Below are 144,179 nucleotides of genomic sequence, written 5' to 3' on the forward strand. Positions count from 1 at the left end.
ATTGTTCCAATTTAGATAATCCAACCTTCACCCACAGGCATTCAAGCAGGTATATCACATAAGCAGTTAGCCTCATGGCAAGCATGCTATCATGGCAGTCACTCACACACATGCAAGGATGCTAAAGCATAAACACTCACCGAGTACTCCAAGCCAAAACAAAAACTAGTTAGTAATCAATGCATGATCCTAGTTCATGTTAAGATGGCTAATGCAACACATGCAAAATGCAACTAAGATAGGCTCGGCTATTCTAAGATGGCATATAAGATGCTACAGATAACACGTATTTAACTCGGAATTGAAATACAAAACAGTTAGTATGATGCGCCGAGCCCGATGCATGCGAGACAGATGAATGAATACAAACATGCGAAGCATAAAGATGCTAACTAAAACATGTCCTAAAACTAACCATCGTAAGCTGGTAAATAAAAGGGAGAAATACGTGGGGTTGGAAGACATGCATCATACACACGCACACTTATTACAAAATTCGCCCTCTCGGCGGAGGGTCCGAATAAATAATACAGAACCAACTAGCTAATCTAAGCTAATCTAATTAAACTAATTATTACACGACGAACTGAATAACAAATCACAGCTAATTATTACACAACACTTAACTAATTACCAAATCAACTTAATTAGCAATTAAATAAGCATGCAAACTATGTGAAATGGGCTGCCTCAGCTCTGCCTCGGATGATGAAGAATGCATGCATGCTCGAATTACCTTGCTCGAAAATCCCTCGTGACGCCCTGACTTGCATTTGTTTGCGATTGATCTCAGAAACTTGCACAAAGCTCCAGAGAGATGAAACTCCACCCTGGGAATCTGTGGGAAGGCTGTCGACCAGCTTATAGGCATGGGAGACCAACTACCGACCACCTTTTGTGGTGGAAACCAAAAAAAGTGGTCGGCCAGCCAGTAAATCTGGTCGACCGACCAGTTTCCTCTCCTGGTTTCTGGTTTTCTGCAACAAAGGGAAAGAGAGAGACACGGCAAAGTATTTGCACCACATGTGTGCACGACCACTCTCCCCATCATTGCATAAGCTCAAGGGAGTGTAGTCCTTGACCCTCGGGCCACCAATCACGCATTTTGATACATGATGGCCGAGGAGCCGAATTACACGACTCGATGTGAAATGAATGCACATACAAGTACCTAAAGCCAATAACTCCGTCATGGGTAGTCAAGAGTGTCGGCGACCGGAAATCGAGACGCGTTTCATCACTTCGAGTATGAAACGCTCCTCGTTTCCCGTTTTTGGGCTAACTCCTATCCCAAACACAACGCAACAAACAAGACATGCACTAATTCAACTCTAGCATGCAATCTTAATGCAATGCAGCTAAGTCATGCAAACATGCAAAGGATAACATGCAAACTTGCAACTAGCATACACAATGCTATGAACTAACGATGGTATACTCAATGCACATGACACTTAGCATACACAATGAGATGAACAAGGCATGCACAATGCAACGATCAATTATGCGACAACATGGCATACTCAATGCTATGAACTACAATGGCATACTCAATGCAAAATGATCATGGCATGCTCGATGCAAACAATAACATAACATGCACAACGCATTATGACATGGCATACACAATGCAACAATGGACTTAAACCAAGATGGATAGGCCTCAGCCATGCCCAACTCACTGGCCATAACACCAAGACTAAGGCACCAAAAGGCAAGACACACATGCACACGTATTGGTCCACAAGCTAGGCAACAAGAACACAACCCTTAGGGGCACTCAAGGGGTGACAAAAGTGGGAGCGTGGCAAGTCTATATGCTCTGAAATTACATGCAAAGTGAAGCCAAATCAAGTACACAACACAAATAAAGCATGCAATGGTACTCAAAGCTTGAGGCAAGCAAAAGCATTTACACTACAGGTATACAAAGCATGAAGCATGTGATTAAGGGAACCAAAAATAGTCCTAGTACATGTTAATATGAGAAATGTGCTAGCATGGGGGGCATGAGGCATAATGCATACAAGGCAAATAAGGTGGATTACACTACACCTATTAGGACCAAGCATGGGATGACTCCACCAACAAAACTTAGAGTTATATAATGGCAAAATAACCCCAAATAAGCACTGAAATGATGGCTCGCAAGCAAAGGCATGAATGCATACACAATGGCTCATGTTAAGGCATAAAGGGGGAACCCTCCAACGCATTGATTGAGTGACAAATGCAAGTGCCCGGCCATGAAACATGGACTGAAATAGTATAAATAAAGATGCCAAATCATTGAAATGAGCCAAGTAATGCATGCTAGTGGACCCGATGCACAAAGCAAACAAGCTAGGTTGAACCAAATCTATACAAAGCAAGTCATGGATGACCAAGACAACCAAAATCAGACCTTAAAAATGGAAAAAAATGAACAAATTCTTCTTGAAGTCAAGCCAAAAGCATGCTAAAAAGACATATGCCCACATGGTGCATGTTAGGCTATTTCATGGGATTGCATGGAAAGTGTATGGAGCATGCAAAGGCCAACCAAACCAAACCAAAACAGAGTCATGACATGGTAAAACATCACCAAAAACATGCTGAAATGGGAAGAAAACAAGCTAGAATGACATGTCAAGGCATGAAGCATATAAAGCTAGTTTAAGGGATTTACACTACAAGTGTGCATGGAAAGCATCATTCGACCAAGGGACCTCAAAAAAGAGCTAGGGAAACTCAAAATATGAACAAAATAATGTTGGAGCATGGCCAAAATATGCTAGCATAGTGAGCCAAAACATCATGCATTCTAAGCTAGTGAACATGATTTGCACTACAAGCATATGAAGCATGTGAGAGGCTACCAAACCAGCTAAAACAGAGTCATGGCATGCCAAATGATGGCCAAAAACCCACTGAAACATAGTCAAAACATGCTAGAATGACATGTTCCTTTGATAGGCCAAAAAGGGAGTTACTCTACACATGCAAGAGGCAAACTCAAGGTGACCAAACCAACACTGGAAAAAGTCTAGGCAGGCCCTAAAAGTCACCAAAAAGGGGCTGAACCAAGCCTTAGAAGTATGAAAATATATGCTCCTTTGATAGGCCAAAAATGCAAGTAAATGAAGCAAGAAGAGAGGGGGTCACCCCTCTCTGATTTAGGGCCTCAAAACTACATTCCAACCACTGAAAATCCACTGGATTTCAGTGGCTAAAAGGGCAAGCAAAGATTAAATCAAAGGCCTTATGGCATGGCACAAAACAAGGCCAAATAAAGCATGCAAGAGGGTAGAAGACCCCCAACACCAAAAGAGCCTTAAACAAACATAAAAAACACTTAAATATGAAGCTTTTTTCAGTTGAAAGTTAATCCAAAATAAGAATGTAAATACGGCTAAGAGTGTAGTCAAAATAGAGCTTAAAAAGGGAAAAAAGAGGGTTACTCTTGAAGCACTGCAAAACCAGCCCAAAATTAGAGCCAAGACCAACTTTTGAAGCTCAAAATGATCCTCAAAGAACCTCAGCCCAATGGTGATTAACTTTGATGAAGGATGCCTAGACAAACTAGAAGCATTTTTTCACTTTCAAGCACTTCTATGCACAAAATGGGCAAGGGAGTGGAGTATATAGAGAGAGGGGCAGAGATTCAGCCCTAGAAGTTGTAGAGAGAGAGAGAGAGACTTTTTAGAGTGAGAAGCTGTTAAAATTGATAGAGTAAGAGAGAATAAATTGTGTATATATTGATTGATGTATTTTATTGTGTATTGTATGTACATTATATAGGAGATGTGAAGTGAAGGTGGAGTGGTGTAGTGGAGGTGGTAGGTGGAGTAGGTGAAGTGGAGGTGGTAGGTGGAGTAGGTGGTAGTAGGTGGTTTACAATTTACATTAACAGCCCCCCTCAAACTCAAGGAGGATAGGTACTAGCCAACTTGAGTTTGGAGAGAGTAACAAAACAGAAAAATAAGCTGACAAATAAAATTAAAAATGGGATATGAGACACTGTATGGTCGTGTCAGACCGTTGTAGAAAACACGGTATGGTCGTGTCGGACCGATGTAGAAGACAGTTTATGGGGTCATGTCGGACCGGTGTAGAAGACAGTTTACGGGGTCATGTCGGACCGTTGTAGAAGCTGACCGGAATCAATGTCGGGACAGTTTACAGAGTCTTGTCGGACCCATGAAGGAGCTAACCGGAATCAATGTCGGGACAGTTTACAGAGTCTTGTCGGACCCATGAAGGAGCTAACCGGAATCAATGTCGGGACAGTTTACAGAGTCTTGTCGGACCCCTAAAAAGTCGCACCCTCAAAAGGTGTGCCCAATCTTTCAAAAGGCGTGCCATCAAAAGGTGTGCCTAATCCATAAAAAGGCGTGCCATTAAAAGACGTGCCATCAAAAGGCGCGCCCATGTTGTCGTCGAGCGTCGAGCGGCGCATGATGTGCGTGTCTGCCTCTTCATCATGGTCTTTATAAACCGAAGCGGAGGCTGAGGCTTGGAAGCATAACAAACCAGTTGAAACCTCTTCGTTCTCTGAGAGCTTGTCGCTAAGAGCTGCAAATCTTGAAACACTCTGTAAACACTCTGTAACCAACCCTTCTCTGAAACACTAAGCAACCCATAACATGGCCTCTTCTTCCCGTCCAGCTACCCAGAACATGGCCTCCTCTTCCCGTGGTCTGCTCACGCTCTTTCCAGACCTGAACGAGTCCACAAGAGAAATAACTGGTGCGGTGGCCAGTGAACCGCAACCAAGCGCCTCTGGTTTTGCTCCGTTGAACTTTCCGATGCGGTCGGTGGAGCAAAAAATGGCGGTGCAAACTGATATTGAGGCCAATCAGTATACTTTGAAGTCATGTGTGGAGACCATGACGGCGGTCACAAACCTGTCGCACCGGCTGCAGAGTAGGACAAATGAGGTGCAGCAGTTAAACGCCCAGCTGGCTCTGCTCCAACGCATGTATAAGGATGCGTGAGCAGAGATAAGTGTGCTAAAGGCGGAAAATAAGGAGCTGAAGCGGAAGGCCACCGTTATGTTCCGATTTGGAGGTCCGCCATATGCTGTAGTGGAGGAGCAGGGTGGAGTGATCGTGCCCAGTGAAGTGGGAAACACGGAGGCAACACCGTCAAGGGCCGCGCAAGACGGTGGCAAGAAGAAGAGACCAGCGGCAGAGTAGAGAAGAAAAATCCCGCCTGTGGATGTGGTTTTTGTTTTTGTTTTTGTTTTTTTTGTTTGTTTGTTTTTTTTTTTTTTTTTTTTTTTGTTGAAGAAATTGTTGTGTTTTTTTTTTTTTTTTTTTGTTGTTGTTGTTGTTGTTGTTGTGGTTTTGTGTTTTATGGAATGAAATAAAAGAAAATTTTGAAAAAAAAAAAAATTAGAAGTGGTTGGAACGTACATATATATAGATATATATAGAAAATAAAAGATAGTTGATGAGAGGGATGTAACCCGGAGTAATAGAATAAAAAAAAATATATGTATGTATAGATAGAAAAGAAAAGAAAAGAGAAAAAAAAGAAAAGAAATTGAATTCAATTTATATATATGTATATGTTTACATATTAAAATATAGATAGAATATATTATGATGAGGTTTTGGGTGGGAAAAATGATAAATTATTTTAAGAGATAGTGGGTGGTGCATGTGAGTAGTCTCGTGGGTGATAAGAAAAAGAGGGAGTGGGTGATATAAAAAAAAGAAAAGAAAAGAAAGTGAAAGAGAGTGTGAACATACTGATGATGAAAAGTGGGAACCAACCCATGTGGGTGTGGAGGTGTGTAGTAGATACCAGCTTTGTCTGGTACTCATTACTTGAGCATTATACAACTCCAAATTGAGACCAACCCGGAACCCCTCAATTTCTTTCCGAAACTTGAGAAACAACTCCGATGGAATTAAATCGATCTTGTACAGTTCATCCCACGATGTGGGTTCTTCGCCATTCGAACCCGACTCCATTTTCAAGCAAACTGAACTCACACTACAAAGTTCCCAAGTGATTTACTTCTTTTGGGTCATTCAAAATCATACCCAATTACCCAAATCTTTTACACTAAGACTGTGTATGTAAAGCTGAGTTGCAAAGATTAGAAACGACCCGTGTGATGAGAGTGGCCAAGAACAGTACAAACCGAAATCGTGAGGAAACGGCGCCGAAGTGAGCAAATGTTGAAGTTGGCGAACTGGTCGGGCGACGGCATGAGCAAGGGACGGCTCGGGTCGCGGTGTTGGTGTGTCCGGAGCTGACGAAGCCAACGAACAAAGGCGCAGTGAAGGGTGTGTTTAACATGGAATGGGACTTGGAGTTGACTGGGTTGACCTAACTTTGAGATTGTTCATGCGGAAACCAGACCTTGCCGTTGAAGTCAATTTTCAGGGATCATCACATTTCGAGTTTGGGATCGCTCAATCTTCATTCAGGTTGTGGTGAGCTGATGAATTTTTCAAAGCTGAACAATCTTGTGGCTTCTTGACGTGGTTGGGAAAGACAGACTCTTTGATATGGATCGCTCCAATAACTCAGAAGCTGGAGGAGAAATGCTCGAGTTCTGAAGTGGAGTCAAAGTGTCCACTCAGCTGAACATAAGCTTCATAGTCGGGGGGCTGCTGCAGTACCTGGGCCGGAATGAAACACCGACGGCGAGTAAGGCTAGCGTCGATATGGAGCTCCTCGGTAACTATACAAACAAAGCATAGCACTGGACTGGTATACTGTCCCGGCAACGGAACCACGCTGCCATGGTGAGGAAGGTGGTGGCGCCGGTACGGAGCTCCGTTGTGAAGGTGGTGAAGAAGATTCTAGCGGACTAGGTTGAGGTCCGGTGGGCGGCCAAGGCGAGGTTGCCGCCCGCCGGTGAAGCGAAAAATACTAAGTGCTTTAACCTTGCTCTGATACCATGTTAAAATTGATAGAGTAAGAGAGAATAAATTGTGTATATATTGATTGATGTATTTTATTGTGTATTGTATGTTCATTATATAGGAGATGTGAAGTGAAGGTGGAGTGGTGTAGTGGAGGTGGTAGGTGGAGTAGGTGAAGTGGAGGTGGTAGGTGGAGTAGGTGGTAGTAGGTGGTTTACAATTTACATTTACAATTTACATTAACATTCCCAAGCTTCTCCAAGAAGATTGTCCCTTGAAAATGAGAGATATAGCCTCATATATAGCAAAAATGAGAGTTGGCTCGAAAATATCTGTCTATGGGACAGCTGAAGGTTAAATATCTGAGTTTGGGACCTGTAGACCACTTTTCTGGTCAGTCGACCACTTTTTCTAGTCAGCCGACCACTTTTTCAGGAGAAAGTGGTCGGCCAGCCACCTTTTCTGGTCGGCCAGCTAGTTTTGTGGTCGGTAAGAAAATTCTACTTTTCAGGTCCAACTTCAAATAGCCATAAATCCTTCATCTGAACTCCTTTTTAGATTATTCTTGTGTCCAAATTGAAGCCCCGGAAGTTAGCTTTCCAATGGAACCAGCCTTGCATCAAAATTCTAACTATGAAAAACGTTATGCCTATTTTGGTGAAGCCGTGCAGTTTTGGTCCTACCCGAATTCATGCCGAACTTCTCCCAAACTAGTTTTCTTCTCTCATTTCCTCTTTTCTTCAACTCCAAACCCCTAAACAAAGTATTTTGAAAGATTTTTCAAAGATTTCATCTCTCTTTCATTCATTTCTACTTTGTCCTTGCTCGGTTTACCAAAAAGCGCAACATTTAATGAAATGCGAGCGTCGGAACATCGTAAGAACTTTATTTTCAAAACATTTTGAAAGAGAGGGTTTTAAGGTCTAAAATCTTTTGATCAAGATTGTTTTGGTCCAAAAGGGGTATGAAGTTGAGATTTGACTCTCTCCTTGCCGAAGAAGCTGAACCTTTGCCCTGCGCACCTTCATCAACGAGTAAACCATTAGTAGTGCCCAAGTCTTAAGGGCGGTCAAAAATGGGGTGTCTACAGGTACGAAGGGGGAAGGTCATGAATTGAGCACCCCCGCTCGCCCGATCAAAGATCGGCCTCTACTAATCATGATATGACTTTTTATAAACATTATATGCTCTTATTCCAGTTATTAAACTAGCTTTACTACGTGATACGCACAAGCAAGTATAGACTAGTTTGCTCAATTTGGAACAAATCAACTCATGTTTGTTTGCAAAAATGGTTTGAATTTGCCACCTCAAGTGGGCTTAAAGTTTGTAGATTTGCCACCAAACAAAGTGGGCTTAAAATATGATTTGCCACTCAACAAAGTGGGCTTAAAACATACATTTGTTGAATCATTCCAATTCAAATAACAAATCTTCATCCACAGGCATTCATGCAGTTTAGCATTTAAGCACATAGCTTCATGGCAAGTATTCTAATCATGGCAACATTCACACTTATGCAAGTATGCTAAAGCGTAAAAACTCACTTAGAACTCCAAGCCAAAACAGAAACTAGTTAGAAAGATGCATGATCCTAACTATGCTAAGTGTCCAATGCAACACATGTAATATGCAATTAATAGGCTCGGCTACTAATATAGCATATGAATCGATTTGAACAACATGCGATTAAACACATATTTAAAGAAGATATTGAAATTGCAATGCAGTTTGAATAATGCGCCGAGTCTCGGTGCATGCAAGACAAATGAATAGATGCAAGCATGTGTAGACACCCCATTTTTGACCGACCTTAAGACTCAGACGTCACCAACTGAGCGCTCGGTGATGTTGCATATTGTGCTCGTTCTGAGGTTGCAAACTCTCGGCTGAGAACCTTACCTCCGGGCTTTGGAACCTTTTTGTGCCTTGCCTCGGTTTGCGAATCAGGTCCTGTTTTCTCTTCCTGAAGGGAGGGAGAGGTCTTGTAGACCATCTCTCAGTGGCCGTAGGCTACGTTTCATGGTCGTAGGCCATTTTTCCTGTTTGGAGACCAGTTTTCGATTTTCGGAGCCGTCGGCCGTGTGCCTCGGTTCAGGACCGCTTAACTACCTCCGTTTGCTCCGATTTTTGGCACACACCTTGTTTCCTCTCCTTAGAGGGACACTGTAGCCCTGGAGACCACCTTCGTGGTCGCACGCCACTTTCGATGCTTAATAGTCAGTTTTCGGGGCCCCCGGCTGCGCGTTTTGGCCCCCGAACCTTCGTTTCGCATCGGTGTGGGTTCATTTTTGGCATGGACCCGAGTTTTATTGTTAGGAAGGTGGTAGTAGGGTGGGAGACCACCTTTTATTCTTGGAGACCACCTTTCTCCGGTCGGCCGATTTTTCTTGACAGGTAAGTGGTCTCTCTCACTTTTAAGCCACAATTTCTGGTCTCCCATACCACCATTGAGTTGCATTCACCTGGGAGACCACCAATATGGGTAGGCTGGCCACCTTTTCAACTTGAACCTTTTGACCCCTGGTCGGCCAGCCTTTTGCTTTTTTGTCTTTTTGAGTGCTCTCTAGCTGTGCCAGCTGGGAGGCATTTGCCCCATCCTCCGAGGATTGACCCTCTTGTATTGGCTTCTTAAAGAAGCTTGGCACCTTTTGCTTAGCTTCTAAGAGAAGCTTGACCTTTTGTTGAGCTTCTTGAGAAAGCTTGACCCCTTTGGTCTAGCTTCCTCAAAAAGCTTGACCCTTTTGGTTTAGCTTCCTTTAGAAGCTTGGCCTCTTTGCTCCAAGCTTCTTAGAGAAGCTATGGACCTCCTCTTCTATAAGAGGAAGCCTCTCCCTCATGAGCCAAGGTTGAAAATTTTGGCTAAGGCATATACATACACCTCTCTCTATCTCTCTACATCCAAGCTCCAAAGCTCCATTGTTCTTGCACCATTGCACTACACCTCCTATCCTAACACCTCCACCATCACTCTAAGCACCTTGGAGCTGGTTTTCAGAGGTTGAAGGCTTACTATTTTGGTCCAGAAGTTGCTGGCTCTTTTGACTACAAGGGTAACTCTCATTTTTCCCCTTTTTAGCATTGTTTTGCTTCATATCTTAGCCTAGTTTGAAAGCATATTTGGGAATTGTCATAAACTGAAAAAAGTCTTGTTTTCAGCTTCTAAACATGTTTGTTTAAGACCTTTTTTCTGTTTGGGGTCATCTACCCCCTTGCATGATTCATTTTCCTTTGTTTTGAGCTATGCATTAGGGCCTTTGTGTTGAGATTTGTTGGCCATTTTGACCACTGAAATCCAGTGGATTTTCAGTGGTTATTATGTGTTTTTGAGCATCAAAATCAGAGAGGGGTGACCCCTTCACCCCTTGTCTTGTTTTCTAGCATTATTGACCTTATAAAGGAGCCCATATTTGCACACTTCTTTAGCATGTTTCAGGCCATTATTTGTGAGTTTTATAACCTGCATGAACTCTGTCCAGAGTTTTTTTTTTTTCATTTTAGGTGTCTATCTTGCATATGTAGAGTAATCATCTTCATGGCCTTTCAAAGGAGCCTTCATTTGCATGCTTCTTAGCCTCATTTCAGGCCCTTTTCAATGAGTTTTAGGACCCTCATAACCTCTGTCCAGAGGTAGTTTTGCCATTTTGTGTGTCCATCATACATGTGTAGAATAACCCTCTTATTGGCCTTTCAAAGGGACATATCATTCCTGTCTATCATACGTGTGTCCATCATACTTGTTAGTTGTAGCATTTCACATGCCATCTTTAGAATAGCCAAGCCTATTGTCGTTGCATTCCTGCATGTGTTGCATTAGGCATTTCAGCATAGTTAGGATCGTGCATGGATTTCTATCATAGCTTCTGTTTTGGCTTGGAGTACTCGGTAAGTGTTTATGCTTTAGCATCCTTGCATGTGTGTGAGTGACTGCCATGATAGCATGCTTACCATGAGGCTATGTGCTTATGTGATGTACCTACCTAAATGCCTGTGGGTGAAGTTTGGATTATCTGAATTGGAATAATGCATTGACTGTGAGTTTTAAGCCCACTTGAGAGTGGCAAACCATCACGTTTTCTAAGCTCACCCAAGGGTGGCAAATCCACGTCTTAGCCTACTTGCGGGTAGCACTATCAAACCATTTTCAAAATAAACAAACATGAGATGTGTTGTTCCAATTCAGGCGATCCAGTCTATACTTATATGCTATGCGCATCACGTAGTAAATCTAGGCTAATAACCGGAATAAGAATGCATAATGTTTTCAAAACTCGATATCATGGTTAGTAGAGGCCGATCTTTGATCGGGCGAGCGGGGGTGCTCACGAAGTGACCTTCCCCAATCGTACCCAAGTCCCCGAGCCGAGGCAACTTTGGTGATGACGGACACGTGGCCTTCGGCACGAGTCAGAGTTTCCTAAATTCTCCCAAAATAAAATATTTAGGTGGCGACTCTGTATCTAGCAAAGCAGTCCATGTTTGGCACTTCTTTCTAAAAATCTGTTTTTCAAAATGATTTGCCAGATTTAGACTCTTTGATGATTCATCGGTCTTGCATTGCACTCTGCGAGATTAGATACAGGACCGTGACTTTTGAGTCCGAACTGTAGTGAGCCCAACAAACAAAACGGGATTTCCCTCCCGGGACGTTCGAGGACGTCTACAGTTTCTGGCGACTCTGCTAGGGAGTTAGAGAACTTGACTCGAACTCATGATATCGTGTTTTGACTACACTTATGTGTTTCTTTGCATTGCATGTGCATCGGTGCGCCTAGGACACCGTGTTTGCCGTATGCTATTCCTGAACGGTTTGCCGGAGGCTCGTTTCGAGAAGCGTGCCATAAGGCTGACCGGTTGCGGGCTCTGCCACGACGGGAACACAAATCCCAGTTTTACCGGGGCACCGTTTTTGACCATTCGACCTAGTGCATATTCGGAATCCATAGTGACCATTCCAAAACTAGGACAGGTTGCTTACCCGATTATAGGTTGTTTGAAACCGCTGCGTGCATAGTGAAACCCTAGCTCCTGACAAAATAGGACAGGGAAACCCTACCCCAACATAGGTGTGTTTTGGCTGTCACTTGCTTGCTATGTGCTTTTAGGGTGTGTCCCTACAGGAACGCATGTAATAGTTTGCAAGTTTGGGTATCAGGCCTGCGGGCATCAGTATTTGGGAATCAGTTTTACCTGAGGGTATCAGTTTACAGGTGGACTTTTGGGCAGAATTTGGTAGAGAGCACGGTTATTCAGCTACGCTCATATTTGTTTTAGCAAAAATGGGCTGAGATGCTGCCTGTTTTCTCTTTTGATAGGTAGTCCTGGAATCATAGCTTCAGAAGGTTCCAATATCCCCCGGGTACATTGGACTAGTGCTGATAGACTTTGTCCAGTCAAAGACTCAGTTCAGAGCAGCTAGTGTTTTCCTTCACTGAGACAAGGCAGAGAAGGGCCAGTCAAGGCTCACCGGTTCATCTGACCCGTTAGTCACCAGTCACATCATCAGCAGACCGTGATGGCACAGGGTTTGGAAGAATTTGTGGCTGTGATAACAGCGTTAAATCAGGGAACTACCATGCAAGCTGAGACCAGTATTGAAACACAGCGCCCATCTGGGGCATCTGCCTCACATCCAGCTTTGGGACCCTAGCCGAACTTTGACCCACTTCCGCCAGCTGAAGATTTGCAGGGTCCAGATCCTCGAGAAGGGTTGGCTCAAGCTCGAGTTTTTAGACCCCTGGTGCAGCCTAATGAGAGGCTTTATCCCCTTGATGCTAGTGACCTCAATCCGACCGCGGTGAAAATCGCAAACCTTGAAAAGCAATTCAAAAAGGCACAGGGCCTTAACTCCATTCCCGACATTGAGGATGGGTACACCGAGGTTGCCGTTCGGCTCCCAGACAGATTCAAAATGCCACATATTGACCGTTTCGACAGGTTTGGAGATCCTATGGTACATATCCGGCTTTTCTTGGATATCTTGAAGCCAATGTGTCTGACTAAGCCACATAAACTCTCTCTGTATGGAAGAACCCTATCGGGTGTAGCAGCCGCTTGGTACGCCAAGTTGGAGAATATAGTGAAGCAAAACTGGGAAGAATTGGCTGAGGCCTTTGTCAATCAGTATTCTTACAATACCCAAGTTGAAATGACCATCCAAGAGCTTGAAGCAACCCGCCAGAACCCAACAGAGCCTTTTGTGCAATTTGTTACGAGGTGGAGAGCAAAGGCAGCACAGATAACAGATCGCCGCCCTTCTGAGAGGGATCAAGTGCAAATGATGGTGCGAAACCTCGAGCATGATATGTTGCAAAAGTTGATAGTCGCTCCGCTATTCACTTTCAAAAGTTTGCATGAACTGGGGGTTCAAATCGAGAATGCGTTCAACAGTGGGATCATTCCTAGAACAAGTGAACCGACAAGGAGGGTGATTTCAGGGAGTACCAATGCTGGTAGTAGCGCTATTCCCAAACCCACCGAAATCAATACAGTTGCCACGGCCAATCCTTTTTGCCAAACCAAGCCTACAAATCGCCGGCCCAGCCCGAGCTCAAGGCAGAACTTTCACCCCTCTATATATGAGCCTGACTAGCGAACTAAAAATCTTGATGGAAAGAGGGTATCTCAAACCCCTCGATCCTTAACCTCTGCCTGACCCACTCCCAGCCAGACATAACCCCTCCAAGTACTGTGTGTACTATCAGAAACGCGGTCATGGCACCAACCGTTACTACCGCTTGCGTCATGAGGTCCAAAATCTCATCGACAACCGGATGATAGCTCCACCTTCAGACCCCAATGACTAAACATCTCCTGCCCACCTCAATCTCATCCATATACTACCATCCACCTTCGACCCCAGCATATACATCACCCCGGCCCATCTACCCATGCCTGAGGTGTTCATTCCAAAAAGCATGGACTTATGCATGATGGATGCACCTGGACCCCAATCATCTCAAACCTGTGAGCCCACTACTTCTGAGCTGAAGAGAATGATCAAAGATCTTCAGAGAACTGTGACAAATCTGGCCTCCGAGACATTGACTCCCAAATCGACCACATCACATACCGGGAATTTCATGACAAAAGGCTCCCCAATCTTGGGACAGGCTGCATTTGAAGAAGGTCGATCCCTTGGCAAAGTGGGGGCGAGTGGTAAGAACAGGGTAGGGATAGGAATTGGTCCCCATGAACACCTTCAACGAGTCGTTGAGGCTTTGAAAGCCGAAGGACTAAACAAACAGCAAGTGCTTGCAGTGGTTGCAAAAACTGTGGATAATACTTTTGCCACTCAAGTTGGGGGTAGTCTGAATCAAGGGGCAAGCCGAGACAAGAGATGTTGTACCAGAAACACCCCTTTCAGCTCCAATCCTACACTCGGAAGAGATCATCAAAAGTCAGCACTTATCGCTGGTACATCTAACACAACCAGCTCACAACCTGCCAAATACCCACCTTGGGGCCAGAGGGTGTTCACCCCACTGGACATGTCTCTGTCAACGGCCCTGGGGGTCCTGATCGAAAAGGGGCATCTGAAGCCCCTAGAGCCGCGGCCATTACTGAATAAACTTCCTCTCTCCCACAACCCGGTGAAGTACTATGTCTTTCATCAACAAGCTAGCCATGACACTGACATGTGTCTTCGTCTTCACCATGAAATACAAGATCTGATTAATAAAAAGGTCATCTTCGCGTCAGGTCCTGTAAAGTCTATCGGTACTGGATCGGTGAACTTGGGGGATAATGTGACCATGTGATCGGGGGATGAACCACCTGCGGATGGTGCTCAGTTTACTCCAGATATGGTGGATGGCATGCACTGTTTTGAGCACATTTGCGAATGTTGTTAATTTGTACTTTCTGACTTGGGTATTGGGTTAGTCTTGTTGTTTTGTACAGAGTTAGTCTTTTCTTACTGAGTCAGTTGGGTCTGTCTTGTTGTACCGAGTCAGTCCTATTTTGTTGGAGTCGGGTGATTTCAGGGGTGTTACCTCGGACATCACTTGCTTGTTTTGTGTTTGTCTTTTCGTTTTCTTTTGAGTCTGTTTCTGCCTTAGAGCCAGTAATGCCAATAGATTTGAATGAACAGCAGTGATTTTCACATTCTTGTGTTCGCTTCTGCCTTGTGCTAGTTGTGCCAGAATTTCTGAATGAAATGGCAGTGCTTTTCGCCTATTTTTCTGTGCCTCAAACTCATTGCATTGACCTAAGTTTTTCAAAACCTTTTGAACACAGTGATGAAAATGAAGAGGAAAGAATTCCTCGGGATTTGTAAAAATTTGATCAATTGAGAGAAAAAGAGGCATGCTAAGCCCTTAATGAATGAAATCATGTTTGTTAATGAGAGTACTGAGAAGGATCCTAGCTTGATCCAGATTGGTTCTACATTGTCTTCCGCGCGAGCGATTAGTCGCTTTCTTAAAAGATTTCAAAAAATGTTTTGCGCAGTCCTACGAAGACCTGTGTGGAATCGCTCTTGAGATTGTGCAGCTTAAGATTGCTCTCAGCCTCGAGACTCGCCCCCCCTTTGCTTTCAAACCTTGAACCTTAACTCAGAATGTTCAACGGTCAATCGCAATGTGAGGCCTGTGTGGCCAGATTCAAAGCAGCTCTCAACCTAGGGCCAGAAAAATGTCAGATGTGCTCGAAGAGCCGAAGATAGATCATCTTGCAAATCAATGAAGACTGGCAAGAATGCCAAATCCCAGAAGGGAGAAAAGAAGAAAGTTTGTGCCAAAGGGCAACTGAGTTCCTATCCACAACACTAGGGGCAATTTCAGCCCCATTGGATGGACTCTTACATCATCAGCGAACAGTAGCCATTCTCCTGGATTCAGATGACTTCAGGATCTCAAAACCATTTGACATGGACAAAGCTTCACTTTTACCCTTGAGAGGCTCGCTGGGCCGAAAACCCGGAAGGGCGACCCAAGCAAAAGTTAGAGCAAAGAAAAGAATGCAAAAAAAAAAAGAGAAGAAAAAAAAAATGCAAAGAATGAAAAAAAAGAAGAAAATAAATGAAAAGAATTGAAAAGAAAAGAAGAACAAAGCTCACAAGGTTGAAAACACAGAAAGGGCGGCCTTGGCAAAAGTTAGAGCGCAAAAGGAGAGATTAATACCCGGGTGTACCTTACCCCGAACTACGCAAGGCTTAATTCCCATCTTTGGGATACGTAGGCAACTTCATTCTGAAGTCCAGCCGTAAAACACTTCAAATTCGATTGTGTCCATGTGATGGTTTTGGTCATCTTTGTCTTATCTGTATCCGAGAGTTCGGTTGTGATCGTCACTCTGAAGACTGATTACGATGCGCTGCGGTGCCATTCAAACAAGGGGCAACTTTCCGTTGCCATACAATGTGCTGCGGTGCTATTCAGACTAGGGACAACTTTCAGTTGCCATGCAGTGCTGTTCAAACAAGTGGCAATTTTCCATTGTTTATGGGTTCGAGGTCGTGCATCTCAAGAGTAGGTTCCGTGCTCGTTGAGCAGTGGCCGTTTGCAAAAATAATTTTTTAGAATTTTTACTGAGGTTGACTAATTCTCTTGAAAATTATTCCTTTTTTCTAAAAGCTAGACCATTTCTTGGACCCGAAAAAGGAAAATTTTCAGTGCTCATAACCTGACTTGCATGATTTCAAATTAGAAAATCGAACAAGCATGTTAATCTAACTCTTATGTTGGTCAAAATTGTTTTAGTAGAAAACCAAAACAAAAAATGGTCAAAATGATGAATTAGGGGCACAGTTGAGTTAGGCTTCCTGTCTTTCCCCCGTTGTCAACATACTTGCCAGAAAATGGCACTCTACTTGCCAGAAAGGGCACTCTACCTGCTAGAAAATGGCACAACTGAAGCTAACAACAAAGGGCTGAAAGCTCTCTCATCCTCCAAGCAACGAGGTATCAGGCCATGTACAAAGCATGAATTGGAATGGATTAAGATTTTCCACTCCCTCATCTGGACAGATCTAACCACGTCCAAACTCCCCGACAGAGCATCGACAGTCGATGTCAGCTGCAGATTCGCTACACGCTCGGTTGCAGCACAACCCCTCTGTGGGAGGAACTCACTAGCTGCGCGCAGAAAAAGAAGAATCTAGTTGAGTGCTAGGGGCAAGAGCCCGCAACTTTTTGTTTATCCATCAACCACTTAGGGGAGGGATAAAAAATGAGAGATTAAAGAATAGAGAGATGTGCGCTGAGAGAAAAAGTGAGGAAAAGGGTTTTGTGAGAAAAGCCGAGCCTGAGGGCCGAGTGATGTGTGAATCACAAATAAGAAATGGTGGGAAACAATACCCGGAGAAACTGGCTCCTCGTGCACCGAGAGGTCTTTTGCCTTTGTAACACAGCTGAGTGTTGTGTTTGTGCATTTTTGTTTGTCTCGATTCTTGTTTTGAGTCGTTTGAGTGTTAACAGATGTTTAGGTCATTTTACCTTTTTTTCCTTTGTTGAGTTGTGTTTAGGTTGTTATACCTTTGTTTTCCATTGTTGAGTCGTTTTGGCTGTGGTCAGTTGTAGGCTCAATACCCGGTTGAGAACCCTTTTCTCATTTCAATTTCAAAAATTGTTTTGTGCTCAGAATGTCGTGTCGTTCTCTACATTTGTGCAAAACAGGATTGGTTCTTTCATAAAGTCGCAGGGTTCAACCCAAGTCATGTCAGAATAGTAAAACAAGGACCTATCTGAAGCTATTTAGGGTCCGGACTGCAAAGCAAAAGAAAAATGGAAGATTTGGAGCATCTTAGCATGTTTCACCTTCAGAAAATTCCAAGATTGCATTCCATATGCACCTCCTCAGACCTTGTTAATGCTACCGAAGTATGAGTGCAGCTCTACCTCAAGTGTAAGCCTACTTCAAGTCAAAATGGCGGTCTAAGCAGCACATGTGGTTTTCACATACAGATGTTATCTCTTGCCAACATAAACGGGGTGTACCCTTTTCGAGCTGAGTGTGTTGCAAAGCCCTCTGAGAGATAAATCGAAGGCACCAGAGTACATGTTTGATGCCCCTCTATTGCATAGAATGTGCACTTTCATATACACTGTTGTTGCATGCGTACCGCGCATCGTTATGATTCATGCATAGAATATGCTTACTTTCGATTCCGCATAGAATATGCTTTGCTTGTCTCATACATAGAATATACTTTCAATATTGCATAAAATGTGCTTCCATACTTGCATAGAAAATGCTCGTATCTGTTGCGTAGAAAATGCCCCCGCACTTGCATAGAAGATGCATTTTATCGCACTGTCTTGTGCACTTACACTTTGTATCTCACTAGCACTGTCTTGTGCATCTTGTGGTTATATCTCACTCACACTATCTTGTGCATTGCATATCACTCGCGCTGTTTAGCGTATCGCACTGTTTAGTGCATTTCAAATCACTCGCGCTGTTTAGCGTATCGCACTGTTAGTGCATTTCAAATCACTCGCGTTGTTTAGCGTATCGCACTGTTAGTGCATTTCAAATCACTCGCGCTGTTTAGTGTATCGCACTGTTAGTGCATTTCAAATCACTCGCGCTGTTTAGCGTCTCGCACTGTTTTGTGCAGTTTACATTCGCGCTATTTTGCACATTGCACTGTTTTGTGCAGTTTACATTCGCGCTATTTTGCGCATCGCACTGTTTTGTACAGTTTACATTCTCGCTATTTTGCGCATTGCACTGTTTTGTGCAGTTTACATTCGCACTATTTTGCACATCGCACTGTTTTGTGCAATTTATCATTCGCGCTATTTTACTCACCTCAATCGCACTGTTTTGTGCAGTTTACATTCGCGCTATTTTGCGCATCACACTGTCCTGTGCATTACATTCATTCGTGCTATTTTGTGCACCTCAGTCACGCTGTCTTGTGCTTTGCATATCACATCGCGCTATTTTGGGCACCTCTCCACACTTGTTAGTACATTGCATCGCGCTATCTTGCGCACCTTACCTGCACTTGTTAGTGCATTGCATCGCGCTATCTTGCGCACCTTATCTGTATCGCACTGCTTCGTGCATTCACCCTGCTCGTACTGTTTTGTACACCTTTAGCATCGCACTATTTTGTGCATCTATTTAGCACTGTTTTGTGCATTCACTCTATATCGCACTGTCTTGTGCACCTTTATCTGGTCTAGGAGACCTTAAATCCTCTAAAGGTGCAATTCCTTTGGTGTTTATCGTGCCCGAACGACTTCCAGTGGCCTGGTTTAGCCACCTGTCTGTGTTTGCAGTGAGTTCCTAGGAGACCAACTGAGACGGTGGAAACTAGAGTTCGAATGGCTCATACCTAGAATGCAAAGGTTCGGGATTTCCGAGACCAAAGTCTAGTTTAAATACCTAGGGGTCTATCCTTGGCTTGAAATTTGTATGGCAGCCTGATAGATTGAGATAGCATGTGTATGCGCCTCAATTCTGGATACCCAATCAACCTAGTCTGTCACCCTATTGGAGAATAGGGAAGGCTGCGATCATAGTCAGGGAGAAAAGTAGTACCTACGGTTCAATTGAGAAGGAGGGGATGGTCCCCAGCAGCATGAGGTAGGTCATTGCCAAATGCCCCTGTAAGGTACCTTCGCTTCCTAACTACTCCATCGTCTAGTATGTCCATTGCATTGCATATAGAATACATTGCATTATAGTTTCTATGCATTTACTGCATTATCCATCTATGGCTTGCGCCTTTCCATGTTGAGCTTGGTCTGGTATGTGCCCATACTTTTCACGTCGAAGCATGGTTATGAGATTTTGTGTACACACCTATTTCACTAATGGGATTGTGGTTTGAGGGTGACGGCACCATTTCCGTGTTAGATGTGGTTTGTTTGTGTCCATGCCTTTCCTAAGCAAGATACGGTTTGGCCGCGCGCCTTATCCATTGCATTCATTGCATTGTAGTGTAGTGTGTTGCATCCAGCATTTAGGATCATGATCTTTCCTCAGCAGATCATTCCTCACTTATATCATGCCACCCATATCTTGTGTTCCGTCTATACACACATAGTTCTGCATATGTACGAGCCTATTCCACTGATGGGATTGTGGTTTGAGGGTGTCGGCACCTTTTCTATGGTAAACGGATTTTGCATCTCTATCATCTTTATGATATTTGTGTGGTTTTATACTGCTTGTGGTTTGATCATCTCAAATGCATTGCATATCATTTGCATTGTTTCATTACATTACATTGCATAAATTCTGAATTTTCAAACCGGCTTCGTGTAGCGTATAAGTCAATTTTCAAACTGACTTCGCGTAGCGTATAAGTCCAATTTTTAAACCGACTTCGCGTAGCGTATAAGTCCAATTTCCAAACCGGCTTCGCGAAAGCGTATAAGTCCGATTATCAAACTGGTTTCGCGTAGCGTATAAGTCCAATTTTCAGATCGGCTTCGCGTAGCGTATAAGTCCAATTATCAAAATCTTCTTGCATATCATTTTGTATTTTGCCCCTTGCCTGCGGGCATGCCTTATCTTACCTGTTTGTCTAAGTCTTCGGCCTTGTAAAAAATGGGTCGTCTTTGGGCTTTGACATTCACTCCCGTCACTTATGATTTTCGAGTTCTGTCAAAGAGGGGCAACTGTAGACACCCCATTTTTGACCGACCTTAAGACTCAGACATCACCAACTGAGTGCTCGGTGATGTTGCATATTGTGCTCGTTCTGAGGTTGCAAAGTCTCGGCTGAGAGCCTTGCCTCCAAGCTTCGGAACCTTTTCGTGCCTTGTCTCGGTTTGCGAACCACGTCCTGTTTTCTCTATTTTCTCTTCCTAAAGGGAGGGAGAGGTCTCGTAGACCATCTCTCAGTGGCCGTAGGCTACGTTTCGTGGTCGTAGGCCATTTTTCCCGTTTGGAGACCAGTTTCCGGTTTTCGGAGCCGTCGGCCATGTACCTCGGTTCAGGACCGCTTAACTACCTCCGTTTGCTCCGATTTTTGGCACACACCTTGTTTCCTCTCCTTAGAGGGACAATGTGGCTCGGGAGACCACCTTCGTGGTCGCACACCACTTTTGATGCTTAATAGTCAGTTTTCGGGGCCCCCGGCTGCGCGTTTTGGGCCCCCAACCTTCGTTTCGTATCGGTATGGGTTCATTTTTGGCATGGACCCTAGTTTCATTGTTAGGAAGGTGGTATTAGGGTGGGAGACCACCTTTTCTTCTTGGAGACCACCTTTCCCCGGTCGGCTGATTTTTCTTGACAAGTAAGTGGTCTCCCTCACTTTTGAGCCACAATTTCTGGTCTCCCATACCACCATTGAGTTGCATTCACCTGGGAGACCACCAATATGGGTAGGCCGACCACCTTTTCAACTTGAACCTTTTGACCCCTGGTCGGCCGACCAGGGTAAGTGGTCGGCCGACCACTTGAACTGGTCGGCCAGCCTTCTGCTTTTTTGTCTCTTTGAGTGCTATCCAGCTGTGCCAGCTGGGAGGCATTTGCCCCATCCTCCGAGGATTGACCCTCATGTTTTGGATTCTTAAAGAAGCTTGGTCCCTTTTGCTTAGCTTCTAAGAAAAGCTTGACCTTTTGTTGAGCTTCTTGAGGAAGCTTGACCCCTTTGGTCTAGCTTCCTCAAAAAGCTTGACCCTTTTGGTTTAGCTTCCTTTAGAAGCTTGGTCTCTTTGCTCCAAGCTTCTTAGAGAAGCTATGGACCTCCTCTTCTATAAGAGGGAGCCTCTCCCTCACGAGCCAAGGTTGAAAATTTTGGCTAAGGCATATACATACACCTCTCTCTATCTCTCTACATCCAAGCCCCAAAGCTCCATTGTTCTTGCACCATTGCACTACACCTCCTATCCTAACACCTCCACCATCACTCTAAGCACCTTGGAGCTGGTTTTCAGAGGTTGAAGGCTTACTATTTTGGTCCAGAAGCTGCTGGCTTTTTTGACTACAAGGGTAACTCTCATTTTCTCCCTTTTTAGCATTGTTTTGCTTCATATCTTAGCCTAGTTTGAAAGCATATTTGGGAATTGTCATAAACTGAAAAAAGTCTTGTTTTCAGCTTCTAAACATGTTTGTTTAAGACCTTTTTTCTGTTTGGGGTCATCTACCCCCTTGCATGATTCATTTTCCTTTGTTTTGAGCTATGCATTAGGGCCTTTGTGTTGAGATTTGTTGGCCATTTTGACCACTGAAATCCAGTGGATTTTCAGTGGTTATTATGTGTTTTTGAGCATCAAAATCAGAGAGGGGTGACCCCTTCACCCCTTGTCTTGTTTTCTAGCATTATTGACCTTATAAAGGAGCCCATATTTGCACACTTCTTTAGCATGTTTCAGGCCATTATTTGTGAGTTTTATAACCTGCATGAACTCTGTCCAGAGTTTTTTTTTTTTCATTTTAGGTGTCTATCTTGCATATGTAGAGTAATCATCTTCATGGCCTTTCAAAGGAGCCTTCATTTGCATGCTTCTTAGCCTCATTTCAGGCCCTTTTCAGTGAGTTTTAGAGCCCTCATAACCTCTGTCCAGAGGTAGTTTTTCTATTTTGTGTGTCCATCATACATGTGTAGAACAACCCTCTTATTGGCCTTTCAAAGGGACATATCATTCTTGCATGCGTTGACCATGTTTCCATGGGTTTTTGGTCATATTTTGGCATGCCATATTTCGTTTTTTGGTTGGTTTGGTGGCCCCTCATGTGCTTCATATACATGTAGTGTAAACCATGCTTACTAGCCTATGTTGCATGCTGTTTTGGCCTTTCATGTTAGCACTTTTTGGCCATGCCTTAAACTGATTTTGTGCATGTTTTGGACTGCCTTAACTCTGTTTTTGGGTCTCATGGTCGAATGATGCTTGTTTTGCATGCTTGTAGTTCAATATCCATGCCTAGCTTTGAGATTTGAGGTCTATTGCATGCATATACTGAGGTGTTTTCATGCTTTAGGGTCATTATACATCATATTTTAGAGCTTATATGAATGCCATATTCCCATGATTTCTACTCTTTAAACGTGTTTGAGAGTTGTGCATAAATGCCTCGTTTTCGGACCATTGCATGAGCTTCATTTCTTTGCATGTTGAGTCATCATTTTGGGCCATTTTTCCATTGTTTCAGACCTGCCTAGGGTCTGTTTGGGGCTGGTTTTGCCATTTATACATTGCTTTGTGTACCTCTAGTATAACTCGCTTCACTAGTTTCGGTATTCGAGCCATCTTGCATGCATTGTGTGACATATTTGCATGATTCGGGACCATTGTACATTATGTTTCAGAGCTGGAAAATGTGTGTTTGCATGTCATACTTCATCATTTGCCATGCTTAGTTAGAGTTGCATGTTGTGCCTTAGGATCGGTCCTTTGCATCCGTGCATGTTTGCATGTATCTCGGTTGTCTCATTTCCATCATATGGCCACTGATGTGAGTATGGTTGAGGTCCACTCATATTGGTGTAAGTCCATCTTGCATTTGTATATGCCATTTAGTTCATGTGCGCATGATAGTCTTCGTAAGTGCATTGTGTATGTCATGTTATGTCACGTGCATAGTGTATGCCATTTTAGCCCATAGCATTGCGTATGCTAGGTTGCATGTTATTCGCATTGTGTATGCCATCTCATTGCTTTGTGTTTGGAGTAGGGTTTAGTCCGAACACGGGAAACGAGGGACGTTTCGTACTCCAAGTGACAAAACATGCCTTGATTCTCGGTCGCCGATATTCTTGACTGTCCATGATAGAGTTGTTGGCTTTACTTGCTTATATGTGCATTCATTTCACATCGAGTCGTGCAATTTGACTTCTCGGCCATCATGCATCGAGATGCGTGATTGGTGGCACAAGAATCGAGGACTACACTCCCTTGAGCTTGTGCAAGGACGGGGAGAGTGGTCATGCACACATTTGTTGAAAATACATTGCCTTTTCTCTCTCTTGCCTTTGTTGCAGAAAAACCAGAAACCAGAGGTGGAAACTGGTCGGCCGACCAAATTTTCTGGCAGGCCGACCACCCTCTTTGGTCTCCACCACAAAGGGTGGTCGGTAGGTGGTCTCCCATGCTAATAACTGGTCGGTGGCCCTCCTAAGGTGGAGTTTCAGCCTTCTGGAGCTTTGTGCAAGTTTCTGAGATCAATTGCAAACAAAGGCGAGGCGAGGCGTCGCGATGGAATTTCCCAACAAGGCGACCTGAGTATGCTGCATCCTTCATCATTCGGAACAGAGCTGAGGCAGTCCATTGCACGTTGCATAGCATGCTAGTTTACTTTGCTTACCTAATTCATTTGTTAAGTAATTAGTATTGTGTAATAATTCGTTATTTATTTTGGTTGTGTAATATTCTTTTAGACCCTTCGAGAGAGGGCCAATTGTTGTAATAAGTGTGAGTATGTGTGATGTATGCCTTCCAACCCCACGTCTTTCTCCTTTTTATTTACCAGCTTATGCTGGTTAGTTTAGGGCATGTTTCAATTATCATACTTATGATAGCATGTTTGCATTCATTCATCTGTCTTGCATGCACCGGGCTCGGCGCATCATACTAACTGCATTTTATTTCAATTCCGAGTTGAATACTTGTTAGTTGTAGCATTTCACATGCCATCTTTAGAATAGCCGAGCCTATTGTAGTTGCATTCCTGCATGTGTTGCATTAGGCATTTCAGCATAGTTAGGATCGTACATGGATTTCTAACATAGCTTCTGTTTTGGCTTGGAGTACTCGGTAAATGTTTATGCTTTAGCATCCTTGCATGTGTGTGAGTGACTGGCATGAGAGCATGCTTACCATGAGGCTATGTGCTTATGTGATATACCTGCCTGAATGCCTGTGGGTGAAGGTTGGATTATCTGAATTGGAATAATGCATTGATTGTGAGTTTTAAGCCCACTTGAGAGTGGCAAACCATCACGTTTTCTAAGCCCACCCGAGGGTGGCAAATCCACGTCTTAGCCTACTTGCGGGAAGTACCATCAAACCATTTTCAAAATAAACAAACATGAGATGTGTTGTTCCAATTCAGGCGATCCAGTCTATACTTGTATGCTGTGCGCATCACGTAGTAAATCTAGGCTAATAACCGGAATAAGAATGCATAATGTTTTCAAAACTCGATATCATGGTTAATAGAGGCCGATCTTTGATCGGGCAAGCGGGGGTGCTCACGAAGTGACCTTCCCCAATCGTATCCAAGTCCCCGAGCCGAGGCAACTTTGGTGATGACGGATACGTGGCCTTCGGCACGAGTCAGGGTTTCCTAAATTCTCCCAAAATAAAATATTTAGGTGGCGACTCTGTATCTGGCAAAGCAGTCCATGTTTGGCACTTCTTTCTAAAAATCTATTTTCCAAAACGATTTGCCAAATTTGAACTCTTTGATGATTCATCGGTCTTGCATTGCACTCTGCGAGATTAGATACAGGACCGTGACTTTTGAGTCCAAACTGTAGTGAGCCCAACGAACAAAACGGGGTTGCCCTCCCGGGACATTCGGGGACGTCTACAGCATGCGATATGCTAATTGAAATATGCCCCTAATCTAACCATCAAAAGCGGTTAAATAAAAAGAAAAAAGACGTGGGGTTTGAAAACATACACACACGCACGCACACTTATTACAATATTACGCCCTCGCAAAGGAGGGTCCGAATTAATAAGCTAACTAACTAGCTACACTAATTAAGCTAACTAATTATTACAAAATCGAATTAATTAATTACTCTAGCTAATTAAACAGATAATTACATCATATCTAATTAACTACTTAGCTAATTAATGGATTATAAGTCAATTGCAAGTAAACTAAGTAATCAACTACTTAGCCTCGGGAAGTGATGGACAAGTGATGGATATGCATGCGCATGCTCGACTCTACACCCGAAAAGCCACTGCCTTGCTGCTGCAAGCCTCCGTTTGTACTTTTGATCACTGAAAATTCTGTCAACTTCCAGAACACTTCTGCTTCATCTTACCAACATATTGTGCAAAAATCACTGATGGTTGACGAGAGGGACAAGAGGCCGGTCGGCTACCAATGGTGGTCGGTTGGCCACTGATGGTGGCTGTTGGCCACTGCTAGCTCACACTTCCATGCTGCAACAGAGAGCCAAACAGAGCAAAACAGCGTATTCTCACAGGTTGTTTGTACTGACTACCCTCTTTATCATCACACAAGCTCAAAGGAGAGAAACTCTTGGCCTTCAAACCATCAATTATGCAATTTCCATGCATGATGGCCAAGGGACCAAGTTTGTAAAAGTTCAATAAATGCACAAATAAGACCAAAACGACCACCACCCTATCATGCATGATCAAGGGCAGTGGAAACCTTGGAAAATGACACATTTCATCACTTTGAGTATGAAATGTCTAATTCTCCTTGTGTTCAAATTAACGTTCGATTTGAACACATGCAATGCAACACAAAGAATGCTTATCTTGCACACTTTTACTTGCCAATTTCGTTGACTCATTTTAATTACCAAACCATTCATTAATCAATTTGTCCATTGGTGAGTGTCTTCTAAAGTGAAAGAAGTGTCAACCAAGGGGTAATTTAAGGCATGAGAGAAGTTTCATGCCGTTGGTAATGAACCCTCAAAGGAGGATTAAACCATTAAGCATGAGCCTCAACCTCAAGCTTAAACAACCTTAAAGTTGAAACAACCCTCAAAACAAATGAAAAAGTAAAGAAATGAGGGAGATTGCAGAGATTGTATGTGCTGAAATTGAGTGATAAAAGCACAAAAAACATGTAACCAACTCACACCAATGATGGTTGAAGCCTTAAAACACTTAACTAGTGAAGGAATTAACACTATAACTATGCAAAACAAGACTCAAACAAACTAACCAGCCCAAAATAGAGCTAAAACAGGTTATTTCAGAAGCTAAAACATGTTGGACTTGAGCTAAGTTAAGCTAGAAAAACATGCTAACATCTGAAGCTAACTAGGCATGCAAACAAGACACAAAGGAGGGGAGGTTAACCCCTCCAAATTTAGACTTGAAAATAAGTTTTTAGCCACTGAAATAGCCTCTAAAAAACAGTTTTTAAAAGCTCTGAAAAAGATGATGCAAGGGTGGGAAACATAAGGGCAAAGGTCTCCAAAACAAGGTACAAAGAAGGGCTATCAACGCCTTAACCTTTAATGGCCTTAGGACCCAAGCTTCAACCCAAAAACACAGAGTTTTTATAGCCCAAAATCAGTTGGAAAATCTGTTGTAATGAAGACAAAAGTAGCTAAAACAATAAGCTAAAACATGGAGCTTTTAAGCTAGTAAACAAGCATAAAGAGGGGTGGCTAACCCCTCTATTTTTGGGACCTCAAAACAACATTTTTAGCCTCTGAAAACCAGTGGTAGAAAGGCCCAAAAAATTTGAATTGAAAGTGATGAACAAAAGCAGAAAAACTTTACAAGCAAAGAAGCAAGAAGGGTGAACTACCCCTTAACTGAAAATGGCCTCAAACCACCATTTTTAAGCCACAAAAATAGAGCTTTTTACAGTTCAAAATCAGCCCAAAAGCAGTTGAAAGAGATGAGAAAACAAGTATGCAAAACAAGTGTAAAAAGGGGAGTGTTATACCTCTTGAAAGGAAGACACAAATGAGGCAATAAGTCAAACCAAGACCACCTTCTAGAGCTCAAAAAGGGTCCCAAGTAACCTCATCCCAAATATAAACAACTTTGGTTAAGGGTTGATAGCCAAACTTGAAGTGTATCTACACTTGCATGCACAAAAGTTCAAGAAAGAGAGAGAAATCTAGAGAGAGAGGATTGTAGAGAGAGAGACTCCCAAATTTTTTTCAACCTTGAAAACAATAGATAAGGTCCTCTATATATAGAAAAATGTGAGCTCAGGTCGAAAACATCCATATAGGACAGCTGGAGGGAGAATATCTGCAGAAAATTGCCTTTTTACACCAGTGGCCGACCGGACACCAGTAGTGGCCGACGGCCACCATTGATGGCTGAAAAAAGTCACCCTTGGATGACACATGGCCTACAAAACCCATTCATGGCCGACACCTGGCCGTTAAAGCCCATCCATGGCTAGAAAACTCCACCAGTGGCCGACCAGAAAAATTTGCTCTCTAGGTCCAACTTTGAATGGGAATATCTTCTTCAGCCGGACTCCTTTGCAGGTCATTCTTGAGTCTAAATTGAAGCCCCAGAAATCTTCTTTCCAATGGTGGAAGCCTCACATCAAAATTCCAACTATGCAAAAAGATATGCTTATTTTAGTGAAAAATTGCTCAATTTCAGTCCTAACCGGATTCATGTCTGACTTCTCCTCAGCTAGTTTTCTTCCCTCCCCTCCTGTTTTCTTTAACTCCAAACCCCTAAATAAGGTGTTTTGAAATATTTTTCAAAGAGTTCACATCTCTTTCATTTATTTCCGCTTTGTCCTTGCTCGGTTTACCGAAAAACGTAACATTTAATGAAATGCGAGCTTCAGAACATTATAGAAACTTTTTTTTCAAAAATGTTTTGAAAGAGAGGGTTTTAAAGTCTAAAATCATTTTGGTCAACATAGTTTTGGTCCAAAATGGAGTGTAAGATTGGGATTTGACGCTCTCTTTGCCGAAGAAATCGAACCTTTGCATAGCATAGCTTTCGTCAACGAGTAATCAACCTAAGGCCCCCAAGTCTTAAGGGCGATCAAAAATGGGGTGTCTACAGGACATACTAGGGATGCTTTCCAGCATCGCCAAACATTCTGCAATTGAAGAATATGTTGCTGAGGTTTGTGTTGAAGTTATTGAAGATGACTCAACCACATTGACTATACGATCAAGTTTCTTGTTAAGTAGAATTGCACCAGAAACTTTATTTTTTGCCTATCCCTTGGTTGATGAACCATTAGTGTTTGATGGACGTTTTGTTTGTTTAAATCAGAAGGATGAAGATCCTTCCAATCAGCATCATCATCAAATTCAGCATCATGTGGGATATGAAATTCCTCCCAAGTCTCATCAGTGTTAGGCATAACCCTTGAGCTAAGGGTGTATGTCCATTCTCCTATAGCAGTTGCATTTGAGAATAGTATGTCTAGGTCTTCAGAAAATTACAACGGCATACGCCAAAATTTAGCAGCATCAGGATACCTCTGCAACAATTAGAAAGGAAATTATTGGTTTGGCATAATTAAAATTTGGTATGTTTAAAAAAAAAGAATATGTGCATTACTCAATTAACTGACCTCCAATTTCTTGGTCCACCACTCATCAGATGTAGAGATAGCTCCAGTCAATGTATCACGGCCTAAGCCTGTCTCACCCCTTAAAAGATTATTCCATAAAAGCCAATCTTTTTTCAAAACATCCCAATGATTTTTCATTTTTATTTGTTGGTATGCTTTTCCAGTCATAGTTTTAAACTTAGTTATCACATTTTCCCACCCCGACCCTATCTAAGTGTGTACCGGGTTTGTATGCAGCCTTCACTTGCTCAACACAAAGCTTAATGAAATTTTCATTTGATTTTGCATCCCAGTGAGCCTTAACGGATGGTACTAGAGAGGATTTTCCTTTGTTCTTCCTATTTTCAGATTGTGTTTCCTCTTGGGTACTCATTCTATGAAGGAAAATAATTCTTGAAAATATTTTAAAAGTCCATTATATTCTTCATTAACCATTTTAGTCTTATAAGTGTTAAATGAATAGATGACTTCATGTGTATATCAGAAGAACAGTTGCTACCAAAAAAATGCTATTATAGTATGCAGAGAGATGAACAAGGTCTATATAGTTTTCTTTTCTTCATAGTTGATAGATAATAAGTGTGAAAATGGTGATTGTGATTTAGATTGATGGCTGTGGTTTGTGTAGTGGCTAGTTTCCTGAGGTATACCTCTTGTAATCGTTATATATTTTGTCTTTTAATTTATGACTTATTTACCCAAAAAAAGGTTATTAGATTTTTTGAGACTATTTATGAAAAATATGACTCATGGAATAAGAGTCTTAATACTTGGAATGAGATTCATAATATGGCTCATGTAATATTAAATACAAATAATTGAGTAAAATTTTATTGATAGTTGGATTCTTTAATATTTACAAACAAACAAACAAACAAACAAAAAACAAGAGAGAATAACATTGACTAAAAATTTATTGATAGTTATATTCATTAATATTAAAAATAAAAGAAGAAGAAGAAGAAGAAGAAGAAGAAGAACATTGACTAAAAAAATTTGATAGTTTGATTCTTTGATATTTAAGGGGGAAAAAAAATAACATTGAGTAAAAATTTATTTATTCTTTAGTTGGTATAAGTCTAAATTTGATAATAATGCAAAAAATGGTATTTGTAAAATTTCACATGGTTAATCACATTCGTATCTCTCAAAACAAACGTGAACTATTGCCAGTTCATTGGTTATCAAACACATATTTTTTCTTAATCCCCTTACTAGTAGTCTCCTCACTAACAATCCCCTCCATTCTATCTCTGAAAAGAAACGAAACCTATGGATTGCGAATAACTTAAGGTGGATTATGAACAATGTCATAAATGTTGGACAATCTTCACTGTATTTAAATAGATTAAATTCTATTGTGTACTAAACAACAACAAGAATATAAAGAAATAAAGGAAATGAGAGAATTTGTTTGATTACAAAAATCAAACTAAAAATAAATAAATAAATAAAAACAGATTTTATTTTGTTACAAAAATAAAATTAAAATATGATTTAATAAACAAATAAAACAGAATAATAAATTAAACAACTTACTTGATTAATTTCTTCTAATAAATATCTGATCAAGTCCAGTGTTTGACACTGTGTCCTTAAGACAGATTCGTCCTCTTCACGGTGCTTTCAGAATGTGGACGTCTATCTCCCGGGATGAAATGATCAACTACAAACAATAGCAGCACTACAAATTGTTTGTCTAACGAACACACTAAGTGTTAATACTCTTTTTCACAAAAAATTAAATGCAGCAAAATAAAGAATAAGTTTGCAGAGGTGAAGTACGAATTTTCTGAATGTGTAAACATCAAATAAAGGGCTGATCTATTTATAGGCAGAATTGTGGCTGTTAGTTTTGAATTAAATAGGTGCAAAACCTGTTTGAACAGGTATGATACCTATCAGTTTGAACAAACAGATACAAGTCTGTTGGGTTCAAAATTTGAACAGATAAAAAACGGGAAGGGCCCTGTTTGGGTGTACAGTAAAACTGGACCAGTTTATTTTCGGAATTAATTTGAATTATGGATTTTATTTTTCAAAAAATAAAATTCAATTCAAATGTTTTTGACCCAAAAAGAAAGGTATTGAGCCAGACAAGCCCAATCACACCATGCACCTGCCCCCAAGCCCAGCTCAGCCCGCCCGACTGGACGGCGGCGGTGCGTGCGCTCGTGTGGTGATTTTTGGGTCCAATGGATCTAGCCCATTTTGCCCATAACCTCCCTCTTTAAAATACTTGGATACCCCTTGGGGCACACCCCAAGTTCCAATCCCATATCTTATAAATCCATTCAAAACTTTCCACCAAATCAATGTGAGACAAGCCTTATTCAAACTTTTACGGATTTTCCACCAAAACTCCATTTCCATGGAACATACTTTGGCTTCAATTTCTCATTCACTCGGTAATGGTTTTGAGCAACCAAATATACCACGTGAATCACAACACGGCATAGAACACGTTACCACTTTGACCTACGAAAATCAATGCACGGGACTCACCTAAAAAATAGACCAAATTTTGAAAAAAATTCTATTATTAACCCAAAATTTCTAAACCATTTCCAACAATAAATCGTTGAAATATTGACCAATCTGTAGTTTTTCATGTCCATTACTTGAGCGGCGGACCATGGACCGAACAGAAAAGAAAAACAAAACAAAAAAACAAAATTATTCACAAACCTAATGTTTGGCATAGTTTTTTATGGATATTTTAGTTAAAAAAAAAGACAAAATAGGTTAAAAAGTCAATAAGATAAAATGTCATATTTAAATTATAATCATTTCATTTTTTCTCTCACAAAAGTCAAAAAAACTAAAAAAATTCCATCCCAAATGAGATTTTTTAACTCTAGACTAAAATAATAAAAAAATTAAAAATCAAAAAATCAACTCACATTCCAAAAAAAAAAAGGCATAATATAAGCCCCCAAAATTTGAAATTTTAAACGAATCACCAAATCAAAGGAATAGCTCAATTACATTTTACTAACGTAATTCCAGATCATTTATCAAATGTTTTATCAATTTCAAATTTGATAAAAAAAAATTGTTTAAAATAGTGCTCTAATTATTTCATTAAGATTATATCAAATAAAGAAAAAGCTAAGATTTCGTTTGGTTTAATTTTGAAATTATGATTTAAATGTGAAGTTGTGATTTAAGTGTAGAATTATGAGTTGAGTTTTTTTTTTTTAAAAAAAAAAATGTGTTTGGTTATGAATTTCAAAAAAAAGTTTTGAGAAGAATTTTGAAAATAATTTTTGAATTTAAAAAAAAATTTTGAGTTATATTTTGAGTTTTGAGTTTTTAAATTTTGAGTTGTATTTTGAAATTTTTTGGATTTATTTTTTAAAAATATTTAAAAATGTTTAAGAATTTTTTTTAAATATATAACTGTTATTTAAATATTTTTTATTTTTACTTTTAATTTTAAATACTTTATTTTATTTTGTAAATATTTTAAACTTGAAACACAACTCCACATTCAAATTGTAACCAAACACATAACTCAAAAACTCAATTCAAAAACCATTTTAAAACTCAAAACCAAACACATAACTCAAAACTTATAACTAAACTCTTTTCAAAATTCTATTAAAACAAATTTCAAAAAAATTGTCACGTCCCAAAATTTTAGACAATTAAATATTAAATTAGGACTAAACTTCAATCAATATTCCATCATCAAAATCTTAAGGGTGAAACAAAATCTAAACCTTCTCGTCTCCATAAAGTTTAAGTAAATTTTCATACTCAAAAGATAACAAGGGATTAAAAAAAATAATAATAATTAATAAACGCCAACTAAACTATTCATCATAGATTCATAAATATCCAATGCCTCCAACATTAAAGTAGCAACAACTAGTCAAAACAATTTAAATAATGTAACGTTACAAACCATGCCAAATTATCAAAATACTAAGGTCATTAAAAAAAAAAAAACATAAACTAATATCAACCCTAAGCCCAAGAAAACCAAAAGAAGTCCAAAAGACAGCTCCTACGATTATAGTTATTTCTTCTCACCACTATAGTCCCAACTAATCCTGCAAAGGAAGCTTGGCTGCGCTCAAACAGAACGCACCCAAGTTGCCAAAAGACAAAACAGGTCAGTATACTGGTATAAGTACAAGATTTAACACTCATGTGTCCACCAGACACAAACAAAAATACATTTAATTTTTGTTACAGGACAAGACAAGTAGTTTCAACCGCACCGAGACGAATGGGTAATTTCTCGAGATACGGTGGCATTTAGTTTCTTACCCGTACACAATGAAATATAAATTGAGTATAAAATAAACAAAATAGAAATAAAAATATAGTGGGTTAGCCCTACATAACCTACCATCCTGTAAAAAAAAAAAGTTAGTATAATTTAATCATAAGTAACTTGCTGAAGAAATATAAAAATGCACCGTTTCATGCTTAAATAATTCGAATTGACCAAAACTCAAAGAAAAAAGTTGTACAGAATCAAATTTCTTAAAAAGTATCACAGACGAATTTAGTAGAAACTAAACAGGTTAAAAGAAAAACTTAATAGAAAATCTTAACCGAAATTCAATCGAAAAATCTGGAACTAAAAACGAAAAGAAACTGCGGTAAGATGATTTTTTTTCAGAAAAGTTCAAAACACAAAAAGTGTTCAGAATAATGTTTTACTTCAGTTTACGCGAAACCCATAAAAATGAGTTCATTCCGTGGGTTAAAACAGTTTCTAAAATCTGCATTGTTAAAATGAATCAAAACTACAATAACCAAGATCATCTGAATATAAGTTCTAATCGATTTTTTTAATAAAAAGTTAAAACATAAAAGTTGTCTAGAATCACATATACATGCCTCTGTTCAAATTTTAAAATTTATTGAGGTCGTTTACTATATTTTTAAGATGTACAAATCAATACAATTCATACTATAACAATAAACTCATAATTAAATTCTTTGTACCTTAACTCCACCACTTCGGCCCTTCACTTTCGGTCTACACATATATCCCATGTGTCTCCCATATTCCTAACACTGCTTCGAAGCCAAACTTGCACGGGGCTATCGTCTTGAGTTTGACCCACACTCCCCGAATGGTTAGCATAAACGTACGTGCATAAATCAAAACACTCGTCTACTTATGAGAACGAGGCAACAATATACATATACAAAATATCTTACTCATGAGAACAAACAAAACAATGCCAAGCTTAAGACATTTAAATAAATATCATAATTCTCACTTTTTTTATGCATTCTTTCTCACCAACACTCAAATAAAACAACAATCCACGAAGTCATGGTGGAGTATAAGGAATTTATTTATGGGTTCCTAATTAATTTTAATTTCATATAATCATGAGTGTGATTACAACCATAAAATAAATTCATATAAAAACCCTAAACCTGACATACACAAATAATCAAAATAATTAAAATCAATTAATCAATTAAAAATCCTAAACCTGACATACACAACTAAACAAAATAATTAAAATCAATCAATCATCTAAAAATTCTAAACCTTACAAATACAACTAATCAAAATAATTAAATTCGATCAATCATCTACATATAAATATGAAATCAATTCAACATCAAATAAATAAAAATAACGAATTAAATATAAATCAAGAAAAGTAAATTTTATACCCATAATATTTTTTAAATAGATCAAAAAAATATTTAAAAAATTAATAAAATCACCAAAATAAAACCCTAACCATTCCTTTTTCTTTGCTCTCCTCTTTCTCGTCTCTCTGTTCTCTCTCAATTCCACTCTCTGATTTTGACGTCTCTCTCTCCCTTCCGCGGCTGCCCACCTCTAGAAAATTCACTTTAGGCCAAGTTTGGGTACTTTCAAAAAAGTCAAAAAGTTAAAAAGTTACTCAAAAAGTTAAAAAGTTAATACTATTCACCAAAAGTCAACAATTACGGCTGCACAACTCCCAATTCAAAATTTTCCCTACAAATCAATTTTTACAATTTTTTATTACACATTTTTCAATAAAAAGTCAAAAAGTTAACCCAAACATCCATATTTTCAACCTCAATTTTTTAGTCCAAAAAGACAAAAAGTGCACTTTTTTAGTCTTCCCAAACTTGGCCTTAGTGTCTAGCACATTATACATAAGTCTAAGTATATTATGGCTTTGTTTGGAAAGCTCAACTTGGGATTTTTTTAGTTATTTTAGTCACAAAAAATAAAATAAATTTTTTAATTTAATAAGATAAAATATCATATCTAATTTATAATCATTACATTATTTCTCTTATAAAAAAATCAAAAAAACCATAAGCTCTTCTCAAACCAGACTTTTTAGTCCTAGGTTAAAATAGTCAAAAAAATTAAAAAGTCAAAAAGTTAATCCACTTCCCAAACCCTAATTGACTATTATATTTATATTATAAAAATACAACATAAATGTAATATATATAAATATAAATATGATATATATTTTATCAATATATAAATACTTTTTCTATAAACAATATAAATATATCAATATTCAAATTAATTACCTATAATTAAATAACACATTAAATTCTCATGCAACCACAAAATTATTAAAGCTAAAAATAAAATAAGATAATAATAATAAATAAATAAATAAAAACTTACAAAAAATTAAGATCGCTACAAAAATATTTTTAATTTCGTCCTTTAAAATTATTTTTTATTTTATATTGTTTTGAACTTTTTTTGCAAAAAAAAATTTGTTTATTTTTATTTTTGAAGAAATTTTTTATTTTTTTTCAAAAAATAATTTTTGTTATTTTTTTAAGTATTAACTAAATAATTTGTTATGATTTAAATATATATGGCGATTCAGTTTTTTTTTTAAATATTAAAAAATTTAAAATATTAAAAAATAAAAATATTTAAAAATATACTTATAAAATAAAATAAAGTATTTAAAATAAAAATTATATATTTGAAATAAAAAAATAAAATTTTAAAATTTTTTAAATATTTGCAAAATATATTTAAAACATTTTAAAAGAATACAACACACAATTGTATGAAATACAATGCACATTAAATTTAAAAAATTTCAAAATACAACTCAAAATTGTTTTCAAAACTTATAACTAAACAAATTTTCTTTTTTCAAAACTCAACTCAAAACTCATAACTCAAAGGACAACTCCATACTCAAATCATGATTCTAAAAATAATTTTAAAAAATAAAATAAAAAAATGTTTTTTTTGGATTTTTTTTTTAAATAGAGTTTTGAAAAAAGTTTAGTTTTGAGTTTTGAAAAGAGTTTTAAATTATGTGTTTGATTATGAATTTTGAAAATAATTTTTGAATTGAGTTTTAAGTAATTTTAAATTGTGTGTTTGATTATGAATTTTGAAAATAATTTTAAATTTTTTTTATTAGAATCACAATTCCAAAACTAAACCAGTTAAATTTTTTATTAAATTAAAATAACTTTTATCAAATTTTGCAAATAACCGTTAGTTTTGCGGAGGCACAGAATTTTGCAAGTTGCTCTCGCTAGGAAAAATCACAATAATGTTTCTGTTTTTTATTCTCAACATCACCGTTTACGCTTTTACCATTTATTGATGTGCACTCACAACTTCTTTCTTTCTTCCTTTTTTTTTTTTTTTTGTCGTTCTTAATTTTAATTTTCTCTCACTTTTGGATTTTCACTCGCAAGCAGTAATGGAAGGAAACAAGTTAAAAATAAAATGAGATGATTTAAGAATTTTATAAAAACATTTGACGAAAAAATTGTAAATTTATCATTAGAGCATATTATATTAGATCAAACTTTCAAAAAGTCTGTGATTCAATTGGTCCAGAATGAATCCAAATTATGACCAGAAATGAATTGGGTACTCATCACAGGGCGGGGACTAGCAAAGTACGGATGCCTTGAATTTTTGTTTGATCTCATATCTTCACAACACATTGACCATAGCCACATACACACATAATTTGGCCATGTAGTAAAAGTTGCAGTTGACGTAAAATTAGCCATGCTTTGTTTTGTGACTGTGTAAATGACTACAACAACTACATTAACGTGTAGATGCCATATAATTCAGAATTAATAAATGATATTCTCATTCACAAAATTACAAATGTGAAAATTTCTTTCTAAAAATGGTGTTTTTCAAAACAAAATAAAAATAGAAGCACAAATAATTTGAGAAAGAATGACACCAAATGTGGAGCCAAAAAAAGAAAATGTTTGAGAGCCACAATTTTTGTGGCCACAATGGCTCAAAACTGTCAAAACGACGTCGTTTTGAGTGCAAAACATGCAAAACGACGTCGTTTTGACTGTTTTGAGCCATTATGGCTACAAAAATTGTGGCCCTCTAGCATTGTTGGCCAAAAAAATAGAAAGAATGCACAGAAATTGAGATACAAAAATTTCCGTAAGCCAATTGTTTTGCTAGCATAAATGGGGTTTTTTTTTTAAGGTCCTTGATCTTATGATTTTATAGCATAAAGGACATCAAATATTTTTATGATGTCTAAGGTCCATCAACAATATTTTCATAATGTCTAAGGTCCCTCAACCTTAATCCAGAGAAATTTCAGTCCAGAGAAAATTGGTCCAGAGAAATTTCAGTCCAGAGAAAATTAGTGCAGAGAAATTTCAGTCCAAATTTCTCTGGAAAATCTAATTATTCTCAGAATTTTATGCAGAGGGAGCCACACATAGACCATGCATATTTTTGGTGAATGTTTGTGCACTGATAATCAAGAAATGTGTTTTTTATCTTGAAGAAGTTTACGAATGATTTTTTTTTTGTTTCCCCTTCCCTTTTATCACTTGATGCAAGTTCTTCCCAATTCCTAAGAAAAAACAATGTATTGGCTGTAAATTCAAAATTCTTTCTACCATTGTGTTTCGTATACAATTCGTGGCCTTTATATTTCCGCTTCAGTCTTCCATTAATGGGAGAGTTCTGCAACTTCTTCAGCGCCGAATCATGACCATTGTCATCATCTCACGTCACAGAGAAAATTGGTCCAGAGAAATTCTGGGAAGAATTTCTCTGGACCAACCCTAATAAAATTTAGTTCAAAAATCAAAGAATTTCTCTGGTTTCAACTTAGAGAAAATTCAATTCAAAAACTAGAGAATTTCTCTGGTTTCAACTTCAAATGAAAAAAAAAAATTCAATTCACAATTTGGAACCTGGAATGCTTAATTTGAAACCCAGAGAATTTCTCTGGACTAGCATTGCTATTGCTTGTGGTGAACCCAACACAACTGCAATTGTTCCAGCACTTTTCCATACAATCGCTAATGCTTAAGCCCGAATTATCGTCACGGTCACTGGATTCGGCCGAGTTGGAAGTGAAGGCTCGGAGCAATAATGAGATGAAAAGGACTTTTACTTGACTACTTTGCCTCTTGTAGAACACAGAGATGCTGAGGTTTTGAACTCCAGGTTTATCTTCTTGTTCGACATCTTCATCAACCTCTATATCAGTAACTAAACAGCACAAATGCTGCACAAACTTTATTACCAAGAAACAACAACAATACCAAAAGCATACATATACAAGAACACATCATTTGTGTAGTTGACAGATATAATACCAGCTGTAGAAGGGGAAATTGAATCAGTTAGACTCAACTAGTCAGAGAAAATTCGATCTAGAGACTCTAGATGAATTTTCTCTAGACTTCACAGAGAAATTCTAGTTTACAGAGATTTTCTCTGGTCCAATTTTCTCTGAACTTCACATTTCACAGAGAATTTCTCTGGTCCAATTTTCTCTGAACTTCACATTTCACAGAGAATTTCTCTGGTCGAATTTTCTCTGGACATCACAGAGAAATTCCTCTTCCATTTCTTGTTCTTTTGCATCTTGCTTCCCAGATTGATCATCACACTTGTTCATTGTAAGGTGCAAATCTAAAGCATTAGGGACAGAAGAGTAGGGAAAGTGTATGAAATAGACTGTAAAAGCTTGACGGAATAGTAGGGAAAACAGGGGATGACGAATTAAAATGAAATTGAAGGGGTTCAAGAACTTGAAACCCTAGAATGAGAAAGTGTATGAAAGAGGAGGAGGAAGAGGAACCTCGTTGATTATCGCCCTACATGTCCACAATTCCACTTCTTGGAGACCAATTAAGCATTCGACGAACGATGAGAGTGATGATTCATCGCCGATTGCATAGCAGCTTCGCAATTGGAGTTTCTTGAGCTGTTTACAACTCCTCCAGAGCCAACTGAGGCCGTAATCGCAGTGTTGAATCCCGGACAAACCTAGGGTTTCTAATTGAAGTTTGGTTTCGGAGTTTCCGATCATTGAATCGGTCAAATTGAGTTTGTGTAAATCGAATTGTCCAGTGTTGAAGACGATCGAGAGGTCTTTCAGTGAGTGGAAAGAGATGAGCCAGTGAAACTTTCATCTGATATATGTTTAGGGACCTTAGACATCAAAAAATAATTTTGTGGATCTCTTCCATTACGAAAAGTGGAAGAGGGACCCTAGACCGATTTTCCCAGCATAAATCAGTTATCTTTTGTTTTAAATGGAAAATTGTGTGGATGGTTAGCAGATTAATTTGTTTGACTTATTTTAATTTAATTATCAAATGAATAGTTGTAGTTAGTTCGTTCTATGCATACAAATACAGCTCTAACTAGTAAATAATATCTTCCAAATGAATCCTTCCTCCATATCCATAATGCATCGTTTCAATTTTACCCTTCAACAACATAATCAAATTGCAACAGATAACATATGTATCATGGACAAAACACAGCAGCAAATTTGAAAAATTTGTCATGAATAATTTATTTCATGATAAAGACAAATTTTCCACCAACACTATAAATAAATAAACTCTTTGCATTACCAACATAGCAACAGTCAGGATTGGTATAGAATCGAAACAAAAAATAATTCATAGAAATTGACAGAGCAAAAAATGTAGGAAAAAAATTTAACACATATTGGATATGAATATTTTAGAGGAAGAAATTTTCCAAAAGTAAAAAAAAAATTCCACATGTATCACAATTTCATGTTTGAACCGAAAGGATAACAACGTGTTTTCCCAGATGTCCAACAAACACAAAACATGGAGACAACAAAAAATGGACGATTCAAAATATACTACAGCAGATTGGGTTGAAGGAGACGAAATCCCAAAATAAATAAATATGTTTTTGTGTATCTCACGATCGACTGTGGCGAGGATGCAAGGTTACTCTTCAATTAGGGGACAACAGCCGATTTGCACTCCGATCGACCTTCGATGGTTGCTCTTCGATGGTCGATCTTGTGAAAACCCATATTTAAATTATTCTTAAAAGAAAATAAATAAATAAATAAATTAATTAATGTTATTCAGAGCCTACCTAAAATATAGAATAGTGAAAATATATATATATATATATATATATAGGAGAATCAGATTCGGTGGCAAAGGTATGCCACATGCTAACTTGCATGTTGGCTTGGTGAATTCCACCAAATGATGGCTTTTGGGTAGAGTGAAGTTTATGGCAAGGAATAACATCATGAAGAGAGAGAGAGAGAGATCTATCTGCCTATATATATCATAGGTAGACTTAGTTCATGGACACATACAAACAAAAGAATGAGTATATACGGGTGAGGAGAGATTCAGTAAAAGGAAAAGAAGAGAGGAAGGTTACGGAAGCAAAATTTTTCTACCACTTCATCACCCATTTGAATCCTACTATTAAGTAAGAAAACCCTCTCAATCCTCTCATTTTTTTATATATTTGAAATTTTCAGATTATATATGATAAATTGTCTAAACAGTGTTGAGAATAATCTGTTTTGAATCTGCCAACATGTTTACCCAAATTTGTAGATAATTTTATACTCACAATTTCGAGATGATTTCTTCTAAAAAGTTGTTGATAATGATGTCTAGTTCATCCAGGAATTTTGGAAACAATTTTTGAGCTTTTTACGAATTTATACAAATTTTTAACTAAATCTGAAACTGTGTTGAGAATAATTTGTTTTGAATCTGCCAGCATGTTTATCCGAATTTTTAGACAATTTTATACTCAAAATTTCGAGATGATTTCTTCTACAAAGTTGTTGATAATGATGTCTAGTTCATCCAGGAATTTTGGAAACAATTTTTAAGCTTTCTACGAATTTATACAAATTTTTAACTAAATCTGAAACTGTGTTAAGAATAATTTGTTTTGAATCTGCCAACATGTTTACCCGAATTTTTAGAAAATTTTATACTCAAAAATTTCGAAATGATTTATTCTACAAAGTTGTTGATAATGATGTCTAGTTCATCCAAGAATTTTGGAAACAATTTTTGAGCTTTCTACGAATTTATACAAATTTTTAACTAAATCTGAACTGTGTTGAGAATAATTTGTTTTGAATCTGCCAGCATGTTTACCCAAATTTTTAGACAATTTTATACTCAAAAATTTCGAGATAATTTCTTCTACAAAATTGTTGATAATGATTTCTAGTTCATCCAGGAATTTTGGCAACAATTTTTGAGCTTTCTACGAATTTATACAAATTTTTAACTAAATCTGAAACTGTGAGACAGATTTTACTATGTATTTGAAAATTTATTTTAAATTCTATACTAAGCCAAATCTGGTAATTTCTAACTAAAAGATGAAATTTGAGAAATCTAGTTTCATGATAAATTTTTAGATTATGGGTTTGATCTATGAATTAATCTAAATGAATAATGTTACTGATAGAGGGTTAATACCGGGTATGCAGGGTGAGCCCTGGTTTTTAATAATTTTTAAGTAAATTGTGTCGCGAAACCCTAAGATGGCACGAGGATTATTTGAACCCTTATCGATAATTGGTTTTGGAATAAGGGTGGATGTGCGGGTGGCACATAGAGAAGTTACGTACCCCTGGCAGACCGTTTCCTTGGGGCAGACCACGGATGTTACGGCTTGGGTATATAACTCCGGGCGTAGGCATCTTTGGTAGTTCTTGAATAATTGACCAAGGGGGGGTTCCAAATTAACCGTGGCCATGACTTAGTGGTTGGTAAGTTAAACCTCTTTGGTGAGATTTCAAGGGTCACCTAAGTTATTAAAATTATTTGAGTTATTTTAATGGTTGTAATTTATGTTTACGATTATATTTTTATCTCGTGTTTATAATCTCATTATTTTTCTCAAAAAGAATGGTAGGTTGGTTATGTTTTCTTACTGTGTTGCAAAACTCATGGCATATATTTTGTTGCCCTGGCGTTTCATGCCAGATTATGTCGAAGAAGGGACTGAGGCTGAAATTGGAGCTGCTACTAATATCGAATCTTGGCTAACTTAGAGTCAATATTTTATCAAAATAAAATCATGTTATCTCTTGTATTAGTATTTAACTATGTTGTAACGTTGTGTGTGAACTTGTAGTTTTATTTTGTTGTTGGACCTTGACTATGTAAGAATTTAAAATTTCCTAATTAGTAGTTAAATTTTTTATCTAGCAAGTTATTGTTATGATGTCTCAACAAAAAAAAGTAAAAAAAAAATTGGGGCGTCACAGATTTGCACTCTGATCGGCCTCAGATGTGTATAGTAACCGTGGCTCTTCTTCTTTGGCGAAGGATTCGTCAAAATCGCCTTATTCTTTGTGTAATGGTGCCTTAGAGCATCTCCAATGGTTAATTACTTTTTTCACCAAATCTGAGTAAAAAATAGCTGATTATCTCAATCTGATATGGCTTGCTCCAACGGTGTGCATCAAAAGGGAAGGGTCGTCCGGTGGATCGACCGGTAAGGCTATGAATTTTTATTTTTTTTCCCTCATTTTTTGTTCCCAATTTGTTTACTATTCGTTTTTTGTTGCCTCCAACAATGATTTGCTTCTAAAATCTGATATAAACACATTATCCATATGCCAGACAAGTGATACGAACCAGACAAGTGATACGATCATAGCTAAAAGAAAACATAGCATAATGAATACCTTAAAATCCATGATGTTCACTTTATTTTCATCCTCTTCTTCTTCCTCCTTTTCTGATAATGAGTCTGATGATGAATATATGGTCACACTTTTGGGGGCTTATGAGATGAATAATGCTAATATGATTCAGATTCTGCAGTCAAGTGATAGCTCAAAGAAAATAGGTGGTTCTGTTGTAGGCCATAAGTACGTACGCCGCGATAGAAGGCAGGGTCATGAGAGGTTGTCTGCAGATTATTTTGTGGCAAATCCAGTGTATTCACCTACAATATTTCGGAGATGTTTTCAAATGCGTCGTCCTTTGTATCCTGTGAATTTTGAATGCAATCCAAGCACACAATTCATATTTTGTTCAAAAACAAGATGCAACTCATATTGTTGGATTATCTCCCTTACAAAAATGACTTCAGCTATGAGAATATTGTCATATAGAGTGACAGCAGATGTAGTTGATGATTATATGTGTATCGAGGAAAGCACTGCACTTCAAAGTTTACAACAATTTTGTAATTCAGTGATTGAAATCTTTGGACCAAAATATCTGAGATCTCCAACACCAACTGATATTGCTAGATTACTTGTTATTGGGGAGGTTCGGGGATTTCCGAGTATGTTGGGAAGTTTAGATTGCATGCATTAGGAGTGGAAAAATTGTCCAAAGGCATGGCAAAGTCAATACGTAGGCCATCAAAAAAAGCCAACCATTATTCTTGAAACAGTAGCATCTTTGTTGCCTCAGTTGAATTTGTTCAAGAAAATCACATAATTTATTAATTGCCTTTTGCATGCCAGACCAACGGTGAGACAAAGAAATACAGTTTCGATTTGATTCACCGCTCAACTGTGAATTAAAATAAACAAGTACTCGTTCCCAAAATATAGCCATAGTTTGACTATTACCAGTAATGGGATCTTGCGAGACTGCCAACCAAGATCTGCATAAAGTTTCATCTTCTACAATTGTGAACGCTTTACCACGAGAAACACGAGAAATTTCTGAAATAAAATGATTATCAGTGTTCTGCACTCGTGAAGTTTCCGACATAAAATTAATATCAGTGTTGTGCTCCAACATTTGTGATTCCTCAAACATTTCAAAATCTTTCATAGTTTGAAACAAATTCAGTAGATACAAAATCTAACTTACTAAAAAATATTAGAATGATATACACTCAACCTCAGAATCAGATAATATAAACTAAAGCTCACTGGAAAAAAAATTTATAATGACACAAAACTAACAAAATTCACAGTATATAATATAATGCTATTATGAAAATGAAATACTTTGTCAACCCAACTAAAATTCACAGCATGATATTATGAAACATATATATTTTATAGAGCACAGTAGCAACTGTAAATTTTCAAAATACTCTGTCAACCCAACGGTAAATTATTGAAATTGGTGATGCAGAACGACTAGTTCTGAAATATGTATATGGGATGTAACTTTTTCAATTACATTTTCATGGGGATTTAAATTTGTATCACCCTTCAATTTATTCTTAGTCCACAAAATAACCTACCTATTTGAACCTGTTTCTCAAAATAAACCAGTTCGCACTTGTTCCACAAAATATATGCAGAATTGAGGGAACCGGTCGACCAGTGGGTCAACCGGTCGAATATCTGGCTGGTTGACTGGTTGGCTCACCCCAACGTTATAGCACAATGAAATACTGAAATCTGGAGCTTGTCCTCAGTTTGATGAAAGTTTTGTTCCGTTCTCATTTTGATATCAATTTGGTGAAACCATTGAAGAGAGAAAAAATGACTTTTTCATCAAATTTCAAATCTGATGTAGGGTTTGATGCACCGTTGGAGATAGCCTTAGCTAAGGGAATGGGTATGTGCTAGATTTGCTGTTGTGTGTGACAGAAAAGGGAATCAAACTGGGGGTAGTTTGGTAATTTCAACATTGCCTGAAAGGCTTCAGGCAGCACGTGATGGGTTTTGTCTCGTATGGCTGAAATAGACTAATTTGTTTGCATATGGCTAAAATAGCCCAGCAAGGATCCCAAACGAGGGCAAAATAAAATTAGTACTAAAATAAAAACAACCATTTTATTTATGAATATACGAAAAATCAGGGTGATGAGCTTTTCACCATTTTATAGTGTCTTGGGAAGTAGGTTAGAGATTAAAATAGTTAATAAATACAAAATAGATGAAAATAATTAATAAGATAAAATGTCATATTCAAACTATAATAAAATAGCTAATAAAGACAAAATACTCTAAAATAGTCAATAAGACAAAGCCTTCGTTTGAGATGTGGATTAAGTTTTTGAATATTTTAACCTGGGGTTAAAAGTCTCGTTAAGGATGAACTTTTTGACTTTTTTGATTTCTATGAGAGAAAAAATTAAATGATTATAACTTGGATGTGACATTTTAGCTTATTTTATCTTTTTGTAACATTTTAGCTCCAAAAAATTTATGCCAAACATAACAAAAATATCACATTCAAACCAAAATCATATAATTTTTTCTTTCACAATTATCAAATCAACTAAAAAAAAAACAACCTTTCCAAAAAAAAAATTATTTAGATAATTGATCCACTTTTCAAACTATTTGGGAAACTAACTTGTTTTTGAAATTGCATTTTGAAAATGCGATTTTGAAATTAAAATTGCATTTTCAACGTGCAATTTCACATTGAAATCACATGTTGAACATGCAATTTCACCATGTCATCATAAATTGCATTTTCAACCTACGATTTCAAAGTGAAATTGCATATTGAAAATGTAATTTCAATTTTAACATGGCATTTTTAAAATGCGATTTCAAAAAGTAAGTTAGTTTTCCAAATAGTTTGAAAAGTGGGTCAATTCTCTAAATATTTTTTTTTTAGAATATTTAAAAAAAAAACTCCCCAAACACAACTTTTTTAACCAAGCAAAAATAATTAGAAAAAACTAACTAAAATAATCAACTTTCGCATTATATTTTACGTCATCTTCTTCTTATATTTGACATCCAATAACTAATCCTACTCGCGTATATCATAAATTAAATAAAAAACTACTCATTGACATCAATTATTTTAAGGTGAATTTTTTTTAAGGTCCTTGGTATTAAGATTTTACAGCATAAAGGACACTCAATATTTTCATAATGTCCAAGGTCCCTCAAGTTGATCCAGAGAAAATTAGTCCACAAAAATTTCTCTGTAGAGAAATTCTGAAAATTTCTCTGGACTTCAGAATTTCTCTCCAGAGAAATTTTGAATTTCTCTGAGTTCGGAATGTGTTTTAACCAAATTTCTTTAACTTCAGAATGTGTTTTAACCAAATTTCTCTAACTTCGGAATTTATCTCCAGATAAATTCAAAATTTATCTCCAAAGAAATTTTGAATTTTGTGTTCTGTGCATATGTGTGATGGGTCTGTGATAGCCGTGTGTGTGTTGTGTGTTGTGTGTTTTGTGGTGTGTAACGTGTATCCATCTTCCTCTCCCTCATCCGAGTGTGCTGTTGTGTGTCTCTATCAGTGTGTATGCATGTGATATCTGTGTCTGCAGATGAGAAATCAACCCTCCTCAATTGGAGTGAAAAAATTCTTTTTTTCTATTAACCTTCCACTAAGTCATTCACCTCAGAAAAGCCTCAAAATCCCTTTCAAGCACTGGGTTTTGCTTGCTCATACCTCAAGGCCACAAACTCAAAAACGATTCACAACGTTTCGACGAAGACAACAATAACGATGAAGCAAGGTCTCGAAACAGAGCTGCCATGAAAGCTTTTGCTACGAAGCTCTTCGCCACCATTTCAGTTGTCAAAGCCGCTTACGCGGAGCTACAAATTGCTCAGTTTTCTTACAACTACGAAGCGTTTCAGTCTGCTGATGAAGCTGTGGTGTACAAATTGAAATCTTTGTCTAAGTTAAAACAGAGCTTCTTGAAGAAACAGCTCGGTTCTTCGCCCCCTCATGTGACTATGTTGCTTGCGGAGATTCAAGAGCAACAAAGTCTCATGAAGATGTTCGGCATTACGATGAACAAAATGAGGACCGAATTAGATACCAAAGAAAGCGCCTCAAATCCATTTTTTGATGAATTCCTATTGGAATTGGAATTGGAATTGGAATGAAGTGAAATTGTTTTGAATTTGGAGAGGCAACTAAACCCAAGGCAGCAACTGAAGAGTCAAAAATCGACCTATTCGAAGACAAATTTCTCTGATATATATTTAGGGACCTTAGACATAAAAAAATAATATGTTTTGGATCTCTTCCATTACGAAAAATGGGAGAGGGACCCTAGACTAATTTTCTCTTATTTTAATGGGACAATTACATTGTAGTGGGATTTTCAAAATTTAATTACTTATCAATTGAAAATTTTATGATTTTATAGTTTAATGTATATATAATTTATCATTAATTAAAAAATAATTTTACAAATCTACACTGTAATGATATTTTTTCTATTTTAAATGATGTATTGAGATTAGTGTTTGGGGTTTGTTCATTTAATGTATTTTTTGATTTTTTATGAAAATATATGTAAAAAATATAGAGGTGATATAACAAAAATAAATGCACATATCAAATAAATGCACTTATTTAGTGCATTCCCAAACAACCAAACATTAGTTAATTTTTTTTTAAACTTCCACTCAATTTCATTTAATTCTTTTAACAGTAATACTAGGGATCATGAAAAATATATCATGAATATTATCATGAAAGATTCTCAACCTTTGGATTACCCATACAATAAAACACCACACACTAATCAAGACTAATCAAGGGATGAAAAATTTTCATGATGTATTTCATGATATATTTTTCATGATCCCTAACATTACTCTTCTTTTAATTATAAAATCATGATTTAGGAAAAATCGGTAGTACTATGTGCACCAATTGGTGTACTAACTAGTATACCAACACTAGTTATAGTATTATTACTGACCACACTTATTAATTACATTACAAATACTAAAACCTCTTAAATTATGCCACATCATCAATTGATGCACTAATTAGTACATAAATTGATGCATATAACATTATTCAGGAAAAATACTATGGTACACACTATTCAAAGGTGTATATCATATATACATTATAACTAAATGATAAAATGACATAATTTTATATTTTCTAAGTAACGATTAAAAAATATATATACCATAACCAAACACAACATGAGATATAACTAAAGAACTCATAAATCATAATTAAAATAATACTATAACTAAAGAAGAAAATTAGTCATACCTAAAAAAAAAAATGCCATAACTAAGGGTGCATATGGCATACCATTTTCAGTGATATGCATGTTAGAATTCCCTCACGATTTTGGCATTTCAAATATAAAAGGAGAATTTGGGAACTTGGGTTAAGAGTTTTTTTTTTTTTGGATTAAAATAGTCCATAAAGATAAAATATGTTAAAGTAGTTAATAAGGCAAAATCTCACATAATTATTTCACTTTTTCTTTCACAATCATCAAATCAACTAAAAAAAAACTATCATTCAAAACATGATTTTTGAAATTAGAATAGCAAAAAGCCAATTAAAATAGTCAAGTTCCGAAACGATAGACTAAATGATTTTGTAATTTTTTTGTAGTTGATAGATTCATAATTATTGTTATCTGGTCTCGTTTGGAAATTTAGTTATTTTAGTTATTTATTTATTTTTGCTAGTTTATGAGATGAAAAAAAATTATGTTTAAGATAATTTGTGATTTTGTTTTTTTTTTTTGTAGTTAATTTGTGATACAATTAGTGAGAGATGGAGGGTAACTAAAACAATTAGTGAGACATTGAGGGTAATTAAGGCCTAGTTTGGCATGTCCAAAAAAAGACAAAAAAGTCAAAAAGTTATTCAAAAAGTTAAAAAGTTATCACTATTCACAACAACAAAAAAATATTAAAAAATTAATTTTACAAACAAAAAGAATTGACAGATCTGACCGGTTCAGATCTGTGTCTGCGTTTCTTAAAAAAAATTGAACAGTTGGGATGCAATTTTAACACACTGTTGTTCGGCCCATGGGAACCCATCACGGGTCTCGTTTTGATAATCTAAACCGTTCAATGTGTAGAACTCGTCGAGTAATATATGGCTATAAAAAACCACATAGATCAGATATCTCTAACTACATGATCAAATCAGTTTTGTATACAAAAAAATGGATGGTGTTATAGTTAACGGTTAAAGAAAACCCAATCTAATCAGATAGCTATCGATATCCAATCAACGTGATTTTTAGAGGCATATAGTATTTAACGAGTTTTACACATTGAACGGCTTAGATGATCAAAACAGGACCCGTGATAATCCCTATGGATCGAACAACACCGTCTAGTGCAATACCCGAAAAGTAGCCACTCATTTCTCAGCATCAATTCAGCCGCTCACACTCATAATCTTCCCATACACACTAATTTATATAATTTTTTAATACACATTTTTTCATAAAAAGTCAAAAAGTTAATTTAAACAACCATCTTTTTTTTCATCAACTTTTTAATCCAAAAAGTCAAAAAGTGCACTTATTTAGGACACCCCAAACAACCCTTAAAGCTTCGTTTGATTTAGATTTTTGGCTAAAAAAAGTACAAAAAGACAAAATTACCTACATAAGTTAATAAGATAAAATATCACATCCAAATCATAATTATTATACTTTTTCTGTCACAAAAGTAAAAAAAACTAAAAAAAGTCAAACCAAACGAGACTAAAAAAGACAAGCAAAAAAAATCTCAACACAAAGAAGCCAACTAAAAAAGTCAATGCCAAACGAAGACTAATAGTTAAGAGGTTAAGTAATACAATTAGTTAAATAGATGTATCTAAAAAATAAATATTTGTGAAAAAATATTTCAAAAAATTAATGAATACACAAAAATATGAAAAATATACTAATTTTTTTTTTTGTATTTTTGGTATTTAGTGAATTTTTTTTAAAAATCACGAGAATTATACTTTTTTAGTGTATTTATGTTAGATGTGTCTAAAAATTAAAAAAAAATTGCTTAAAATATTAAAAGAATTTAGTAAAAATAAAAAAAATACGAAAAACAAGAAAGTAAAAATTTTATGAAAAGCGTTCTTAGAAAACCCAAACCAAGCAAAGTGAATGTTATTTGAAAAATAATCACCTTATTTGGTTTCAATTTTTAAAATTTAATTTTTTAAAATTTGCGTTTTTTTTAATTTTTTTTTCATATATATATATATATATTTTTAATAATTTTTAAAAATATTTTAAACAAATTTTTTAGATCCACCTAACTTAAATGTATCTAAAAAGTAAAATACTTGTAAAAAAATATTTTAAAAAATCAATAAATATACAAGAATATGAAAATGTATTAAATTTTTATATTTTTTTTAGTATTTTCACAAATATTATATTTTTAAATTGTATTTATATTAAATGTATCTAAAAAGTAAAAAAATTGTTTAAAATAGTAAAAAAAATTCAATTAAAATTAAAAAAAAAATACGAAATAAAAAATTCATTTTTAAAAAATTAGAATCAAATAAGGTGAATTATACTATGTGCTTCAAAAAGTACCAGGATAATGATATAAAAAAAATAGTTTAAAATGTGATTCACATTTTATTAAGGTCTGTTTTGAGTGGTGTTTTTTTTTTCACCCCCTGTATATTAACTTGTTTTGAAAAACGTTTTTGAAAAACGTGAAAAAAATAAAAAGATGTTGTAATATAAAAAAAAAATTAGTAAGTTGATTTTTTTTTTCTTTCTAATTATCAAAATAGGCATAAATTGAAATTTATAACATATTATTTAGGTTTCGTTGGAAAAGAATAGGTTGGGTGGGTTTAGATTATTTTAGTCAAAAAAAAAAAAAGTTTTTTAGTTTAATAAAATAAAATATCACATCTAATCTATAGTCATTACATTATTTCTCTTATAAAAGATCAAAATACTCTTCTCAAACGAGATTTTTTAATCCAAATAAATAGCAAAAAAATCAAAAAGGACCAGTCCTTAAAAAATATTTCTCAAATAATTTGAACTGACATTGCTTAACGGGCTGGATAATTGTTACTTGTGAAAACCATCTTACGTTGGTGGTGGTGGGTCAACCCGATAATTATCCTTTTTTCTAATATGCCCCTCATTATCATCCTAATTACCGTAAAACCCAGGGTTTTGATCTTCCGTCTCGTTCTATTCCTTTCTTTAAGAACAAGAAAAGACAGAATTGGAGAGAGGTTTTATAAAGATTTCTCTCTCTCTCTCTCTCTCTCTCTCCAGCGTCGTCTTCAGCGCTCGAGTCATCCATGGCCGCTCTACAGTACCTGGATTCTCTTCGCAATGCCCATCCAGAACTTTCCGATTGGTACAATACCCTAGCAGATCTGTACCAGAGGAAGCTATGGAATCAGCTCACTCTCAAGCTCGAACAGTTCGTCGCTCTCGCCGTCTTTCAGGTCCCTCATCTTCTTCCTTTTGATGTCAATTTTCGTATGTTTATCTATGCATGCATTAGTTCGCTATCTGAAGAGTATGAATTTAGGGCAATATTAGGGTTTTTGCTTGTTTGATTTTGATGAAATTGTGTTCTGCTCTTTGGCTGGGGGAAAAATTAGGGTTTTAATGTTATATCAACAGTCACGTGCTTTTTGGTTTATGAGAGACCTGAAAAATTACAAAAAAAATGAATTTTTTTGGGGGGTATTATTGGTTGTTATGTTTCTAAAGATGGAAAAAACTGTCTCATTTGGTGGGAATTTAAATTTGTCTATAATAAGATCTGGTCTTTCCCATGTGAAAATTTGATTTGATAGAGTTTGATGTGGAGGATTGTGGAGTTAACCTTAAGACCTGTCCTTAATATATTCTTGCTACTAAACTGAGAAAGAATGTGTTAAGTTAAATATTGATAGAATGAAGTCTAAAGCTGTTATCAGATTCACTGTTCAAATTTTCATATATGCAGCTTATATGACCAATTTGGGAATTTCTTGAAGTTTGATTGATCCACGGCTGAGGAGATATTTGATCCTCTTAATTAGCAAGCTTACAATATAGAGGTCTAGGAAGGAGATCAGGCATTTAATCATTAAGCTGGGTGGGTAATACTAATATTTGACATGAAGAGTGTAATCTTTCTTGAGATAATTTGTTTTTTTATATTTTTATGAGGAGTTGAGTTAAATCCGTCAAGCACTGATTAGCGCAATCTGCTGGTGTGTAATCTTTTGGAAGTTAGTTGTTTGATGGTGTCATGAACCTGTGGGATAAGGATCTTTAAGATGAATTTTATATTGCTTGCGTCTCAAAGGCTTGTGTGCTTTTTGCCTGAGATGGTTAATTATGTGGAGAGAATTGTACATTTAGGGCATGTTTGATTGGAAGGAGTAAAGCATGGGATTAGGATTGTTAATTCGTGGGCCCAATCATCCTATGTTTGTTTTGACATTTTGGTTTAGGACTATTAATCCAATGGATAATTAATCCAACAAATTTGTAGGATTATTAGTAATGGGGTAGGGGTGGGATAGTTAATACTACACTAATTTGATAGGATTATTAATACCTCACTATTAGTATTGTGAATCAAACATGACCTTATGGTTTTGTTGGATGAAGTATTATTGTCCACTTATTTCATTCTGAATGGATTTTCAGATAAATCTGGATCCAAGGTACTCTTTTTTTCAGGGAGGTTTAGGTACAAATTGAGTTTCACGTATTGCACAATTCAAAAGGGTAACCTAGGAATAATAGCTGTAGCCACGTTTATTGTTTGATTAGTGAGAAGGCTACTCATTCTTTACTAAAACAGGTCTGGTGTTGCTAATTTCAAAATAAATAATGCAAATATGTTGAAAGCACAACTTTCTGCTCCAAAGGGCTTCGAAGTCCATGGATTGATCATCAAATTATGCAGACTGAGAGGAGTAAGGAATTAGAATTAAGCAAGACATCAAAACCTCTTGAGACTGTGGAAAGTATATTTGCCATGATTTTTCATCTAACTCCAAAAATATACTCAAACTGCAGAGAAGTCAGTGCCTAATCAATGTGATGTCTCACATTATGCATTTCATCATCATTGGATCATTGGATTGTTTAACAAGACAGTGCCATAAAAGTTCAAAGTGTGTGAGTTTTAAAGGTTGTATCACTGTCTAAAATCAAAGGAGTACAGCACTGCATGCAGAAAACGTGTACATGTACTCTATGTTACATGGACTCGGGTACGAGTGTCGGGTGCGGGTGTGTATCCAAGCGTCAGACCTTCATAAATTTAAATCTTAGGATCTTGGGGTATGTATCCAAAATTGGATATGGATACGGGGACACGTCATATGCACATATATATTGCATATTATATAATATTCTCGGATGAGATGATTTAAATTATGTAAAAATATATTAGAAATTAAATATGATTTAGAAAAAATATGAAATTTCTATATCTAATTCATGTGGGAGCCTAAAAATATTGCTTTACTAACAAATGCAAGTTTCTTTTTCTTCATGTATTGTCACAAATTAAAGGATCTGAGTGTCTAAATTGGGTACGAGCGTCGGACACATATCCCACACCCTTATCCATGTCATATCCGGTGGACACGGGTATTGTGGGGGAAATAGAAGAGTCCATGTAACACTGCATGTACTCAGTAGTACAAAATGTTAAAGCCCCACTGTTCAGGGGGATAAAAATCAGATAAATTTATTTTTCCATTAGACCAACTGACGTGATCTAGCAATCATACCTTGCCATCAAGGTGGTCAGTAGGTTTAGAGCAGCTTAGTAGTTATTGACTAACATGGTTTTATATCAATCTATGAAAAGTCTGGAACTGCTTCAACAGATTGTGTTATCTCTGGTTTTAAAGCAGTACTTCCGAAGTTATTCTCTCTGATCTTTGTGAAACTTATGAATTAATTACAAAATTTGAAGATATGACACCTTGGGAGTTACTTATATTAGCCCCCCTACCCATAGAGTTTAATAGGTAGACCATTGTCCCTGAGATGGATGAGTTTAAGTGATTCAAAGGTTGTGGTCGTTGAAAAGTTAATCATGTAATTGGATTGCTAGAGTTGCAAGGTATTTTATAGTGGCACATGGTGAAGTTCATGTTCTATCTTCCCAATCCCTACATTGTTGGCCACTATTACCACTTAGGCTCAATTTGGGAACTTGGCTAAAAGCCAAAAATCAGCTTTTAACCTATTTTGGGTCACATTACCACTCTACTTTTTTACACGTTTTTTCAAAAAAAAAAAGTCAAAAAATCTGCTTTAACCAACTTCCCAAAACAACCCTTAATATATTCTGAAAGAAAAGGTTAGCAAGGTGCCACTAGTCTTAAAACATCACAGGAGGTTTGCAAGGAGTGAGGAAGGGAGAAAGGAATTTCTCTAACATTTACACTAAACTCGTTGTTCTAGAATTGTCTTGAAGAACCTCCTCTAAAAGCAAGATCACAAGTCCAGCTGAACATTGGGTTTTTAACATCTGCTTCTATCATAACCTTCTTCAAGGATTCATATTCTTTTTCTTGCAAAGGGATTGTAAAGAGTTGGAGAGGCAACTTATAATGCTCTTTCCTTTTGGTACTCAAGAGTTCATGGACCAAGTGCCAAGTAGCTATAAGCGTACTTTTGGAAACAGGCATGGTACATTTGTTATATGAATCATGGTGTACAAGGTGGTTGTGTAAAAATGAACTATCTACCTTGGATTCGTCTAAATTCTTATAATTAATGTTTTAAAAAGCTACGTAACAGTTGTGGTGGTTACCGCCACCCGTTACGGCCGCTTTTGCAGTGTGATTGAAATTCATAGGTGTGTCGGCCGTAGCGGCTGCTGTAGCGGTTGTAACGGTGCCATAACAGCCGTGACGACCTGTTATGCACCGTTACGTAACGGTTCCAAACTGCTTCTTTTGAAAACACACACAAAAAAAAATGCTGAAAATGAGGAAAGAGGGATAGAGAGAAGAGGAAAGATAAAGAGAGAAGATGGAGGAGCAAAAGATAGAGAGAGAGAAGAGGGAAGATGAAGAACATGTTATTGATTTGCTGAAACTGTAAAACCTATGCTATTCTATTCAGCTGCTATCACTCAATCATTTTGTTTGTTTGTGTGTGTGTCTATCTATATATTGTTTAATAATAATAATAAGTGTGGTCATTATCTATTTGGCTTGGTTAAAATATATATATATTTAGGCTCTTATTTATTCTCTTACTTTTGTCATTGTTTATCTTATATATAATAGTTAGTGATTGATTGATTTTTTTTATATAATATAAAGTCATTAATTATTAAAATAAAATGTAAAAAACTTAGTTTATAGTGATTTAAAAATGTAAAATATATTGGATCATACTTAAAAATTTACAAAAAATGACCAATATTTATTTTAAACCTAATAAGGGGTTGTTTGGGATGACCTAAATAAGTGCACTTTTTGTCTTTTTATGAAAAGATGTGCAGAAAAGTAGAGGTGATGTGATGGAAAAAAGATAAAAAGATGGATTATTTTTGGGTTGCCAAACTTGGCCTAAATATGATCATGGAAAAAAAATATGCGTATCGGTAAGTTTTTTTCAAATTGTGTGAAAAATAAAAAAATTCACGGTTCCGATTACCGCAACCGTTACGCCACGGCCGTTACACCCCACAACCGCGACCGTGCCACCGCCACAGTTATGGCGACTGCAACCGCAACCGCAACCGCAACCGCAACCGCTTTTCAGAACCTTGATAATGAATAATAGATCTATGTTACATGGACTCAGGTACGTGTGTATCCAAGTATCAGACCTTCATAAATTTAAATCCTAGAATCTTAGGATACATATCCAAAATTGGGTATGAGTAGGGAGACGTGTCATATACACATAGGGATGGCAATTTAAATCCGGTCCGATGGGGACTCGACCCCTCGTCCCCGATAAGAGCGGTTTTTTTCCGAAAAATACCCTCGATGGGCCGGGGATGGTATTTGAAATTAAATCCCCGATCAGTTTCGGGCTGGGGACGGGGATCACTTTCACAGCCCCGTCCCCGGCCCGTTTTTCCCCCGAAATAAAATTATCATAATACCCCATATCCCATTCATATATATATAACATAACCCCCCTGATCTGTCTCTCTCACTCTCACCGTCACTCTCACTCTCTGATCTCTCTCTCTCTCTCTTTCTACCCTCTGCAATCGGCACCTCCTCCTCTCGCCGCCTCCTCCTCCTCCAGGCCGCCACCGCCGCCTCCTCCTCCGTCGTCTCTCGCGGCCTCGTCCTCCGTCGGCTTCGTCGCCTCTCGCCTCCTCCGTCGGCGTCGCCTCTCGTCTCCTCCTCCGCCTCCTTCTCTCTCTGCCACGGCAGATTTGAGAAGATCCCACCACCGCCACTGCCATCGCCGACTTCGTCCCTCCTTCGCCAGATCTGTCTCTACTTTTTTTATTTTTATTTTTTGATGATGTTGCTGCCTTGATGATGTGTTGATGATTTTTTTTTTTTTTTTTTTTTTTTTGATGTTGCTTGCTGCCGTTGATAATGTTTATGTTGATGATTTTTGAACTTTTTTTTTTGTGATGATGTTGCTGATTGTGAATGATGTTGATGATGAGTACGGGGATAAACCGGGGTCGAGGAAACCCGATCCCCGTAGGGGGCGGGGTTGGGGGGGTTGATGGATTCCCCGCTGGGGATCGGGGCTGGGGACGGGGAACATGGTAGTTTCGGAGATCGAGGACGAGGACGAGGAGGGTAATCCCCGGCCCGGCCCGGCCCGGCCCCGCCCGGCCCGGCCCGGCCCCGCCCGGCCCGGCCCGGCCCGCTGCCATTCCTATATACACATTTATATTGCATATGATATAATATTCTCAGATAAGATGTTGCGAATTATATAAAAATATACTAGAAATTAAATAGGGTTAAGGAAAAATATAAGGCTCCTTTTGGTTTGCCTTTGGAATCCAAAGGCAAAATTTTCAAAGCACTTTTCAAAATTTATAACCAAACACATAACTCAAAATTACACAAAGCTCAATTCAAAAACTAATTTCAAAACTCATAACCAAATACACAACACAAAACTTAATTCAAAACTCTTTTCAAAACTCTTTGATGATATAGTGTTGAAAATGATTAGTGATGAGATTATTAAATTATTTTTATAAAAAATCTAAAAAAATTAATTTCTATATTTAAAATATATCTAAAACAAGTATAAAATTTTGTTTTCAAATAAATGGTTGCAATTGCCCAAAAAAAACAAATCCGGGCAGACGACCGGGTAGACCTAATCCGTTCTTTTCAAAATTCAAAATTCAAAAACACCTTTCGAAACACTTTTTAAAACTCATAGCCAAACAAATTTTCTCTTTTCAAAACTCAATTCACAATTCCACCCTCAAATCACAACTCCAAAAAGAGAATCACAATTCCAAAACTAAACCAAACGCGGCCTAAAATTTCTATATTTAATTCATGAGGTTAAAAATAGTGCTTTGCTAGCAAATGTGAGTTTTTTTCTTCTTCATATATTGTAACCTATGTAGCACGGACACGTCTCCTAAGGCAACGTTTGGGTGTCGGACACGGACACGCGGTGGACACATGTTCGACACTCTACCCAACGTGTCCTTTTTTTTTTTTTAATTTTTGCAGCTGGATACTCGTTTGGACACTGTTGGACACGCTATGGACACATTATGGACAGAGAGGGAGAGAAACCCTAACCTGTTGCAGAGAGAGAGAGAGAGAGAAAGAGAGAGAGAGGGTGAAGAACCTGTTGAAATGGAGCCCTAGATCAGGTATGTTCTTCGATTCTTCAAATCTCTTCTTCGATCTTCTTCTTTTCTTCTGTTTTTCTTCATTTTTTTTCTTCTTTCTTCGTTTCGTCTGTGTCGTCTTCCTCGTCTGTGTCGTCTCCCTCTCTGCTCTCTCTCTCTCTCTCTGTCTCTCTCGCTATGGTGTTTCGGCCCTCTCCTTTGACTATCAATCGCTATCTGCTCTCTCTCTCTCTCTCTTGCTATGGTGTTTCGGCGCCCTCGTTTGACCATCGATCGCTATATACATTATATACTAATAATATATATACATATTTATATTTATATACTAATAATAATAGTATATATATTATATACTAGATATATATTTGAACAAAAATCTTTTTTTTCTTTTTTTTTCTTTTCCTTTTTTCTATTTTTTAGATATTATTATTTGTTTAAATAAATTATTTTATTTATAAGAAAATTTTAATTTGTGAATAATATTTGATATTAAAATAAATAAATAATATTTATATTTTTTAATTTTACATATAATAAAAAAAATAAAATTATATGTATTGAACGTGTCCCCAGCGTGTCGTGTTCCCTATTTTTTGAAAATTTGCGTATCCCCGTGTCCGTGTCATGTCCCGTGTCCGTGTTCGTGTTCGTGCATCATAGATTGTAACAAATTAAAGGATCTTAGTGTCTAAATTGGGTATGAGTGTTGGACACATCTCCCACATCCTTACCCATGTCATATCCGGTGAACACGGGTACTTTGTGGAAATAGAGGAGTCCATGTAACACAGCAATAGATGCTATCATGCAAGGTTCACACCCGATGAACTAGGACACTTACATGTTGCTTCACAGATGTCAGTCTGATTTCACCGGAAATCGTTTATGTTATTTGGAGAAGAGAACTTTCAATTGGCATCAAGGCTGTTTGTTTGATTGAATGCCACACCTTACCAGACAGTTGCACATTGCCTTATTTGTAACATGAAAGAAAGAGAGTTGCAATTTGGATGACTTGAAGGGAACTGAAGTGTGACTTTGGGGATGTTGGAAGTTTCGCACTTCTAGTTGGGCGTTGCATAAACCTTTATGGGAAGTCAGAGTTCAAACCCTTTTATAAGCTTTGGTTAAAGTGCTCTGCTTGCCATATGACATGGACTAGGAAAAATATGCATGTAACTGAAGTTGATAAGGTTAGATTGTTTATCACCAACTAGTAATGGGAATGAAACTGAAGTTTCTATCAGTTATCTATGTCTTGTATATGATGTTTTTGAGTTTTTTTGGTTGGATCGTACTTTTAATTGAATCTTGTTTTGCTTTCTCTACTGTCTTTTTTTTATGTGTTGATGGTAGCATAGCTGATTCTACATGAGTTTCTGCTTGTGCTTACTGGAAAAACATGCTTAAACACATTACATTAATTTTTCTGTTTATGTGCATGTAACACCTCTTTTTTTTTCTTTTTTATTTTTTTCATTATCATCAGGCTGGTGATGCTCTCATACAGTTATATCATAATTTCATCACTGACTTTGAGACCAAGATCAATCTTCTCAAGCTCGCACATTTTGCTGTCATAGTTTCTCGGCAGTATCCAGAGAAAGAAGCTGCCATTAGTTATCTTGAAGGGGTGATTGAAAAGCTTCGTGCTACTAGGGAGATGCGCATTGAGGAACCAATCCTTTACATTAAGATGCAAATTGCTATCTTCAACCTTGAGAAAGGCACCCAAAAAGAGTGCAAGAAACTTCTAGAAGATGGAAAGAGTACTCTTGACAGCATGACTGACATTGATCCAACTGTGTATGCTAACTATTATTGGGTTTCATCTCAGTATTACAAATCTCGACAGGAATTTGCTGAATTTTACAAAAGTGCTCTTCTTTATCTGGCATACACATCAGTGGAGTCTCTATCAGAATCATTTAAGCTGGTATGCAATCATGTGTTTGTTTTTATTATTTTACAAAAGCTTCATGACGTCTTTGATGATTTCCTATGCTGTTACTCACTAAGGCTAACTTTTTCATGACAAACTAGAAGGTGGTTAGAATTTGTTGCTATGAATGGATATTATCAAAGCATGTTTCAATATTATCCACTTATTGTATTTTTTAATTTTCTTGTAAATTTTATTCTATTATCTCTTGTTGTTGCCTAGTTTGGATAGAGTTATAAAATGGATTTGTTTGGAAAATATTTTTTCTCTGTTATGACGATCAAGTGTGTTGTTGGAAAAATATCCTCTATGTTTTGACAATCAAGGTAATTGGCAACCATTAGTTTCTTGTTTGAGTTGACAAGAGCCTTTATTTTTTCTGTAAATCACTCTTGTGTGCAAGCAGTACTTGTAGCTTTGTATTTTGATCATATTCAGATTGGTTGTTTAACAGTAACTGAAAGAATAGAACATTAGAAGAGTCTTTTGTTGATACAGATCTTTTCCCCCTTGTGACATGGAAATCAAATCTTTATTCTTAGATTTTTCAAACAAAACATCAATCTGCATTTTAGTTCACACTGGAATTTGTTTTGTTACCAAGATGTGTGTTAAACATATAATGACAGAAAAGTGATTCAACATAAAGTGAATTTCAATTGGTTATTGTGGATTGTTTTAATGTTTTCTTGAGTGATTGCATACCCGTTCCATCTGCTGGTATTAACTCTCTATTATCTTTTAGGATTTGGCATTTGATTTATCCCTGTCTGCTTTGCTTGGAGAAAACATATACAATTTTGGGGAACTGCTTGCACATCCAATTGTAAGTATTTTTTTATTTTTTTAGGGGTGTCTTTCCTCTCAGTTATTTTCAATGTGTTTGGTTTAAGTTTTTGAATTCAGTTATCTGAAAATTGAGTTTTTTGTTTTTTGTGTTTTTTTTTTTTTCCAGAGAATATATTTAAATTTTAAGCAATTTTTTAAAACTTTTTATATGTACCTTACTTAGATGTATCTAAATATTTAATTTTTTGTTAAAAAATTAATAAATATACAAAAATATGAAAAATATACTGAATTTTCGTTTTTTTTTTTTTTGTATTTTTGGTATTTAGTGAATTTTTTAAAGATTTTTTTCACAAATATTATACTTTCTAAGTGTATTTATGTTAGGTGTCTCTAAAAATTAAAAAAATTGCTTAAAATATTAAAAAAATTTAGTGGAAAAAAAAATACGGAAAACGAAAAAGTAAAATTTTCTGAAAAGTGAATTTTGAAAACTAGAAATAAACAGTGTTTGCTTTTTTTGTTGTCATGATGACTTAAGCTAATATGTGCATCGTTTACTGTGTAAATATATTGTTTACACCACCTGTTGCATGTGAAAAGTATGTTCAGGGACTTGATTCCCATTTCTATATTTATAGATAAAGTCAATGTGGTTGAGCTTCTATTCGACTGTTATTGGCTAGGATTGAGACTTGATCATGTTTAAAAACTACACATGCCTTAATTTAAGGGGACCAACACCAAGAAGCAAAACAGATTAATAAAATAAGAGTAAAAAATCCTAATATAAGGGGTTCTTTTCTTCTCCTTCCTCCTTTTATTTCCTCCCTCTCTTATTTCGACACAGTGTATGAGTTACATGATGGATGTTTTGTGCTATCATCATAGACTCATACTGTTGCTCTTGACACGCATTGCATCTCTCTGTTGGGTATGGTATTGTATGAGTTTTGGGCAGTAACCTTGTACGGTTGCTTGTCATACAAATTGCATATTTGGAATGCTGAGTGTCTGTGGGAATGCTGAAGCGCATTGTTTATTTGGTTGTAGTTAAGTATGTTTTCATACTGGATTTTTTTTATTGTGCACTTGATTTTACAGTTAATTCATTTTTTTCCTGCTTGTTATGGAACCAATAAATTATATGCTGGTGTGGTTGATAACAAGTAGGCCATACTTGAACCATTGCCGAACTGCTTTAGTATAGGTATAAAGCTTCCATAGAACAATGATGCAACGAAAGAGATTGTCTCAGTAAGAGATGCTTTGATTTATAATCAATTGGAAGCATTTGTTCTTTAAAATGTGGAATTTTGAAACAAGGAGTCCATAGATCAAAAATCAATATGGATAAAATGCCTTGATCATATGCTCGAGTATATCATAGACCTTTTTATGGTAGTGCTTTGAACCCCTATTTTTGATGTGCACAAAAGGAAATGTTTGCATGGCTTGTGTAGAGTTTGCACTCATGTTATGTCATATCAAAACTCAAAAAGGAATGGTTGCTCAAACATCTGCATATGTTTAAAGGTAAACAATGCAGGCGCTAGCATACTTCATCTCAAAACCAGAAACTTGGAAAAAGAGCCTGATAATTTTCTCCCAGTTATGTGATTGTTGGCCGAGTAAAATTGTTGCACTGAATGCAATAGTGGTGGTTTACAATGTGTATATGGGAAGGTTGTGGCTGAGATAGTGTTGAGTTTAATCTGAAACAAAAAATATGAGTGAGCATGTTCTTGGAAAGGCGAAACTTTTAAATATGGAAACATGAAATTTCCACTTGTTTCATCACTGCACTTATCGTGTATGGTAGCAGGACAAGTGAGCACCATGACCAGTTAGCCAGGAGTTCAACTCCTGGTAATGATTTTATAAAATGATGTGTGGGTGGATCAATAGGAATGCATAAAATATATTTTTCGCTATGACTAGTACTATGGTGATATACATAGTGCAGAGCAATTATGCCTAAATAAAGAATATTTGGCAACTTGAAAGTAGTATAGTATCCTACAGAGAGGTGGGTTATAAAGGGGGTTGATGGGTATTGTATTTGTATGGTATTTGCTCCAAAGATATGCTGTTGGGTAAGCAGAAAAAACAATATAATTGTAAGACCAAAATAAGATTTTATGTTTTTTGGGGCATATTTCAAGTATTGGTAATGTCGAAGATAACATAAGGGTTCTGACATTCTTTACCTGAGATTTTCTTTGAGTTTTGTTGCATTTCTTCACAACACATTTTCTTTTGGATGGGACTGGCATGAACACATTATTGGCTTTGCGCTTTGCCCTTCAGTAAATTTGTACTTATTGTTGATTATGACGTGCTTCAATTGATACAGATAAAGAGTCTTCTGGGGACAAAGGTTGAATGGCTCTACTATATTCTTGAAGCATTCAACTCTGGTGATTTAGTTCGTTACCAAGAATTGTGCCAAGTGCATAGAGCTGCTCTGAGTGCTCAACCAGCGCTAGTGGAGAACGAGAAAAAGCTCCTAGAAAAGATTAACATTCTCTGTTTGATGGAAATCATCTTCAGGTGTGTTAGAGAGCCATTGTTGCTAAATGTTATCAGCTTTTCATGTTTACCAAATTTAATTGAGATGTTGGTTCCTTGCAGTCGACCATCAGAAGATAGAACCATTCCACTGAGTATCATTGCAGAACGCACAAAACTTACTGTGGAGGATGTGGAGTATCTTCTCATGAAAAGCCTTTCTGTAAGTCCCTATATTGAATCAGCACTACGAAAACCAGTGTCCTTTACACACAATATTGATCAAGATATATTTCATACGAGTAGTTTCATTCACTCTTCAGTTGTTTGTTTTCTTTCTTATTGCATATATGAAGTGTGCTGGGTCTCACTGAATAACTTGCTCCTACAACTGAAAATAATTACTGCTAGCTTCTATTCAATCAATAGATTTGTAACTAAATGCTCATATGGATGATATAAAACAATCATTTTGCTGAAATTAAAAAAAACGTATTGGGAACAGGAGTAGACGAATTGCTTGAGAAAAGGAACTATTATGCTTTGCTTAAATCCTAAACAGAAATAAAGCTAAAGTTTAAAAAAAGAATGGTGGGTTTGTCTCATACATGCATACAATACAAGTAGCTTGGGTTTTAGCTGAATAAAATTTCAATTAAAGTGAATCACCATCTGCGAATGCATTCTCATTTCTGGTGCAACATTTGCTACACTGAATCTCATAAATTCCACCTTGAAGATGTTACCAGCAGTGCTGAATCTTTTCTTTGTCTCTCACTTTCTCCACACATATTGTCACTTGTCTTTTTGAAATTCTATGGAAGTTTGTCTATTCAAAGGTTTAAACATTGGAGAATTTCACTGCAGGTTCATCTCATCGAGGGGATAATTGATCAAGTCGAGGGAACCGTCCACGTTTCATGGGTGCAACCAAGAGTATTAGGTGTTCCACAGATAAAATCTCTGCGTGATCGACTGGACAATTGGGTGGACAAAGTACACACCGCTTTGTTATCTGTAGAGGCAGAAACACCTGATCTAGTTGCATCTTAGTGTTTGTTCCTTGAGTTCCTTCCTGTTCTCTGTAACAATCGTTTTTTTTAACGCCCAAGAAGAACCAGTAACTGCTGCAAAGAAGAAACATTGTTAGTTGCTTGGGCCATCTTTGTATGCTTCATTACATATTTTGCTTTAATTATTTCTTGCATTATTTTTTTTTTTTGTTTTGAAAGGATCAGCTTCTCTTGTACTTCTAATTTTTCAGATTTACTGTGGCATGTTGACAGACCCAGTGAGTCGCTTTAAAAACGGCTGTTTCACTCTTTTAGTGGGTTATTTGTCGAACAATGTAGTGGAAATCTTCTGAGAGTTACATTCTGATATCATCTATAATTTGGTGGATGAATTGAATTTCTATTTCACTATTTTCACAGGTTATTTACTAATTATTTCCGGATAACAGTGGGATTTTGTTTTCAAAGTGTCATTTTGAATGGGATTGAAACATGGAGGAGACGCTATAAATGGGAAGTCTGCGTCTGATTTTTTTAGGAGATTTTACGTGTAAGGATTTGCCAAAAATTAATTACAAAGTCATGAAGAAGTTATGATTTTACTTCCACTAAGGCTTTGTTTGGCGTGTTACAGTTTTAGCTTAAAAGTTAAAAAGTTACTAAAAAAATTAAAAAGTTTATAAACTATATTAAAAAGTTAAAGATTTTTTTATCATTATTTTTTGTATATATTTTCGTAAAAAATCAAAAAATTATTATAAGCATAATCACTTTGCTTGGTTCTACTTTTTCAAAAACACTTTTTAGAAAATTTTATTTTTTTATTTTTCGTATTTTTTTGTTTTTACTGAATTTTTTTTAATATTTTAAGTATTTTTTTTTACTTTTTAAACATACCTAACATAAATATATTTAAAAAGTAAAAAAATTGTAAAAAAAATCTTTTAAAAATTCACTAAATACCAAAAAAAAAAAGAGAATTTAGTACATTTTTTGTATTTATTAATTTTTGAAAATATTTTTTCATAAATTTTTTATTTTTTAGATACATCTAAGTAAGGTCATCTAAAAAAGTAAAAAAAATGTTTAAAATTTTAAAAATATTCACTAAAAACAAAAAAAATACGAAAATTAAAAAAAATTAGTTTTCAAAAAATTTAATCGAAAAAACTCAAATCAAACACACTAAATAATTTTTTTATCTCATATTTTAGTTAAAAATTAAAAAATTATTAAAATAATATATTCTTAAACGAGGTTTAATTTAAAAATATTTTTCTAAAGATACACTGAAATGAAATTGTCCCTTTTTTTATTTTATTTATTTCTGTCTTCTGCCTAACCATTTTTTTTTTTACACCATCTTGAAAAGGGAAAGTTTTGCATGCAGCAAGATTTTAAATCTTTTATTATTTAGTTTGGCCGTTGGTTTTTTAGTATTTTTTAATTATTATTATTATTATTATTTTGGGGGTAGAGAAAAAGTTCTGTTAGCTCTTTTCACACATTTGTTTTCTGGTGAGAAATAATCGTGGGGATTTGGTCAAAATCTCTCATAATAAAATTTTAATGTATTAAGAATAAGTATAATTTTTGTTTTTTCTGAAAAGTCCAATATATATTATTATTATCAAAATATTAAACTTTAAAATAATATAACTTTTGATGTAGATGTTGGTTTTTAATAAAATTAATATTTTTAGAATTCTCTTATCAAGATTTATCAAATAAGATCTATATTGACTATGAAATTTAAAAAAAAAAAAAAATTTATTACCGTCAAAATTGATGTTTCACAGTAACATATTACTCTGTTTCACAGTAACATGTTATGTTACTTTGGTAATATTGTTTAAGAAAAAAAAAAGATAATATTTTACTTTGTCCTTACTCAATTATGCATTTTCTCTTAAAGGAGTTTATGAAACAAAATAAATTAGGCGTCATTTTCACCAAAGAAAGGGTCAAATAGAAAGGTTTTGGCTAAATTTCACATTATCATATTACTTTATAGCTTTGTGGAGCTCTTATTAGCATAAATTTTGCTGCACAAGTCATTCCACAGTTTTGTGTTTTTTTTTAAATAAATTGTTTAAATTTGGTTTATGACTTGTTAAAACTTGCGCTCAAATCAAATTTAATCAAGTTGAACTTCAGTGTTACTTTTTTTTTTCTTTCTTTTTCTTGTAATATATATAAATTTATCAAGTCGCATTAAATTTCAAAAAATATTTGAACTTGGTTAGTTTACATAATAAACAAACTGATATCAAATGAGCTTTTAATGGACCGCGCGCAAGTCAAATTCAAGTAGCTTTGCTTGTTTTATAGCCCTAATCTTACATCCTTATCTGCTCAAGATTCTGATAGCAAAAATACCATGATAATGTGAAGACATTGAATTCTTGAGAAAGAATACAAAGTACAATAATACCACTATTCTGCATCATTTCACAAACTGGATCTGGAGCTCTAATATACACTTGGACAGCAGAGTAACATGACTCAACAAAATGATTCTTGAAGCAACACCACCAATGTGTTTTGAAAAAATAATAATAAAAAAAAACAAGTAAACTTATTGGACCTTCCCTTTTCCCTCTCTCTATCTACACAGCAAATATATGTTAAATGTTTTAATTACCTCACTCTTGCCTCACAAATGGTGAGGAGCTCACATCTGTACTGTAAAATGAATCCTCTTGCATGCCATAATAGTTCTCATCTTTCTCTTCATCCCACTTTAGAACCTCCCTTATATACTTGAATGCCTCATCAACTGTCACTCGGTCCCTTGCCCTAGTTTGCCACACAAAGAGCTTTCGACCTGTGAGAGAGGCGTAAAGGTCTTTAAATTTCATGGCAACGTAGTAGTAAGCTTGGTGAGCCAGTGACTGATTGTTGTTGCTCGGTTGCACCGGGCTGAAATCAGTGAACCACTCGCAAGCACTTAGAGGTATACGATTGACCTTCTCTTCAAAGATATCGTACTTGTTTAAGATCAAGACAAAGGGGGTATCCTTGAAGCAGGGATGACTGACCATTGTTTCAAACAGCTCTTTGCTTTGTGTCATCTTGGTTTGAAGAAGGGACACACTACCACTATTTTCCCGGGTAAGGTACATCTGATCGTAGTCGCTCAATGATACACAAAAAACTACCACGCGGACATCTTCAAACATTTCTACCCACTTGCAGCCCTCGTTCATACCCTTGGCATTTACTCTTATAAGTTGGTATCTATAAAACAAAACATTTGAGGGTAGATTAACAATAATTGAATTGCCAGGCAAAAGGGAAAAGAAAAAAAAAAATCTGAATGGCTTTTTAGCTTATGACAAACAGACTTTTGGCTTATTTAGCTCACCCCAAACACTAATCAACTCTTATCATTTGATAGTCAAAAAATGGACTGTTGAATTCCAGTCATATATTCTACCATCGAAGTTGCTAATAATTCTCAGCAGCAAAAGCAATTGTGGATAAAATCAATCTGCCTTTGAAGTGAAAGCATCACATATGAGATATGACGAATAGAGGAAGCAACAATTACCTGGTTAGAGGTGGGGGTGCAGCATCCATATTGTCTGTGTAGGTTTCAGACATTGGGCTACGCTCATCTAGGGAGAACTCCATGAAAGCCAAACCATTCCCTCGGGTAACCCCTTCTGCGTATAGTATGTCTCGCTCTGAAGGCTCATATTCATTGTTTGACACCTCAACAGCCTAATACAGGACATGATTAAGTAGCCATCCGAGAACAATAACGACCTTCTAATTTATATATATATAGCCCATCCATAAATTGGAGCAGAGGGTGAAGACAATAATGAAATATTATTGGAACGTAATTCAAACAAGAATACATCAACCACATACTCTTCAATGGGGGATATAGAGGGCTAGGTTTATATAGATCACATAGTGGAACATAATTAGATAGCTTTAGTTAGATGAGTGGCTTTTCTCTTGATCAGTAATAGATTACGAAAACTGGTAGTGTTACAATACAAAAGTTACTGATTAACTAACTGAAAATTCGTGCACAATCTTTTTCCTTTGATTTTTTACTTAAAAACTCCTTATTCTACCCTAATTCTATTAGTTTTCTTTTTGGTTGCTCTGTGAAGAACCAAGTTCAAATACACATGAATACAATAACATACATGTAAATGACTATATTTGTGGTTGGAAAAATAGAAAAGAAACGGGAACTCGAAGCAGAAAACTTGGTGGAAGTAAGGTTTTTTAATTCTATAATTTGCCTATGTAGTTAAAACATCTGATCAATAATTAAAGTTAAATGCATACCTGGCTCAAGAAGTATTCTGCAACGTCAGGAAGGAAATGAAGCTCATCTTTTCTCCTATATGTTTCCTGTATAGCAGGATCCTTCCAAACCTCTTCAACTAGTGGAGCATACTCGCGCGTTGCTGCGGGGAAGAATGCATCCAAATCACCAGTGGCTATAATGTCTAGGAGCCAGTCAGAGAAATGCTTCAACCTAGGGTTGATGGAGTAGATGCATTGACTATTCCCACTGGAATCGACATCTGCGACATGATTGAATACAATTTTCAGTCCCTCAGATGAATGAATAAAAAAAAAAAATTATATGAAAGCTACTTATAAAATCTAGATTATAGAAACCCTTCTTCTTACGAGAAAAGCTTGGAAAAGCAGAACAAATAAAAAAGAGAGATAAAAGAACTTTTACCCTTGTAGACATGCCCTGATACAATAATGCTTCAAGTGATCATGTCTTGTTTAATTAGCATTATCCAAAGTGAAAAATGATGGTTTGACCACTCAAACATGAGAAATAGATTAATATAGCAACTTTATCGATTGTATGTACCTGCCTCGGTAGTTTGATCATGAGAACCTAGTGCTTTCATCTTTGGCAGGGCCTCCTCTTCAAAGCGCTCCCGTCCATCAAGCAGTATGCTAAGATATTTATACATATTGCTTTGAATCATAAGCTTAATATCCTGCAATTCTGCAGCAGTAAACTTGTTCCCATACAAAAATTTGGCCTGTTAACAGATGCATAAAGAACAGAAGAAAATTTAGTATAAACACTACTAAAAAATTCTAACAGTAACACTACAAAATGGGCAAAGTGAAAAAGGAAAGACATAGGAATCTGCTAAAATTCACATCTTCCCAGATGTAGCTGGTCATGAGATGAACATACAAGGATATCAGTCATAGAAATCTTCACCATTTTCAAGGATATATATGTATATATAAGTTTCTCATATTTGTTGAGAAATAAATATTATAGACTATTGCTAATCAATTAATATCGTTTTTGGGATTGTGCAAAGCCCGAAAGGTTGGTTTCTTGATATCTTCCAATACCTTACACTACTAAAAATTTGTTCATGAAGCATAAACAAAATCCAATAACCATATTGATCATAGTACAGACTTTGTAAGTAACCATATTAATCGTACAATAACCATCTTAACAAAATCATAAAACAACCATATTAATTGTTTTTGGATTTGTTCATGAAGCATATCGTTTTGTATTAATGTTACTATTTTGGATAGGTTATGATACTTACCGTCTGAAATTTGCAAACAGTTGATTATAAACATATTGTGGTTGAATATTAGATGGTGAACTTTAAATAATACTTCAGAAAATAACATTTTAATTGTCTTTGAGAAATTATTCTAGAATTGAAACTTCGTCCACCATCATTAGTCACTATTACCATCCATTTTCACACTGACATTTTTGAAAAAAGACATCAGTTATAGAAAGGAACATCAAACTACTCTGAACATATTAAAAACATATTGACTGCAAGTAAGTACAGAACACCGGCACATTGAGTTATTGACCAAAAAAGAAGCACATTTAGTCCTATGAATAATCAACAATCATATTTCAAAGACCATGTAAACACAAGAGCTTAGAATAAACATTTCCTACAAACAATTCACATCTAAAATCCACCTGCTTTGCCTGCAAGATTTATTGATAGCTATATATTTAAACACCACAGCCCATTTGGAGTACACAAAAAATGGCAATACCTGCTTAAAAACAGTGCTGGTTCCAGAGCCTTGAGCCCCAAGTAGAAGAAGTTTCTGAATTTTTTTTTGTTCAAGATAATTTGGAACAGTAGTATAAGCGCTAGCCTCATCCCTTTGTCCATGAGGCTGACCATGGGGCACAGGCAAAGAGAACAAGGTGCAAACAAGCCGTATTGAAGCCTGTCTAACAAAGGGGAATTTTTAAATGTTTCATAAAGGATTCCCACACACTAATATAATCTCCAAAATGTATTCAACTAGAAGTCTTTGGACACATACCTTCTCCCAAATGTTTCCCCTGATATTGTTCTGACCTTCTTCCTCATAACGACCATCATCATACACCCAAAAATGAGTGTCACGTGGGCACTGCACGTTAGCCAGCTGAAAAATGATGTGCGTAAGTTAGAGTTTAGTACCATGGACCACACTCTGAAGCAAGTGATACAGACAAGAAAAGGGGGCTAAGCAATTATAATGTGAAAGTCTGAGGTGATCTCTCCATAGGAGAAATGGAGTAAAAATTAACTATAAGAAACAGCCCTTCTATGTAACCATGAAACTGAATATAATAATGGGGATGGATACAAGGTGCATAAAATGGCAACATCAAATCCACAGATTGTTATGGTCAAATCCGCGCATCTCATACAAATTCTATTTTGACCTATCGTTGACTGCCACAAGTAAAATGTGTCAAATCTGTGGACTGTTACCGCTGAACCACTACAGAATTTGTTATCTATTTTGAAAGTATGATTTAATTATTCAATAACCATTGCATATTCTTTGTAAACAGCAACTAAGGTCATTTTTCACAAGGAATGCATAAAAATTTAAAATTATGTAGTAAATATAGTTATATCAATATATATTTACAATAAAACACATGTATACACACCCTAGGGGCGCTTTTGCTCTCAATTTATTTTCACAACGGATGCTATCACAGTCTTGCTCCCGCTCTGTGAATTAGAATCATTTTAAGTATGCTTTTAAGGTAAAGGTCCTCAGCCTAATACAAATAGAGTTAAGTGAGTGTTATAACCAGTGGTAATACTTCTTTCTTTCTAGGAATGCTAATCCTAAATGATACAAAAACGGAAATGCTAAAACTGCGTACAATTACACATTCTTCCTTTTTAGAGAGGTCAGAGGTATATACGCTCAATCAAGGGGAAAGGCCAAATATAAATCATTCTTAAGACCACCAGCCCTTTCAAATGAGTTCCAACATAGAAGCTTTCAACTTACGCCTGAGCATTTGCCTCCCCGAGAAAATAATAATGCACTTGAGCTCACTAACATAGGCTTGAGCTCTGAAAGGAAGAGACAATTGATTAAGTGTCTAGCAGGAAACTTTAATACCACAAGGGCTGTGTCTCTGCATTTATTTTCTTGCTCATTAATCCTTTAGCTTGATAGCAGCTACCAAGCAGTACCAGTACTAAATGTGTCATGTAGAAATAAATCCGTACAACCAAAAGATGCCAATGCCATACTTCGGAGAAGTTAGGTGACACTATACTGGCAGCTTTTCATGGAGAACAAAAATCTTAAACCATATGGTAAAACTATGTCTATGTGGACATCCTCATAAATGCAGATGCTATGATATGATCCAAGCACCCAAAAAAAAAAAAAAGAAAGAAACTTCTGCAACTCAATTCTGAATATAGTGGTTGATTCTGTAATTTTCACACTAGGGCATAAAAAGGGTACATAATGGTTCCGGGAACCATAAGGGCCACTACCTTAAGAACACCATCACCCTAAGACATCAAATTGTATTGAAAACCATATTAAAAGCCATTATCCAGTGGTAGTCCTGTCAATTCTGGATGCTGAGGGGGGATAGATGGGTACAGAGGAAGCCTTTCATTTGCAAAAAATGCTTGCCTCAAACTCAAACCCACATTTTTTGTACTTCCTAGCACATGCATTTACCATTGTACCAAGCAGTGGCCTGGTCTGGATACACAAGTAATAGTCTTTCTTTGTTAACAGTCTACACAAACAAGCAGGAAAACGAAATAATAAGATGCACCCTTCAATTTTGAAAAGAGCAAGAATTCAGACCTTTAGGACTCTCAGTTCAAGTTTTGTAATTTCCCGGCCATTCATGTAAACTTCAGTGCTGCCATTGCTTGCGTTAGAACTAAGTTTCCCAGTAAAACTTAAGTTCGAACTTATAATTCGATCTGGTTTTTCTCCCACCTGCCAGATGAACACATACAATCTTACTGTCAGCATTGGCTATCACAAGAAACGAATAATTCGTTATACATAAAAGCAGAGTTGAAATAAAGCCTGTATATATATCATAATAATGATGCATTTACCTTTCCCCAAAGACCTGATTCCTTATCATACCAATACAAACCAGGCTTCAATTTCCGTGGGGGTAAAGCGCAACCAAGCAATTCGGCCATCTCTTCTGGCTTCAGAGGTAACCCATTCACAATCAGCTGCTCTGGCCGAAGCTGATTAGCGCCACATTCTTTCTCTGCCTTCATTATTTGCTTGACTTCTAAAGGACTAAGCAATCGAGCTAATACTCTTGAATGTTTACCCAGTTTGGACCTCTTTGATTCGTCAATTGGTTCACTGATGCAAGTAACACATTTACGCCCTTCTGGCATTGAACCCATTGCCCTAAGCACACAATTGCTGCAATACTTGGCATCACAAACCAAGCATGACTCCTTTGTTTCCCACTTCCCTTTTCCACACCTATAACAGATTCTTCTTTTCATTTTCTTCTTCTTTTCCTTGACAACCCCAACATATTTGGGAAAAACTTGTTTCTCCACATCAATGTCTTTTCTTTCCGATCTATCAACAGTATTGAAAGTGACAACCGGGGCTCTCCTTCCTTCATTAACTAGATGTCTAGAAGAATTATTAGGAGGGTTGTGAACAGAACCCGGAGATGCTGAAGGGGAAGCAGAAGAAAAATCAGGGTTTTGCAACACAGACACTACAGACTCCGAGCTTCCAGAGATTCTCGGACTTTGAGTAGGAGGGCTTGTGACACCAGCAAGGCGAGACACCGGCAAAGGGATTGGTTCAATTACAGGTGGGGCATCACAGGTCACCGACCTTCGTGATTCAGAAAGTGGCTCCACTACGGGCACAGTGCGAATCACAGTCGAATTTACTTCAAGGGGTTGAATTCTAGGAAGCTCATATGAAACCGGTGGCCCTGAATACTCCATCGCTATTGAGTAATCGAGGTCAGACTCAACTTCTGGGAGAGAAGCACCCGGAGGGAGCATCTTTCTCACCATCTCCCTCCAGTCCTTCCTATCATTCTCCATCTCTCTTCTACAAAGGAGCCAATTACCCACAAAATCTTTAAGTACAATCTCAAACCCCTAACTTTCAGAGGTTTTAATTTCTAAGTAACTGGTTGTTACACAAATTTGAACCACAAGAAATAATCAACAAAAAATGGGGTTGAATGAGCAAGTTCTAGATTGTTCAAACCAAATCCCAATTCGCCCACACAAACCAATGAAATGTCAGCACAACCAGAGTCGCAATCCGAGAGGGTCGTTCTTCAAAAGCTTTAAAATTTGAAAGAATTAATGATATTGGAACCAAATTCAACAGTCCAAGCATGAGAACAAAATCCCAAAAAACATTAAAAAAAATGCCAACTTGAAATCATACTTTGAAGGGTTTTCCAACAGTAGAAAAAATCAACAATTTTAAAGCCGCAAATGTTGAAAGTTTTAGAGTCAAACAAATCGAAATTCCCAAACGAAGACCCTTTTAGAAAACAGATATACATATAATAGATTAGAACTACACCCATACATATATATACATATAAAAGGTAAAGGAGTGAGTGAGTTTATCAAAAAAAAAAAATCAGAAAATTTTACTTTACAGCAAAATATCGACTTTTATAAAGAAAGAGAGAAAGTAGAGAGAGAGAGAGAGTCAAACAAAAACAATACCTGAGAAAGGGACAAACTGAGAGTGTGAATCTGAGAAGCTCTTACTTTAAAAACCTTGGAAGCTCTGAAAAATGAAATTCGGACAAAAGCTTCTTTCTACAAAACATTCACCATTGAAGAAGTAGAAAATGAGAGCTTTAGAGAGAGAGAGAGAGAGCACTCGCAGACTGTGAGAGAGACATTTTTATATGCTGAGAACATGGCACAGAGAGAGAGAGAGGGACGAGTCACAGAGTCATTTGAGAGAGAGAGGAGAGAGGAGGGAGGAGAGTGGGGCCCACGAATGCCACGGAGAGTAGTGGAGAAGTGGGGATTGGATTGATTGATGAAGACAGCATAGATACTTCTCTTTCTCGTGCAAGAGCATCTCTACCTGTCATCAAAATTTTCACTAAATAAAATAAAAATTTAAGTAAAAATTTCATTTAATATCAAATATTATAACGAAAGTTTTTAAAATTTTATTAGAATATCAGTTGAGTAGAGGGATGGCTAGATAGATGTTTGATCGATCGGCTAGTCAGTATAATTTTTTCATAAATTTTTGTTTTAAAGTGGTTATTCGAGGTTGACCAGGCGGACGACAAGGGGACCGACAGGGGGTTGATTGGCTGGTGTAATTTTTTTCTTGACGTGATCATCCGAGAGACATTTAGAAAGACATCAGATGATGAAAATCCTGAACTTGATAAAAAAAGCACATTGGTCATGAATAATAATTTGATAAAAGACACATTGGTTCTTAGTTTGATGAAAGACAAGTGAAATCCTGAATTTGATATATATTTGATAAAATCGTTGAAACAGGAAAATGAGCCATTTTTTATCAAATTCAAATTTGATGACAAAATTGAATAACCATTGAAGATGGTCTAGCAAGTTGCTGGTTCTCAAAAAAATAAAGTAAGAAAATAAGATAAAATTATTTGGTGGTCATGCCTGGTGATAAATGAGATAAACAGTTAATTATTTAAATTTGATTTGATAATTTTAACGAGTTATAAAATTTATTTAATCTTGATTTGTTAGACTTTCAAATTGATCTCAAACGAGTTTTATCAAGCTGAACTTGAATAATTTGATCTTTTATATAATTTTAAGTTTATTAAACCGAGCTTAATGAACAATTGACTAAGTTTGGTTTGAAAATCTTAATGAGTTCTAAAATGTGTTTAAGTTTGACTTATTTATTTAACGAATCGAGCTCAAACGAATTTTTAACGAACACAAGTCAAGCTCAAATTACTTGATTTGTTTATCACTCCTAGGCATCATCAAGTATTGCTTGGAGCGAGAGATTGTACAGGTGTTCGAAATTGACTTATTTGGTAAATTTTTTATTTTATTTATTTTTATTTTTAGTAATTTTTTTAAAATTTTTAAATTCAATTCGACTAGACTTACTAAAAAATTAAAAGAATTTTACAAATTTAAAAAATATCCAAAAAAAACAAGCAAAAAAAATAATGGAGCCTTTTGGCTTATATTGACTTTTTCAACAACAAAAAAAATTTAAAATTTATTTATTTGTCTTTTTACTTTTAGATTATTCCACATAAGACGGATCAGAAAGTAGAAAATGTCGACATAATTTTTAGAAAAATTAGATGAATTTTTTAACCAATAAACAAAGTTTCCAAACAGGGCCAGGTCACATACACCATATTATTATATTGATGTGGTGGGCTCAATTAATGAAATTTTAAAAAGGTGTGGCTAATTTCTAGTGCATAAGTAAAAGACAAAAAAAATTAAATAATACAAGACATTTTTATTAAATTTAATACATTTTTATTGAAATCAATATATTTTTTAATATTTTTATATATTTTTTTACATATTTTTCAATATTAAACAATGTTTAGGGGACACTTGTTAGCATTTGTCATTTTAAAAAATGTGATATTTCTTTTTGAGTAAATTATAAATACACCTATTGAGGTTTGTTTAAAATATTGATTGAAAATTACAAATACCTTATTGTCTTAATTTTTTATTTAAAAAAATAAAATTTCTAATGACTCTTCTATATAATGATAAAATTACTTAAATCATTAATTAAAATAAATTTATAATATCATTTAAAATTGTTATTTAACTTTATAATTTATTAATAAAAGTAGCCATTTGTTAAAGAAATTAAAAATTTTAAGAAGCAGGTGTAATTTTTAAAATCACAAAAAATAATTATATTTTAAGTAAATTTTAAAAAATATTTTATAATTTATCCTTTTTTTTTAATTAATAATACATTATATTGTAATTTTTTTTGTTCTTGTATTGTTTCTATTGACGGGACACATTACGTGGAATAACTTCAGGGAGGAAAAGCATTAGAAATTGATGAAGGAAGTGAACCGATGATTTATAGCAAGAGTATAACATTTAGTGATTAGTAAGATCATTGATATGCAGGGACGGATTCAGGATTATGATTTTTAGGAGTCAAAGTACGTTTAATTTCTAATCAATAAAATTTGAAATTTAATACCAATTTTTATTAACATAATAAAAAATCAATAATGTTACAATAAAATACTGAACTATATTCCTTGTCAACATAGTTGAGTACCAAAAGATGATCATACAATTGAAAATATTTTTTTACTCATATTTACTTACAAAAAGTAGTAACTATTTCTACATGCATTTATTTACTAAAATTAGGCATATTCACTTACAAAAGTTAGTAACTATTTCTACATGCATTTATTTACTAAAATTAGGCATCTTCAATTGAGCTCAACGCTCTTTCATAATATCAAAAGCATGAATGATAGAGTCTACATCAAACCCTCGAGCAATGTCTTTTTTAATGTACGTAATCAAGTAACTAGCCAGAAAATCATCTTCCATCATATTCCTAAAAGTCATAAAATATATGACAGCACAAAATAACATTTAGATTTTTATTCAAATTCTTAGAAGAAATCAACAAATCATAACATAAAAGCCTATTCAATTATCAAGAAATCACAAAACACAGTACCTACCAATTACAATAAATCATAGTATTAAAAAAAAAAATTCACAATATTTAGTTAACAATTGTACTAATAACAATTATCAGATATTCATCGCAAGTCCTGGCTTCTCCACCCTATGCCAAACTCTCTGCCACAATTTCACCCAAAAAAACAACCATCCTGCATTGGCTCCACATTGTCATTAAATTATTATTTATTTTTAAAAAAATTCAAAATCAATTGCTAACCCAGATAATGTTAGAGGTGGTGGGTTCTAATGTGTGTGTTGAAAGAGTATATGTGTATTTATTTTTTCAATTGGCATAGTAAAATAAAAGTGTTTGGAGAGAGGAGCGAAATTTATTGACAGTGGAGTGTAATTGTGGGTTATGTGACATAGGAAGTTGAGGATTTGGGTTGTCAAGTTTGGGATACCAAAACTAAAACTTGGGTTGAAGATTTCTAGTTGTCTGCCAGTTTATGGGTGACCAATAACAACCAATAACAAATTAATGGCAAAATAATCGCATTATTCAGTCTAAAATCACAATCAATCATAATATTCAGTCTAAAAATAAAATAATCACATTGAAGCTGAAGGGATATCAGATAACTTACCAGTGAGAGTCCACGGTTCCACTGTCTATGCTGACCAGCTCTGACGAAGTCCGACAACAAAACTTCTCTGTTTCTTTCCTCGTCTCTTCGCTTCTCTTCTCTCTTTTGAATTGCAACAAGTCTCTCAGATCAGTTGTTTTCTTCTTCTTTTTTTCAATCTTAGTGCTTTGTTTGAACAAGCTTCTCCAGCAAGCCTTATAGGTTATATATTTGTAAAAGTTTCATATTTTACACTTTGACCCATTAAAGTTTCTAAAATTTTGCTTTCATCTTGACCTAATTTAAAAAATACATATACATGCAATTTAAAATAGATTATTATATATGTTAACTAATTCAAAAAAAAAATCCAAATAGTTTAAAAAATTGGGGGGTACTCTATATAATTTTGACATTATCTAAAAAAAATTTGGGGGTGCGAACTCCTATAATTTTAAATTATTTTAAAATTTCTAATATAATATATGATATTTTTCAAATTTTTGGGGGTGCGGCCGCCCCCCTTTGCCCCCTCTAGATCCATCCTTGTGTGTATCCAACACAGCCTAATAATTTTGGTAATAATGATATATTTCTCTAAAATTAAAACTTTAATTGAGCTCTAATAAGGTGAAAAATCAAAAATATATAAAAAAAAGGCCAAAACATCATATTAGATAGGTCCCATATACACATTAGAGTTATTAGAACTCACAAATTAGAGCTCCAAAATATTTTTGTAATTTTGGAGACAATTATAAGAAAGTGATAACATCACAAAATATATAAGGAGATTTTTTTTTTAATTTTTAAGTTTTTTGAGAAAAACATAAAAGGCATCAATATATCACAAAAGGGAAAGATTATGGTACATTTTATAATTACAGAAGAAAATAGTGGCTTTGTTTGGTTTGTTTTTGAGAGAGTATATTTCGAGAAAATTTTTCAAATTTTTGTTTGGTTTAGCCTCCGTTTGGCAAGAGCTAAACCTGATTTTTTTGGCTATTTTAGTCACAAAATACAAAATAGGCTATTTTAGCCACAAAAATAAAATATCGCATCCAACCCATAATCATTACATTCTTCTTTCACAAAAAAAAGTCAAAAAAGCCAAAAAGCCCTTTCCAAACCAAACTTTTTAGCCTAGGCTAAAATAGCCAAAAAGCCAAAAAGTCAATCCACTTAGAAAAAAAATTTCCAAAATTACTTTCTCTCTTCTACATATCAATCAATCACTTTTTCTTTCTCCTCTCTCTTTCCAATCATTTTTTCTTTTACACACATATACTCAACTATAATAAAATATCATATCATTCTTGTTAGAAATTGGGCGCCCATGTGGCATGACCCTTAGAACCTTTTGAACCTCATCCAAATGGGTTTTGAATTTGAATTCAAACCTATTTGGATAGCCACTCAGGATATATATATCTATCATATCATGATATGGATAGATGATATAGATATCAGATATTATCTCATTTAACAAATGGATAAATGAGATAAATAGATTATATATCTGATATATGGGATATGGGTGATTAAGTGGAAAGACAACGTATGTTTGTTTTTTTTCAATATACTGACTCTCTCCCAAAATAACGATCAAAGTCATTTGCACTGTGGTTTGTGTGGGTGATATTCAATATTGTAATATCACTTCACTGCTGGGTTGATTGACTAGATTCAGGAAACACGTGATTTATGCACAAGGTTTTAGATCAAAGAAAAGGTATGATCTAAACATTTTATTCCGCTGCATGTTTTATACTTTGATTTACATTGGTATCAGAGCCATTGATGGATATTTTCGTGTTTCCTTTAATCATGTGTATATTTTTACATGTGTATGTTTACATTATATACATGAATGTTTGTAAAGGAGAAAAAAAATCTACTTTGATTAGATTAAGAGCATAAATACTTTTTTTTATGTTCATTAATGTCTTTTTTTCATACCATAAACGGTTTTATTTTAAAAAAAGGAGTCTGGCAGTACAAAAATCGGACTAGAAAACACCCGAGAAGGCGGCGCGTGTGATTCACGCGCTGTATGACGCCTCCCAGCTGCGCCACGCGCCACCACGCGCCGGATGCCCTGCTGACGCGCCTGCACGCGCCATCACGCACGCGTCGGCAGCGCTGTCCACGCACACGCGCCGTCCGCGCCTCGCACGCGCGCCGCGTGTTGGAGCCGAGCGTCGAGCCGCGGCTGAGCCGCGCGCCGAGCCGCTCCTTGAGCCGACTCGCGCCGAGTTGCGCTGAGCGGCGGCGAACCGAGCCGAGCCGTTTTTCCCGCCTGGCTTGGCTCTAAGGCTCTGTTTGTTTATTTTTAATTCTGAATTGCGTTAATTGGCCATAATTTATTCGTTATAGCTTTGTTTTAAGCATGGTTGGTACCGTTACACTCAGAATTAAATTTTATATCTTCTGTAAAATTTTGAAAATTTTACGAAAATAAAAAATATTTTTTCTGTGTTAATAATTCATTTTTTATGCTTTAAAATGATTCTGGTATTGCATAAATAATTTTCTAGGGTTGAAATTTTTATTGTGGACTTCTGAAATGTTTTACTATCTACTGGTAATATTGTCTCAGTTTATCAGTTTCTGGATTTTTTTATTTCTAATTTTATGTGTGTTTATTAGTTATTTAAAATTCCAGAATATTTCAGAAAAATTCCAGAAAATTCCAAAATGATGTACACTTTAATTATGGCATAATCTGAATATTGAATACAGCTTATTTTTTTTGGGTTTGTAATATGTTGTAATTAGAAGAGCATGATTATTTATTTATTTATTAGAATTCCATTATTAAATAAATATAGCATGAGTTATTTGTAGATTTACATTAAAATGCTATTGTATGGAATTTATCATGCTTTGTATATGCCATAGTCAGTGGGAGGTTATTCGGTTGAGAGAAATCTTTGTAGATTAACTCCCGAAAACCAATATTTTGCGCATAAATTAAACTAAATTTTGGATAATTGTCACTTGTGGCGCAAGAGATGATTACGAGCATAGCGAATTTTCGATCTTGCGACTTGTGTAATATTGTCACTATTTAATTTAGATTTTTGCGGCAAAATTATATTATGCTAATCAAATTAATCCCAATGCGAATTTCTCTCTAAATTGATTTAGCTTATGGAAGTTAATTTGGTTGACCTAGACTTAGTAGAGATGTTCAAAAATGAACAAACTAATCCCATTCTTTAGATGAGCAAAAGTCTTGGAGACTTTAGGTCAAACCTTAATTGAGCCAAAGTAACGAAACATGACTCAAAGTCGCCATGGTTTTGTTGCCTTGTTCAGCACAATAAAAACTAATGTGTGCGCTATAGTTAGCGGCACGCTACATAGTTTTGGTTGGCGAGTTTTGAAGTTATGAAATTAGTAAGCCCTCAATAGATCTGTATATGATCTTGACTAATGAGCTGCGCGGATTGACTTTGTAATTTGACTTGTAAATAATGTTACATCATTGGATGAAGTAACATTCAAGAGTCACGTCATCCAAGAAATGCGAGCTTAAATAAATTAGTCATTAAGTGTAAGACGAGTAGCCAGTTTAAGCAGTGTTTTGCTCTCTAGCCAATTATTGGGAGTGGATAAAAAAAAAATAATAATAAAATTTATGCACTATAATAGTGTGCGTTGAAGTATCACTTGAAGATTAAAAGATTAGCGCTTAGTAGCAGCAAAATCTATTAACACTAAGTGAAAAGATTAGCGCCAAGTGGCTGCAAAATCTATTAGCATCGCTAACTTGTCTAAGTCTGGACACTTTGTTTCCACACTTAAGTGTGAGACATGGATGAGGTGCTTCTTTGTGTGATTCCTTTACTAGGCTAACATTTTGAATAACATTTACCACTAAGCGCAAACGTTGCAGCATAGTAATGAAAAGGTCAAGGCTGACAAAGAATTTGACGCATGGCTCGTGAGAGCAAGAGCATTGTGTTGAATTAGACTATTTAGCCTAATTCGCGCTTAGGTTACTTCAGGAGCTGTCATAGTTGATAGCTTATTCTCTCATTCTTGTGGATAGTAGAATTAATTACAAGTAACTATGAAGCGAGAAATAGATATGGCAAGAGGAGTATCGTCATCTTTCAACTAGATGTATTAAAGTGTATGGAGAATAAAATTGACTTGAAGGTGCAGGGGATTAGCACTTACTAGTTAAATTTGCGACTTAGGCGCACTTGATATCTCCATGACATCCTTTTATGATCTAGTGAATATGAATTAGTCCTGAGTCATTACCTAGTTGGGCCTAAACCTTTTAAACTTATCTTCGAGAACTCACACATTAAGATGATTGGAATTAGTTTATGACATTGGTCATGAACCGGTGGCTTATTATACTTAATCACATTAATGAGATGATGACACGATGGTTTGAGTAGGCCTTCTCGAGCCCACTCGCTTATGACATCCTACTCTCATGTGAATGTGTAACTTTGTTCGCAATGGGTGCGCACAAGTGAGTAGGAAAGCCGTAGAAGGTCATTTGTTTTGGCGCATTTAGTCCACTATGATATTTGTGACTAGATATGTGTAAGGGTATGATAGCTAAGCCTCAATCTCGACACATTTATAGATCACGATATGCATCTGAGTCAAGACTATTTGATCTCCCATAAGTCAAAAGTTTTGAGATGATTTTTGACATTGCACATATGAGGTTGAGATCAATTAGATAACAGCTTTCATGCTTTTAGTTTTGACCAAGGTGGCGAATATCTATTTGAGTTATTTTTTAGAAAACTCTGTGAAGAGAGATGGGTGCTTAGAAAATTGATTATTCCTAGTACTCAACAACACAATTGTATAGTAGAGATAAGGAATTAAATATTGTTAATGATAGGTGGATAATGGCGCAAAATGTTTTCCAATTGGAAATTGCACTAGTTTGTTGCCTATATCCCTAACTAAGTGCCCTCCATATCAGATTTTACACTCCATTTGAGTAATGGGTTAGCGGAGAGCCATCTATGGGCGATCTGTAACCGTTAAGCAGCTTATCTTTATCTTACTTCTCATAAGATTGCGAAGTTCAGACCTAGGGTTCTATAGCGCATTATTGTATGCTGTCTTGTAAACACAAAGGGTCGTGTGGCGCATTATTGTATGCAGTCATGCAAACCCTCCAGGTCATGTGCATATAGGTAAGCAGCTTTGTGGTAGTGTAACTAAGTCACATAAAGTTTTATTAGTAAAGGTGACGTGAATAGAGTTTTTGGAACTCTATAAGATGGAGAATTCCAAGCATAGCGCTCTATGTAGCCTAGTTGAAAATGGAAAGAAATTTCTAATATCCTAGGGACAGTGGAAGCGATGTGCCTACTAATGGATTACTCTATTAGAATAGAATACTCTACATTCTTAGTTGCGTGGTAGCAAATGTGAAAATTTTCCACGTCATCACTGGGTGATTGAGAGGGAAACATTCATGATTGCTCCGCAAGATGATAAAGAGCCTAGGATAATGCCAAAGGCTCTAGTCCCCTGTTTTTAGAAAGTGGATCAATGTTGCGCAGTTTAAGACAAAGTCTTTGAGGATTAACCATTTTTATAATTTGGTTGACTTTCCATTATGACGCAAAACTGTTATAAAGTTATGCGTAATTTGGATAGTCATTGTTGAGGCATAAGGCTCGCTAGATACCGAATGGTCGCACCATTGAGGAAAGTGTAGACCATGAGAAGACTTCCTCCTGGGGAGTGAGGTTATTTTGACTTAGGCTATGATTGACATAAGTTCGGAACATTGATTTGTGGACATTGTGACCCGATTTTTCATTAGAGAATTGGATAAGTAGATCCGTAAGGATTTACCTTCTGCTTTTATGGTGAAAAGTTAGGAGCGCAAAAAGGTTGCTAGCTCTAATAAATCTTTTACAGCCTAAAACAGTTATCCAAATAGTGGTTCTTAGATTTCGTCAAGCCATGATAGGCCAACGATGATCGATGAAGACCACTGAGGCATGATCAATGGTCCAAAAGAAGTTTTCCTTACTTAGTCATTATGAGCCAAGAATTTATAAGGTTGTCACCACCTAGGGTGGGCAGTCCTCTATTTTAGATATGATGGACATGGGTGATGTAATTTATATGCTCGGATGTATGATCCTTAGGGATTGCTTTGGGAGAATTCATGTTTTGTCTTCGATGACTTACATAAGGAATATCCTAGAACGATTCTAGATGCAAAATTACAAACCCATTGACTTACATATTGGTAAAAGCCAGAGCCTTAGCTATTAAGTGAATCCTCGGATTGTCTTTGGGAGAAACAGATGACCTATATTCCTCGATCTTTTCTTTGTTGTGGGAGCCTAAAGTACGCTATGTGGGCATATTCGGCATGATAAGCGTTATCTTTGGTAAATGATCAACTGAGTTGTTTAGACATTGACCTTGCTCATTAGACTGTGGATAAAATGCTTTACTAGTAGTATATTAATTTTCTCATTGTAAGATTCAATGCGCTAGTTGGGCGCATCTGTGCTAGTTGGGCGCACTAAGAATGAACGCAAATTGGTCACCAAAATATCTTTAGAGAGGTTATTGCGCAAGAGGTAGTGATCTTAAATCATTTCATGTGAGGCACACATGGTGGATTCCGTTGTATATACTTATTACAAGAGGTGCTGATAAGGCTTATGTTTGGAATCTATAATTGCGCAAGCTGTGGTCATTTTTTTTTTAAATCGATCACTTATTTTGAGATGATGGGATGTTGACACTATTACGGTTTGTGTTATAATGATTAGCAAATGATGATGTCAGCAGGCAAGATTGGCTCACTCACACGAGCAATCGCCCTTGGCGCTTGGGAGCGAGCAAGGATAAGACTGGTGGTTTATTTTTATTTGGAGCCAAGAGAGGCTTAAATCATCCACTATATATGTCGCCTTGGTTATAACCAAGATGAGGTCGTGTTAAGGACCAAACATGGATGTTAGTACCCACTTTCCATGTTGTGCCTGTTATGATTAGCCAGATACGATATCTCATTTGGCGCCTAGAAGGCGAGCAAATAGAGAATTCGGGTTAAGCGCTAGAAAGCGACTAGACTAATATCTGTACGGTGTATCGAGTATGACGTCACTCTTTATGGAAGAGTTACTCCACCGTAGCATGTATTCATACTATATGTGCTTGGCGACCGAGTAATGAGGTGAGAGAATGGATCCCTGCTTCCTCACCGTGTGAGTCTTACGTGTCATTATTGATATGACTTTCATTTATGTACCCTTTTGTAACTTTTGACTATGTCATAAAGTAAAGGGTTGATGTTCTGCTACTTTGGTATGTTGCCTGCGGTCGTGCATGATTCGGCCTTAAGGGACATCACTGGGAAAGCGGTCAATCCTAAACTAAATGGCATGAGTGCAAAGGGAAGATCATCTAGTATTACACCACTGTTGTATATTCACTGCCGGCAACTCACATCGCTCTGTATGAAAGGCGAATTGAGTGTGAATATATTGCAAGAATTGAGAGGGTCAAACATGCTCTTTTTGAGGGATTAGAGATGTTTTTTGGACCGGTGTAATTAGATGGGTCTGGGGTATATGAGACACTATTTCTTTTCTTTTTGGGTTGATGTCTCTATGCTGGCTCATTTTGAGTTTCTAGTATAGAGCTCCCACATGCAGGTGTTCTCAGCAGTCGCACGGTGCAGTGGCTAGTATGAGATTGTTTATTTTTTGGGAGATTGAGATTGATACGTGGCAGTGTCATGCCAACTCATGTCCGAGTGGGAGATGTTAGAAATTTGGCGCCCATGTGGCATGACCCTTAAAACCTTTTGAACCTCATCCAAATGGGTTTTGAATTTGAATTCAAACCTATTTGGATAGCCACTCAGGATATATATCTATCATATCATGATATGGATAGATGATATAGATATCAGATATTATCTCATTTATATGGGATATGGGTGATTAAGTGGAAAAACAACGTATGTTTGTTTTTTTTCAAAATACTGACTCTCTCCCAAAATAACGATCAAAGCCATTTGCACTGTGGTTTGTGTGGGTGATATTCAATATTGTAATATCACTTCACTGCTGGGTTGATTGACTAGATTCAGGAAGCACGTGATTTATCCACAAGGTTTTAGATCAAAGAAAAGGTATGATCTAAACATTTTATTCCGCTGCATGTTTTATACTTTGATTTACAATTCTAAACTCCCATATTCCAAAACTATGTCCAAAATAAACAACTAAACAAATTAAAAAATTTCTAAACTCTCTTTCCAAATATTTTTTTGAAAATTTGTCTCCCAAAACCAAACCAAGCACACCAGTATAATTTTATATTTTTTTAATTATAACCAAAAAAATTCATAATTAAATGTAAAAAAAAATTATAATTAAAATTTTAAAATAATACCATAATTAAAGAAGAAGATTAATTACTAGTACAATTAAAGATAAAATAATTGTAAAATAATAATAGTGGAAGTAATTTTTGCGTTAGCTCGTGGGGAAGGAAGAGGAAGAGGAAGAGGAAGAGAGGGTAGCGGAGTATAATGGCCACGCGCATGTCAAAGGCTGCTGCGGGTAGCACACACACGACCAAGATTTTCGTAAGCGATGGGATTCTGTATCCACGCGCTTTAGTTAAGCGTGAAGAACACTCTCTTTATGCAAGCCATTTTAACAAGGCACCCCATTTATGACTTTGATTTATTTTTATTTTTTTATTCTGAATACATTCTATTATTTTAGTTTATGCATTAGAAAAATATTAGACAAATATCTTAGCTATTACATCACATTGAAAGTTAAATTTGTAAAAATAATTTATTTATATAATATTACTCATAAGACTTGTCTCCGCCCAAAATAAAAAAAAATATATATATATATATATATATGTATATTTCTTTACTTAAAGATTAATAGTTAATATTTGATTTCGTGTTTCGGTAAGAAATTAAAAAAGTTTTTATTACATGATCTCTCCTTTTTTTTTTTTCTAATCTATTTTTATTAATTTTTTTTATAACACAATTAAGGATGGATAACTCTCAATCATAAAATGGGTTATACATTTAATACCAAACAATTTTTTAAAAACAAATATCTCATTTAAAAAATAATTATCAAAATTTTGTTATACCTTAGCAAGATTCGCTTGAGAACTAAGAAAGTAAAGAAAAGAAGCTAAAAATTAGAAGTCACTAAAAAAATTTGAGAATTAACCAGTAAATTTCGTTTTATAGACTTATAATTCATAAGGTCCTAAATGATTTTTTTAGTGACTGAGTTGTCACGCCTCAAAATTTAGAAAATTAAATATTAAATTAGGACCAAATTCCAATAAATATTCCATCATTCAAATCCTAAGGGTGAAATAAAATCTAAACGTTTTGGTTTCTATAAGTTTTAAGTAGAATTCAATGCTAAAAAAAATACAAGATATAAAAAAATTAATAAACATGAACCAAACAATCCATCATAAATTCATGGATATTAAATACCTCTAACATTAAAGTAACAACAACTAGTTAAAACAACTTAAATAATGTGAAGTTGAAAAATAACTCACAATGCCAATTTGTCAAAATACTATGGTCAAAATACTAAGGTCATAAAAAAATAAATAAGTAAATAAACTAATATCAATCATAAACTCCAGAAAACAAAAGAAATCCAAGAGACATGTCCTATGATCGTAGTTATTTCTCGTCACCACCGTAGCTCCAATTAATCCTGCAAAGGAAGTTCGGCTGTGTTTAAACAGAATGCACCTGAAATGCTAAGAGACAAAACGGGTCAGTATACAAGTATGCTAGTATGAGTATAAGATTTGACACCCACGTGTCCATCAGACACAAACAAAAGTACATTTAATTCTTGTTACAGGACAAGACAAGTAATTCCACCCGCACCGAGACGAATTGGTAGTTTCTCGAGATACGGTGGTATTTAATTTCTTACCCGTATACAACTAAATATAAATTGAGTATACAAAAAAAATAAACAAAATAAAAATAAAAATATGACAGGTCAGTCCTATATAAAAAAGTTAGTAGAACCCGCTATTCTGGAAAAATAAAGTTAATATAATTTAATCATAAGTAAATTGCTGAAGAAGTATAAAAATACACTGTTTCATGCTTAAATCATTTGAATGTATTAATACTCAAAGAATAAAATTTGTACAGAATCAAATTTCTAAAAGGCAAAGTGAACAAATTTAGTAGAAACTGAACAGGTTGAGAGAAAAATTTGATAGAAGAATCTAGACGGAATTTAACCGAAAAATCTAAAGTTGAAAATGAAAATAAATTATCCTAAGATGATTTTTTTCGGAAAAGTTCAAAACACAAAAAGTGTTCAGAATAATATTTTACTTTACTTTACACGAAATCAATAAAAATGAGCTCGTTTCGTGGGTTAAAAACAACATCTAAAATCTGCATTCCTAAAATGAATAAATATTATTATAACCAAGATCATCCGATTATAAGTTCTAATCGATTTTTTTAGTAACAAGTAAAAATACAAAAGTTATCTAGAATTACGTATATATGCCTCTATCTAAATTTCGTAATTTATCATGGTCGTTTACTATTTTTCAAAATGTATAAATCAATAGAATTCAAACTATACCAATAAATTCATAAATAATTCTTTGTACGTTAACTCCACCACTTCGGCCTACACATATATCCCACGTGCCTCCCGTATATCTAACACTGTTCCGAAGCCAAACTTGCACAAAGATATCATCTCGAGTTTGACCCACACTCCCCGAATGGTTAGCATATACGTACGTGTGTAAATCAAAGCACTTGTTTACTCCTGATAATAATGCAACAATATATATACACAATCCCTCACTTAACAATATATAATAATGCTAAGCCTAAGACATTCAAATAAATCTCATAATTCTCACATTTTTTTTATACACTCTTGCTCATCAACACTCAAATAAAATAACAATCTATCGAGTCATGGTGAAGTATTCAAAATTTATTTATGAGTTCCAAATTTATTTTAATTTCATATAACCATATGTGTGATTACAATCATAAAATAAATACATATAAAAACTCAAAATCTTGCATACACAACTAATCAAATAATTAAAATCAACCCATCATTTTCATATAAATACAATATCAAACCAATATCAAATAAATAAAAATAAATAAATAATATCAACACAATAAATATAAATAAAGGAAAATGAGTTTTACACTCACAATATTTTTTTAAAGATTAAAGAATTACTTAAAAAATTAATAAAATTCCTAAAATAAAACCTTTAACTTTTTTTTTTTTTCTCTCTCTACCTCACCACTGTCTCCACGCTGTCTATCTCTTTCTTCGGAAATGTTGTGCACAACAATCCACTACACTCTCTCCCTTTTTCTTTGATTAATCTCTCTCGCTCTCCCTCTCTCTCTCTCTCTCTCTCTCTCGTCTCTCTTTCTCGGATCCCTCTGTTTTTGTTTTCTTTTTCCCCCTCCTTAATAGCAACCCTTATGATTAACCTAATTTATGATGATTATATTATATTTTATAAATACCACATAAATACAACATTTATAAATATATTATATAAAATCAATATATATATATATATATAGATTAATTATATATAATTAAATATCACATTAAATTAATTAAATATCACATTAAATTCTCATGTAGCCAAGTAATTAATAAAGCTAAAAATAAAATAAAATAACAATAATAAATAATGTTTTACGAAAAATCAAGATTGTTAAATGAGTGGTCCCTTAAATTATTTATTGACTGTTTTGCCATTATTAGTATAGTTGGGGGACAGGTGGTGTGGTTATGTATGAGAAAGGTGGTGGGGTGTTTGTATGTCACGTTGTTCGAAAAGCGCACTAGTAATTTTTTAAAGTTTGATTGTTCTTAATACGCGTAGTGTGGACATAAATTTTTTACTAATTATTTTTTGGCGCGTGACGTGAAGACACACAATAATTCAATCAAATTGGGTTCGCCACATTAGAGTGTTACATGTCACGTTTAGGAAAAGTACACTAAGGAGTTTTTAATTTTTTTACAATGTTATAACATACCCGTCATGTTGTCACATTTGAAAAAAGTATACTAAGGAGTTTTTATTTTTTTGGAGTGTCGCATCATACCTACCATGTTGTCACATTTGGAAAAAGTACAGGATGTGTAAAAATTTTGGAGTGCTACATCATATCTGTCACGTTTTCACATTTGAAAAAAGTACATTAAGAAGTTTTTAATTTTTTTGGAGTATTCTATCGTGGGAGTGTCACATTAATACATGCTATATTGGAGTATCATATCATACCTATCGTTGTCACACATTCCCAAAAAAAAAAAAAAAAACTTCTCAAATTAACTAGCGAGGGTATATCCGTCTAACCAATACCCATCTACGTTTGAAAATGGACTTATTAGTCACACATTACACCTAACAAGGACTCCTCAATGAACCATTTTAAACGTGAGACCAAATGGTACAGTAGTTTCCAAAATGGGATTTTTCAATAATTTTTTCCAAAAAAAATTTCACTAAAATTTCAAAGCTATTAAAAAAAATTCAAAAAGTTATCAAAATAGTTAATCATATACAACAATAATTCATGTTTTTTCATAAAACTAAAATGGGTAAACTACAATGACCTTTTTTGAAGTTTGGAGAAAAATATAATAAGTTCTACAAGTTTGGCATAATTATACTTGATTCCTTTGAGGTTTTAATTCTATAACACTTGACTCATTTTTTATCAAAATTTCATTAGTTGTATGGATAAAAAATAATATTTTTATATATTTTATATTAAAATATATATGTTATCTTGTGTATCTTTTTGTCTTGATATAATATGTATAAATTTTGGTCTCTTTTAACTTTACTTATAAGACTTGATATTTTTTTAAATTTTTTTTAAAGAAAATCAATATAATTTACCCATTTAAAAAAGGATTATTTACCAATAAATCCTACTTCACAAACTGTTATACCAAATAGTCCCACTTTTATTCTATTATACCAAATAGTCCTGTTGGTGGGTTGATTTGGTCCTTTTTGATTTTTTTTTTTATTTTTGTTTTACTGCGTGGACGAGAGTGCCCTGTGTGTGTCTCCCCGATCAAGGCTCTGTGCTATCCGCTTATACTCCACCCGAAACACACACCATGTGAAGCACACACTGCAACGCATATCCAACAATCCAAAGCCTCAAAGGCTTCGTCGGAGACTCCTTCCGACTCACCACCAACACTGACAAAGCAACGAACACGAACGCAAAGTTCCACAACAAATTCAGAATCACGATCGGCTTCGAGTACGCCCAATCGCTCTGCCTCTCTTCGATCTGCTCCGCCGCCGCCTCTCTTACCCTCAACTCTGGCTCGCGCATCATTCTCCGACTGCCGCGGAGGCTCGGCGGACGGCGCACGAACCGGCGGCTCAGGAAGATCTGATCGGTTAGCAACGGCGTCGCATCGATTAGCTATTGTGTGTGTGTGTGTCTGCCCCTCGCAATGTATGTGTGTATTTGTGTGTGTGTGTCTGTCTGCCCCTCACAATGTATGTGTGTATCTGTGTGTGATAGGAGAAAGAGAGAGCCCATGCCACCCCCTGTGTGTGTCTTACCTCAGATCGAAGAGAAGTTGTGTGCGTGTGTCCCGTGTATCAGTGTGTGTGTTGTGTGTTAACCCCCAAACACACCAACCCAGCCCAATAAAAAACCCCTTACGGCGCTTTGCCATTCTGTGACACCCTACCAGTGTATCACATGCAACACACCACACATCCATTCACTAATCACGCACGTGAGTGACACACGTGTCTCACCTAATTTCCGCCCGACAACTGCATCAGCAACGGTTAGATGAGGGTAATTACGTCCCTCACAATTAAATGGGACTAAACGATTTAATAGAATAAAAATGGGACTAATTGATTCATAAATTCAAATTTTGAGATTTATTGATAAATCTCCCATTAAAAAATATCATCTTAAATATATTAATTTATTTCACTATGTAAAAAAAGTCAAACTGCAAACAAGATTTAAATCTCAAATTTTATTCAAAAGTTAAGTAAAACTGGCCATAAAAACTCTTTCGATGGATGCGGTAGGACACCAAATCAAATTATCTCATGTGCAAAGCCTCTTTTTTAAATGTTTGGAAAGTTTAGAGCAAAACACATTTATCAAAAGGAGCATTGTTCAGCTTTAGGTGCAGTGGCACTTTTGGGGCCTTGTGAAATAAAATAGGGAGAGTACTTATTATCATTTTGTTATGGGGTCTTTTCTTTATTTTATGCTCCGGTTGTTTTTAGAAGTAGAATGGACAAGATTTATAATAAGGAGATTAATAGTGAAGGAGTTGTTAGTGAGGAGATTGATAGTGAGGAGATTAACAGTGAAGAATTGTTAAATTATTTTTATATAAAATAATAAAATAAATAAAAAAAATATAAAAAATTAAACATTATATTTAAAAAAATTCTCAATATATAAAAAATATAAAAAAATTCTAATTCACTAACTATTTTTTTAATATTATCTCTATCTCTTCCTTACCAATCTCCCTTTCAAGAAGACTACTAATACTAAGGGATTAATAGTCCTCTCCCCATTTCTCAAAATAAACACTCTATTAATAATACCAAAGAATTAATAATCCCAATCCACTCCTTATAGTCCAAAACAAACGGGGCGTTAGACTCCTGTTGTTGCCCAGGTCAATACATCAATGGATGGAGGGAGATGTAAAAAGGACCATATGATCAATGTCAACTGGGACCCACATTCATACAGTGGTCCAACCTCAGTTCTGAATGATACATCACCAATTCAAACAAATATATGTACAGACACAGTTTGTGCAGTTCCATTATTGTTGTACTATATGTATGTCTGATTTGTTAGTGCCATTTCATGTTGGTTTTGGTAAACAAAACTTCACTGCATTGGGTGTTTTGCAGTTGGTTTGGAAGTAATTGCTTTTGTGGTTAAAATATGAAGTGAAAGTTTGAGAATGAATTTTTATTTTTATTTTTTATAAAATTTTTTGCAAAACAATAGATGGAATGAGAATGATTTATTTTATTTATTTTTGGTATAACATTTGAGCTATTTAGTGTTTTTTTTGACATTTTAAGTACTTTTTTGACTTTATTTTTAGTAACTTCTTAATTTTTTGATTAAATTAGTCTATTCATAAAAAGTTATTATAAATTATTGCATCACTTTTTTTAATTTTTTACGCATCTTTTTAAAAAAGTTAAAAAATCAATTAAAATAGTTAATTCTTAAACCAGACGTAAGTTAATCCCAAACAAATTTATAAAAAAATTCTAAACTCATATTACTAGATTCACTTATAGTTAAAAAGTGTAAATTAGTTACCACTCAGGTTACAAAAGCATCATGAAAAGAAAAAAAAAAAAAATTATACCAAATAAATTATTTTTTTAATATTATTTTTATATTTTTTATCAATAAATTACTTTTTAACTAAATTCCAAAAAACTAATAAAAATATAAATTGATTCATTTTTGGGGCCCTTCATGCAATTGTGAGCAAGACCCGGAAACATTGTCTAGATCAAATTGTTTTAATAATAAAAAAGTAACAAAGCGCAAAACAGATATACAAAATAAAAGATATACGTGATTTGATAATATCAATAATGTTGCGGATCCCTTTTCCCTTCCACTCCCTTTGACCCCCCTTAATATAATCGGTGAGTTTTTCTTTTTCTTTTTCTTTTTTTTTTCCTTCTTCTCCAATCACCACCCGCCACGTGTGTGTGAGGGGGTGATGGGGGTGGTGATTAGAGGGAGTTTCAATCATGACCCTTGATAATATACATACGTATAATAAGGAGAGGAGAGTTCAAAACCTCTCAACTCCGCTATTTTTATAATGTTATCACACTGTTTAGACTCTAGACTTCCGTCTAATGAACTTGGGTCTCTATTTTTATATAAAAAACTCATTACAGTAAATAATTGATGAAAAAATTAATGTGGAGATCCAAAAAAAAAAAAAAACCCAAATGATTACTTGGCAATATCACAAGATTTAGAAGACAAAGGGTACCCCAAACTTGTATTTGCTCCCTGATTGGGTTGTGGGTTGACAATTGGGGGAGAGAAGATGAAACAACATATATATATATATATATATATATGCAATTTGAAAAGTCTTATTGACAAGCCATCATGGTTGTTGTGGGTTTGGACTTTCAAACTAATCCACATATCATGCAAAATAAAGAATATATAAGGTTTATATTTTTTTGGGTATGAATGTATACATCCAAAAGCATATTGGAAGAAGGATATTCTATTGAGTGAAACATGAATGGATCAACACTTGAAATGTCAATAAGAGAAACATACATTTGTTCAATGGTCAAATAATTACATACAGGAAAATATACATATATATTAAACATGAAGAATTATATTCAACTACTTAAAGATATGCCTCCCTTCTCTCTCCACCACCATGACAAACACTAGTTGAGAATATCTAATACATTTTAAGAGATATGACTCCTTTTTTCCCCCCCTAACATATGTGATACTTTTTTTACTTTAAAAATCTCTAACAAATTTGTAAATATGAGTTTCAGTTTCAGTTGTGGTCCAAACAGGTTGGCCTTGTTAGGTTGAAATTTGAAGCGCACCCTTAAATGTTTTTAAAAAATTTGTTGGATATTTCATTTTTTAAGATATCTTACTCTTATACCCCCACCCTTTTCCTCCCTATGCCCCCCACCCCCTCCCCTTCCTTCCCTATCACCCGCCGACCCCTCCCTTACCTCGATGTCCCCCACTCTCTACCTTTCGTTCCTCTCAAATCCTAATCCTAACCCCACTACCCACCATTGCAAGAGAAAGAGTGGCGAGGAGAAATGGATCCCCTCACATCATTTGGGTATTCTTGAGACCATCCTATTCACCACACCTCTCTCTCTCCACAATTTGATTGGTGAACCCATTACTATACTATCAAATGACTAACAGTGGGTGGGATCTGCTAAGATTACAATACGAGTGGCTGTTATGGAGCTTCTAGCTAGGAGGTATCTTATGGAGCCACCTTTTCCAAACACAGGTCAATTAGAGTTCACAGTGCAATTTGGAACTACCCAAATTTCAGAATAGTCTTATGGTCCATAAAGCAATTTCTTACCTGCTACCTTTAGTAGTTGTATTTCTTCTAACTTCATTGTAGTTCTTTAGATCAACAAAAATAACAGAAAAAAGAGTAACCCAATGCACGAAACTCCCGCCATTGTGAGATATTGGAAGAGTTTGATGTACGCAGTCTTTTGAAGCAATAACAGGAAAAAAGAGGTGAACACACGATCGCAAATGGTCTTGCTGCCAATAATAAACATTAAAAATCATTCTGTTATTCCAATTTGCCATGTAGCTGCTTCAACATAAGCCCTTAACAGCTGGGAATGTTCAACAAAATTGCTACAGATTTTCAATGTTTAGTATAACCTCCACTGGCTAAACATGTCTATAAAGCTTATTTCCATATTAAAAATACCATAACATTTCTCACTCGAGCAAATTAAGTTGCCACTTCAACCTAATATGAAATTTTTTTAATCTACTAAAAATAAAATACATGGAAAGATGTCAACTTATTCAGAATTAACTGAAGCAAAGGCTGATGTAATTTACTTGGTTCGTGGATCACTGCTTTCTAAGGAAACGCCATGAGGATCTTCTCTCACCAGCAAGGCCAGAACATTGAGTGAACCCCATGCTTTGGTGACATTACTGCTTGAATTCCCTAAGGTTACTGCAAAAACAGCATCGAAACCACCAGCTCCGGGAACTCCAGCCAATAAAACTCCTTCCATATTCATAGTAGCGTCCAAAAGCTCAGTTTGTGATTCAGGTTCTATCTGCGAATTTTTAAAGAAAAAGATGCAGTAAAAAAAATGGTGGAAGAGCGACTCTGAAATGGAAGCTCTGTTCAGATTTTGGTTTGTGGAGGAAAAACGAAAGGGAACGGAATGAAGTAGAAGCTATTTTTTTCCCCTTCCCATTTCTTTCTCTCAACAAATCTTTCAACAAATCCAAGATCCAAACACAGCATAAATAAGTGATTTGACAGTTGACACACTGAATATTGAATTAACAACTTTCACCAACGAACATCATAGCAAAATGAGGTATTCCCATGGATGCGACATTGAAAGGTGACTATCTCGTAAAAGAGTTGAACTTGTTTGACATATATTTTAGTATCTATCCAATTTGAAGTTATAAAGGGACAAATAAGGCATTTATATTGCAGCAATAAAACAAATTAATAAAGAGGACGAAAGGAAATATATGTTCAATCTTTTTTAGTAATAAAAAGAAAGGAATTTATATACACACAAAATATAATATCATATGCATATACATACATAGAGAGAGAGAGAGAGAGAGAGAGAGAGAGAGAGAGAGGAGACAAGCATTATAGTAAAGAGAACCTACCGGTATGCCTGCAGCTTCACCCATCAGGCGCATGTGACACCTGATCTGAAGCATTGTATCTCTAGCTCCTAACAATGCTTTAACAATTTCTACTTCACTTGGTTCACTAGTTCGCTCCACCCACTGTTTATGCAAACAGAGTTTATAAGATCATCTAGAATATTATAGATGAATTCAGCACAGTTGAAAGAATTCATCAAACGGGAGACTCAAACCCAAGGGCGCACACAGTTAACGCAATGGGAGACAGTAGCCAAAACTACAACATAGAGAAAAGGGTCCAAGCAACCCAATTCAATCATTTCGAATAAGGGGCCAATCTATCAAGTGGAGACAAGAAAACAATGAACCAGAAGAATTCTCTTCAAATTGACAGGACAGCCAGCCTGCCAAAGAGCTGGCCTCCTTATTATGAATGCGAGTAGTTTTGAAATACTGGATGTGATGAATAATGCTCCTACATATGTATAAATGTGTTTGAACAAACATACAAATAATGCAATGTGCAATTTTATTTTAATGGAAAAAGTACAGCAACCAAATAATGAGCAAATACTCAATTGTTAATTGCAATAGATTTTCTTATCGTGCACAAAAATAATCAAACCCATCAAAAGATTGGTTCAGACATCCAACTGGCCAAATTTTTGACGATGAAAATATGGAAATCCTCTTTAATTAACTGGCTGTCTAGATGACTTATCAAAAGAGAGAAGAAAAAAGGCTGTCCAGATCCTTTTTCCATTAATATTCTTGTCTTAAAAAAATTTAATCTGTGACAACATCAGCAAAATTTCATATACCTCCACCTCTTTAGTGGGTACTTGTATAACAAGTTTCGAATTTACCTTTTCTGACCTATGCATGCTGCAGTTGTCGATAGTGGATTTATATGAATCCCAATGTTCTTTTGCCATTGTGCTTAACATATTGAGTTGGATTTCAAGTGCTGAATTTGCCTCTGATAACTTTCTCCAAGTTTCAAGGGCCTTCTGAGGCTTAGATTTTTGCCACTTCTTGACGGCACCCACCATTGATACTGTGGATGATCCTCCAGCTCCTGGTTCTCCTAGTAACTGCATATGCATCACAATCACTAATAGCAACTAATAAAGAAACTGTGTTCCCATGGTTTCCAGGGAACATAAAAAAGCTCTTACCAAGCGTACATTTTTTCAAAAAATGGAAAAAATAAAAAGTTGTATAGCAAATAAAGAATGTTGGTTAAGTCAAAGTCTTATATGTTTCACGTCTGGCCAAGTGGGGTCCTAATGAGAAAGTTGCTCTGATTAACAACATATGTTAGGCAAGGGAAGTTGCATTTTGTCATCTCAGTGCCATATAACATATCCAAGTCTGCCAATGAGCATGGATATGAATATGTATAGCAAGTATGGTAAATGTCAATGATGTACTCACAAGATTCATCAACGGAGGCAACGAAAATTTAGTCTGCTCATGGTCCCATTTTCCATTCAGGACATCACCGATGACTTCCTCTATTGCTTTTCCTTTGACTGCATCCTGCAACTCCATATCAGGAAAACTTATAAACAACAAATTTTAGTGAAAATCTGTAAGAAAATATAAGGTAGTGTTTGGTAGAGTTTTAGAATTATGATTTGAGAATAGAGTTGTATTTTGAGTTTGTGAGTTTTGGAATTATGATTTGAAAAGAGAAAATTTGTTTGGTTATGAGTTTTGAAAAGAATTTTGAATGAGAAAAGTTGTTTGGTTATGAGTTTTGAAAAGAATTTTCAAAACTTAATTGAAAAACTTATAACTCATAACCAAACACACAACTAAAAAATCTATTAAAAATTATATTCAAAACTAATAACCAAACTTTTTTTAAAATTCAATTCAAAAAATAATTTGTTATTTTGGTCTAAAAAAATAATTTCTATATTTAAAAAAAAATCAAAAATAAATATACTTTTTTTTTTTTTTTTTTTCAAATAACAGGTGGCGATTGGCAATTGCAAAAAAGAAAAAGAAAAAGAAAAAGAAAAAGAAAAAGAAAAAGAAGAAGAGTACTGTTCCGGTCAACCGGCTGGATATCCGGGAGGATGTCCGGGCGGACGACTAGGTAGACCAAAAATTCAAAAATTGTCTGCTTTACCAAACATGTTTTCAAAATGTATTTTGAAATCATGATTTGAAAACTCAAACCAAACATAGCATTAGAATGTAAGGGTAGAATTAATTTTAGAACACTCTACCAAACACAGCCTAAGATTTGGGGACGATGATATCATTCTTCTACATATACATAAATTTCTTCATCTAATTTATGTCAAAAATAAGATAGACGGGCATTTTATGAATTCCTTCATCAAAGCTTTGTATCAACTACCATTAATCTGGCGCCAAGAGGCTTGCAGCCATAATTCAAAGCAACCCAGTTGAGTTAACTATGATTTTGTTTTCTTAATATGATTCATTCCTTCAGGGAGGGAGACATAGGGGGAGGAGTAAGAGATAGCATAGTAGGTTGTGACATTAGAAAATTGGACTGTTAAGTGTGAAACCCTAGAATCAAGTCTAGGGATATTCATGTAAATAAAGCCAAAATGTCAAGTCTGTCCTCAATCCCCTGCCAACACCCTGAAATCCTGAATTGACAAGAGCACAATTAGGTTATTGCCTTCTCAAGGGAAGAGGTCAGTGACTAATGATTAAATTCAGAAAATAAAAGTCTATTCGGAAAATCAATCTGCCATTTTTGTAAAAATCAGCAGCCTTACTGCACTATGCATGCCGGTACGAAAAATATTGACAATATTTACAAAGATAATATATAGCATTCCTTAAACATGCCTACATGGCCTAGAGACTTACAAGCTGCCTAGAGACTTACAAGCTACCACATGAACTGGCCTAAACAAGCAGCTCTCATTGCAATGTGGTTCAACAAAAGGGTACTAGCAAAAACTCATTCTTGCATAACTTTGTAACCTTCTTCTTACTTGTTCTCTAGTCTCGCCCATCATGAGCACAGTCACAGAGTTGATATTCGATAATTTGAATATTTTCAAGATATCTTTTGATTATTGATGAATTATGATTTATGCCTCCGTGGAACACTAATGATGTCTTACCTGTGCTTTAATGCACAGTTGTGTTAATACCACATTAAAAATTAAATATTTCATGTTACAAAATTTTTTATTTGAAGGTAAGTTATTTGGGTGGCCTTAAGAATTTATCTGCTCATATATTTTTCATAGTTTCTCCAATGAGTTTTAGACCCGTTCTTCATCTATTTGAAATCTGTTGTATACCTATTTCATTAGTTAACATTTTTTTTCCCTTTTTTTCATTTTTTATATCTTCGAATTCTCAATCCTCTCCTATTTATATCTAAGGCTGGGATCTCTGATTACATCTTGTAAAAATCGTTGTTGTTATTGCGATTCTGTGTCAGTTCTACTTTGATAGTTAGGATAAGAAATTCTGATGCTCCCTGCAAAGCAGTTCAAAAAGTCTTCTAAAATATGGGAGAGGGACAACATAATGATTAAAAAGAATAATATCTGGACTATGCATATTATGTACACACACACACACACACACACACATATATATATATATATAGAGAGAGAGAGAGAGACCTGAGCAGAAGAAATCACTTCTGGTGAAAAGCGGGCATAACGTTGACTCCCATAAACTGCAGAACTAACATCAAACCCACTGCCAACTTTCCCTTGTGCAATGCAGTGAGCCGTTTGAGCTATCACATGCACCACATCAAGATCCACAGAATTCTCCTTTTCCTGGTGTTGTTCTTCAGAAAATGAGGGAAGATTAACAGCTCTAAGGTAATGAAGTAAAGCAGCAACTACTGCAGTTGTCATAGCTGCAGATGATCCCAATCCAGTTTTTGCAACTTCAGGCTTGCGGTTTTCTCCCTTTACTTCAGTGTTGAAAGTAATTGATGTAAATGGTGGAAGGGAAGCTAATGATTCAGGTGACAATGGGAGTCCACGTGCTTCAATCTACAAGGATGAAAACACAAGGTACAACAAATTGACATATGGGTCTTTAATCATCAGGTGGCAAAGAGAATTCAGATGAAACATGTTCTTAGGAGGGCTTGAAAATCCATGATGATCATAAATGGGAACTATCATCAAGCCTGATATGTTTATAAAGCATGTGAACTTTTCCTGAAGAAATAAAAGAAAAAACACTTTCAGGTGCTCTGCCACATACTAGTTGTATTTATATGCAGTTCTTTCGACCAATGTAATCGGGACAATCCCATCCCATGAGATTTTTAGCCATTTTTGAGATATGTGATGCCATCCCAAATACCAAAGGCATGCTGTAATTCATTTTCTTTCTGTCTTTCCTTCAACACCCCCCAGGGACCATGCCAAATTGATTTTATATTATTAACCCCGTTAACTAGCTTCCAAAGATGTAATGCAAAACAAATAACAGAGCTGGTACATTTATTCACAGAAAAATCACAAAAAAACAGCATCTGAAGCAAAAAACACAGGGTGTGTTTGGTTTGTGTTTTGAGATAAATTTTCAAAAAAAAATTTGGGGAGAAAGTTCAGAAATTTTTTTGGTTTGTTTGGTTGTATATTTTGAAAAAAGTTTTGGAGTTTGGGATGATTTGATATTTTGTTGTAGTTGAGTATATGTGTGTGAGAGAAAAAGTGGTTGAGAGAGAGAGGAGAGCGAAAAAGTGATTTTGAAATTTTTTAAAAAAAATTTCCAACCAAACAAAATTTTGGAAATTTTTTTTCAGAAATTGTGTTTTGAGAGTTAAACCAAACAAGGCCAAAATGTTTCCATGGTACAGAATGGAGTAGTGCAGTGTAATCACCGTGGTAGAAGTTTCCGTAGGAATTAAATTTTGGAAAAGAAACCACCGACCAGAATTCAGAGTTGTAGATATCTACTCAATGGCTGGTAAAAATGCTTAAAGGTTTTTACACGATAATTGTTGCAATACATGCTGGTTTTCAGCAACTGAATGCCAGAAACAATAAACTAAAATTTTTCATAAAAAGTAGAAAAATATGATAGGAAAAAAAGATAAGAAAATAAATACAACTAAAGATCAAATAAGTTAACAATTTTTAGAAGTATAATAGGAAGAATAGGATACCTGATTCCGATATGAATAGAAGTCATTGCAACCTAAGATTGTAATATCAAGACCTGCATTACTAATCCAGTTGAGATATTAGATTTTTTAATTGGTTAATTTTTATATAAGAAAGATGAAGAATCAAACATTACCTTGCAAAAGTAGTTTGTGTAATGTTTCCTTCTTATCCTTGTCAAATGTTGCATGGGCTGCTGCTACTGCATATTGCACTGCATATTCCACAAAGGGGTTCCTTGATTCACTGAGATTTGAAGCCAACAATAATAAGCATCAAAATAATTATTAAGATCAGAGAAACCATTCAAAATAATTGCCTTTTGGACAGAAGGACATACAAAGATAAATGGAAGCATTTGGTTACTATTAAATAAAACACAAATATAGCACAAACCAATAGAAACTTGCCTTGAAGAGACACACTGAAATGTTAAATCTTCTAGGGACAATTTGTAGGTAGTTTCTCTTGACATCTGAGGAGAAGTTAATTTCACTTCTGTCCATACCTGAAAAAGCATGAAGAAAACAATAATATCACAAATATTGAGCACAAAATATGAAGCTAGTAAGAGCATCCTCATCGAGCTCTTCAAAATCATTTTTTAGCTAATAAACTTCAAAATATCAGCTCCATCAAACTCGCTTGTAGCTCGTCAAAATTTTGGTTTGCTACAGTATCTCGCTACAATAAGCGAGGTACTGTTCATCGCTAAATTAGCATTATCGGATGTCCGCCCGGAAGTCTGGCCAGACGTCCGGCCTGTCAATCGGTCAACGGCAATTTTTATTTTTATTTTTTTTTAAGAATTGTTTGGCTAGTAACTTATCAATTTAATAAAAAAAGAAAGACTAACAAGCACAATAAGAAAATAATATTTTAATAATAATAAGTTAGAATAGACAGTTTGGTGCAGTAGATGCTGCTAAGAGGTGACTAGCTAAAATAGTAAAATAGCTTTAATTTGACTAAAAATTTGAAGAGGTTGGTGTGGATGTTGAGCATCCTCATCAAGCTCTTCAAAATCATTTTTTAGCTAATAAATTTCAAAAAATCAGCTCCATCAAACTCACTTGTAGCTCGTCAAAATTTATGTTTGTTGCAGTATCTTGCTACAACAAGCGAGGTATTGTGCATCACTAAATTAGTGTTATCGGATGTCCGTCTGGAAGTTCGGCCGGTCAACAGAAAATTTTTGTTTTTGTTTTTGTTTTTTTTCATTTTTTAAGAATTGTTTGGCTAGTAACTTATCAATTTAATAACAAAAGAAAGATTAACAAACACAATAAGAAAATAATATTTTAATAAGAATAAGTTAGAATAGAGAGTTTGATGTAGTAGGTGCTAAGAGCTGACTAGCTAAAATAGTGAAATAACTTTAATTTGACTAAAAATTTGAAGAGCTTGGTGTGGATGCTCTAAGGCAACAATTCATTTAATAAATGCTAAATGGTATCTACTAAAATGAATTTTTAAACCTTTTAGTGACATTTTGCATGTAGTTTCTCTTCATATCTGATGATAAGTTAATTTCACATCTGTCCATGCCAAAAAGGCCATGAAGACAATATAGCAATTACAAATACTAAAGGTTACAATAGAATAAAAATATCATGCTCAGTAAATATCCTAATAAAAATACTCCTCTTAGGAGCCAATACCGCAACAAATTTTTAATACTAAAAAGTACAAGCAGAATCAAGCAAGTAAGTGCCCAAATAAAATAAAATAACACAAACTGCAGTGAGAAATCATGGTTTGATCCTTAATATAACTTCTTACATGTGAGATATTTAAGGATCACATTGGCATTTTTCCCTAACATACTAAACAATGCACTTGGGAGTTACGAAGATCTCTGAATTTTCTCATGCTAATTGTTCCCATTTTAAGAAACTAGAACAGTACTTCTCATTTATTTTTGACATAGAAAAGGAAAAAAAGAAAATAATACTTCACCACAGTGTGCAATACTAGAATAGATTGCAGTTCAACTTAGGTTGCCTCCACAACAACTAGCCTTCAGAGAAATATCTACCAAATGGAGTTGTTTTGAATTTGCCTCATCAGCATGAATTTGCAAGAGATAAAAGAGCATATCGACAGAGACATAGATAACCTTGAAAGACAACAATTGTTCTTCAATTGCAGAAAGCAATCAACAGAGTACAAGCATAAAAATGCACCCAAATGTTAACTTCATCTCCTCAATTCGGTACAAGCGTCATTGCACCAAAAACATGCTCAGAATTGGGATAATGAATGAGACAACAAGAAACATAAAAACATAGACAAACCAACACTTAATCTGAAGAGTATATAAATTTTAAAGAATGATCATGCATCCATACCGAGCTGCCCGGTTTAATTTCCTCGTAAAGTGGCTTCACAATTGCGTAGAATCGAGCATTTGTACTGAGTACAATCCCCGCATTGGCCCTCTCCAAAACAAGATAACCCCCAGTCATCAAGACCTTTCCGGGAGCAGAAGCAACTCTATTTGAAAAACCAAAATACAAATCATTATACACTCCAATCTTTTAGCCAACCCAAATTTCAATAAGCATCTTTTGCTATACACATTAAAATTATACCTACATATATAGTATAAATATCACAAAAGCAATTGAAGAAATTCCTGAAATTTCTTAGATTAACTTACACTTCCATTGTTCTTTAATTCTCAATAGAGCTCGAAAGCCAATATTCAACTGAGACAAGTTGCAATCAACGTCAGCGAATTCACTTCTACCTACAAGAAAACTTCACCAAATGTAAAGAAAATAAAAGAAAAGCAAATAAATTAAAAATCTCAACTAAAAGCTAAAAATTCTCCACTTAACTACACACATATAGCTATGCATTTGACAGGGTTTAAAAAAAATATTTTCTTTTCTTTTCCCTCAGTTTCCCAGCAACCAAACAGAGGAAAACGAAAGCAAAACCAAAACGAAATCTTTGTACGGATTGGTTAGTGATGAATGCATCAATTCACTCTTTGTGAAGTTTATTATAAACTGGTAGAAACTACAATCCAATAATTTTCAAGCCAATCACTCATTGCTGACCTTTGATCACTAATCGATGTACTCAAATTTGCCCAAAATTTAGAGAACACATGGACATATCTTCCTATACATATATAAATTATATATATATATATATATAGAGAGAGAGAGAGAGAGAGAGAGAGAGAGAGAGAGGGGTTTCTTTCACCTGAAATGGGAATGAGGTTTTTTTAACAGTTGCCTAGTTCGACCAGCAGACTCTCAAACTCTTCGTCCAAGACGACGACCCGTTGAATGAAATGTTTCATTTGGACCATTTTAGGAGAGACCCACCAACCCACCTACCTAAAACCCGACCTTTTCCGGGTCGAAACCCATAAATTGTGCAACACGTGTTCGGATCTTCATTATATTTGATTGGACAAATTTCACTTGCTATTATGATTTAACTTTATATGCGAATTATCCTTGTCATTTGAGCTCATTTGGCAAAATTATAAATAAATTATTTATTAATTTATTAATTTATTTAAGTCATATTATTGATTTAACTTATATGCGAATTATCCTTGTCATTTGAGCTCATTTGGAAAAATTATAAATAAATTATTTATTAATTTATTAGTTTATTTAAGTCATATTATTTGCTTATTTTTTTATACGTCTTTTTGTAATAAGTAAAAAATAAGTGTATAAGCTAGATTGCACAATCTAGGTTTCTATCTGCTTAAACTGATCAAACCGAATCGATTTGTTGCACTTTTTACGAATGCGTGATGATAAGAGGATGAATATAAATTGATTTTTTTCAATCTACCTAATTTTGGATGGACGACGAATTGGAGATTCTAAGGCCGAAACTGAACCGCAAGTATTCTTACCAAATTCTATCTTTAAAATAGGGAGATTTGGTGATAGATCCCTCACTGTCTAATTTGTCTTTCAAAATGACAAGAATTATATAGATTATTTCAAAATCCCCTAATATTTTAAAATTTGTGTTCCTTTACTATACTATCCTTATATATATATATATATATATATCAGATCTGTAAACTCTCTCTCATTTCAATCTCTCTTTTCTCTGTCTAGCTCTCTTTACCATTGTTGCTCTCCATTAGCGCCACTGTTGCTCTCTATGGAACACTTCTTCCACTGTCTTTATCGCGATTGTCGCTTGTCACGTCTACGACCTCAAATTTGAGATCATTCACTATCGTCGTCCTCAGAAAATGACAATTTATGATGTGTGAACCTTAGACCTAACATCATTTACTCTCTCTCTCTCTCTCTCTATTTTCTTCTTCTTCTTCTTTTAATGTTTTTCTGTTTTTAAACTCTGTCTCTCTATCTCTCTTTCTTCTCCTCATGATGTTCTATTCTTCAAACAGTAAAATTTTACTCTGGTTCATGATGCGACATTCTCCTGTAAAGCCATTCTCGCAATGTGTTTCAAAGTAAAATTTTACTTTGAATTATAGTAAATTTTACTCTAATTTAGAGTAAAATTTTACTTTGAATCAGAATCAGAGTAAAATTTACTATGATTCAAAGTGAAATTTTATTATCGTTAAGCAGATAAGCATGTCCTTAACCAGAGTAAAAATTTACTGTTACAAAAAACAGAATGCATACTAAATGAACGAACAAGAGTCAAATTTTACTTTTAGATCTATGAACAAACAAATAAAAAAACTCTTAATTTTTCATTGCAATCTCTCGTTTCCTATCAAATTTGAGTTCATTTATTTCAGATTTGAAGTTATTGATCTTAAATCTGAGATGGTAGTGGTTTGACGGTAAAAATTGTAGTTGTCGGCCAATGGTGAGGATAAGTGACGTTGGTCGACAATAATGATTATGAGACCTCTAACTTGAGTAAACCTTATTAGGTCTCTAAATTTTGAGTTATTATAATAAAGTCCTTAGTTTGTTGATTATTCGCAAATTAAACTCTAGAACCGAAAACGCATCACAGACGAACCCATACAAACCGTAATCAACCTTGGAAGCTTAGAAATCATTTCTAACACTCTAATCTTAATTATTTAACTCTCAAATTTTAGGTTGCGTTTGGTTGTGTTTTGTAAATGTGATTTGAGGGTATGAATTATATTTTGAATTTGTGTGTTGTAGAATTATGATTTGAGTATAGAAAATTTGTTTGGTAAAGAGTTTTGAAAATAGTTTTGGAAAATAGGTTTGATTTGAGTGGGGAATTGTTGATGTGATATTTGATATGTGATACAAAAATTTACAACTCATAACTAAATATACAACTCAAAATTATTTTAAAGCACATTAAAAATTAAAAAAAAAATTAGAAATTTTTTTTTCCAAATATATAAATCAATTGCAAAAAAAAAAAAAAAAATTCCTGTACAGCAAAGGACATCCGGGTGGATGTCCCCAAGGACGTCCGAGTGGTCTTCCCCTGGCCAAAAATTTCACAAAAAACGCGGCTGTAATACAGAGCTCTCTGCAGAAGTTTGGAAAGTTGATTCCAAACACACAACCAAACATCATACTGAAATGCACCTATGGAATTACATTTTGAATTCACAACCAAACAGAGCCTTAGATTCTAAATCTTAACTTCCTATTTTCACAGTTTTCGTTCAGTTATTCACCTTTAAATTCAAAGCAAGATAATACAAGCCGAATTATTTTTTAGCACTAATTTATTAACTCTACACTTGAAATAGATATTTTAATTGAGCCCAAGCCCTCACATTTTTCTTGAATCACATTTTGACCCCAAACTAGTACCATTACACATACACACACACACACATATATATATATATATATATTTGTACATTTCTTAAATAAATAATTTTGTACACAAAATGTCTACCTTTCTTAAATAAATAATTTTGTACACAAAATGTCTTCATATATATATAAAATCAACAAAAATCTCCCAAAATTCCTTGTACATGGCCAGCCACCCTTGGGAAGAGAAATTGATATAACTTTTTGAAATCATATCCATGAAATTAAGGAAAAAGTTTGCTAGTACACCTTAAAACATGGAACCTTGTCTCCACCTCAAATTCCATCCTAACTAGAGCCCAACTAAATCATGATTAATTGCATAATTAAGGCCTTTAATCATTCACTATTCTATTAGGTTCCAAGTAAATTCAAAATATCCAATCCATTTCTAACCAATGGGCAAAACGGACCTTTTGCACCAATTTTTCTATAAAAAGAACCTCACTCTCAACATTTTGCACACAAGAACAACACTTATACACACTACACATTCAGTTGAGAGAAAGAAAGAAGAGGAAGAGAGTGAACTTTGGTAGTGGAGGAGAGGAAAAGAGGAGAAAAATTGTGCATGCACTTCATCTAACTTCAAGTAAGCCACAACACAACTCTTCCTTATTTTTTCTTTCAAATACATGCTCTTAGAAGTTTTAAACATTCATTTCAAATGTGTTTTTGATGGTATTCTTGTGTTAAGAATGAAAGGAGTTGAGCCTTGATTCTATCCTTCTTGTATTTCTTTTAATCTGTATAAGGCTACCTTAATCCATATCAATCTCTCAAAATTTCTAAAGGAACACCTTCACCTTAAATTTATGAGTTTAATACACATTATTTAGTATATTTCCAAAGGAACACCTTCACCTTAAATTTATGAGTTTAATACACATTATTTAGTATGTCTTTCATCACAAAAGAAGTGAATTTTTTTTCTTAGTTGGCCTTTTTTCTAACAAATCTTCTTATTTTGAGTATTATGCATGAAAATCCTATTTTTATAGCCAACTTTCAAAAATTCTAGAAAAATGTAGAAAAATTCCCTTGAGCTCATTTTTATCTCAAAATTGTCCTTAAGGAGTTGGATTTCAAGTAAAATTGGTTTCATTAGAAAATAGTGAGCGGTTTGTGAGAAAATCCGATTTTCGTAACGGTCGATGAATCTGGACAGCGCTACAGTGCCTTTTAAATAACAAAAAATTTTGGTAAGCTATTCCATTTTCGAAAAATGTTCTAAAAACAAGATAAAATTCTTTATGAACGGTAGGAAGGCCGGGCTCTGCAAAAATCTGAAATGGTCCTTTTAATTTCAATCTTTAAGTAGTTCTGAATCTAGAAATTCTGGTTTGCTTTGGTGATATAGCAGATATGAGTTGTAGATTTTATCAAAGTAAGATCAGATTTATTTTTAAAAATCAATGGAGAAATATCAAGATTAGAGTGTTGGTGACAGAGGAGATTGATTTGAGATAATTCGGGTGGTATACAATATGCTTCCTTTAAATCTCTTACAAACAGTGTTATTTTAATCACCTTCAATTTGTACTCCTCTTTATGATTTTGATAATTTGATAATTTTTGTGGAATTATTTATTGTTGATTCGTTTGATTACTCTAGTCATTTGATGAACTCTATGTAGTTATTCTGTGTTGGAAATATTGATTTGTTTGGCTAAATGACGTAGAAATGCTTCGTACATGGATTGAGTGGACTTCGCCAATATGCTCTGTACCAATAGCCCAGATAAGTAGTTGTGCTTGGGTGAGGGGAGTGAGGCCAGTCACTGGTCGTGTACTGAGTAGGACCGGGTATTGGGTCCTGGATAAATTATCATATGTCAAGTTGACTTATTTGTGCAATTTGATAAATTGATTGGTATCTCGAATTGAATCGTTTGTGTAATTATTGGATCCCTATAAATTTACTCTATGTCCGAGCTTCGTTATTCCTGCTGTATTGTATATGTCACGATCCAAACCTGCCTCTATAGGTTTAGCGTTGTAACCGTCCAGTAATCATTGGATTACCAAAGGCCTTTGAACAAATTAACTCATAATATGGGGCTGCGGAAACAGATATATAAAACATATATAGTCCATCGAGTTGTGCAGGCATACATGGAACAGAAATTTAAAACTTTATATACACACATGTGATGTCATATTTACATTACAAATAAAACCAAAATGAGACTTAGTCCAGTATACAGATAAACAGAAAAGAAAACAAGGTCTTAAACTTAGATTACAAAACATGACCACTTGACTTTTCTGGAACCTCCTCAGGAGGCACAAAGGTTGTGAGACCCTTAACTTTTGTAAACCTTATTAGGTCCCTAAATTTTGAGTTATTATAATAAAGCCTTTAGTTCGTCGGTTATTCGCAAATTAAACCCTAGAACCGAAAATGCATCATGGACAAACCCATACAAACCCTAATTAGCCCTGGAAGCTTAAAAATCACTTCTAACACTCTAATATTAATTATTTAACTCTCAAATTTTAGATTAATCACTCTAAACCTTAACTTCTGATTTTCACAGTTTTCGTTCGGTTATTTACCTTTAAATTTCAAAGCAAGATAATACAAACCAAATTATTTTTCCTAATACTAATTTATTAACTCTTCACTTGAAATAGATACTTTAATTGAGTCCAAGCCCTCACATTTTTATTAAATCACAAATTGACCCCAAACAAATACCATTATATATTTATATATGCACTTATATCCTAAAATCTTTTTTTAACATTATATTTTACAATTTCCATGATTTGTACACAAAAAAAATATAAAATAAGTCCCTCAATTACCATTTATGGCCAACCATACCTACATACTATGATGAATGTACTTTTTGAGATAATTTTGCATGATTTAAGGAAGAAAATCTTTGACTTGGTACAAACTTTTATATATATATATATATATATATGTATATATGCAACTAGGTTGCGTTGATTAGGAGGAAAACCCTAACTAAATCATATTTAGGCACCTAATTACGACCTTTAATCCTCCACTATTCCATTGAACTCAAACTAAATCTAAACTATCCAATCCAATTCCAACCAAGGGGCATTTAGGACCTTTTGAACCAAATTCATTATATAAACAGCCCCTTCCCTAGCATTTTACCTACAAGAACAACACTTATACACACTATATTTAGCTGAGAGAGAAGAAAGGAAGGAGGTTGAGTTTCGTAGAAGATAAGAGAGGAAGAAAACGTTTGTTAGCAATTCCAACAACCTTCAAGTAAGCCACAACATAACTCTCTCATTCATTTTTCTTTCTCAAATACATGTTATTAGAAGTTTAAAATGGTATTTTCAGATGTGTTCTAATGGTATTCTTGTGTTAAAAATGAAAGGAGTTGAGCCTTGATTCTACCCTTCTTCTATTTTTCCTAATCGGTATAAAACTACCTTTTTCCATATCAATCTCTCAAAATTTGCAAAGGCACACCTTCACCTTAAATTTATGAGTTTAATACATATTATTTAGCATGTTTTCATCACAAGAGAAGTGGAAAATTTCCACTAGCTGACCTCTTTTCTCACCAACTTTCTATTTTCAAGAACTGTGCCAGAAAAATCTATTTTACAGTCACCTTGCGAAACTTTTATAAAAATGTATAAAAATCTTCTGAACCTCAATTTTATGTCAAAATCTTTCTTAAGGAGTTAGATTTCAAGTAAAATTGGTTTAATTAAAAACGAGTGAGCAGTTTGTGAGAAAATCCGATTTTCGTAACGGTCGATGAATCTAGACAGAGCTGGAGTATTTCTGAAATAACTAAAAATCTAAAAAAGCTATTCCATTTCTGAAAAATGTTCTGAGAACTAGATAAAATTCCCTACGAACCATAGGAAGGCCGGGCTCTAGAAAAAATCTAAAATAGCCTTTTTGGGTTTATGTATTTTATTTTAATCCTTTGATAGTGCTCACACTTATGCAAATATGAAAATTATATTCTTGTGCGCAATTATTCCCTTAACTACTTGAATATGCCTAGAGCTACTTATGCCTATCTTCATATATGAATCTCATGTGTTGTAACTTTATTTCCTTCTATTTGTACTATTTAGTTGTTCATACTTATGCAATAAATGTTGTTTCAAGAGCATGTCCTAACTCTGATTTAAATTATCTAACTCAAACGGGAAACTTAATGGGTGGTAATGGGTTGCGAATTTTTGGACAAGTTACTAAGATATTGATTGGTTGACGGGATACGTTTCTTATTTGGAAGTTAAAGTTTTGCGCAAGTGGTTTTCGGAACCTTTGAACGGAGCGGTTGTATTCGGATCTTAGGTATTTGGTGTAAGGAGGGATTTGGGCAATGCCCACTATTACCGTCTGTTTTGAGGCCCTGCAGTTGGTGCTACGCGGTATATAATCGTTGCTAGACATCTAAGATAAGTTCTGCAACAAAGCAGCAAAAGAGGGGGCATACCGAATAATCCGCGTTCGATTCTTGCGGTTGGGAGGACGAAATCTCTTTGGGGGATTTCTAGACTACTAACAACTAACCCTGTAACCTGTGTTAATTACTTGAATGTTATGCTCATTTCCCCTATTGTTGTAATTTGCTATTGTGTATTAGATTAGGAAAAAGGGACGGGGTGTGTGTGTGTTTACTGGGCATTCAAAGCTTATGGCGTTTCATGCCAGGTATCAAAGAAATATACGAAGCCAATGAAGAGTCAAAGACATTTGAAGACTTAAGTTTGCCTTAGAGAAGTTCAGAACCATTTCGCTTATTAGTTTGACTGTGCTTTTATTTATTCTTGGATTGTAATAGTAATGGGACTCGTTTTGTAAATTTAAAATTTGAGACATCGTAATTATTATTTACCTTGTAATCCTATGCCTATCTATGCGTTGCTTATAAGACCTTGCGTCAATGCCTTTTAAGATATGTCAAAAGGGTAGTGCACTATCTAAGAAAGCTGGACTTAGAAAGAAGGCTAACTTGACTCCTCCAGCGATCTGGGATTTTACTTGGTTATTGACCATAAGACTCATTAGTGCCGTTTCCTAGACTCCTAACCTTAGATAAACGATGTATTTAATTGTTAATATATTATCTGATGTTCGCTATTTTTGGGGCGTCACAAAGGTTGACCGACAAAATAGAATTCCAGGCGATCATCATTGAGCCTGGCCAAGCGTCTGGTCACCTACATACATAAATAATAGAGTGAGTAGGAGCCTAGTAAATAATAACAAAGTAAAGGGGTTTAATTGAATGATATCCTATATTAGATTCAGAAAGCAAATTCATATTCATATTCTTGCTCAAATCATATACAGAAATCATAGTCTCATGTTTAATCATAAGTGGTACATCCATTAGTGTTAACAGAACAGATATAGACAGATACAGAACATATGGTGGTTATGAGTAACCAGTTCCATAAAGGAACCTTCGGATCTAGATAACAAATAACAAATATGATGAGCTCCATAATGGAGCCTCCGGTAAGGGTAACAAATAACAGATATACTAAGTTCCATAATAGAACCTCCGATACCGGGTAATAGCTAACAGATAGATGCCACGAATACTTGGCAGAAATTGGACAATCATTCATTTTACAGAACATAACATTTCAGAAAACAGATCTTATTTCATCATGCAGAAAATAAATAAAGTTGAACATAACTTTACTAAGTTATTACTCACAGTTGGCTCCAAAAGCTGACAGACAGAGTAGACAGATTGAATAGCCTACGGCGCGTGACATATACAAACAGATAATGGATACACCCTGAAACACACGCTCGCAAAATACTTAGCTCATTATGTTTCATTCTTAGTGTGTTTCTAAGCCTTATTCTCAAATTATATCTTATTTAGGGCTTGAGAATGCCTAGGATGCAATGAGGATGCTAAAATGTACTTTGAAACACTTAGCCAAATTTTTAAAAATAGGGCAGTCCGCTCGAGTGCAACTTCTGTTGCTCGAGCTGTCTGCAAAATTTGCAAATACTGGTTGCATGATTTTTTCTCTCGACGGACGCTTGACGATCACTTAAGTGCAAGACTGGGTAAAAAAGGTCTTCGTTCAAGCGCAACTTCGGTCGCTTGGGCGGTCTGCAAAAGTTTGTAAAACTTCTGGAAGCTCTCATTCTTCGTTCGAGCACAAACTCCACCGCTCGAGTAGAGGGTGCAAAATTTGGAATTTCTATATTGATGTTCAAGCTTCAAAAATTAAATTCAAACCAATAAAACACATCCTTTTGGGCCCAAAATTCGAGGAAACATATGTAAACTTGTAAAATATTGTGAATTCAAAATCATTTTGCAAAATCAAAGCCCAAAAGCTTTGCCAATTGTGCAAAATCAAATTTGAAATTCCAATTGTATTACATGCATGAAGTGGTATGAACTTTAATCTTCCAAAACATAATCAAGTGATATAAAATAGCACAAAACTTGATGTATTTCCAAAACCAAGGTAAAACAATGACATGCATGAGAGAATTACTTGAAATCAACTCCAAAATGCTATGGAATATGCATGCATATATGCCTTTAGTCTTAATTCTCCAATCTTAGCTCAATTCTTGCATTAATCAACTTAGTTCTCTTGAATCCACGTGTTAAGTGACTCAATTACATCTAGAGGCTTGAATTCTTACCTTGAAGCCTTGAATTTCCAAGTGTCGAAGCCTAATCTTTCAAATTCTCTTCTATTCTTCAACAATTTCTAATAATTCTCCATTTTCTTCTCTCTCTCTCTCTCTCTCACACACACACACACACACACACACACACGATTGTAGCTTCAAGAATGATGAAATGAGAGTGTAAAGTGTATTTTAGAGATCACTTGTGCCTTATATAGGCTTGATTAATGAGACTTAATTAAGTTGAGATAAGAATTAATCAATTATGATTAATTTATTCTAATTATTTGATTCTGAATCGAATTTCAATTGAACTTACCATAATTGTCTACAAATTTCAAATGACACATAAACTAAGTTAATTTCATGATCAAATGCCGATAAGGCCCTAAATTCACATATCGAAACAGAAATTCAGAGAGATCTTTCTACAACAAACAGATATAAACACAAATAATGCAATACACATGTAACTAATTCAAAATTTATTCTTAACTACTTATTAGGCATTCTTAATCATAGGTTATAGGCTAATCACAGATTGAGGTTGTACAGTATACTTCTCGAATTAATTTATTTTTCAGGTGCAGAGTAATTTAGTGGAGATTAGATTTGAAGTTCTAAAAAGATTATTAAAGTTAGATATTTTGGGGTCACTATTATATGTTGTTATTTATTTATTTATTTATTTGGAGATTTGTATAATATATTTTGGATACATTTGTGTAATTATTTTGGAAATAAATTTGTATTTTTTTGAGATTATTAATTAGTTAGAGGTTTACATTTGAGACTGAGTTAATTTATTAATGGTTTGGAAGTTGGGGCGTTACAATGATGGTGGAGGCGAGGAACAACCATCGGCGACAAAGTTGGTAGAGAGAGAGAGAGAGAGAGAGAGGGGTATGTGTGTGTACGTACATGCACGTTGTAAAAGAAAGAGATAGAAAGTGAGGGTGTAATGGTCAGATAAAATATTCAAATAAGAAATTTTGTTATTTATACAAGACTTTATAATTATGAGAGGGTTTTGAAAGTATTAATTTTTTTTTTTCTCTTTTAACAAGAAAATGAAGCTAAGGGGGGTTTATGGCTAAATTTCCCTTTAAAATGCTCACCTACTATTTTTTTACTTATTATTTATTTATTTTTCTTTTTTAACCTATACATATAGATATATATACACACACCGGGTATGTATGTATATACTCTCTGTTTTTTGAAATGTGGACAGATTCTCTTAAACAACTACTCGGTAATCTCCTTTTATTTTCGCAATCATTGTTAAGATAGAGATTTGTCAACATGTTTTATCACGTTGAAAATCTTTAAAACGTAAACCGCCAAACCAATTTGTACATTCATCATCCAATCCGCTTAATCTGTATCCGCCAATCCGACGGACAATTACGAATTGATTTTTTCTAATCCGCTTGGTTTTGGACAAATGGGGGATTGAAAGTTTTCAGGCCGCAACCGAATCGCGAATGCCTCTAGCATAACTTCTTGTGATTTGTAAATTGAAATGTATCGTTAGTCCCATTAAAAAATTAACGAAAAATATTAAAATATTCTTATATATAAGTAATCTAAGTAGTATAAATTATTTGTTTGAGAGGTTAAATGTACTAAACTTCTTTGATTTACTCATTTAAAAGTTAAAAATAAGCATTTAACCTTTCATTTCTGACAGAAATTTTATACTTGTTAGTTATCAAGTTGAAGGAAATGTTTAACGATACATTTCATTTAAAGGTTAAAAATGAGCATTTAACTTTTTATTTCTGACATATTTTATACTTGTTAGTTATAAAGTTGAAGGAAATATTTAACAATATATTTTAGTTCACAAATTACAATATTACGCAATTACTGTTAAATAAGGAGTAATTTGCACATCAATTGAAGTACAAGGGCTAAAATTTGCCATATTCGCTATTGAACTCAAGTCGTCAACGAGGGTTCGGTACATTTGTTTCGTTACGGGTCTCTCTCTATCTCTACACTGATTCACACTGGCTGTTGTCAATTGGTGAGTTTTCTCGCGATCGATCTCAATCTCTATGCTGTTAAAAAAAAAAAAAAAAAAACTCAATCTCTATGATTTGTATACCCGGTTTCGACAATTTTTTTTTCTTTACCTTGTGTATTTAGGGTTTGATTTGTAAGTCATGTATTGATCATTTGTTTGATTATGGAAGAGATATTGAATCAAGAAGTGATGAAATAGGGAATTGGAAATGGTTTTGTATGGACTTTGATTTTGAATATTTTGATTATTTTGATGATGATTGGTGTTGCTATTTCTTTGTTTTCTGAATTCTGTCTTTTCTTTTTTTTTCCCCTCCTATTAAACAGATTCAATTCTAGGCAATTCACAAAGAAAGAAGTGGGTGAGAGATGCAGAAATTGGGTGATTTCAAGTTGCCCCAATTCTTCAATTACCCGCCGTACTTCACGTAATTGTTTGCTCTCTTTTGCCTTGATTAGCCATTGATCTTTTGCTTTGACATACATTCTCCGTATATATATATATATATGGCTTAACAACTTAGTAAAGAACAGAAGAAATGCTAAAGTACCAATTTAGGGTTAAATGTAGTGCATTTTGATGTAAAAACCGGTTTGTTTTCCTTCATTTTGTCTGAACGCGTGCACCTGTAGTTTGATATGTCTTTTGCATCTATACTTCATTGGTACTTATAAATACAAATAATTATAATATCTTGTGTACTCATTTATAATTTGATATTCATTTGCATGCTTTTTTCTGCGTTTGTCTAGCTTGCAGCCAGTTAAGGACACCCGGGAGAAGCAGATGCAACTTTGGAAGGAACTGATACTTGATTACTGTAGAAATCAAAAGATTTTTATAATTGAACCGGAAAAAGAATTTCCTCTGTTTTCAAACCCTGCAATTGAAAGTAAGCTCTATCTTTTCATTACTTCCTCTTTTGTCATCTTACCTACTTACTTTCTACAAAAATCTCATGTTTCTAATCATTCTCTAAAAGCATTTTAGTGCTTTGTTGTGACCACGATGTTTAGAAGGCCACTATGCGAGGGATTTCAATGCATTGGAAACGGTAAAATTGGGATTTTTCTTGGACACTAGTAGCTATTACGGCCCGTGTGCAGTAGGAATGTTATTTTGGCCTTGTTTGGGAACCCAAGTTTGAGGCTAAAATAGCCTCAAACACTAAAAAAGCCAAATAGCCTCAAATAGTACCATAAACAATGATTGATATTAAAAAAAACAAAACAAAAACAAAAATGCAGCTCGGCAGTGGGGGCAGCTACACTGTCACGTTGACAGTGTAGTGACAGCCTACCACTGTCTCTTTGTCAGGCTGTCCCATTGTTGGTAAATGACAATTTTGTCCCTTTAGACTAATTTTGGAAAAAGTGAGGTTAGGGACAAATTTGTCATTTCAGCCTCAAACATCAATTCAAACAAATTTTTTAATGCAATAATCCACCAAAAAATTGAACCCAACTTCCCAAACATAAAAACTAAAATAGTTTATTAAAATAGCGAAAAAGTCAAAAAAGTAGCCACTTCCCAAACATGGCCTTTAGTGTGAGGAGGTTGAATCAATGTGCAAAATTTTGCTCTTTAATCAACAGTGCATGCACTTAAAACCTAGTGAGTGTATTTAAAGTACGTAAGTGTTGATATGTTCATTGATATCAACATGCTGGCATTGTTCAGTATTATTAGGGTTTATCAAACTGATTTAATTTATTATTATTATTATTTTTGTTGTTGGAATGGTAATCTATAGTCCCTAAAAAATGGCCAGTAGTTTCTTCAGTTGGATGTTCTAACTCCGCAATGAAATATGCTACTGAATGATCTTCATTTGTCTAGTGAGAGGATGCTTTCTGAAGTTTGGTCCTTTACTTTTCCAGCAAAGATAATCTTTTGATTGGCAATCATGATCGATTAGCATATCACGTGTATTTGACCTATTAAGACTTCTTCAAGGCCTAAACTTATGCCCCATGAAGCCTGGAATTCTGTTACTCTTGGCCTGAAGAGTGACCTTATGCATATACATAACTACATTACGGTTTTTGTTTATGTATCATCACATTTTACTTGATTTTATGATTTCATCCATGTGCTATTGATGTAACAGAGGGCCTTTCTTTTCTTTCTTTCTTTGTTTCTTCTTCTTTTTCTTCTTCTTTTTGTGTGTGTGTGTGTGTGGCTGTCATATTGTGATAGTTTAGGCTATTTCTAGAACAGCCAACCAATGTAATCCTTAGATCTCTCTTGAACTGTAGCTTTCCAGTTTTGCCCTTTCTTTGTTGATACTATCATATAGGGTCGGTGTTACGTTCTTCTTAAAGCCGTGTCAATAATTTTATTTCCCATAAAGCAACTACTTTAGTTTGAGAATATTGAAGACCTTTAAATCATAGAGTGTATATTAGAAATTTTGCACTTGCATAAACAATTTAAATTTAAGCAGGAGAGGAAGATGTGGTTTGAGAAGAAACTGTGAATAGGCATTTATAGGAGGGACAATAATATAAGTGTGTAAGACTCTATAAAGGAAGAGGAAGGCGTGATTTGAGAAGAAACCGTGAACAGGTAATTATAGAAGAGACAATTAATAATAGAGAAGTGAGGATAACTACACAGAATTTTAGATGATGACAATTATTTTTATCTTCAATGAATGTGTGCATATATAGGAAATTTGAATCTTTTCCTATTAGTTGGCACACACCCCATGTGTGCTTCCACTTCTAGTAATTAGTAGTTGTTTGTTTGAGGGTAAGGGATATAAAGCCTTGTGCATTCATGATCCACCTTTGGCAGAGATCAGTGGAAAAAATTAACTGCATTTACTACTCGTTTTATTATTATTGTTATTATTTTAAGATTCTATTTACTAGTTAAATGGCAAGATTTGTTGGGAGAAAGGTTCTGAAAAGCGGTTGCGGTCGCCGTAACAGTAACGGTGGCAGTGGCGCGGTTGCGGTTGCTGGGTGTAAAGGTCGTAACGTGACGGTAACGGTGGCGGTGGCGGTGGCGGTGGCGTGGTTGTGGTTGCTGGGTGTAAAGGTCGTAACGTGACGGTTGTGGTAACCGGAATCGTGAATTTTTTTATTTTTCGTACAATTTGAAAAAAACTTACCGATATGTATATTTTTTTCCATGATCATATTTATTGGGTTTAAAATAAATATTGATCAAATTTTGTAAATTTTTAAGTATGATCAAATATATTTCATATTTTTAAATTACTATAAACTGAGTTTTTTACATTATTTTAATAATTAATAGCTTTATATTGTACAAAAAATCAATCACTAACTATTATATATAAGATAAACAATGACAAAAGTAAGAGAATAAATAAGAGCCTAAATATATATATATATATATTTTAACCAAGCCAAATAGATAATGATCACACTATGAGAATATATCATGCATTGTGTGTATATATGACATTGTATATATTAGGAATTAGGTGTAAATTAGGCATATAGACGTATTTCCTTTTTCAATCTTTCCTTGTTCAGCCATAGCTTAGGGCTATATAAACTGATGACTAGTTTGTAACATGTACAAGTTGAACATACAAATCATTCAGAAATACTTACATGGTATCAGCGCTTGGTTTGAAACCCTAGCTTTCTGATTCAAAACCTTAGCCGTAGTGGGTTTGCTTCTTCTGGTTCATCTTTGTATTCGAAACCCTCTGCCTCTCGGTCACTATTCAATCGCGACCCCATCTGCTGCATCTTTCTCTGTGGTTCGACTCTGGTTAATCGATTTCTACCTCATACAAAACCCTCTGCCTCTCGGTCTCTGTTCAATCGCGACCCCATCTGCTGCGTCTCTCTCTCTCTAGTTCGACTCTGGTCGATCGATAGTCCTACTTTCGCGAGCCCTAGCATTGTCGTCGTCGTCTTCTCCGTCAGTATTTGCTGACCACAGTATCTCTCCCTTTCAGTTGCTTCGCGATTGATTTGCGTTGGTATCTTTGTATTGGTTGTCTATATTGATAACAAGTCTGCTTATTACTCTTTTACCCAAGGTTCTTTGGAAATTATAATTTGATCCCCAAAGTTTCTTGGTTCTTTTGCTTCATCATGTTGGATGATAAAATTCAGGCTATTAGCTATAGGCTCACTGGTGCCAATTATGGTTATTGGTCCACTGTTATGAAGAATTTTCTTATGGGTAAAAAAAAATGGGGTTATGTGTCTGGGTCTATACCGTGTCCTTTGGATCCAAAACAGGACAATTATCTGGTTGCTTATGACACATGGGATTGTGACAATGCCCAAATTCTGACTTGGTTTCATAATTCTGTGGAAGATTGCATTGGAATGATGTTCTCCAGATATCCTACTGCCAAAGAGGAGTGGGAGTACTTATTTGGCATCTATCAGCAGTCCAACTTCGCCAAACGGTATGAGTTGGAGTCTGCTATTCAGAATGCTCGTCAGCGGGACAAATCTATTCAGGATTTTTATATTGAGATGACGGGTCTCTGGGATCAGCTTGCTCTTATGGAACCTCCTCGTCTTACAGCCCTTGATGCTTATGTGCAGTTAAGGGAGGAGGGTCGTTTGGTGCAATTCTTAATGGCTCTCTCTCCTCAGTACGAGGCTATCTGTGGTGGCATCCTTCACCGTTCTCCTCTCCCTTCTGTGGATGCTATTGTTCGTGAGCTTCTTTCCGAAGAAACACGTCTCAAGACAACTAGTAAGACCGTGTCTCCTTCAGTCTTCTTAGCACAGCCACCCCTATTGGCACCTCCATCTGCTTCTCTACCTCAGTCTTCTGCCAAGCCCAAAAAGGGGCCCTTAGCATCAGATGAGTGTACCTTTTGCCATCAAAAGGGTCATTGGAAGTACAACTGTCCCAAGAAGAGCCGTCAGTCTGTTCAGCCGTCTCAGCCACAGTTCCGAGATCCTGCTTCGAGTACTTTTTGCCCTCCTGCTGCTTATACTACATCTACTCTGGCTTCTGATTCTGACTTGGCTTCCTCAAGTGCCTAGATTGCCCAGCTTCAGCAGATCTTGTCTACCTCTCAGTTATCTTCATCTGCCTCCGCTCTCACCTCTCTTCATTCAGGTTTGCTTGGGTCCTCTTCAGGTATTCCTTCCTCTGTTTGGCGTTTTGATTCTGGTGCCTCTCATCATATGACTCCTTACCTTTCCTTACTCCAAAACTGTATCCCACCTCCCTTCCCTATTACTATTAATACTGCTCGTGGGTCTGGTATGTCTGTCCTATCTGTTAGGTTTGTTTTACCCTCTGCCATGTCCGCTATTACTATTCCCTCTATTCTTTATGTTCCTCAACTGTCTGTTAGCTTGCTTTCTATCGGTCAGCTTGATGTTTCTGGTTTTGATGTTATCTTTTTTTCTTCTGTTTGTTGTGTGCAGGATTGGGTGTCCAAGAAGTAGATTGGGACCGGCTGTGGAATTGGAGATCTCTATGTGGTGGAAAGTCTGTATCTTCCTCTGTTTACCTCTCTCGTTGCACTTTCATCTTTTCAGTTAGATTCTCAGTCGAGTCAGTTTTATTTATGGCATTCTCGCTTAGGTCATTTGTCTGTTGACCGCTTGCGGTCTTTAGCTCAGTCAGGATTGTTAGGAAAAGTTTCTCCTAGTCAAATTAATGAGTGTCGAGGATGTAAACTTGCTAAAATGACAGTTTTACCTTTTAATAACAGTACTTCTATTTCTGCTTTCCCTTTTTCTCTTGTCCATACTGATGTCTGGGGACCTTCTCTTATTCTCACTAAAGGGGGTTCTACGTACTATGTGTAATTTGTTAATGATTGTACCCGCTATACTTGGGTTTATCTTATGGCTTATAAATCTGACTTCTACCAGATATATCGTACATTTTAGTCTATGATCACTGCACAGTTTGGGGGCACAATTAAAATACTTCGGTCTGACTTGGGTAGGGAATACTTTAAAATTGAATTCTGTGAGTATTTGGCCAAATTGGGCACCATTCACCAAACCTCTTGTACTGATACCCCTGCCCAAAATGGTCGTGTTAAGCATGAACACCGTCATCTTCTTGAGACAGCTCGATCTCTCCTTCTCTCTGCCTTTGTTCCGGCACCATTATGGGGTGAGGTAGTTCTTACCGCTGCTTTTCTCCTTAATCGCATGCCGACTCTCCTACTCTCCGGTCAATCCCCTTATCAGGCTCTGTATTCCCAACCTCCTAATTATTCCTTCTTGCGTGTCTTTGGGTCTGCTTGTTTTGTCCTCCTTCCCCGTAAAGATCGGACCAAACTCAGTGCCCGGTCTATCTTGTGTGTCTTTTTGGGCTATAGTCTTACTCAGAAAGGTTATCGCTGTTACGACCCTGTATCTCGTCGCCTCTATGTCTCCTGTCATGTTGCCTTTCTCAAACGTCTGTCTGACGTTCAGCTTCCCCCTCTCACTGCTCTCATTTCCAAAGAGGATTTGGTTCACATTGACCCATTCCCTTCTGAGGTCCCATCAGATGAGTATATCGCCACTGTTCCTCCTAAGACCATTCCAATTTCTCAATCTACGTCACCTATGGCTCCTTCTTCGCCCTCGGTTGCTTCTTCTCCTCCGTTGTTGGTGTATTCTCGTCGCAAGGCTCTCCCACCACTAGTTGTCTCTACTCCTGTTGCTGCTCTTTCTGTTTCTGACGACTCTGATTCTACTGCACACTGCTATCCTCCTCGTGAGCGTCGTCCTTCAAACAGGTTGGGTTGGTCTAATACATGTTTTTCTACTTTCTATCGTACTTTTTTGTTTGGTATTCACTCTTTTTCCGAACCTTAGTCTTACAAGGAGGCCTGTCAGGATCCTCATTGGGTTCAAGCTATGGCGGATGAGTTGTTTGCTTTGCAGAAAACTCGTATGTGGGAGTTGGTTCCTTTGCCTGCTGGTAAGAATCTGGTTGGTTGTAAATGGGTCTACAAAGTCAAGACTCATTCTGATGGTTCTCTTGAGCATTACAAAGCTCGTCTGGTTGCCAAAGGTTTCTCACAGGAGTATGGTATTGATTATGAGGAGACCTTCGCTCTTATTGCCAAGATGACTACTGTCCGTACTTTGATCTCTGTCGCTGCTGTTCGTTCTTGGCCTCTTTATCAGATGGATGTTAAGAATGTGTTTTTAATGGCCATCTCATTGAAGAGGTTTACATGCATCCTTCCATTGGCCTTCACCATTCCTTTGGACAGGTTTGTCGCCTTCGGCGTGCTCTGTATGGTCTGAAGCAGTCTCCTCGTGCTTGGTATGATCGGTTTTAGACTGCTGTTACTGAGATTGGGTTTCATCCTTGTGCTCAAGACTCTGCTTTATTTCTTCTCTACACCTCAGCTGGATTTGTTGCCATATTACTGTATGTGGATGTTATGATCATCACTGGCTCTGACTCTTCTGCTATCTCTCAGGTCAAGCAGCATCTCTTTCGCACCTTTGAGATGAAGGATCTTGGTCCTTTGTGGTATTTTCTTGGTATTGAAGTTGTTTCTTTTCCAAAAGGCTATTTTCTGTTTTAGGCTAAGTATGCTAATGAGGTCATTCATTGTGTTGGTCTTACTGATACTAACGTTTTTGATACACCTACTGAGCTTAATGTGAAGCTCAACTTTACTGATGGTGTCCCACTGGATGATCCCACTTTATATCGCAAGCTTGTGGGTTGCTTAGTTTATCTGACGGTTACTCGTCCTGATCTTGCCTATGCTGTATATGTGGTTAGCCAGTTTGTTTCTGCTCCTCGCTCTCCACATTGGGCTGCATTGGTTCGGATTCTTCGCTATCTCCGAGGTACTATCTTTCAGGGCTTACTGTTGTCCTCTACTTCCTTTTTAGACTTGGTGGCCTATGCTGATTCTGATTGGGCTGGTGATGTTAATGATCGTAAGTCCATCTTTGATTTTTGTATGTTTCTTGGCGATTCCTTGCTCTCTTGAAAAAGTAAGAAACAAATTGTCGTTGCTCGCTCTACTGCCGAAGTTGAGTGCCATGCTATGGCTCATGTTACTGCTGAGCTTGTTTGGCTTTGCAGTTTTCTCTCTGATTTGGGTGTCCCACAGTCTTCTCCGACCTCTCTTTATTGTGACAACCGCAGTGCTATTCAGATTGCCCACAATACTGTCTTCCATGAACGGATGAAACACATTGAGATTGATTGTCACTTTGTCCAACAGCATCTGCAGTCTGGCTTTATTTCACTTCCTTTTGTCTCCTCGGCTTTACAACTTGCGGACTTCTTCATCAAGATTCACACTATCGCTCGGTTTTAGTTTTCTTAGCAAAGAAAATACCTTGAGTTTGAGCGGGGGTGTGAGAATATATCGTGCATTGTGTGTATATATGGCATTGTATATATTAGGAATTAGGTGTAAATTACGCATAGGCGTATTTCCTTTTTCAATCTTTCCTTGTACAGCCATAGCTTAGGGCTATATAAACTGATGGCTAGTTTGTAACATGTACAAGTTGAATATACAAATCATTCAGAAATACTTACACACACTTATTATTATTATTATTATTTTCAAACAATATATAGATAGACACACACAAACAAATGGCTGAGTGATAGCAGCTGAATAAAATAGCATAGGTCTTACAGTTTTAACAAATCAATGACATGTTTTTCATCTTTCCTCTTCTCTCTCTCTATCTCTTGCTCCTTCATCTTCTCTCTTTATCTTCCGTCTTCCCCCATTTTTAGCTTTTTTTTGTGTGTTTTTTCGAACGAAGCAGTTCGGAATCGTTACGTAACGGTGCGTAACGCACCATTACGACTGTTATGGCACCGTTACGACCGCTACGGTAGCCGCTATGGCCAACACAGTTGTGAATCTCAATCACACTGCAAAAGCGGCCATAACGGGTGGCGGTAACCACCATAACCATTACGTAATGGCGTTACGTAACGGTTGCGGCCGCTTTTTAAAACCTTGGTTGGGAGCAATAGGGGTTTAGTGGAGAAAATACCTAGCTTGTCTTTTGTTTATGACACAATCATTTTTTGTGGAGCAAACACAGAAGAGTTGAGGCATTTGTGTTATGTGATGGTTTGATTTGAGGAGGCTGTATAGGTTTTAAAGATGTTTGTGTGCCAAAATGAATTGATTCTAGTAGGAGAGGTTCAAAATGTGTAGAGGTTGGTGGATTGCTAGGGGTTTAAACTGGTCTCACTTCCTACTTATTTATTTTAATCTATCTTATTTAGATGTTGTGTAGCTAAGTTTTGATCATTTATATTTTTTATATTCTCTTGTACAGAGGTTAATCCATTTTGGCGTTTTAATGAAATATTTAACCCTGGAAACACACACACACACACACACACACACACACACACACACACTTATCCTTGCATTTTTGTTTGTTTATTGACTGAGGAAATTGATTTGTTTGCTCACTTTATTTGTTGTGGCTGAATTACAGTTTCATTCTGCTAACGCAGGGTCTCTTAGCCATGAAGCAAGGGAGGTATTTCTCTCAGCCTTGGTTTCGGAAGGTTTGCTTTTGTCCTTTACATTTTCAATTTTATTGTCTTGTTGAATTCTGATCATTCTTCTCTTGCATGTAAACTTAGGGGGTAATTTAGTTTTTTTTCTTAACAGGCCGTGCAGAATGGGTGGATAAGGGACATAGGAAATGTCTTATCCTCTGGCACCGCATTCAAGATTGGGCTGACTTGATTTTACGCTTTGTGAGTAGTGATGTCATAATAATAAGAACCTGCGCATTGGTGATGTGTGCTTGCTTTATTTATTATTTTTTTTTCTTATTATTATTATTTTTTTATACCTGTTTGATTAGGTGAAAGATAATGGCTTGGAAGACAGTGTAATGACAATTGAAGAAATTCGTTCAGGGACTGAATCCCGTGGCACAGGTAAACTATAATCCTAAAATTGCCTTGGAAATCCTTGTGCTTGCTATTGCTGTTAAGATTAATGCATAATCTGTTAATACGAGTTAAATTACAGCTGTCCAAAAAATAATTTCCAATCTTTGCTACAGTAGAAACACTGCCCTTTGGATATTGGAACTAATACATTAAGGCCCTGTATGATTAGCATGACTAATAGTGAAAGGATTAACAATTCATGAGATTAGTGTAGGATTAGTTATCCAGCTGGATTAATAAAAAACAACGCCCAATTAGTACACATAAATGTGTATTTGGGAGAGAAAAGATTGAGTACACACTTAACGTTTGGCATAATGTACAAAGTGGTGGTTTCAAGACTTGAACCCATAACCTCAAGGTTATTAGGCTAAGTCTAAATAATTCCCTCTTGTCTATGTTTATTTTGCATTATTAGTTATAGCCTAGGATTAAGAAAATTCGCCAATTTTGTTGGATTGAGTGTCCTTCAAAATCTAATCCAAATAACAAAAATTGTAACCAAACAATGGATTGTAAGTCCCATGGTTTAATAATCTCAATCCTATGTTATAATCTGCCCACTCAATTAGGCCCTAAAGAGTTTGATAGGTGAGAGCCATAACAATGCATATGTTTGAGGTCAGCCTAGCAAATTGGTCAAACAACTTCCATTTTTTACTGCCAAAATTGGCAGAGTTATTGCTAGATAATGTCAAGCTGACATCAAGTAGACTTATTGCTAGACTTATATGAAATTGTTGCATTTTGTTCTGCCTTGTATACTAGTCTCTGTGTAGCCGAAATTCAGTTCTGGGGACATACTGATTGAAACCAGCTTAAAATCAAGTGACTATAGCTGCAGTTCAGCTAAAATTTATTGATTAACACAGGTGATGTAATTTGGTCATAGTTGCCAAAGATAATGAATGAGATTGATACTTGTTATAAGATTATCTATGGTGATTGCGGGATCTAGGCAGTATTATGCATCAAGTGTACACTTTTGTTCCTTCTTGCAGGTGTTAGCATCTTGTTGATTAGATTTAATACCTCATTTTTGTGATATGATTAGAGCTTAATATTATTCTTTTTGGACATTTCCCTTAATTGGATACATGAAATCCAGAGTGAAGTTTTCTTTTCTTGAGTATATTCTGCAACTTAACTGTTACAATGCAGCATGTCAAATAAAGCTAAAAACCATTTCACTTTCTGCTTTACAAATTGTGTAGGGAAAAATATTGAAATTCTATTAATCATTCTTCGTAGGCCTTGCTAAATTCATGGAAAAAGATTTTTTTTTGGGTCCTTTAAATGTTGTACTGATCTCTCTTTCTCTCTCAGAGCTTCATGAAATCGATCGCACAGTTCTAATGCGAGCTTTGAAACTACTAGAACACAAGGGAAAGCTCACAATTTTCAAGGGAACTTCAGCTGATGATGAGGGCGTGAAATTTTCCATATAGTGCTTTCCCTGTTTCGGTTTTGGTAGTTCTTTATTTGTATATTATTCTATTGCTACAAATCGGTTGTAACTTGTAATTTAAGTTAAATGACTGCCTGATACATTCAAAATATGTGTTGTCGGTTTGATGTATTTCCTTCTTTTATTTGAATTTTTAACGGATATGATAAAGTACACATTCCTTTTCACAACAAACCATAAAAAAAAAAATCCATCATTTTATCTTTTCATGTCTGGTTAACTAGTGAAGGCAGGCCTGTGGTTATCTGAAAGGTCGGTTTTAGGACATAATGTTTCTTTATGGAAATCATGAGCTTGACCTCATCTCATGTTTGAAAATTTCAAATTTGGTGGCTTAAATGGGCAACTGTTTCTTTTAACATTATTACCATCAAATTTTATTCCTTGGCAGCTGCCACAGAAAAGAGAAGTGAACAAGATGGTTGGTGGAATCATGCTCAGATCATGGTCACCCATTATGGAATCAGGGACTACAACCCAGAAAGAATTATAAAATAGATGTGAAAACTCAAAACTGTCTAGAGACAATGAAAAACCCAATGAGAATTTGTGCTATATGAATCAACAAAAGGAAAAAACAAAAAAAAGTGTATTTGTGAGCACAGGATTCTGTCTTAAATCTCTGTCTCTCTATTTTAAAACACTCAAAGCTGTTGATCTTGTGAGAAACTGTCTTAAATCTGTGTGTCTTAAAACACTCCAAAGCTGTTGATCTTGTGAGAAACTCGATGTGCAAGAACATCCGTGTATTTTGGGGATAGATGATCCTTGGCTGTATTTTTGAAGAGTAAACTATAGTGTATGTTGGGGATAGATGATCCTTGGCTGTATTTTTGAACAGTAAACTATAGAAAATCTATTGGATGGATATGCTGTGCTGGTTTTGGAAGACAACTCTCTCAGCTAGAGCTAGCAAGTATTGGAATTGATTACAACAGTTAAGGCAAAATTTTAAAAAAATATGCAACACTGGAAAAGTTGTAAAGTTAACCAAAAGTGTAAATGGAATCGAATCATCTTTATATGAAATTTTTTAAAATTATGAATTCCAAATGTATCAACTTATCAACAAATGACTATTATTACAAGGATCAACTACTTACTAACAAATGACTATCATTTCTCACACCAATAAAATATCAGCAAACTTGCATGAAAAAACAAAGTAAACAACAATTGAATAAGGGAAAAAAGGTGTGTATTGGAAATAAAAACAAGATATGATCTTAGAAAAGCCTCATATTTCACTGAACAGCGCCTATATTGATGGTTCTCTTTCAAGCATCAAGCAAAAGTTGGAGCCAAGCATTCATCAACCATATCTACGAGGTTGGGATTTTCCAATGCGGCCGCCACGCGTTCTTTGTCATTCAGCTGTTTATTTACTGTCAACAGATAGAATCATAACAAACGTCACAATCTTTTTTTGTAAGATTTAGGATCAGAAAGTGATTGTGTGTGTTCTAAATTGATAATCACCAACTCAAATCACATTGCCTTAATTATGTTGAGTTAATGTGTTTCTCTTGTATGAGTAAATTCAGGAAACACTATCAGGAGACTGACTACTAGGTCTTTGAAATTTGAAGCTCAAAGAAAGTTTATATTTGGCTAATGATGGACTGTATAGTCTCTAAAGATTGAAGTTGAGACTGACTTTATATGTTTAGTTTACTTGTTCTACATGCTGATGATAAGTTGGTGGTGTTCCACCAAGGAGACCTGAACAGATGTCTGGGGCAAACTCAAAACAAACTCGACCTGGTGAGCTCACAGGATCAGAAGTGGGCATGAGGTGCTTGTCATACCAAAGGGATGCATAACTCAGAAGTGTGACAGGAATATCACATATGCATGAGAGAGAGAGAGAGAGAGAGAGAGAGAGAGAGAGAGAGAAACCTGCAGCTTCAGTCGCATGAGTTCCAGGCGCTACCCTGATATCCACCTGTAACAATAACAAGAAATGTCAAGAAAGAGAGACAACAAAATTAAATCAAAACCAGCAATTGTTGGATATTTCAATTGAAGTGAAGCACAAGTATACCAAATTTAATTCAGCCCCCCTCAAGAAGAAGAGTGCTTCCAGATTAAATCAAAGAAAAATGTGTGACCAGATTATAAATGTAATTAATGATATACAACCAATTATAAACAGAAAACAGTTTTTAAAACCAATTATTAGCTTGACATCTGGGGGAGAAAAAGCCAATACTTCACAAAAAAAGAACTTCAAAGTGGATTCAGCAATCATGTTTAAAAGTAACATTTCCGAAACTTCTCCATTATATCGATATTACTCATCTCAAAAGGACACCAACCTTGCTGAGATCAGTAGAAGTTCAGAACCATTGTTATAGTGAAGACCATTCCTTAATATTATCAATATAACAGGGAAATTCTCAGAACCATGGTTTAGAATTATTAACCTAGATATGCTTTATGGTCGCATTCAAATTTGAGGTAGCTACAATTTCTTAATTTCTAGTTTGGCTTAAATCTGTATCCATTTTTGACATCAGACCTGCCTAAAGAAACTATTGAAGATATGCTATTTTATCCACAATAGGATCCACTACAAACATTAACGAAACAAACCATAAATATATCAACTCCCAATGCTCTATGCTGGGACTCATACAGAAATATGTAATTTGTAAACAAAGAGATACCATGACAAATCAAAAGATCATACCTTATACTGCATAGGCAGGCTGCGCATGAGTTTCACTCGCAAGCAAAGGCCAATCACCGTTGCCATACTGCAATGTTCAACTGTTGGAGTGAATGTTACCCTGAATAAAAAAAACCATATTTAATTTAGATGACTAGAGAATGAGACCAGTATAAGAACTGAAAATTTCACCAATACAGGAGGATTTGTCTCTACCTCACACAGTTACGCTTGTCATCTACTTCAATTGCATCTTCTGATATAACTTTCAGCTCTTCCAAGGAATAGGGATGCTCAGGATCTTTTATGTCTCTAAGATGATGTAAGAATGTTAAGAGAAGTACAGAGTTTCCAAAACTACTTAGCTCCCTTGTATAATTTGCTATGAAACTATATCTGTCATACCTGGATGTTAAGAATTAGTATCTAATTTTATTCAATAAAAAAGTTCAAAATAAAACGATATGAAGAGCAAGAATAACTAGATGCCATAAAAAATATAGTTTTGCTTCCAACGAAAGATACACTTGTTTGATGAGAAGAACATGATAGTTTTGCTTCCAAGGAGAGTAGCATCTTCCATAGAAATTCTCCATTAATTCTTTGACAAATGTATAGCTTTTATTTTCTTGTGCTTGTTTTTTTCTTTGTTAAAGAGCCCTTCTTTCACCCAGTGAACATTGTAATATATTTTCCTTTTGTACTTTCCTCCTCCACTTTGACAAAATCTTCAATTCCTTAACAGAAAAAGAATTGTCATTCTTTTACTTTTTGTATATAGACACAATCAAATGTAATGCATATTGATTGCAAATGTTAGTTGCAGTGAAATAGTCACCACACATTTATTCAATTTTATATCAAATTTAAGATGCATTTCAAGATAATTTCTATAACATAATATTAATATTCAAAAGTTTCTACAGAAGTTTTATGTACTCATAAAAGTTTTGAACCACATAACAGCACGTGCTTCCTTACAATTGCTTCTGCTCCCTTTGTTATGCCTCTTAGGGCAAGAGATATGGACAAGCAGCAAAACTTCGCTGAATAGGAACTTCAACCCATGTAGTTTGATTTGATCAACATATCTAAACTACATATTCCTTTCTAATACACTTACATAAATGTGAATTTTAATTTCAACACCAAGATTTGCAAATAAACCTACGATTTATGAGATATATAACTGACAAAACACAGTGGACATGACAGAGCATCAAATGTAATAATCAAACTCAAAGGATATCAAAAATTTCTAGTTGGTCAATGGGCTCCACAGCATACTCGTCGACATCATCCGGTGCAGTTCTAGTTCGACGCTCCTTTTTTTCATAGACAATGGGATTGGCATTGATTAAACTGGAAACCATTTTCCTCAGTCAGCTTGATGTAGTTTGCAAAACCTTCACATCAAAAACATTAAAAACTATGGTCCATGCTCAAAAGCGACCTAATTGAAGCCAAAATGATATTGAATTATTGCATAAGCATTGAATACTATTGTCCCCTTGTTCATAAATCATAGGATGATGTGCAAAAGGAAACAGAATAACAATAAATCAGCAGATTACACATTCAATTCCAATTTAAATTCTTCGCGGCCTAAATCTGCTTAACAAATCGTCCTTTATTATAATACATGATCACTCACCGATACATCATTAACCCCAAATTGTAAAGAACAGCACGTTGAAGTGGGAATATCTAATGATTTCTATAATCAACTCATAGAAATGAAAATGAAGAAAGAAAGATGGGGAAATGACAAAAAGAAACCCAAAGTTTGACCCTTGTAACAAAATAAAAACCTAAGTTTTTAATTTTGTCCAATTAAACCCCAATCTTTTGATTTGTTTTCAATCTAAACCATCAGTCAATTTTCGTTAAGTAAAACTGACCGAAAAAGGATATTTTAGACATCAAACTCAATGTAAGTGTACACAAAATGTCTAAAATATCATTTTTCGTTGAGTTTAATGATTAAAATATATATTTTTTTGGTCAGTTTACTTAACGAAAAAAGACAAATTGTTTAGATTGAAAACAAATCAAAAAAGGATTTGAATTGGTAGAATTAAAAACTCAGTTTATTTTGTTACTAGGGTCAAATCCTATGTTTTTTTTTTTGCAATTTCCCCAAGAAAATCACTTTGACTTATTCGACTAGACAGGAAAGGTCTGTCCCTTCTCCATTGGAAGAAAGTAGATGATCACGTAGGGTGCATGAACCAAAGAAAGGGAATACTCAGCTTGAGAGATTGAATTCTGCAAGTTTGAGAGTCTGCGCATTGGAGGAGGACAGAGAGAAGACTAATTCCTTAATATCTTATTCTGCTCATTTTTTATATAGATCTTTAGTTAGCTTTTTAGGGAATTCTTTAGGATAAGCCTATTTTCATAAGAAAAAGACAATACCATTAACTGGTTTCATCCTCACTTTTGGTTCCCTCGTCCATTACCAAGGTTTCATTCATTATTTTCAACCCATATATGTGATGTTTATATATTTTCCCAAATTGACAGCTCAACTGCTGAAATTTTTTATTTCTTTTCTAAACAATCCTTTGTCAAATGTAATTATTAACGGTATAAATATTTTTCCTACACATGTTAGTAAACAACTACAACATCAATTGTTTCAAGAGATTGAAATAGTGTACCCAAGTGCAGAAACTAGGGTTAAAAAATGTAAATCTTAATCATGGTTAAATATGTCAATTTGGGGGTGTTTTAAAACATTTATTATTAGAATAACAAAATTATATTGCCAATACACCCCTACCTGAACATAACAGATCAAATTATAAACTAAAACAACCTCCAAATCAAAGAACATGCCTTCAAACCACAAAAATCAAATATAGGGTCTCACATACATACATATACACATATATAACTTACAAATCTACAAGAAAATACACACATGCGTGTATACATATACATGTGTGCTTGTTTACATATTGGATTATCGAATGACAATGATTATCTCCAAGATTCTGGGAACTTATATAGCTTTTTACGTGAAAATTAACATATGAAAGTTCACTTTTAGAGCTCAGATATAAATTACAAGTACATATATATACATATATAAAATACATATAGGTGGGTACAGATTTATACCTTTCGATGTGAGAGAACAGAGCACTGTAGAGAGAGAGAGAACCGCCTAATTGAGGAAGAAACAAGGGACACAGGCCTAAAAAAACAAACAGAAGGTATGTTTATGAAACATAAACCCTCAATACCTATTCCATTTTCAATTTATATTTATAAAAATTTAAAAAATTATCATAAAAGATTGTTTGATAATTTTTTAAATTTATAAATAATTATCTCAGTTTATAATTTTAAAAAAAAAACATAGACTCAAAAAATGAGTTTACGTTTTTAGTTTTTAATTTTTTTTTAATTAATTTTTTTTTAATTTTTTTCAAATAATTTTTTTAATTAATTTTTTTTTCAAATAATTTTTTTTTCAATTAACTTTTTTTTCAAATATTTTTTCCCAATTAATTTTTTTTTTCAATTATTTTTTTTTCAATTAATTTTTTTTCCAATTAATTTTTTTAATTATTTTTTTTCAATTATAATGTGTGATTGTCATAAATAAAAAATATAAATATAAAATATTTTAGGCCTGAACAAATATATTTTTTAGTTTATATTGTTAAATTTTTTAAAACATTTTATTCAAACCAAACGCGTTTATAATTTATGTTTTTCTAAAAATAAACAAAAACTAATTTATAAAATTTTTATAAACATAAACAAAAAACGTAAACGTTACCAAACGTTACCGAAATATTTATAAAAAATAGACACCCGAATATCATATTTACCTTGTTGTCCATGAAACTTGGCGGGTAAATTATCAATAAATTCAAATAGTTAAATTTAATTCTCAATAAATCGTATTGAAAATAAAATCCACTAAAATCAATAATTTTTTGTATATGTTATTAAAAATTGACAATTAGTGTCTTTTTTTTGTCATGATTTTTATAAATTGTTATTAAAACTTATAATTAGTGACATTTTTCTGTGACAAAATTTTTAAACTATAACTGAAAGTTAAAAATTAGTGACTTTTTTTGTGATGATTTTTTGAACTGTTGTTAAAACTTAAAATTAGTGACATTTTTTGTGACAATTTTAAACTGCTGCTAAAAATTAACAATTAGTAACATTTTTTTTAATAGTGTTTGATGAAAAATGTCATTAATTCTCACAGAATCAATTGGACAATAAATCTACTTATTAGGATCTACACGTAATTATCCAGATTTGACGTCAGTATCAATTAACATTAGAGCACCTGATCTTGTCAGTTTTTGAAATGATATTATATGATTAATAAAAAATAAAAATCATATTATTAATAAATTCATATCAATCAAATATGTAATTTTGCAGAATAGATTTGTTATTGCTACAAATGAATTTATCAATTTTTTTACTTGTAGATTCTAAACACATGTAAGTAACTGATTTAAAAAAATTGATGAATTAGTTTGTACCTCCATTTTTTTTGTTTGGGAAAATTACCACACCGTGGTTGCTTGACAAAATTATTACAAATTCATGAATTTTTTTTTGTAGTTTTAATTATTAATATTTATATACATTATCGCTAATTTATAATTAATTTTTAAAATACCCACGGAATTGCTATTTCCTTTTTTTTGTTTGCACAAACACCAAACACAAATAGAGAAATAAAATAAATTAATGAAACTATATTTAATATATCATCTATCTATCTATCTATACTATTAGTATAGACAAGAATTTTGGTGTCCTGCAGCTTTACTCTCCTCATGCCATGCGATGTGACAATATTTTTTATTTTTTAAAAAAAAGTTAAACAAAGAGATGGACAAGGCTTGAACCCATAACCATGGGTTTAAGTACGAGGACTCATACCACTTAAGCTAAGTACACATTATAATATTAATTTCATTATTATTTTTTTTTATTCCTACTTATTTAAATTGCACACACATCGTGTGTGCCACCCACTAATTAAAAATAGATATACAATTATGTTTACATTGAGCTAGGACTCCAAATAAATCCTAATCCCGTCTGAGTGGTCTATTAGTTTAGTTCCAATTTTTATGTATTTATGTCTAAAGATAGATCGATCTCAGATCTTGTTGTAGGGATGAATGAAGCCAAATTTGCATGCCACCAGTGACCTTGGTCTTTCTATTTGTAAATTTTTGTTTTCCTCATAATAGGACCATACATTGGACTTAGTTTTAGTTGTGTCACTATTACCATGACAACATTAGGCCAGAACTGGGTGGAAATAATTTCTGATGAGAGTGAAACAAATTTTTTTTTTCTTCTTCTTCTTCTCCTCCTCCTTCTTCTTCTTCTCTCTCTCTGTGTGTATGCCCTTTTAGCTCTTACAATACCCATTTTTCTTTTGGGTTAATAATAGAACTATGTGAGGGTAGAAAACAAAAATATAGAAATGAAAAAAATGAGATGCAGAAGGCATATATAACATAGAGCAATCATAACTAGTTATGAATGTTGGTGACAATACCAGTTATAAATTTAGAAAACAAAGGGGGGAGGGAGATTTCTACAACACAAAATTAATTAAGCTACACATGTGGGGCTTTATAGTTAAGCATCATTCCTTGTTCTGTCATGATGCCCTTTCCCCCCTAACCCCGCAGAAATACATTTCTAATCTTGTGCAATTCCATAAGAACATCTTTAGCATTCATTCTCTCACTTGGTAGTTCAACAGAACATGCAACTCCAATTTGAAGGACTTGTACAAGGCAATTTTCTAGCTTAGAAATGTTGGTCGTACTACTTTGCCTGCTCCTACTTGGCTCCTCTTCCGTTTCCAATATGATATGGGGATCAACGGTTTGCATTACTTGCTCCGGATGACACATTTTTATGTAGCTATGGAGATTTACATTACTCGTAAAAATGTTATTAGTTGGTCTTTTTCCTGTGAACATTTCTAGTAGTAACACTCCATAGCTATACATATCACCTTGTGTGGATACCTCTCCACGTATACCATACCTGCAATATGAAACAATGAAAGAAGTGCCCAATTTTTTTAATTTTGGTTTGATATTTGAACTAGTCAATTGTATATGTTGGGATGGCACAAGTATATGACAAGTGTTGATTTAGTTTGCTGTGGTAGCAAAACACACAACATGGTAAAGCGAAGGGGAATCATCTATATCGTCACTGATATGTGACTAGATTTCTATGTAAACTCGTACTTGGTTTCTAGTTTGCCACAAAGGAACATTAATAAATAAACTAAATAACATTTGTTGACCAATTTCAATGCAAAGAACAATAAATATAAACAATTACCTGGGCAACATAGCCAATTGTTCCTCTGATCCCAATTGAACTTGATTGTTGATAATTAGATATTCTGGTGGTTGCTAAAAAAAATCTTGGCCAAGCCAAAATCACTAACATGGGCGCACAAATCACCATCAATAAGAATATTACTTGACTTCAAATCACAATGAATGAAAGTCATTTCACAATGGTTGTGAAGATAATCCATAGCAGAGGCCACATCAATGGCAATGTTTAGCCTTTGAACAAAGTTCAATTTCTTAGGTTCCTGTTGTTTTAAAAGACTTGAGTGTAACCAGCTCTCTAAACTCCCATTTTCCATGAACTCGAAGACCAATGCCTTAAAATCATTGCCTCTAAAATCAATGGTTGAGCAAGATGTGATTATCTTGACAAGATTTCGGTGGCGAATGTTCTTCAGTGCTTCACATTCAGCTAAGAAACTCTTGTTTGCTCCATGCTCATGAAGGTTGAGTACCTTCACAGTGACAATTTGTTCACTAGAGTTGAGAAAACCTTTATAAACAGAACCATATCCTCCCTTGCCTATTAAGTTGGCTGCGGAGAACCCATGGGTTGCTTGAAAAAGTTCTCTATAAGAGAGTTGTAAAAATTGATTTTGGAAGGCCAAAGTTGAAGAGGCTTGTTGTCTGGACATTTTTGTTCGATAAAGAATAGCTAAAAAGCACACTAATAATAAAACAACACCGAGAGTGGCTACTAGAGCTATTAATCCAGGGGTAAATGTTCGTTTCCTTTCCTTTAAGACTTTTGTTGGACATGCTGGCAATTGCAATGCTTTAATTCCTCCACAAAGGTTGTTATTTCCAACAATTGAGAAGGCACTAATATTTTTGAAAACTCCTCCATTTGGAACTTCACTATCAAACATATCGAAAGAAAGATTGAGATTTTGAAGGAAAGGTAATTCAGCTAGGAACCTTGGAATTTGTCCAGACAAGTTATTGTGAGAAACATCTAGGATCTGAAGACCTTTTAGTTGTTTGAAGGATGTCGGAATAGTACTTTCGAAATGGTTACCCTTCATGTAGAGGAATTCTAAAACTTGACAACTACCAAGAGTGACAGGGATTTCTCCAGATAGTTTGTTTTCTGATACATTTAGTTTTCCCAGATTTCTCAAGTTATCCACTTCTAGTGGTAGCAGACCTGTTAAGTAATTTTGATTTAAGAAGATAATAATGAGGGAAGAAATACCAAAAATTTGTTGAGGTATAGTTCTAGTGAGGTGATTGGATCCAAGGTTAATTCCAAGTAGATTGGAACAATTGCCCAAAGAAATAGGTATACTTCCCCCTACCATATTATCTTGTGAGGAAAGAATAGAAAGCTGAGTAAGGTTTCCAATAGAGGAATGAATCTCTCCAGAGATGTTATTCATACCAAGCAATAATTTTCCTAAATTGGAGAGTTTTCCAATGGAATTGGGAAAACTGCCGACGAGGAGGTTGTTCTGAAGCATGAACGTAAGCAAATTTACAAGGTTTCCAATCCCAAGAGGTATGCTTCCAGTTAAATAGTTGTCGTCTATAGTGAACCATGTGATGTTGGTGGAGAGATTTCAAATGGAATGGAACGGGGCAAGAAACCTTTGAAACTATTTGAAGCCAAATTCAACACTTCTAGATTGGAGCACTTGGATAAAGAAGTGATAAAAGTCGTCAATTCATCGCCCCTGCTTTCTCCTTCTCCTAGGTTATTGCTGAAACAAATTAACCTTTGCAGCTTATGAAGGTTTCCCAAATTCATTGGTAGGGGCCGGGTAAAAGAATTCGTGCTAATGTCAATTTGAAAGAGTCCTGAAGCATTAGCTAGTGAGGAGGAAATAGGCCCATAGGATTGGTTGCTAGCAACATAAAACCCTTGCAGTTTTGGAAGGGTCAAACCCAAACCGGGGGGAACCCTTCCTTGCAATGGGTTGCGAGATACAGTAATGAAAGTGATGGATGATATCCTATAAAGCAAAGTAGGAACCATACCAGACAAATTGTTAAAAGACAAGGAAAGATGCTCCAAGTTTGAAAGTTGAGCAAGTTGGGAGGGAATGTTTCCCACTAGATTATTGTGCGATAGAGAAAGTTTATGAAGAGTTGAAAGGTTTCCAAGTGAAAGTGGGATAGTTCCAAAGAGATAATTTTTAGCAAAATTCAATTCCAAGAGATTAGGCAAAGAACCCAACTCCATAGGAATTTTACCCTCAAGATAGTTATTAATCATATTGATGACTCTCGTGTTTGAGCAATGAGTCAAATTTGTGGGAAATTCACCTTGGAAAGAGTTATTAAACAGCCCAAGATATTGCAAACGAAACAACTTGCCAATTTCTGGGGGGACGTTGCTATGAAAATTGTTGTTATGGAGATCAATACTCCGAAGGGAGGTGAGGTTCCAATGTGAAGCGATACAGAACCCGCCAATCCTAGAGATGACAGGTTTAGGACAGTGACATGCGGATGTTGATGACTACATGTGACCCCTTGCCAATGGCAGAAGTTGACAGAGTGGTTCCATGAGCTTAAGGCACCAAGAGGATCTACAGGTATAAGATTCTTGATTGCAAGCAGGGCCTGATGGTCTTTCTCATTTGTGGGGATGAAACTAGGGGTGCCCAAGGGAGTGGCAATCAATCCAAGAGAGTTCATGAAAAAGAAAATGAAACAAAGTATACACGTGTTTAGTAGCCAACTGAGAAAAGTGTTTGTTTGCTCCATTTGGTGTCAAAATAAAATATGATTGGGGATGGAGCTGATGAGCTAGGTAGGCATGTATTTATATATATAGTGATACACACACATATATATAGTGAGTTTTTGGACTACAAACGGAATATAATGAGTACAATTAATCAGTAATTACAACATAAATTACAATTATCTATATATAGATACTACAATAAATTTAGATTTTAAAGATAAAAATTTATGAATAAAATCACTTTTTAAGGACTAGATATTTTAGTACCGAAAAGTTTCCTTTTTTCTTTCTTTTTGTTTCATGAAGTGTTTTTTTTTTATCCCAACACAGCTTAAAATCTAGTGACCCTATGGCTGTTATGAGTAGAAATTCCCATCAACTTTGAATTTTTGTGTGATGGAAATTTAACTCTTAACAAGTTTTTTTTTTTTGGCAGCAGAGAAATTACAAGAACAAAACTAACATTCCCCAAACAAAATTGCTAGAGAAGATGCAGCTGATCATGGAGGGAATATGATTATCGAAATTCCGATCCGGATTCTACGATCTCAATCGGGCCAAACGATTCGGATCACACTAGAATCTTAAATTTAGTAGGATTTTAAAGTCACTACAATCCTAGTCATAAAATGATGTAGAAATCACATACGATTCCCATTCTACTTCGATCCCAATCCTACCAATTTTTTTGTTACTATTTATTTCTTATATATATGTGCATATCTAATTTGACTATAAACTCATTTTTCAAATGTCTTCTCTAATTTATGTTAACATAGATACATTATATTAAAATTTTCAATTTTCTTTGATCTTTTTAAAATTATGTAACAAAGTTTATCATTATCGATAATTTTTCATTTTATTTTGCATTAAAAGTAAGATCTTACGATTCTCGATCCGATTCTTCGATCCGATCCATTAATCCCTCCCAACCATCTTACCTGGAATCTCGATTTTAACAACCTCGGGAGGGAAGCATGGGCACCCAGAGTGCCATTGTGTTTGCTGACCTTGGGTTCCATGAGAAGACAAAAGCCCCTCGAGCAGCCATACTCAATGTCACAAAAGATTGCCCCACCCCACATTCCCAAAGGAGAACTGTCTCAGCCATATTCTAGCAGTTGAGCACTAGAATCTGAACCACAATTAAGTATTGAAAAATGTTATGAATCTCAGTATCTTGAATGAGAGTTATGTGAACGAGATAAAATTTATATAGCATGGAGTCTATGTATGAGAATAAATTTGAATAATAAGATGACAATTTTATATAATTTTAAGAATTTAATTTTACAATGAGAAAATATTATTTAAGTAGAAATTTCATAAAATAGTCTCAATTTGATGAAAAAATTAATAGATTTATTTATTAATGTTACAAAGTTTTTCACTAATATGCAATTGTTATTTTCAATTCCCACTAATGTTGACAGCACACGGATTCTGGTTCTGGCTATTGCCGTGGGTTGAAAGGTTGACTTGACGTGGGCCTGTAGAAAGTAAGGGTGAGTAGCGGATATATCGATCCGTCCAAACCGACTAAATCAAACCGATCCGTCGCATTTTGAACGTATGCATGATGACGAGCAGACTGTTGTAGATTGATTTTTTCCAATCCGCCTAGTTTTGGACGGATGACGGATTTGAGATTCATTTGGCCGCAACTGAACTGCCAAACCGCCGAGCACCCCTAATAATTTGTAAGATTTTGTATTTTCAATTTGTGTATATATTATACTTGTGTTTTCAATTGAAAAAAAGTTTACATATTCTGTTGAATATATTATGTTGAAAAAGAGTTTTCAACTGAAATATATTTTTTGAATTGAAAAAAATAAATGTATTATTTATATATATATATATTTTAGTTTTTAAATCTAACTCTAAAAATAATAAATACAAAGATTATTTATGTTGGTTGGTTTTTGTTTTCAAAAATAGATATAGATGTAAACATAAATTTCAGAACATAAACCTTACACTTTGGATCATTTACCATGTGTATTATCAAGAAATCAAGACAAAATGACATACCTGAATCCATCGATGAACGGTTAAACGGAAGCGTCTGATTGTCAATAAAACCTTGATATTGACTATGTTATTGCCTTCTAATCCTTTCCCCTTTGGTGCCTTATGTTTCTCCTTGAGAGGATTTAGAAAAACAAAACAGTGTTCTTATTTTTCACCTTAGGAAGGAATAGGGACCATAACCTTTTAAAGGTTGTAATTGGTTTTCATAACTGAAAGATAATGAAAACCAATAAATTAACCATTATTGGTTTTAAAACTGAAAGGTAATGAAAACCAATTTTAACCAATATGTTTTAATTTCTATTTCTGCCCCTCATAGAAATAGAAATTATACAACTAGTATCTACACATTAGGTCCATAACACATATACCCTTAAGCCTATTAACTAAATTGAATCACTTAAATTGTAGGCTTTTTATAAATGATAACACCACATTTAATTATGTGGTCCCATTGAGACATTATCTAACAATCTCCCACTGGACCACATATGTATCCTGAAAAATGTGCTTAACTTTAGTGAGCTCAGAAATTTGTTATCATAACTTGAGGGTATCCAAACAATCTTGTCCATTAACTATATTAATATAGGATCAAAGCGGTCTTCGTTACATCAATCGTAACTCGACCCACCAATGGTCACGTATACAAATATAGCTAAATGACATAGATCAATCATGGATGCGTAGCATGGAAATTACATGTGATGTGATCCATACATGCCTATGTCCAACTGGTCCTACTTAACTTTATTGAAATCAATACTTCACAATACGTAACAGAGCGTAATAAACTGAATATTTCATTTCTGCAGAAATTAATCTAATTACATAAATAAAACTCAAGGCTGACATAAAGCAGTAATATAAATACAAACTCCCACTAAACCAGAATGTTCTCAAATAGAACAACACCCATATGAGTAGTGTGCTCATGAAAGACCTTGGGTGGTAGTTTCTTCGTAAGTGGATCCGCTATCATGGAGTTTGTCCCAATGTGCTCTATGGAAATCTGTCCACTCTGCACTCTTTCTTTTACAACTAGGAACTTGATATCAATATGCTTTGATTTTGTCGAGCTCCTGTTGTTATTGGAATATAAAACTGCAGATTTATTGTCACAATATATCTTAAGTGGTCTTTCAGTGCCTTCCAAAATACGCAACCCAGTGACAAAATTCCGCAGCCATATCCCTTGGTTTGATGCCTCATAACATGCTACAAACTCTGCAGCCATGGTGGATGAAGCTATGAGCGTCTGCTTTGCAGACCTCCAAGAAATTGCTCCGCCAGCTAACAGATAAATATAGCCTGATGTGGATTTCCTACTGTCTTGGCATCCAGCAAAATCGGAGTCGGAATATCCAATGACCTCTAACTTATCCGATCTCCTATATGTGGGCATATATTCCTTTGTTCTCTGTAAATATCGCATAACACGCTTGACTGCTTTCCAATGATCCATGCCAGGATTATTTAAATATCTGCCTAACATGCCAACTATAAACGCAATATCCGGACGCGTACATACTTGAGCATACATTAGACTCCCTACAGCTGAGGCATAAGGAATCTTCTGCATTTCTTGAATTTCAAGACTGTTCTTCGGGCATTGGCTGAGACTAAACTTGTCTCCCTTAGCAACCGGGGTTTCACCTGATTTACAATTTGGAGTATTTCGATTCCTAATACAAAGGAAGCATCACCAAGATCTTTCATTTCAAAATACTTAGATAGAAATCTCTTGGTGTCATGCAATAAGTTTATATCGTTTGTGGCAAGCAATATGTTGTCAACATATAAAACCAAAAATATGTGTTTACTCCCACTGAACTTGTGATACACACATTCATCAACAACGTTAGTTTCAAAACCATACGAAGTGAGAACTTGATGAAATTTGAAGTACCACTGACGACAAGCTTGTTTGAGTCCATAGATGGATTTAGTCAATTTGCAAACCATATTCTTTGGGTCTCCTGACACAAAATTTTCTGGCTGCACCATATAAATTGTTTCTTTAATGTCACCATTAAGAAAAGCTGTTTTGACATCCATCTGATGCAACTCAAGATCAAAATATGCAACAAGCGCCATAATTGTCCTAAAAGAACCTTTCGAAGAAACTGGAGAGAAAGTTTCTTTAAAGTCAATTCCTTCTTTTTGAGTAAAGCCTTTGGCTACAAGACGTGCCTTATACCTCTCCACATTACCATTTGAATCCCTTTTGGTTTTAAATATCCATTTACAACCTACAGGCTTCGCACCAACTGGTAATGAGACAAGTTCCCAAACTTTATTGTCTTGCATAGACTTATATTCTTCATTCATGGCTTCTATCCACTTATGAGAGTTGGAACTTTCCATGGCTTGACGAAAGTTGATTGGATCATCTTTCGACATTCCATTTTCTACCTCATGTTCCTGGAGATATACAATATAATCATCTGAAAATGCAAATCTCCTTTCTCTAGTGGATCGCCTTAATGGCACAGATTCTTGAGGTTGAGGTTATAGAGTTTGTTCCTTAGGAACAATTACCTCATCTTGAATGGGGGTTTGAACTATATTATCTTGAACAACATTGTCTGGTTGAGGATTCGAAATTACTTCTCGAGCAATGACAGGTATAGGAACCTGTGATTGGTCAAAAGTAGTAGTAGGAAGTGGGATTACTCCTGCTTCCTCCTCAAAGACAATGTCTCTAACTGGATTTCTCCCCCCAAACTCAACATCCTCAAAAAATGTTGCAATTCCCGTCTCAAATATTGACCTATTTGTGGGATCATAAAACTTGTAACCCCGTGATCGTTCGGCATTGCCAATAAAGTAGCTGCTAATGGTTTTAGAGTCCAATTTTCGTTCATGAGGTTTATAAGGCCTCGCCTCAGCAGGACACCCCCACACATGTAAATGTTTTAGACTAGGCTTTCACCCAACCCAAAGCTCATAAGGTGTTTTTGCAGCTGCTTTAGTTGGCACCCGATTTAAGATATAAGTTGCTGTCTTTAGAGCCTCACCCCAGAGGGACTCTGGTAAAGTAGAATGACTGATCATACTTCTTACCATATCCTTAAGAGTCCGGTTTCGTCTCTCAGATACACCATTCATGCTAGGTGATCCTGGCATGGTGTATTGTGGGACGATTCCACATTCCTCCAGGTATTTTGCAAACGGTCCTGGACGTTGTTCACCTGATCCATCATATCTGCCATAGTATTCACCACCACGGTCAAACATGACACTTTTAATCCGTTTGTTGAGTTGTAACTCAACTTCGGCCTTAAATCTTTTGAAGTCGTCCAAAGACTGTGATTTCTCATGGATAAGAAATAGATACCCATATCTGGAATAATCGTCTATGAATGTGATAAAATATTGTTGACCATTCCAAG

At 35.3% G+C, this 144,179-nt stretch overlaps 6 protein-coding genes and 2 long non-coding RNA genes across 17 annotated transcripts; 3 read left to right on the top strand and 5 right to left on the bottom strand.

The window, feature by feature from the left end:
- The first annotated feature begins 40,581 nt into the window (after positions 1–40,581).
- LOC114321512 (uncharacterized) lies at positions 40,582–42,467 on the top strand. Its single transcript, XR_003650303.2, has 2 exons — positions 40,582–40,710; positions 42,240–42,467. It is a non-coding gene; the product is annotated as an uncharacterized LOC114321512 (long non-coding RNA).
- An 8,566-nt stretch (positions 42,468–51,033) lies between these two features.
- LOC114321513 (26S proteasome non-ATPase regulatory subunit 13 homolog B) lies at positions 51,034–64,376 on the top strand. Its single transcript, XM_082895834.1, has 6 exons — positions 51,034–51,375; positions 59,200–59,646; positions 60,398–60,478; positions 62,798–62,994; positions 63,076–63,175; positions 63,820–64,376. The coding sequence occupies exons 1-6, from the start codon at positions 51,226–51,228 to the stop codon at positions 64,003–64,005; spliced, it is 1,161 nt and encodes a 386-aa protein (XP_082751960.1). The 5' UTR covers positions 51,034–51,225; the 3' UTR covers positions 64,006–64,376.
- A 1,965-nt stretch (positions 64,377–66,341) lies between these two features.
- Positions 66,342–74,352, bottom strand: LOC114321514 (extra-large guanine nucleotide-binding protein 3). 2 transcript variants are annotated; one of them, XM_028268685.2, is made up of 9 exons: positions 73,982–74,352; positions 72,359–73,343; positions 72,096–72,233; positions 70,296–70,400; positions 70,017–70,196; positions 68,824–69,001; positions 68,277–68,518; positions 67,519–67,691; positions 66,342–67,205 (listed from the first exon to the last, which is right to left on the bottom strand). In XM_028268685.2, the coding sequence occupies exons 2-9, from the start codon at positions 73,334–73,336 to the stop codon at positions 66,611–66,613; spliced, it is 2,589 nt and encodes an 862-aa protein (XP_028124486.2). In that variant the 5' UTR covers positions 73,337–73,343; positions 73,982–74,352; the 3' UTR covers positions 66,342–66,610. The 2 variants fall into 2 exon arrangements, with proteins under 2 accessions (XP_028124486.2, XP_028124485.2); XM_028268684.2 differs by having other exon boundaries at positions 72,359–73,585; positions 73,982–74,290.
- Positions 74,353–94,967: 20,615 nt separating this feature from the next.
- Positions 94,968–104,630, bottom strand: LOC145802936 (phosphomevalonate kinase, peroxisomal-like). 7 transcript variants are annotated; one of them, XM_082895836.1, is made up of 11 exons: positions 104,416–104,630; positions 103,862–103,951; positions 103,551–103,695; positions 101,610–101,707; positions 101,336–101,445; positions 101,202–101,254; positions 99,691–100,074; positions 97,496–97,600; positions 96,925–97,152; positions 96,077–96,199; positions 94,968–95,496 (listed from the first exon to the last, which is right to left on the bottom strand). In XM_082895836.1, exons 2-11 carry the CDS (start codon positions 103,867–103,869, stop codon positions 95,266–95,268), a joined length of 1,485 nt encoding a protein of 494 aa, XP_082751962.1. In that variant the 5' UTR covers positions 103,870–103,951; positions 104,416–104,630; the 3' UTR covers positions 94,968–95,265. The 7 variants fall into 7 exon arrangements, with proteins under 7 accessions (XP_082751962.1, XP_082751963.1, XP_082751968.1 ...); XM_082895837.1 differs by having other exon boundaries at positions 103,862–103,962; positions 104,416–104,526; XM_082895842.1 differs by having other exon boundaries at positions 103,862–103,910; positions 104,416–104,498.
- A 10,885-nt stretch (positions 104,631–115,515) lies between these two features.
- On the top strand, positions 115,516–127,376 carry VPS25 (E2F/DP family winged-helix DNA-binding domain-containing protein). Of its 2 annotated transcripts, none has more exons than XM_082895845.1 (7): positions 115,516–115,651; positions 115,978–116,078; positions 116,404–116,543; positions 125,084–125,137; positions 125,244–125,332; positions 125,443–125,518; positions 126,860–127,376. In XM_082895845.1, exons 2-7 carry the CDS (start codon positions 116,020–116,022, stop codon positions 126,979–126,981), a joined length of 540 nt encoding a protein of 179 aa, XP_082751971.1. In that variant the 5' UTR covers positions 115,516–115,651; positions 115,978–116,019; the 3' UTR covers positions 126,982–127,376. The 2 variants fall into 2 exon arrangements, with proteins under 2 accessions (XP_082751971.1, XP_082751972.1); XM_082895846.1 differs by having other exon boundaries at positions 115,650–115,867.
- A 624-nt stretch (positions 127,377–128,000) lies between these two features.
- Positions 128,001–133,186, bottom strand: LOC114273664 (protein AE7-like). 2 transcript variants are annotated; one of them, XM_082895847.1, is made up of 6 exons: positions 132,799–133,186; positions 130,920–131,078; positions 129,889–129,992; positions 129,694–129,793; positions 128,901–128,946; positions 128,001–128,386 (listed from the first exon to the last, which is right to left on the bottom strand). In XM_082895847.1, the coding sequence occupies exons 2-6, from the start codon at positions 131,043–131,045 to the stop codon at positions 128,286–128,288; spliced, it is 477 nt and encodes a 158-aa protein (XP_082751973.1). In that variant the 5' UTR covers positions 131,046–131,078; positions 132,799–133,186; the 3' UTR covers positions 128,001–128,285. The 2 variants fall into 2 exon arrangements, with proteins under 2 accessions (XP_082751973.1, XP_082751974.1); XM_082895848.1 differs by having other exon boundaries at positions 130,920–131,101; positions 132,799–132,870.
- On the bottom strand, positions 130,292–130,785 carry LOC145802939 (uncharacterized). The gene is made up of 2 exons (XR_014344765.1): positions 130,654–130,785; positions 130,292–130,409 (listed from the first exon to the last, which is right to left on the bottom strand). It is a non-coding gene; the product is annotated as an uncharacterized LOC145802939 (long non-coding RNA).
- Positions 133,187–135,152: 1,966 nt separating the features above from the next.
- Positions 135,153–138,818, bottom strand: LOC145802937 (putative LRR receptor-like serine/threonine-protein kinase At3g47570). Its single transcript, XM_082895844.1, has 2 exons — positions 136,039–138,818; positions 135,153–135,732 (listed from the first exon to the last, which is right to left on the bottom strand). Exon 1 carries the CDS (start codon positions 137,513–137,515, stop codon positions 136,094–136,096), a length of 1,422 nt encoding a protein of 473 aa, XP_082751970.1. The 5' UTR covers positions 137,516–138,818; the 3' UTR covers positions 135,153–135,732; positions 136,039–136,093.
- Positions 138,819–144,179: the final 5,361 nt, after the last annotated feature.

The sequence above is a fragment of the Camellia sinensis genome, chromosome 11 (assembly GCF_055761805.1).
Source record: "Camellia sinensis isolate YWXY chromosome 11, ASM5576180v1, whole genome shotgun sequence".
Lineage (NCBI taxonomy): Eukaryota > Viridiplantae > Streptophyta > Magnoliopsida > Ericales > Theaceae > Camellia > Camellia sinensis.

What these genes read in the sequence shown, in the direction of transcription:
- LOC114273664 (XM_082895847.1), bottom strand. Translation starts at nt 131,045, where the DNA reads ATGGTTTCCAGTTTAATCAATGCCAATCCCATTGTCTATGAAAAAAAG. An exon ending in ACCAACTAGAAATTTTTGAT is followed by an intron (nt 129,993 to 130,919) that starts ATCCTTTGAGTT and finishes ACATTCTTACAT; the next exon opens with CATCTTAGAGACATAAAAGA. An exon ending in GCCTGCCTATGCAGTATAAG is followed by an intron (nt 128,947 to 129,693) that starts GTATGATCTTTT and finishes TTATTGTTACAG; the next exon opens with GTGGATATCAGGGTAGCGCC.
- LOC114321514 (XM_028268685.2), bottom strand. Translation starts at nt 73,336, where the DNA reads ATGGAGAATGATAGGAAGGACTGGAGGGAGATGGTGAGAAAGATGCTC. An exon ending in AATCAGGTCTTTGGGGAAAG is followed by an intron (nt 72,234 to 72,358) that starts GTAAATGCATCA and finishes TTCATCTGGCAG; the next exon opens with GTGGGAGAAAAACCAGATCG. An exon ending in CCAGCACTGTTTTTAAGCAG is followed by an intron (nt 69,002 to 70,016) that starts GTATTGCCATTT and finishes ATCTGTTAACAG; the next exon opens with GCCAAATTTTTGTATGGGAA.
- VPS25 (XM_082895845.1), top strand. Translation starts at nt 116,020, where the DNA reads ATGCAGAAATTGGGTGATTTCAAGTTGCCCCAATTCTTCAATTACCCG. An exon ending in TTCAAACCCTGCAATTGAAA is followed by an intron (nt 116,544 to 125,083) that starts GTAAGCTCTATC and finishes CTGCTAACGCAG; the next exon opens with GGTCTCTTAGCCATGAAGCA. An exon ending in GACTGAATCCCGTGGCACAG is followed by an intron (nt 125,519 to 126,859) that starts GTAAACTATAAT and finishes TTTCTCTCTCAG; the next exon opens with AGCTTCATGAAATCGATCGC.
- LOC145802936 (XM_082895836.1), bottom strand. An exon ending in TTTCAGTGTGTCTCTTCAAG is followed by an intron (nt 101,446 to 101,609) that starts GCAAGTTTCTAT and finishes TTCAAATCTCAG; the next exon opens with TGAATCAAGGAACCCCTTTG. An exon ending in TGCCTCCGTTGATGAATCTT is followed by an intron (nt 97,153 to 97,495) that starts GTGAGTACATCA and finishes ATGCATATGCAG; the next exon opens with TTACTAGGAGAACCAGGAGC.
- LOC145802937 (XM_082895844.1), bottom strand. Translation starts at nt 137,515, where the DNA reads ATGCTTCAGAACAACCTCCTCGTCGGCAGTTTTCCCAATTCCATTGGA.
- LOC114321513 (XM_082895834.1), top strand. Translation starts at nt 51,226, where the DNA reads ATGGCCGCTCTACAGTACCTGGATTCTCTTCGCAATGCCCATCCAGAA. An exon ending in TATCAGAATCATTTAAGCTG is followed by an intron (nt 59,647 to 60,397) that starts GTATGCAATCAT and finishes ATTATCTTTTAG; the next exon opens with GATTTGGCATTTGATTTATC. An exon ending in TTGATGGAAATCATCTTCAG is followed by an intron (nt 62,995 to 63,075) that starts GTGTGTTAGAGA and finishes GGTTCCTTGCAG; the next exon opens with TCGACCATCAGAAGATAGAA.